Below are 144,179 nucleotides of genomic sequence, written 5' to 3'. Positions count from 1 at the left end.
GCTTGAGCAATTACTTGCTCTTCAGTAACTACTCCGGCCTTAGCTACGTCTTCAGTAATCTTCAGTAATAATGATTTAACAAACCATTCAGCTAAGATTTGGTCCGGGATAAAAACTTTCACTAATCGCCTTCGACGTCTCCATTCATGAATATGATCCGGCAACTAAAAATGTGTTAAGAACGAGGTAGCTAACTGACTAAAATTATAAAAAGAGGCCCGTGGTAACTCAATGTACCACTTGGCCGCGAGACCAATGAGCGTACGCTGAAAAAGACGTAAACGAATCGAATCATCCGAGATAGAATTTGAAGCACACCAGAGGTGGTAAGTCATCATGTGATTTGATGGATCCTCTCCAGACTTACCTTCAAACTTGGGTATGTCACTGGGCAACTTATTTGGCATTGGCGGCCAGAACGGAAGATAATTTATTGGATCGTTCGTTAGGCGCATCAAGTTTGGTAAATCCAAAGTTGCGATAAACGGCAATTGCCGATTAGGATCCCTATAACTCTGGGTCACAAGACTAGTCCCAGGAGGAGGATATCCAAGATAACTTGGAACAGGAATCGCATTCGGGATATTGTATCCTCCTGGAAAACCAGGATTAACCGGACCGTACTGGGGTTGCTGTGGTTGTTCATAAGTGTACCCAGGATACGGTTGATACTGGTAAACCAGTTGTTGGACAGCAGGCCCGTATTGGTACTGTCCCTGGTACGGTTGATAAACAAATTGTGGTTGACTAGTGACAACCGTACTTAAACCAGGCTGCCCCACAGGCATCTGAACCGTAGTTTGAATCATGGATCCAGACAATGGTAAAGATGTCTGCGGAGTAGTGGCAGAGACAGTAGAAACCGGAGCTGTCGATACTCCAGAAGTAAGTGCGGTGGAAGAAACAGATGTTGTGGTAGTTGCAGCAGTCGTTTGAGATGGAGTACTAGGTGCAATTGGTGACTGAGTAACTACCGAAGGTACAGAAGTTTGAACATTAGACTGGACTGGTTGCTAGGATGGACCAGCAACTAAGGGTTGTCCGGCTTGAGATGACAACTGTACACTTGGCTGCAATACCTGTTGAACTTGCGATGGATCCCACACTATGTTCATTCCAGGGTATTGACCCATGACAGGTTGAGGATATTGAGATCCATAACCGGATTGAGGATAGGATTGATAATTGAAAGGTACATTTCCCGTACCTTGAACATAAGATGGACCTTGGGGTGGTTGATAACCTTGACTCGAGTACTGACCTTGGGGTTGATACCCTTGAGGTAAATACTAATACTAGGGTTGACCTTGACCTTGAGGTTGATACCCTTGAGGTAAATATTGATACTGAGGTTGACCCTGGGGTACATATTGAGGTTGGGGTTGACCTTGAGGAATGTACTGTACCATAGGTACATATTGTCCTTGAGGTTGCCCCCCAGACGCAACTTGTGTACCTTGAGGTTGCCCCCCAGGCGGTAATTGGCCACCTTGAGGTTGAGAACGGGGAACTGAACCTGACATCATATAAATGTCTCCTACACCCAATGGTCTATTACCACTATTTCCAGCTAATAACCCATGTTCAATGGGTTGAGGAGATGCTCCCGCAAAAGTACCAGAAAGTGACTGATACCCAGAGGGAACAGAAGGACCGCCATATAAGAAATATTCAGGAGATTGAGTGAACATGGACGACTGACCAAACATATTTACAGGAGTATAAATACCTCCAGGTGGAAAAGGAGTACGAGGTGGAGAAAAACTTATCCCTGAGTTGTCTAAATAATTGGTTAACGAAAGGTACCAAGTAGTACTTCTAGGAGGACTGTAAAAGATGGATTCACGCTCCCTTAGATCAATAGTAGGTTGATCTTCAAGGGTAGAAACGCCAAATTCTTCCTCTAGAGCAAGTTCTTCAATAGCTATCAAACCAGCAGGAAGATTTTCGGTGATAACTCTTTCTACCCTAGGTGAATCAGGTGCACTAGAAGTTGGAGTAACAGGTTCAGATACTTCAGGTTCTTCGCCTATATCACTAGTAGATGAAAAACTACCAGCAAGCTCGGAAACTGCAACTGCTTCGGGATTATAACCTGTTTCTAGACCTTGGTAATCTGGATGGACTACCAACGACGATTCTCCTTCTTCAGGTGAACCTACTTTACTGCCACTAGGAGTTACAAGGACCTTCAAACCTTCGTAATGACTCGGGACCTCTTCAGGAGGTTCGCCCCGCAATCTATGGGACTTCCTCAACAAATCGGCCACGGTAACAATCTCAAGAGACTTGCCCCGAAGTCTACGGGACTGTCTCGGTAATTCCGCCACAGTTAAAACTTTTAACTACTGCACACGCAAACAAAGTAAAATCTCAAAGCAAACCACCTAAAGTCTCTAAAGAACCAAACAAATTTGAATCATACGCCTAAAGAATCTAGGGCGTCAAACCATACACAAACAGTAGCCTTCCGGACCGAAAACACTAGTTGGTGATGAAGCCCAACATCGCTGAATTCAGTACAGAAGTGGAGGGTGGAACAGTTACCCCGGCAACCTACTTAATGAATAGACCGGCACAAGTTCCTCCACTTTAACCGTCTCGAGTGAAGTGAACCCCCCAAAAAATCCAAGTGAGTCTAGCCGACGTCTGCTCCAGGTACAGTGGGATCTTCCCTCCACCGTCACCTCGGGTAGAATCCTAAAGATAATGGTCACTAAGGTTACCAAAAGCAACAAATACACCTGGGGGAACAGTCTACGCTCCGACAGCACGCAAGGGCAGAGTATCAAGCTCAATCCCCTTGCCGGCTCCTTGACAATAATCCAAGGTTTACCGACAAGTGACCCCTAGCTCCTCGACAATGGTTAATCCGAGGTTTACCGTTTGTAATACATGCGTGTCTGGCGTCGTTCCAAATGAGGGAGCATTGATCCCCTCACTGGTTCAGACACGAGCTCATGCTTCTCCTTTAAGAGGAGCTTTCCCAGAGCATAAATGCAACAGTTGGATTTATCCTACCACAAGATAAGCTACTTGTTTGGTTTTGTTGTCTTGGAGAGTTAATTACTCTCCTACTCCAAGACACTAGCCTGACCTATATTGGTGTTTCAGAGCCCTAGTAAATAAAAGTTACTACGTTGATTTTACTTTAAGCGTTAATTTTTATGGCTTTTCTTTAAGACAAAAGGTAGCGGAAATGAAACTGATGGTGTGTAGACTCGACTCAAATCCACTAAAAAGATGCACTTAGGATGACTTATTCTAATTTTCTTTTTCAATGAATTCCCTAGCTAAGAGAGTTGGAGAATGCAAAATTTATAAAAGACAACTTTCTTGGCAAAGACAATCAAAGAAACAATCTCTTTATCTTTTCCAAAACATACAACACATGACCACTAATTATTCTACGAAAATTCCTTTTCCTTTCAAAGACTCAAATGCTACCAAAGAAAACTTTCCTTCAAAAGATATTTTTGTATTTTTCTCCTAATTAATAAAGCATGTACAACTCACTTTAACAAAAATCAAAGTTAAAAAAAAGCTATGGCAATCAAATCAACTCAATTTCACTCAAAAGCAAATCTAGAGAAATGCACCTAAAAACTAAATCAAACAAGGCAAAAGCTTACTAAAGATGATTCCTGGATGTTTTACTCAGTCAAAATGCAACTAAGGACTAGTTAATGCAGAACCAAAAACCAGTCAAAAAAAAAAATCAAAATCTTTTGTTCTTTTTCTCAAGAATAAAATTCAAAGTTCAATCAACAAACTTTTTCGAGATTCGCAAAGAGAAGACACAAAGGTAGGTCTCTCACAAGGATGAATTCTATAACAGGCCCGACTTCTAAGAGGGTTGAACAAAACCAGGGAGATTCAAAGTTTGACAACCTCTAATGCCAAAGTCACTACAGGACCAGTTTAAAAATCAAACCCTAAGGCAAAATCTCTATAAATTTCACTAAAACTCTCGACACTGACGAAACAAGCTTAGGTGAAGATTTATGGCAGAAAACCAGTGGATCTGGGTAGAAAAAACAAATTAAAAGCAAAAACTAAAAGGCAAAAAATAAGAAAATTGAAATTTTCTTAAGTTTGACAGGGTACGCAGGCGACCTGTTTGCACAGGTGCGGGTACGCTCTGTGCACAAAGCTGCAGTGCGTACAAGTACGCACTGTGCTCAACGCAGAGGCTGTGTACTTCTAGCAAAACAAAGAAAAACTAAAATCTAATTTAACCCTAAGCTAGCCCACCCAAAAACACAGTCAGATAGCCAAAAACCAGAAAACAAACGACTTTTCTCAGATCAAAGTTTCAGACAAAGGAAAAATCATTCACATCAATGGATTCCCCAGTATGGTCGCCATTTTTTCATGCGGAAAGAGTCGATAGTGCGGACACAACCAACCTCCCTAGAAGCTTAAGGCTTTCTAGTGACAAACAAGACAATTAAGAGCAATCCTTCTCTAAATATGCATTTATCATACAAGAAATCAAGTGTTTAGATCCTACCTGTAACCCAACACTGTTGTAGTAGTCCAGCCTCGTCGATCCGGATGAGCTCCTCCTTCTCTTCAAAACCTGCATTCACTAACAAACAAACGATTAAATAGCACCTGAATATCTCATAAAACAAAACATATTTAACATACAGACCAAGGAGTATATGAAACAACTCATAAATAACAAATTGTTGAGAAGAATGGACTTATTTTTATTAATAGGAAACAAAAGAAACCATTACAACCTGAGCCTTGGTGTTGTGCAGGCCCCTCCCAGGGTCCAGCAAGAGTTTTCCTTTACTTTGATAAGCTCACCCACTTCCAAATGAAACAAGAAAGGATGGGAATCTCTCCTCACAAGCTTCTACAAGGAAGTCCTAATTCCAGCAGCATCTACCCTTAGGAATGTTCAGCTTTTTAACCTCCCCTCCCTTTGGCCCAATGCATGTATTTATAGTGCTCTAGAGGAAGTTATTCAGGTCCACCATCAATGGGATAAGCCCCTCTTTGGATGGGATAGCTCCCCTCTTGATGGGATAAGTTCCTCTTTGGTAGGGATACATGAACCATCTGGAGGCGCTTCATACACGTCAAACAAGCTTCTAGAATACTCTAGAAATGACCACAAGTAACTTTTTTGGAGTGAAACTTGCGCCTTTTGACCTTTACAGGAGTACGCACCCATTGCTTTACAGATAGAGCGTACAAGTACGTAGGTATTGTAAACTTGAGGTGCGTACACACAGGTAAGGCTAAGAGAAACTGCGTACCCAGAGATATATAGATTTTTAATGACTTTCTCTCTTTTTTGGAGTTTGACATGGAGAGCAGAGGTATGAGGCTTGCCAAGGAGGATAGTATGACAGTTGATGGAGCCATACTAACTGCAAATAGTCATGGTGACATTTTTTAGTGTAACAGTAAGCCCCACGTCACCTGCCTCCTGCCACCATACCGCCGAGTCACCAGCCACGTGGCCTCCTGCCACCGTACCTTGCCACTGTACATGCCACGTCACCGTCCGTACATGATGACATCACCTGCTGATGTCATCCCACCATGTCATCATGCTGATGTCACCCGTCATACGAAGTCACATCCGCTGACGTCATGCTGACGTCATCAGCACTTTTTGGCGCGAAGGAGCAAAAATCGCACTTCAGAGCCCCGGAATCAGTTTTTGAGGCAGTTTTTGATCGCTAGATTTTTTGGGCTAGAATGGAGAATCTTCAAGGAATCTTTTCATTCTGCAGCCCCCAGGAAGCCCGAAAGGCGCCGAAAGACGCATTTTTCTTCGCGAAGCTTGCCAAGAGGAGCAGAAGACAGTTTTGAAGGAAACAGAGGCCGAACAGTGGCCATTAAATGATGATTTAGACCCACAGCACGTCAGAACAGCATCGGTTTATTGCCAAAGAGTATCAGAGGAATGAGAAGAGCCAAAGAGTATCAGTCAAGATTTTTTAGGGGCTCGAAGCACCTGAACATTGATGAGCCCCCCCCAGAAAGTCAAATCAAGAGGCGCAAGCCCATCCTTGCCCTCAAATCATAGTTAAAGCTTTAAATGCAGACAGACAACAAAGAGGCAGAAACCCATACACATTTATTGCAGAAAACACTGCACCAAGCCGTCAAGGACTACAAAATTTATCCAGTTTTGATATGGCCGCCCTCAGCACAGCCCGAGTTATTTCATGCATTTATTTCTGCTAGAGTTAGGTCAATTAATTATTCTTTATGGCTTGATTAGGTCAAGATGTAATAAAGGAACTCTGTAGATAGTTTTGCCCTATATATACCACCCTCTACATTGTTTCAAGGGTTGGTAAATTGAGAATTTTCACTAGAGACTCGCATTGTATACTTGAGTTTTTTCTATAATCAAAGATTGTTGAAAGATTGGAGAGCGAACTGTCTGTTGTAAATGAATGTTTTGGAGATATGAAGATGGAATTCTTGTGCTGCAGCCTGAAGCAATAAGTGCATCTTACCTCTATTTATTGTTTCCCACTATCTAAATAGCAGAAAGAAAGAATAGCATAGAATTAGTTTAAATACTCTCTATGCTCAATTTCTGCTATTTCTTTATGTTTTCCTCTGAATGAATTGGTTATGAATATGAATTCCTCCTGGCTCATGTTTACCCCGATTCACTTGTGTTGGCCAATTATCTAGGGATTCTTCACTGCCCCTAGGTAGAGCTCTGTTACCCCCCTCTGTTAAGCTGATTGAGAGATTCTTAACTGCCTCTCATTACTTAGCATTCTTCCCATCATTTAAACCTGAAATATTTTTTCATGTTCAGCTATCTTGCTCCACTTTCCCTCTCTTGTGACTGAAGAAATGCACCAGCAGTTCTCCTCCTCAACTCCACGCCCAATGGTTTGAAACTTCCAGACTATGCCTTGCCTCTCTGTTTGAAAACATCAATTTTCCCACCAAAAACAAACAAAACCCTCTGAACTCAAGACCTAGCCTAAAATTCTTTTCAACAAAGCTAAATCTAAAAGAGAGAGCCCTCTCTGATTGCAGGTTGGCTAGAACCTGCAGTCCAAAGTTGGTCTGTGGTTACCTCAGCCGTATCCTTTTCCAGAGCTTAAGGACAACCTGAGTGATAACATAATGGCGACTCCGCTGGGGAACTTCCTCAGATAGTTTCACGAAGAAGGTAAGAAAGCTCTGCTGAGACCATAAATCAAACTTTCCAACTGCTGTTTATCTCTTAAAACTATAGATGAAGCCTGAATGTCAGCCAGGAAGCCTTTGAGACTATTTTTTGCTTTGCATTAACAGGAGTAAATAAATGCTGCTTCAGTCAATCTTCATGCTAGTTTTAAGTTACAAACAAGCTGTCCCATATTTTAATTAGTCCCTTGTCGATTACAAAAACATTCCCAGGAAAAATACCCAAAAAACAATTCGGAAGCTGGCTCCCAAGAAAAATCCACGATATACCAGATCAAACCCAGATCCCAACCCTCCAGCTGTTTTTGAAAACCCTAACATAATCTCGAAAATCCTTAGGAAGCAAGAAGGACAGGAAAATTTTGCTGATTTGAGCCCTGAAACAACTTACCCTAGCTGTTTTCCGACTCCTGTCAAGGTTTTGTTCCGTTCAACCCCTATTTCCATCAGTTCATCATCTACATCTTGTAGTACTCCTTCCACACCTTCATTCACTGTACATACTAACACTACTGTTGTTTCCAGCGTTCCAGTTACTCCTGTGATCCCCGTTACTCCAGTTGTTCCACTTATCCTCGTTGTTCCACTTATACCTGCCAATATGGCTAATAGATATGCACCCTTGCAATTACCTGCTAATGTTGGGGCTTTACCTCAAGAGTACCAATCTAAAATCACATATTTTGACAGCACCGGTCCTTTCACAGCCATTCAACATACCAAAAAGATGCAAGATTATTTTGAAAACTATGAGATAGACGATGATAGCGTAAGAATGAGAATTTTTGTTCAGAGTTTGACAGGTGATGTAAGAACTTGGTTTAGATCACTTGCTGCAAATTCCATAACCACCCCAAATGAGCTTTACCAATCCTTTACCAACAGATGGGAGAAAAAGAAAGACCCCTTGCACATACTAGCTGAATATGATATGATCAAACGAGGTCCTCAAGAGACTGTTTTGGAGTACTGTGCAAGATTCAATAATGTATATAACGCAATACCACAGAACTTAAGGCCTCCACCTGATCTGGCCTTGTACAAATTTCCCGATGGATTCGACCCGGATATGGCACACCAGTTAAAAGAAAGAGCTCCTCAAACCCTTGCGGACATGCAAAATGTTGTTGTCAGCGTAGAAGCCAATTTAATTGCCAAAAGAAACAGAGCTAGAATGGAAAGAAGAACCACCTTTAAGGAAGAACCCTCAGCTTTTGATCAAAAGCTTGATGCTATCATCAGTGGCCTACAAAGGCTGGGAGAAAGAGTAGAAAATGTGGAGAGAAAAGCATCATGGGAAGGACAACAGTCTAATACCATAAGGAACCCAAATTTTAGAAAATCGCAGAACACAAATGCTGGTAGGCCTAACCAAGACCATGATATAAGACCCCCTTTCGAAGATAATTACAACGAAGGATCTACTTCCAGTGAACCCATAGAGGACACTCACATGAACTTAATGGATCTAAAGGGTGAGCACCAAACTGTCCTGTCCCAAGAAGACCAAAATGAACCCGATTACAATCAGTTTCAGACTAGGTCTGGCGAGTCTTTTGATTTTAAACAAGGTTATGATACTGTTGTGTATGAAATACACAAACAATATAAGCTGAGAACTAGGACCATTGACATTTCCGAACCTAGTAAAACAAAAGAAGGCAAACAACCCAGCAAGACTAAAGGCAAGGCTGTCATAACAGAACCAGCTGATATACCTGTTCCAAACTGGCATCAAGTGACTGTAGAAGACATAACAGAAATACAGCCTTCCAAAGATCAGCCTTTGCCACCTTCTTCCTCGAAAGAAAGCTCCAACAGGGTTCCAAAAAACTTTCCTGAAGTTGAAAAACCGCAAACAAAAACTTCCCATAGCAGTGATAAACAAGAGCAAAACGCAGACAATTCAAATGAAACAGAAAAAATTGCCATTATCAACACCAAAACTCCACTGGAAAAGCCAATTAATTTAGAAGCAGAAATAGCTAAGTTGAAAATATCCATTCCCCTCTCAGAATTGGCCAAACACGAGGTATATAGGCAGCAAATTCAAAAATCACTTCAAATGCCAGAGGTTAAGGATGATGTAAATGTTTTAGATGACACCCCAGAGCTGCTATTTGGCCCAGAAGTTAATGGAAAATCAATACATGGACCTGTCCCACCCTTTTATGTCAGTTTGCATATACATGACAAAGTTTTGCACAACGCTATGTTTGACTCAGGGGAATCACACAATCTTATGCCCAAAGCAGTTATGGAAAAACTGAATCTTGATGTTACAAGACCTTACAAAGATTTATACTCATTTGACTCAAGTCAAGTGAAATGTCTAGGCCTCATCAAAGACTTGTGTGTCTCCTTAGTCCAATATCCCAACAAGACCATCCTCATGGATGTAGTGGTTGCTGACATTCCACCAAAGTACGGTATGCTCCTGTCAAGATCATGGGGAGCAAAGCTCCAAGGATCCCTTTAATTAGACCTTTCCTATGCCACCATTTCAGTCTTTGGGCAACCAAAGAGACTTTATAGAGAAATGCTCATGAAATATGTGGTAAGTAGTGAGAGCAAGCCTGAAAATTTTCCCATTTACTCAATCCACTCTGATATGGATTCATTTATTTTGTTTAATGATGATACAAATTCTCCAATTGATAATGAGCCCTTTACTCTAGAGCAACAAGCGCACATCAACGAAGAGTCGGTTGCACATATCCTCGAGACTGTCACAACAACAGTTGATGCAACTAGCCTACCAAAAGAAGTTCCCCAGACAGAAATTTTAAATCTGCCCAATCCTAAAACAGCTCAATCTCTTGATACTGACCATAAGCAAGAAATCACATGGTATTTAGAGTTTGATGGCTCTGTGAACAAGTTAGTAGCAGGGGCAGATGTCTGGATTCACAACACATATAACAACCATGTAGAAGGCCATGCCTACAGACTGAACTTCAAATGCACAAATAACATGGCAGAGTATGAGGCTCTGCTTTTAGGTATTAAACTCCTCAAAGCTCTAGGAGCTGCAAAAGTGTCTATTTTAGGAGACTCTGATTTAATCATACAACAGATGAAAGGAACTTTTGTAACCAACGACAATAGAATGAGAGCCTATAGGAGTGCAGCTACTAATATACTCTAGGCACTCACTGAATTCAAGCTTGACAAGATTTCAAGAAATCACAAAATTCATGCACACAGCCTAGCCACCTTTGCTAGTACATCCAAGCTTCCTTTTGACCCAAACCATCACTTCACAGCTGAAATAAAACATAGGCCCGTAGTCCCAAATAACGTTAAAGACTGGAAAGTATTCGAAAATGATGCCCAGATTAATAATTTCCTCACCCTTGAGCATGAGTTTTCAAGTATCAACATTGACATGGATGCTATGACAGATACAGAACACCAAACAACTGAAAATCAGCAAGATATAACAGCTGCAACAGTCAAGAAAATCCTGAAACCAACTATTTTTGACAAAGAAAACATACAACAACTGAAACAAATACACTTGGAAGATATAGCCAAAACAGAGGCAGACATCATTGACTTAAAGGATAACTTTCTGCCTGCTGGCCTAACCCCATTAGAAGATATGTTTGATGCTAATGACGTGCCCAGAAAGCCAAAATTGCAGCCCATAAACACTGAGATAGAGGAACATAACATTGGGACAGTAGAAAAGCCAAAAATGATCAAACTGTCTAAAAATTTACCACCTGATCAAAAGCCCAAGTACATTGACTTATTCAAAGAGTTCCAAGATGTATTTGCTTGGAGCTATGAGGATCTGAAATCCTATGACACCTCGGTGATCCAACACACCATTCCTTTAAAACCAAACCAGAAACCCTTCAAGCAGAAACTTAGAAGAATTAACCCCATGCTTCTTCCCCCGATTGAGAAGGAAGTAAAGAGGATGTTTGAAGCAGGCATAATAGCACCCATCAGATTTTCTAAATGGGTATCCAATCTTGTCCCTACGAGAAAAAAGACAGGCGAAATCAGACTCTGTGTAGATCTCAGAAATTTAAACCAAGTCTCCCTAAAAGATCATTACCCTTTGCCTAAAATGGACCACATCTTACAGAGAGTAGTGGGGTCATCTAGAATTTCCTTGCTAGATGGTTTTTCAGGTTTCAACCAAATACTTGTCCACCCAGACGATCAAGACAAAACTACCTTTACTACACCCTGGGGAACATTCAAGTATGTAAAGATGCCATTTGGTCTTAAAAACGCTGGTGCTACCTTTCAACGTGCAATGGATATTGCTTTCGCCAAAGAAATACATGACTTCCTAGTTGTCTACCTTGATGACTTAACCCCATTTTCCAAATCTGATGAAGAACACCTCAAGCATCTTAGGCAAATTTTCATGACATGTAGGAAATATGGCATTTCCTTGAACCCCAAGAAGTCTCTATTTGGCCTTGAAGAAGGCAAATTACTTGGCCACATCATATCAAAGGATGGGATCAGAATTGATCCTGAAATAATACAAGCCATCCTCCAAATTCCATTTCCAAGAAACATTAAAGAGCTACAAGCATTCCTTGGGAAAATCAACTTCTTGAGAAGATTTATTCCAAATCTAGCTGAGCTAATAAGATTGTTAAGCAACATGTTAAAGAAGGATGCCAAGGTAAAATGGTCTCTTGAAACCAAGCAACCATTTGAGAGTATCAAATCAGCCTTAACACAAACCCCTGTCCTAACTAGCCCACAGTTTGACAAAGATTTTATCATATTTTCATTTGCATCTGATCACACTATAGTCGCTGTCCTTTTGCAAAAGGATGAACAGGGAGCTGAAAAACCAATCGTTTTTTTCAGCAGAGCCTTAAGAGACGCCCCTTTGAAGTACCCAATAATGGAAAAGCATGCCTACGCACTTGTTAAGGCCATCAAGGATTTCAGAGTGTACATTTTATATTCACACATGATTGCCTATGTCCCACACGCTGCTGTAAAGGACATATTGACTCAAGAAGGATTAGAAGGCAAAAGAGGCAAGTGGATTGCAAACATCCTTGAATATGACATAGAAATAAAACCAACCAAGCTGATAAAGGGACAAGGTTTAGCTAAACTGATGTCCGAAACAAATTTTCAAGCCTTAGAGATTAACCAGCTGGACAATGAACCGGAGCTGGCGACTCCACAGATCAGTGAAATCTTTTTACAATCCCCATGGTACATTGATATATGCTTTGTATTGTTAAACCTGTGTGCTCCCCCAGGATTGTCCAGAACCAAGAAAAGATTTTTGAAAATGAAGGCTTTAAAGTTTTGTGTTATAGATGGTGCAAATTTTGGAGAAATCATGAAGGTATATTGCTTAATTGTTTAACCATGAATGAAACTAACAATGTCATGAAAGAGTTCCATGCAGGTGACTGTGGAGGACATCTGTATTGGAAATCCACTGCTGATAAAATTTTAAGGGCTGGTTTTTATTGGCCCTCTCTTTTTGCAGATGTAAAGAAGTTTGCCATGTCATGTCACAAATGCCAAATTTTTGAGGGCAAGAGAAAGTTGTTACCCCTGCCCCTTAAACCCATCTCCACAGAAAAACCTTTTCAACAATGGGGTCTTGACTTCATTGGAGAAATCCATCCCTCTTCCTCAGGTCAGCACAAATGGATCCTAACAGCCACCGACTATTTCACTAAGTGGGTTGAAGCCATTCCCTGTAGACAAGCCAATGACACCATCATTATCCAATTCCTTGAGTGCAATATCTTTTCCAGATTTGGCTACCCTGAGAAAATCATCACTGACAATGCCGCTGCCTTTAAGTCCAAAAAGATGATCAATTTTTGCCACAGATTTCATATTACCTTGGGCCACTCCACAGCCTATTACCCTCAAGGCAATGGCTTGGCCGAATCATCTAACAAAAGCCTCATCAACATCATAAAGAAAGTACTGGAAGAAAACAAGAAGAACTGGCACAAAAAGCTGGTAAATGCTCTATGGGCAGATAGACTTTCGAGCAAAAGATCAATTGGGATGAGCCCTTATGAGCTAGTATATGGCATGGAGGCCAGATTTCCTTCATCCCTAGGCATTCCTACTATCAAGCTGTTACAAGAGATTCAGGCTGAACCGAATGACATTCAAAGAAGAATCAATCAGACCATCCATCTGCAGCAAACCAGAGAACAAGTTTATGACAGAGCTCAAATTGTGCAAGAAAAGCTCAAAAAGATGTTTGATAAGAGAGCTAAGGCTGAAGATTTAAATGTTGGTGACAAAGTTCTAAGATGGGACTCAAGAAGGGAAGACAAGGGCAAACATGCCAATTTTGATTTTCTATGGAGAGGTCCATTGGTTATTTCTGCTGTTCAGGGAAATAACACTTATTTTCTCAGATCTGTAGGGGATTGTTCTGCTGAAGAAGGCCCTGTCAATGGCCGTATGCTGAAGCATTACCACGACCCCTTTTAAATAGGCACAATGCAGTTTTGTATATATCTTTGTACAGTCTTATTTGTATATATCAGCATTTTGTTTTCATTTTTATAAGCAAGCCGATTGTTTAAGAAGCAGCAGTAAATCTGTGAAGATCCAACCGATGCAAGTATTCCAGTTTTAAAAGCCCTGTCTCTGCACTAATTTCAGCACAACAGCGAAGAATAGCACAGACACATCACAATATATCATGGTAAAGGCAAGCTGTTGCAGATTGTAATCTTCAGCCAAAAGAGTGTTGACAAGTAAGAAGAAATTGGTCAGTAACTGTTCAGGACCAGAGTCAGAGGAGATACATCAGTTTTGACCCATGATTTTCAGAGACATAATGCTCAAACAATGTTGTACATAATTATCAAGCACGCAGAAGAAAGCAGGCGATGTTGTACGGTTCACAGTAATTCAATTGAGGAGGAGGTTGTTCATAGTTCAAAGTTTATATTTTTAGCAGCCAGAACAAATGTTTCCAGTCTACAACAACCACAGAAGATCAAGGCAATCTGACCTGCTATTCTTGGCTTTTCACAAGGAAAAGCCATCCCCAAGTGGAGCCACTGTTAGCCTCCTGTTGCAACAGGGTTTCATCTTTCATGATTGACATTTTTACATGCCAAATATGTCATACTTTGCAGGCTGCAGTGTTCCATATTTCCAGATGAGACCAAAGAAGAAAGCCATGAAGTGTGCTGGTCCAAATGCCACTGCTGATTCCATTTTTGATGAGTTGTTCTAGTTTTGAAGAGTTTTCATTTAAGGGAGGTCCAAACAGTGTAATCTTGGTCTCCCTAGGTTTCAATTTCCTATTTTAGAATATAGAGTGATATCTGTCCAAATAGTTTAATCTTGGCAGATCTGTAGATAGGTAGAGAATCATAGGGACCCAACTGTTTAATCTGGGCCCTGGCAGAAATAAGTGTAGATTTAGATAGGAAAAATTCAAAAAAAAAAAATAAAAAAAAAAATTGTAAATCTGGGTTTGCAAGTCTAAGTGCACCCAATTCAAAAGAAGAAAAAATGTTAGGAAGGTAGGCTGGGTAGGTAGCTGTGTGGTTGCAGAATGATAATTTATGATCAATTTTGTGTTACAAAGTGCTTTATCTTTACAGATCACAGTGCAGGCAGTTTTCATGCAAAGGAGCTCAAAGGTGGACATAACTAACTCCCCCTTCTTCTAATTCCCCAAGTCCCTTACTAACTTCCCAAAGAGGTCAAGATCTGCTTGATTCCTCTTAGTTTCATCATCATCCATATCAGTTGCCTTGGTGGAGGTCTGCTTCACTCATGGATTTTATTTTTTCAAAACTCTTTTCCCCAAAATTAGCCCAAGGTCCCTGACCTTGGCGCCTGCTTATCACCTTCATATTAACTACTAACAGTATTATATAACTCCCTATCAGTTTTCCCCTTTCCCCTATTAAAACTTTGTATATAAAATTCCCCTATGTAAATATCCCCTCCCTGGCAATATAGCCATATTCTTTCTAAGTCAGGGAAAGAACAGTCCATCTGGGGCTGCTCTTAGCCCATCCGTGTCCAAACAGGGATTAATCTGACACCTGGCCAGATTAATAACCTCTTCCCTAGCCCTAAAACCCTCAAAAACCCACTTTTTGCCCCCTTATCCTAAGTTTCAGGCATAAATTGCTAAACCCGTGCGCAAAAACCCATGTTCTACCCCTTTTCATAAGTCCTAACTGTAAATACATTAACCCGCGCCCGTATTTACCCCCCAAACCCACCTAACCTAAGTTTCAAACCCCACCTGCGCGCGTTATTAAAATTGGAATATTCTGCGCATATTCCCCGCCTGTATACCCCCACCGACTCGCCATCGCCGTCAGTCGTTGGATCATCCGCCCCGTAGATCCACGGCCGACGGGCCCTCCCATCCCCAAACTGCCCGAGCTTTAGCATCCGGGAGATGGGCGGTATTACCCGCCGCACTCCCGCCATGCGTCAAGTGTTGGGGTGTGGCGGAGCCCCTCCCCCCAAAACCGCCCAGGCGCTAATGGCGGTGCGCCCAAAACCGCTTACCGCCCTCCCCTGTGACGTAAGCTCCACGTCACCTGCCTCCTGCCACCGTACCACCGAGTCACCAGCCACGTGGCCTCCTACCACTGTACATGCCACATCACCGTCCGTACATGATGACGTCACCCGCTGACATCATCCCGCCATGTCATCATGCTGACGTCACCCGCCGTACGAAGTCACATCCGATGACGTCATCAGCACTTTTTGGCGCGAAGGAGCAAAAATTGCACTTCGGAGCCCCGGAATCAGTTTCTGAGGCAGTTTTTGATCGCTAGATTTTTTGGGCCAGAATGGGGAATCTTCAGGGAATCTTTTCATTCTGCAGCCCCCAGGAAGCCCGAAAGACCCATTTTTCTTCGCGAAGCTTGCCGAGAGGAGCAGAAGGCAGTTTTGAAGGAAACAGAGGCCGAACAGTGGCCATTAAATGATGATTTAGACCCACAGCACGTCAGAACAGCATCGGTTTATTGCCAAAGAGTATCAGAGGAATGAGAAGAGCCAAAGAGTATCAGTCAAGATTTTTTAGGGGCTCGAAGCACCTGAACATTGATGAGCCCCCCCAGAAAGTCAAATCAAGAGGCGCAAGCCCATCCTTGCCCTCAAATCATAGTTAAAGCTTTAAATGCAGACAAACAGCAAAGAGGCAGAAACCCATACACATTTATTGCAGAAAACACTGCACCAAGCCGTCAAGGACTACAAAATTTATCCAGTTTTGATACGGCCGCCCTCAGCGCAGCCCGAGTTATTTCATGCATTTATTTCTGCTAGAGTTAGGTCAATTAATTATTCTTTATGACTTGATTAGGTCAAGATGTAATAAAGGAACTCTGTAGATAGTTTTGCCCTATATATACCGCCCTCTACATTGTTTCAAGGGTTGGTAAATTGAGAATTTTCACTAGAGACTCGCATTGTATACCTGAGTTTTTTCTATAATCAAAGATTGCTGAAAGCTTGGAGAGCGAACTGTCTGTTGTAAATGAATGTTTTGGAGATATGAAGATGGAATTCTTGTGCTACAGCCTGAAGCAATAAGTGCATCTTACCTTTGTTTATTGTTTCCCACTATCTAAATAGCAGAAAGAAAGAATAGCCTAGAATTAGTTTAAATACTCTCTATGCTCAATTTCTGCTATTTCTTTATGTTTTCCTCTGAATGAATTGGTTATGAATATGAATTCCTCCTGGCTCATGTTTACCCCGATTCACTTGTGTTGGCCAATTATCTAGGGATTCTTCACTGCCCCTAGGTAGAGCTCTGTTACCGCCCTCCGTTAAGCTGATTGAGAGATTCTTAACTGCCTCTCATTACTTAGCATTCTTCCCATCATTTAAACCTGAAATATTGTTTCATGCTCAGCTATCTTGCTCCACTTTCCCTCTCTTGTGACCGAAGAAATGCACCAGCAGTTCTCCTCCTCGACTCCATGCCCAATGGTTTGAAACTTCCAGACTATGCCTTGCCTCTCTGTCTGAAAACATCAATTTTCCCACCAAAAACAAACAAAACCCTCTGAACTCAAGACCTAGCCTAAAATCCTTTTCAACAAAGCTAAATCTAAAAGAGAGAGCCCTCTCTGATTGCAGGTTGGCTAGAACCTACAGTCCAAAGTTGGTCTGTGGTTACCTCGGCCGTATCCTTTTCCAGAGCTTAAGGACAACCTGAGTGATAACACTAACGAAGAGCCAACCAGTATACCCCCTCCACAACAAGGTCAATGAGCTACTCAATGATGCCAGGAACACCAAAGACAAAGACCAGCGGAAGAAGATCCGGGTAGAGATAGACACTCTGGAGGCCCACACTTAGCAAATAGAAGATGAGTCGGCGAAGACAAAGTAGATACTTCAGGACCTCTGGCCGTCAGTTCAAACACACCTAGAGATGTTGTAGCAACTTAGTGAAGACATTGATGCATAACGGACTTCTTTGTTGATGGCATGACTAACCCAATAGACATCTGACACTACATCTGAGTTCATCGTCTAGGAAGTTGCAGTCATTGGTATATGGTAGGCAACGCTTAATGAGTACACACAGTTATGCTAAAAGAACTCATCGCTTTTGTCCCTGATTTGGGTCCTTCATTTCAAGAAACCATCCAGAAGGAAGCACCAACCAAAGAATCAGTAAAAGCACCAACAACAGAAGTGTCAGCAACATTAACAACGCCAAAGGAAGATTAACTCAGGGACACGTCAATAGAATTTGGTCAAGGCCTACTGGGGCCTTTGTTTTTGGAGAAATTAAGAAGTTTTGGATATGAGTCAAAAGGCTTAAGACAAGTGAAGGAAATGTCCATTGGAGAGCTACGGGAGTAACAACTAGGAAAAAGGAAGGAACTCGGGGAAGACTACAAATTGCAGAGGGATGAAGGGAAGGAGAAAAAACAATTAAGCGGTAAAAGAGCAAGGATAGCCGAGGAATGGAAACAACCGAGAAATGGAGAAGGAGGATAGCCTTTGAAGGAACTGGCAGTACAGGTTAGCACATAGAGAGAAAGAGGAATAAGTGAAAAGGCAGAAAGGAGAACTTGAAAGGGTTGTTGCGGAGCTAACAAAGCCACTATGTATCTATTGTTTCATATGCTTATGTATTGTTCTATTTAGAGTTTCAGTATGTTGGAAAATAGTCCTTCAACCAGATGTAATGCATTTGCAACTAAAATTAATGATGACGACTTCTATTGGGACCATCGTGTGTTAGTTGCATGTTAAAATGGTCCTTTAACATTTTTATGTATGTGTATTTTCAGTGATATCTCTTTTACAAGCGTGTATGGCCTGTTGCAATTAGACTTCCTTGTAGAATTATTTAGTTTTAATTGTCTCTTGGTTCTCCGATATGATTCCTCCCGATGCTAGATTCCAATTTCCATATAACTAAGGACGTGGCACGCCTCGAGTGAGACTCCTTACCCATTCCGATTAAGGTGAAAATGTCGTCATTGTGCTAGACTACAACAGAGCTTTGTTGGCCCTTGTGCTTGAACCCAGGGTATCAAAACCAATTTTATTTCAACTCCAACATGAATCCAAACTACTTTATGTTTCTTCTTCCCCAACTCTTGTAAATCGTGAGACACCTCTAATTTCATAGGAGGAACCTGCTATTCCTTTTGTTCTATGTCCTCCTTTGTTTCCAGTTCCGATGAGGGTGCCTCTACGTGATGATAATAGAGTTGGGAAATATGCACATCAAATTCCTAATCCATCTCCTCATCCTCCTTCCGCTTTTCATGACTCATATCCCATGAAGGAAATGCCAAAATGTCTCATGAAGCCTATGGTGAAGACTAGTTTTTCCATTCCTCAAGTGGGTATTAATGCTCATAACTTTGGTCTTGAATATGATTTGGATGCCTGTCATCCTCTTCTATCTCTTTCTCATGACCCTTTGTCCCTTTTTCTTCCTAATCCATCTCTGCCAAATCCGAGCAATGAATGGATGCAACATAGTCACATTTCACATGTAGAGGAGAAAAAAGATGAATATTCTTTCAATATTTATTCTCTTTTTCAAAGTCCTCCATGTGAAGATGTTTTTTTGTCATTATTAGTTGATATTGAATCTATTAATCAATGTGAGGAATCAATTGAAATCAGTTTGCTTAGACTCATAGTCTTGGGAAACAATAATTTTGTTGGTGGTAATTTTGTTGATGTAAGTGTTGATGAATTCCCAAGTGCATTAGTTGATCTTTTGGTTTCGCATGAAGATTTTAATTTGAAAGATTTAGATCTAGAATCTGATTCGTCCAAAGAATACATTCTTGTTGAAACTTCCTATTCATCTCATTATTCCTTTTTCCCTACTCTTTGTGATGTATCTACATGTGATGAAGATATTCCAGCTCTTCAAGTTCTTCATTGGATGAGTTCACTTCTCAATTGACACAAGGTAGTGAGGTTCTCCATAATGAAAGAGAAAATAATCAGATCATCGAGTATCCTTTCCATATCGTATCATCTCTTGTTTTGCGTGACGACAACCCTTCAAATCAACTTGCTCATGACATTTCTCCGATTCACACATCTCTTGATTTGTGATCCCAAGAATCTTTCGACTTGAGTAATTTGGTTGTCGAAATTGTAGAATCTAATCAAATCAGTGATAGTGATCACTTCCATTTGACTAATAGTGACCTCATTGAAATTAATGGAAGTAGCTTTCCTCACACCATGAATGATTCAGTTCAATTGTTATGAAACTAGCTCACAAATTTGTAGAAAAGATAGATCAATGACTTCAAAATCAGCGTCTTCGAGGGGGAAATCTCCTTTACATTACACAAATGAACAATTCTCTGATGATACAAATGACAAGACCTCGTTTATATATATAAGATTCTAGGGTCACAATATATTCAGAGCTGACATAACAATAATAATGTAAGGGCACAACAATATCAATAGTGGGCTTCTATGGGGCACAATAATAACAATATGGGGACTACATGGGAACAACAATAACAATAAGGGGGTTGCACTAATAACAATAAGGGGATACACTAGTAGTATAGGGATGTAACATGCCCCTATCCTCCAAAAAAGTGTTGTCCTCAACACTTAAGTAGTTTTGGATGCTTATGTATAAAATTCTCATCCTCCCATGTGGAATCTTCAGTGGGTAAGTTCTTCCACTTGATGAGATACTCTAAAATTGACTGATACTGTATCTAGCAGGATATTGATTTTGTGACTGCTTCAGGTTCCAATATGATTTTTCCTTCCTTGTCAAGCTCCCACAATATTGTTTGAACTAGGAGCTTCTCACCTATAACCTTCTTTAAGCATGAAACATGGAGAACTGGGTGCACTGGGGAAGATGCGGGAAGCTCCAATTTGTATTTCATAGTACCAATCTTTTGCAACACTTTGTAAGGACCATAATACTTTGGTGATAATTTCTTATCCTTCTTAGCTTTGCTTGAGATACATTTGTTTGTATGGTTGTAGCCGTAAAAATACCCAACTGCCTAGATCAAATATTATTTCGTTGCGATGTTGATATGCTTGTTGTTTCATTCGTTTCTACGCCAAAGTGAGGTTATCCTTTAAGAGTTGGAGAGATTGTTGTTGATTCTCGATGTGATCTTCCACATCTTGAATCTTAGAATAATTGTCCAAAACTTTTTGGAGATCTGTAGAAATAAATGATTTCTCTGTTTGAACCTCTAGTGAGCACAATTATGCATTTACGCCCCATTGTTCTTTATTTAGAAGATTTGTCATGCCATTAGGGCTGATTATCTTTCTTGGTTGCCCTGCGATACCCCTTAATTCAAATTCCTTTCCTTCCCAAAAAAATTCAAGAAAAATTCTTGAAAATTAAAAGATATCGTACCCAAATATTGTAACCATTGCACTCCTAGTACAACATCGCACTACCCATTGGAATGGAAAGCATTGGACTATTCAATACATATTCTCCAATGGATAGCTTGATATTATGGAAATTTCTAGAGTAATTTATGATTCCTCCATTTGCAATCATCACTTGACACTCTACTGTTGGATAGAGGAAGCAATTCAATTCCTTGGCTATCTTATAATGAATAAAATTATGGGTACTACTTGAATCAATCAACATTATTACCTATTTCTTCTTGATATTCCCTTCTATCTTAAGATTTGGAGGAATGGTAATTCCCATCAATGCATTATAAGATATGTTCAACTTCATATATTCTTTCTCTGGGTTTGGTTCCTGGTGTATATCCTCTTATTTTGAAGTTTGTCGTTCCTTTTCTTCCTCCTGTTAACAATCTATGTAAAATAATTTATTCTCAACACACTTATGATCTTTAGTATATTTGTTATCAAAATTGTAAAAAAGCCCTTTTTCTATTTTTTCCTCCAATTGTTGTGGTGTCAACCTTGTGGGTTGTACAGGGCTAGGAGCAACAACACTTCCATTTTTATAGTTGTGAGTGGTAGACTTCCTTGTTGCCATAATTTTTCTTTCCACTTTGATTGACACCTAGAATGTCTTCTCCAATGACTCAGGTTCCCAAAGGCAAACCTCATGTTGGATTTTATCCTTTAAATTCCCTATTAAGACTTCAATCATATGATTCTCTAGAATATCATTTACCCTTATATTCAATTTTTTGGAAGTGCTCGATGTGCTTTGCCATTGAACCCTTTTGTTTGATATTTATCAATTAGCTAAAGAAGGTGTTGCTCTTTGTATCCTCACAATGTGCTATCATTTCCTCCGTGAAAATTGACCAGGTGACAAGTGGTTTATGAGAAAAAATCCCTCTATACCATACAAACTGATTTGGTTCTAAATATAAAGACACAATAGATACCTTTTGTGGTGGTTGCACATCATGTAGATCAAAATATTGCTTCATATGTAGTATCCAAGTTACTGGATCCTTGCCATCAAACCTCCTCATATCTATCTTTGGAATATGGTGGGTCTTCAATCCAATGTTTTATTCTATGAATCATGATTAACATTTATTTTGTTCTCATCATTAGTTTCCTTTACTACATTTTTGTCATTAGGAAGCCTTTCTTGTATAAACTTTGTTTAGCCTTCCTTCAAACCTTCCATATCTTTCTTCAAATGTTCCATGTTGCCATTCAATTTTGCTTCTATATCATTTATCTTATTGATCATATCTTCAATCACATTTTTCAAATCATCCCTCCAATTTTTCTTACTAGGTGTTTCTATTTTCTTGATTCGAGTAATCCTTTTTCTTTTTTTTAGGAGCTTGATCTTGAATCTATTATATCTTTGCAATTTTGGATCTCCAAGGTCTGAAATTTCATTTTGGGATAGCACTTTGAGTCCTCTTTCCAATCCCACAAGTTTGATTGAGATTGGATTCTCCAAGAAAGCATTATGCCCAATATCCCATGATGACATGATTATAGATTATTTCAGTAGAGTGAACTTGTATGAAGTTCCATGTGTCACTTTCTCAACCTTTAGCCCTGAAAACGATACCAAAGAAACTAAATTATGTCCTTTTTCTATCAATTTTTACGAAATTAGAATCTGATGCTCAAAGCGAAAGTTAGGATAGTTTTACAAAGGTAATCTGTTTGAGACGGAATTCAGGAGCCTGCACAAACCCTAAATTCCTTAGTTCATATCTCTGAAAATATAGCGAGAAAAGATCCAAAATTCGATCATGAGGTTCATCACGATTTCAGATCAAATGGGTTTTAATTTCAGCATCTGAAGCTTTATAGAAAAAATACTATGATGACCTATTTGAAGCAGTGAAACCTTAGAATCCAAAGCTCTAATACCAAATGTTATGAAACCAGCTCACAAAATAGAAGAAAATATAGATTGACGACTTCAAAATTGGTGTCTTCATGGGGGGAACCTCATTTAGATTACACAAATGAACAATTCTTTAATGATACAACTGACAAGACCTCCTTTCTATATATAAGAGTCTAAGGGATCACAATATAATCAGAGTCAACATAACAATAATAATGTAAGGGCACAACAATAACAATAGTGGGCTTCTATGGGGCACAATAATAACAATATGGGGACTACATGGGCACAACAATAACAATAAGCGGGTTACACTAATAACAATAAGGGGCTACACTAATCGTATAGGAACCTAACACGTCCCTCTCCTCCAAAAAAGTGTTGTCCTCAACGCTTGAGTAGTTATGGATGCTTCTGTATAAAATTATCATCCTCCCATGTGGAATCTTCAGTGGGTAAGTTCTTCCACTTGATGATATACTCTGAAATTGAATGATTTTGTATCTAGCAAGCTCTTGATTCTGTGACTGCTTCAGGTTCCAATATGATTTTTCCTTCCTTGTCAAGTTTTGACAATATTGTTTGAATTGGGATTTTGTGACCTATAACCTTCTTTAAGCATGAAACATGGCGAATTGTGTGCACTGGGGAAGATGCAGGAAGATCCAATTTTTATTCCATAATACCAATCTTTTGCAACATCTTGTAAGGACCATAATAATTTGGTGATAATTTCTTATCCTTCTTAGCTTGCTTGAGGGAAATTTGTTTTTATTGTTGTATCCATAAAAATACCCAGTCGCCTAGATCAAAAATTATTTTTCTATGATGTTGATCTTCCTGTTGTTTCATTCGATTCTACGTCAAAGTGAGGTTATCCTTTAAGGGTTGGAGAGCATGTTGTTGATGCTTGATGTGATCTTCCACTGCTTGAACCTTAGAATAATTGTCCAAGACTTTTTGGAGATCTATGGAAATATATGATTTCGCTGTTTGAACCTCTAGTGAACATAATTGTGCAATTACACCCCATTGTTTTTTATTTAGAAGCTTTTTCATGCCATTAGAGATGATTATCTTTCCTGATTTCCATGCGATACCCCTTAATTCAACTTCCTTTCCTTCCCAAAAAAATTCAAGAAAAGTTCCTGAAAATGAAAATTTATCGTACCCAAAGATTGTAACCATTGGATTCCTAGTACAACATCAGCACCACCCATTGGAATGGAAAGCATTGGAATATTCAATACACATTCTCCCATGGATAGCTTGATATTATGGCACTTTCCAGAGTAATCTATGATTCCTCCATTTGCAATCATCACTTGACACTATGGTGTTGGATATAAGAAATTCAATTCCTTGGCTATCTTACAATGAATAAAGTTATGGTTACGACCCGAATCAATCAACACATTACATTTTTCTTCTTGATATGCCCTTCTATCTTGAGAGTTTGAGGAGTGGTAATTATTGTAAATGCATTAAAAGGTATGGTCAACTTCATTTCTTCTTTTTTTGGGGTTCATTCCTGGTGTATTTCCTCTTCTTTTAACGTTTCTTATTCCTTTTCTTCCTCCTCTTCACAATCTATGTAAAATAATTTCTTCTCAACACACTTATGACCATTAGTATATTTTCTATCACAATTATAACAAATCCCTTTTTCTCCTTTTTCCTCCAATTTTTGTGGTGTCAACCTTGTAGGCTGTGGAGGGATAGGAGTAGTAACACTTCCATATTTATAGTTGTGAGTGGTAGACTTCCATGTTTCCATAATTTTGCTTTCCACTTTTATGGCCACACTAAATGCCTTCTAAGATGAATCAGGTTCCCAAAGGTGAACCTCATGTTGGATTTTATCCTTTAAAGTGCATATTAAGGCTTCAATCTGATTCTTCTCTAGAATATCATTTACCCTTATATTCAATTTTTGGAAGTCCTCAATGTGCTCTACCATTGAATCCTTTTGTTTGATATTTATCAATTGGCTAAAGAAGTCATTGCTCTTTGTATCCTCATAATGTGATATCATTTCCTCCATGAAAATTGACCAGGTGACAAGTGGTTTACGATAACAAAGCCCTCTATACCATACAAAATGATTTGGCTCTAACTATAAAGATGCAATGTGTACCTTTTCTGGCGGTTGCACGTCATGTAGATCAAAATATTGCTCCATATGTAGTATCCAAGTTACCAGATACTTGCCATCAAACTTCTTCATATCTATCTTTGGAATATTGTGGATCTTCAATCCAACATTAGATTCTATGAAATCATGATTAACATTTATTTTTTTCTCATCATGAGTTTCCTTTACTACCTTTTTGTCATTAGGAAGCCTTTCTTGTAGCAGCTTTGTCTAGCCTTCCTTCAAATCTTCCCTATCTTTCTTCAAATATTCCATGTTTCCATTCAATTTTTCTTTTATACCATTAATATTATTGATCATTGTTGGCTTGTGGGGGCTTGAGCTAGGTTCAACGTTAATTAGCCAAAGAAATCCTTACACTACTAGCCCTTTCAACATCAGTCCACAGAGCATGGACTGAAGTCTCACCTAAAGTAGTATGGGGGGATGCTGGAACCAAGTTTTTGCACCCTAAGATGGTTGTGATGTCGGTTTATTCCTTCTATTCATGCCTTCGTGCAGGTTGCTTAGTTCTAGGGCTTTCCAAATTAGCCCTCTATTATGCCCTTTAGTACCTCCGCGAAAAGGTACGATTGACCTTCGCATAGCCCTAACCTACAGCTCAGGTACTTTCGCGCTGGTATGGTAGTGTACTGTGTAGATTTCCAAACTAGTTTAAGTGTCGTACTTATCGAATTAAACAATCATAGTTAGCACCGCGTAAACATATGTTCTTATTTGCATTTACTTAACCAACGTAATTACATACATTCACGCATCATATAAGCATTATAAATGAAATTCATACATAACATGTCAAGATGCATTAATAGGAACAAAGACATAGAACTTGCAGAATACTTCTCTTTATTGATATCTTTCAAGTGATTACAGACTCTATCTACCCTGTGCACATAGTTGCAGGGGTCTGTGCACTCAGCTGCGGACTTCCACCCTAGGCCTCTGCACACTCAGCTGCAAAGCCTCTACCTACGCTATGACCCAAAACTTAGACTTCTTACTTCAGAGCTATGACTATCTGACTCAAAACCATTACTCTAAAACTACTTAGAGCTTAGCTCTTTTTATATAATCCCATGGTCCATGGACCATGGGTAGATCTCTTACAGCCGAATTTACTTTACAAAAGTAAGGGCGGACAACCCTTTATGACTCATGACACCTTCGTGCTCTGTGACCACAAAATGCAGAGTCTTTACAACTTTATTAAAAAATTTGACCCAAAACATGGGCTTTTAGCCCCAAAACTGTTCTTAGGGGATCTCGTTCCCAACAGGCCCCCAACACAAACATAGTGACTCGCCCTCAAGTCACTTGGAAAGCGCGGAGATCTTTGCACGAAAACCTTCCAATTCGACTCGTATGACCGCAACCTCAGTTGTGCACTGTCCAGACGCCTTCTTCACATCTTCGACCATCTACTCGATCACTGCTCCTGAACTATTAGCCTGGAGATTTTGCTACATCTCTTGCAGAGTCGCAAGCTTTCCTTCAATAGATCCTGTCACCATGTAAGCCTCATCCAGCCAGGGCTTTAATCTTTCCTTCAGCACTACTTCCTTGTGCAGCACTGCATCCACCTGTTCCTTCAGATGCTTGGCCTCCTATAGATTTGCTAGTATTTGTGTTAGTATGATGGTTCAAGCAATTCCCTTAACCTCATCATAGTGCTATTGTAGCTTGCGCACTTCCATCTCTAGTCGTTGGACATTGGGGTCCTCCTACAATCTTGTGAGGACCTCAAATGACTGCTCAAAAAGTTGGTGCAGTCTACTACTGCATTATCCACCACCGCTACTGCTTCTGTGACAGCAGTCGCCTGCTGCTCCTTCACTTCTGGCGGATTTAAAGGCTGGGCCTTCAACTGTAACTCTGTGATTTGTAGGTTCAATTCCAACCAAACCTGCACCATCTCAGTACAAGTGTCACGCACCCCTGTGGCTAGCTTGCGGATGCACACCTTGGTTGGCTCCTCCTTAGGAATGGCCAACTCTGGGACCATTCGGCATGCCTCCTTGACAACCTGCATAATGCACTTTCTCTGATTGGTTGCCTCAGTCTCAATGGCGATGGCAGCTTCTTGTTGTAGTGGCATCTATTTGTTGTTGATCTATTGTTCACTAATCACCCGGGTGGTGCGGTGCTCATGGGCCCTCAGTTCTATAATCACTCCATCCTGCAAGAGGTGGAGCGCTTCATGTGGGAGTGCTGCCAAGTTCAACCCTACTCCCTTTAGGGCACTGACAGTGGGCCTGTCAGCCTCATTCTCTATGGTCAGTGCTCCATCAGGCAACACGATCGTGCTAGAGGCCTTCACGTGCAGCATCTCGACAACCTCTAAAGTGCCGATAGCCAGGCTGGTAGACACCATGCCAGCCTACAACGTGCGGGTCTGTAGCTCCTGTAACCCTATCTGGATAGCCCCCAAGATGATCTGTTGTTTATGCTCAAATTGTCGTAGGGCCTTCGCAGTGACATCCTTCACTGTCACCGATATCATGCAAGTCTCCCTCTGTTAGCGTGATAGGGTCTAGTGATGTCTTGGTAGCCTTTGATTTCTTCCTGGACCCTCCTTTCTCTTGCTCCCTTGGGTGCTTGATGTGGGCGGACGTCTCTTGAGGGTCTGCGCCGTGCTCTTCTGTCTCCTCCTCTATCTCAAGTGAAGGTGACCTTACGCCTTTGTCAGAGCCTCGCTCTGTCCCACTTGTCTGCTTCACTGTCTACTACATGGCCTCACGCTCTGCCTGGGCCTAATCAGCAGCCTCCTTTTTCCTCTTTTCAGCCAGTTGTGTCATCTTAAGCTTGGCCTCCTCCTTCCATTTTTGCGAGGCAGACTTTCTCCCTCCCACCACCAAGTCTATTATAGCGTGCCACTCTATTGGCCACTAATCAAGCACCGCATCAATGGCATCATCTGTTGCCAGATAAGGCAATTCGTACCATTTCTGTGCAGGGTCCTTCCGCACCTTGATGGATACATGATGGAAGTCTACTTTAAATTCTGCGTAGCCCTTCAGGTTGATGTACACTATAGGCGACAATCGTAGTTTGCAATTGATAGCCATGCCGATGTTCATCTCCATCAAGATCCAGAAGATTTTGTTGTCCTTAACTCACTGTGCATCCTTGGTCGCCCACAGCGAAGCGTACTTCACTACTTCTGGGAGGTCTAGTGCGACCGAAGGGAACTGGTTGTCCTTTGGTAGCTCCCATGCTACCAACACAATTGACAGAAAGAGCCACACATAGTGGAACATATTGCTGAGCTATTGTGCTTTGCGGTAGTTTTCCTGGAACTCTCTACGAAGGTAGTCCGACCAATTGAGCTGGACTCCTTCAGCGCACTGGGCTGCTAGCGCGAAAACAAGCGTCGGCACCACATCTGTGTGACACTTCCTCATCACTTTCCCTGCTAGGATCTACATGGATACCTTCATAGTAGGGTCGCATATGCTGGACATAACATATCCATGCGGCTTCTTCACTAGTTTAAAATTTTCCTTCATAGACTCCGTGAGGGCCTGCTCACCACCTTTTTCACCAAATAACATGGTCAGATTCTCTCCAGTGTAAGGAAATCGCATTATCTGGTGAATCAATCTATCTGTGATGGGTATTGGCTCCTCTAGCCATAGACACCCATCATGCACCAAGCACATCAGTTTCTTGATGACCAATATTGTAACCAAGGTGCAGTTGTAGTGCGGCACCCAAAGCAGGTTGAGAAACCCTGCCTTTTCCACTACTCTGAGCCACCTCTGCAGCTCCAATGCAATCATTTCGGTATTTATATCAATGATGTGGTGCATTAGCTGCTCGGTTTCCAGGTGTGGGAACTTCTCATGATTAACCAAGTCCTAGTCCTCAAGTTTTACTAGCGGCACTTGTACCAAGCGCGGTCCATCGAAAACAATCTCATCCAGTAGCAAAGGGGTTTGCAAGGGGGTCTTTCTCTCATCGATGTACTTCGGCACCTTGGTCTTGGGCTTATACAGAGGGGCATACTCAAGAAACCGAGTAATAGGGTCCGGACCCTGGGCTTCAACCTCCTCCACTTCAACTCCCACATCCTCATCATCCATCAGGATGTCTTCAATGTCTTTCTCCTCCGGCTCCAAATTTATGGCCTTGCCTTTCTCCTGTGCGGTGGGTTTCTCCTTGGCGATGCGCACATAGGTATGGTAGGTTTCTTGCCCTTTTTATCCTTGGCAGCCTCCTTAGTTGGGGTCGACTTTGGTCTCAGCAGCCTCGGTGATTTGGGTACTTCGGCTAGTACTTCGGCGATGTATGGAGCAACTACTTCTGCCTCCATCTCCATTTCTGGCACTAACTCCTCTCCTTCGGTATCTATAGCTTCTGTGGGTGCCAACATGATTTTTTCTAAGAACTCTTATGTCTCCTTTGGCAATGTCTCAAATACTTTACTGGCTATCAGAAATTCATAGTGCTCGCGATTCATATGCGCCTAAAATCTCAACAACTCAATTCTCAAAATTCTAAGTGTTTTTCGCTGGACAATCACTTGTAATTTATAGGGCATTTTGAATTCAAATCCAACCATCCCCCCCAAATTAGGTTCATTAATTCCATATTGGCAGCAAATTTTCAAGGATCTAAGCCATAAATTTCGTCTTAAATGTCGACCGCCTGCTCCATTTGGCCGCACTTCTACCATCAAATCATGAACAGTGACTTTAACGACCACTTTTCGGCTGACCTGTGTGATTTCTCCCTGGGTAGTGCAGCTCCCTTCACGCTGCCGCAAACCCTGTGACATTTCCTTGCTTCGCATAGTCCTCAAATCATGCAACTCCCCAACTCGAGCAGTGTAGTTTATAGTCCCACGCCTCCTTTCAGTTTCCTAGAGCACTAAGATTGTGCTGCCTTCATCTAGTCACATGGTCAGACCACTGGTGTATAGCTTCAACCGACTGCCATTCACCTTTCCTGGGAAGGGCTCTTCGTTCAATTTGACCAGCTATACCGCTTCTTCGTTAGTAATTTCCTTAATGACATAGGGCCCTAACCAGTGCATTCTGAATTTCCCTAGAAATTTATCAAACTTGTTGTCATATAATAAAACCATGTCATTTACCTTAAAGGTGTGCATCTTAATGTGTCTATCATGCCATGCTTTTTCATGCTGCTTTTGTACCTGTTGGTGAAATCCAACTAGAAATCTCTCTTCCTCAAGCTCATCCAGTTGTGCAAGCCTTTCCTCCAGAGCTTCACGATCCGTCATACCTGTGAGTGCCACTATGCATAGACTAGGCACGATGTATTCCATAGGCATTACCGCTTCAACACCATAGACAAGCCGAAAGGGTGTTTGTCTAGTCAACTTCTTGCATGTCGTTCGATAAGCCCATAGTACTGCAAGTATGTGTAGGTCCCATTCGCTTCACTGAGGATTCCAAATCTTGGTCAGTGCATTCTCCAGCACTTTATTGAATGTTTCCATCATCCTGTTACCTTGCAGGTGATAAGGCATGCTCTTCTAGTGATATAACTGGAATTCCTCTGTTAGCGCGCTGATCATCTCATTCAGAAAGTGTGTACTGCGATCACTCATCAAGATCTTTGGATAGCCAAATCATGTCAGTACATGCTCAAAGAGGAACTTTACAGTAGTCGCATCTGTGAAATCCTTCACAGGCTGTGCCTCCACCCAATGAGTCAAATACTCCATCACAGTGATAATGTACCTCGCTTTCGTCTTTCCTTGGGGCTGAATGGGTCCCACAAAATCTATCATCCATTTCTCAAAGGGTTGCAACTTCATCTATGGATTCAAACGCATCTCATCCCTCCGTGATGGCCTGCTAGTCCATTGACACACATCACACACCTTGCAATATGCTTTTGAGTCATGATGGAGGGTTGGCCACCACCCCCATGAGTGCCTGCGAGGATGCTGCTCCTTTCAAACTCGGGTACATATCATTGCAATATCTCGTCAGACCCCATTTTGTACAAATGCCTAGCAATGACAGAAAAATCTATCGCGCGTACCACTAACTCCTTTTTCTATTGGATGGTGTATCCTTCCAGGGCAGATCCTGTCATTAGGAAGTGTATTATATCCTCAAAATGAGCATCTGCGACACGCACTACAAATAGCTGCGTGTCAGGAAATCCCTCCTCCAAATTAGTGGGCTCTTCCCCTGTTTCGATGCATGACAGATGGTCTAGTCCCGCGTTTAATCATCCAGGATTCACAATAACTTCAAAATCATATTCCTGGAACAGTAGCAACCACCTGCAAATTCTCCCCCCCAACACAATCTTATTGACCAGGTACTTTAATGCAGAGTGATCTGTATACATCTTAAAATGACCACCCAACAAGTAGTGTCTAAACTTCTGGAGTGCATACACCATAGCGAACCCTTCGCGCTCGATGGTGGAATAATTCTTCTCTGCCCTGGATAACCTTTGGCTTGCGAACGCAATACATTGGTCCAAGTCTCATCTACCAGCTTGTGTTAGTACTGCTCCCCGCGGTATACACGATGCATCAACATGTACATGAAACTCCTTCTTCGAATCCAGGAAGACTAGAATCAGCGCAGTGACCATCTTTTCTTTCAATACATCCAAGCTCCTCTTACATTCCTCGTTCCAACAGAATGTGACATCCTTCTTCGACAATTTCTCCATAGGCACGGTGATCTCAGCATAGCCTTTGATAAACTTTTTATAATATCCCGTATGTCTAGGGTAGCGCGCAGCTCTTTCACACTCCTCGGCACTTCCAAGTTCAGTGTCATCGTGATCTTCGTAGGATCTACCATCAGTCCCTGTCTGGAAACCACATGACCCAGCAGGGTCCCAAAAGGAACACAAAACAGACACTTCTTTAGATTGATCGTGATCTGGTATCTTTGACAAGTATCTAGCATCAGTAGTAAACTGGCGACATGGCGTTTCACCAGCCCAAACACAGTCCAATCATCAAAGTATACTTCCAAGAACTTATGAATAAATTCCTTGAATGCCGCAATGACTACGCGCGAGAAAATTGCAAGTGCAATGTTTAATCCAAACAACATTATAGTGTACTAAAAAAAAGCCCACTCAGTCACGAATATTGTCTTGCTCCTATCCTCAGGTGCGATTTTGAATTGGTGGTACCCTGAGAACCCAGCAGTGAAGGAATATGCTTCTTGGCCACCTACATTGTCCAACACTTCATCAGTGAACGAAGTCAGGAAAGGATCATGTATGCGAGCATCATTTAGATTTCTGAGATCCACACATATCCTTATTTCATCCTTCTGCTTTTTCTCCTGTACCACCATTGGGATTACCCAGTCAGATTCTTCCACAGGCTCAATGATTACTGCCGCGAGCATCTTAACTAGCTCTAAGCAGACCTTCTCCTTATTCTTCGGACTGAGATGGTAAGGTCTTTGCTTAACTGGCTTCATGTTGGGCTTCAACATGATCTTCATAACACCTAGGTCCCTGATTATCCCTTTTAGATCCATAAACTTGGTAGGGAATCAATCCTAGTATTCGCAGAGCAATTCAGCGACCTTATCCACCGTCGCATTGTCCCAATAATCTCCAATCTTCGCAAATTTGGGTTTCGCCTCCGTACCAATGTTTACTTGTTTCGTTTTCAGCAGTGCAGTTATATTAGGATTCTCAATCTACGATCCTTCAACCTCGTGGTGACCTTCTGTTTCAGGGATATTAATCTTCTGTGGATCCTCATCTTCTTCTTCAGCAGTCACGTTATAGCATTCCAATGCATGACTCAGCTGAGTAGCCCACTCAAGTTGAATCAGGTCCAAAGGATCCTACGATATCCTAAAGATTATTGTTTCACCTCTTGTAGCACCTCATCAATACAGTCAAAACCATCTTCAAAACTGAATGTCATTATGAATCCTTCGCACAAAATATCCCATTCACCTGTACCATGGCAGAGCTCCGTTCTTGTGTGTCAGTTCATTGGGATGACATCCAGGGTGTGACAGAACAAGTGCACCCATTCAGGTTGGGGCTTATCGCCATAAGCCTGGGCCCATCTGGCCAAGTGCGCACATGAATCATCCTGCCCATCATATTTGTCTATCATTTGCACCTTCAGTTTCCCAAAGTTTGTTCTCATCATCCTCCTACATTCGCACCAATCATCAAAGCTTCCCTTATGTGTACCCCACCATCTTGTGGGCATAGCGCGCAGTGCCTAGTCCAACGCCTAGAAGCATTGATTTTTTGGTAGCTCCCTCTCAAATGCATCCAAAAAGGTATCTACATCATTCAGGCCATCATAAGTGGGCAGATTTCTTAATTCTGATGACACACAGCGCAATGACCGAGTCATCATGTTACAGCCCAGTGTAGTTACTTCATGTAACTGATTCTTCCAGTGCTCTAATTCTTCATCAGAGTCCGAGGTGTAGGAACTCTTGCGATCCCATGTAATTCGTCCATCCGTTGTTGGATTCACCCAATCTTGGTCTCCCACTGTTATCTTATAGATACAGTCTAGATCGTCATCTCTTTCATAATCACGGACTGGTTCAGTATAGCGTGATCCTTCAGCAGGATCTAGGGGTACTATTATGCAGAGTAATTTGTTCTCAAATATCATCTTTCGCTTCTTTAGGTTGATTACCCTATTCATATTAGTAGCCCAATGAATTCCCAGGAGCGCAGGATAGGGGTTGCTATCATCCACAATTTCTATTACTTCAAAGTCATCCAGTGTGCTCACGCCCTCAATATCTACAGTCACCCCATGGGGATGATCTTTTGCTGGTTCTCCATCCTTAGCTGAATCGGAGACCATCGCAGCGTGAGTCTCCCCATTTATTCCCAAGACTGCTTCGGTAGGACGTTCGCATCTGATCCCAGGTCCAAAATAAGTTGATCCATTTCATATTCTCCTATCTGCATGTCAGTCTCATCTCCTATCCCGTCCTTGTTTTATGCTTACCAATCTTTTGTACTACACACGGCTCACCCAGAGTGTTTCTGGCGCATCTATTTATGAGCTCCTATAGCCCCTTCACAGCATTGCTATTGCACAGTAACTTCATACAGGTCTCCAAGAAGGTTGTAAGCATAGAAGGGTCCATCTCTTCGTCAGGCTTATACTTGCTCCCTAAGGTGGAAGCCTCAGCGAAGCTCTTCCTTGCTTCCATGAAGGTTTCACGTGCGCACTCCAAATCGAATTCAGCCTCCTTCGCTGGAGCCTTACGAACCCATGTACTGGCTTCGGGTTGTTCCCCTTGTCATCTGCTATTGTGATTCCACTTCGTAGCACTATATTAACATTTGGATCCTCTCTACGTGGCTTAGACCTCATAATCTGCAAGTTCTAAGTCGACGAAGTTGGTAGTGCCCCTTCGTCACGTATCCTAGCTATCAGTGTAGGACAATCTTCCATTTCATGGTCAAACAAAGTGCAATACTTGCACGACTGACATGTTGGGTTAGTGCAATCGCAAGCATAGTGTCCCAGTCCTCCATAATTGTAGTAGATCAGTTGTCCCCAACCTCTGCCAGGTCCTCCTCTGCCTCGGCCTCATCCACACCCCTGAAAGCCTGTATGCGCCATCCCCACACTCTGGTTAGGGGGTTGTGTTTCTACCTGAACCCTATAGGCGGGAGTTGTATCCATCATCAATTCATAAATTCTAAAATTATGCTCTTCATGTCCTACTGACCTACAGAAGTTGCAGAACAGTTGTTGTGGCACTTGTACAAACTTCTGCAGCAAATGACAGTTATTCGTGGCATGCTTTCATCCTATCTGACATATAGTGCACCACAATGCAAGCCCCGCGCTTGGTCCTGCTTGAGATAATTGCCTCAAAGGCATCAATCCTCCTCATGCAATATAGTTTGCAAAGACTGGGCAATGGTCTTTGTCATGGCCTTGACCCTTGCATTTCAGGCACCATACCTCTTTGCGTGCCTCTGGTCGAACCGTTCTATCTTGCTTCAAACTTTGCATCTCCAGGCAAAGGTTTTTCAACTGCACATGGATCTGTTGAACCCCCAGATTTGGATCTTGCATCGGCATTTCATGCAGTCTCATGGAAATCTCAAAGGCCTCTTCCTAAGTTATTATCTTCTGCTGCGATAACACAACCCTTAGGTGTGGGAGTATCGAAGCCACAAACCACTCGCGATGTTGCTTGTCTTTCAAGTTCATATTAGTTTCATGGATTTTGCACTTCAATCTCTAATCTAATTCCCAAGGTGTCTCGCCTGGCTGCATCATATTTTCCTTGAACTCCACAATAGACTATGCTTCAGATTTAGGCCTACTGAATTCTTTGTTCAGTGCGGTCTAGATGTTTGCCACTCCAACATTCGGGTTATCATTAGAGTACTTGATATACCAAGGTAGCACGCGATCCTGCGGATCACTAACCAATGTCACCTTCTTCTTGTGATCATCTGTAACACCCTGAGCTTCCCATACATCTTTCACAACGAACCAGAACTAGTATAGGTCCTCATTTCCCAAGCCTTTGAACAAAGGCAGCTTTACTGAGTTTGCCATACTGAACTGTGGTGGAGGCGGAGGTGGTACGGGTGAAGTCACAGGTGATGATGGTGAAGTTGGAGGTGGTGTGGATGGAGGTGGCAGTCGCGGGAATCCTTTTCTTATTAACTGAATAGCACTTCACGGAGAAGCCTGCGCTACACCTTCTTCATCACCTCGCAGAGGTGAAATCAATGGACTATATTTAGGACCCTTTTTCCCTTCATTCCTGTAAGTTTTTCGGATTCATGTAGCCCCGAACATCAAGGTAGCTACATAACCCTCTTTTCGCACAATAACATTTTAATCCAGGTATTAAAAGATTTCACGTACTTACCTCATGGTCCTTTGAAAAAACGTCACTCCACCTCATTGTAGATGACTGAGGTATGGACCGTGAATTCAGTCATGAATCCTCCTATGACGTGATCGAGCCAATGATCGACAGTGTGGGTGATCTTATCCTCAGAAACTTCTACTTTATGTACCAGCTCTGGGGTCCAAACAATAGGACCGTCAAGTTTCCACCTTCCTTGGCTATCTGCTATCTTTTCGATTCACTCGTATAGCTCAACCGGAAAGGAGCAGAAAAAGATTTCATGGATCTCTGTATATAGGTACCTATCCAGCCACTATTCCTTTGTCAGTCACAGGTTTCTGTTCTCATGTGCTGTGAATTCATGGATCTTCCTATCCAACCAGTCTCTGATCTCTTTCTCAGTTGGATTCCAGTGATACGACATCACACATCTCTTATGCAGATTTCGGTCCCGACAACGAAACCATTTGTTGGCTTGTGGGGGCCTGACCCAAGTTCATCATTAATTAGCCAAACAAATCCCTACACTACTAGCCCTTTCGGCATCATCCCACAGAGCGCGGATCGAAGTTTCACCTGAAGAAGTATGGGGGGATGTTGAAACCAAGTTTCCGCACCCTAAGATGGTTGTGATGTCAGTTTATTCCTTCTATTCTTGCCTTCACGCAAGTCTCTTAGTTCTAGGGTTTGCTAGACTAGCCCTCTATTTTTCCCTTTAGTACCTCCGCAAAAAGGTATGATTGACCTTCGCGCAGCCCTAACCTGTAGCTTAGGTACTTTCACGTTGCTATGGCAGCATACCGTGCAAATTCCCAAACTAGTCTAAGTGTCATACTTGTCACATTAAACAATCATAGTTAGCACCACGTAAACAGATGTTCTTATTTGCATTTACTTAACCAATGTAATTACATACATTCGCGCATCATATAAGCATTATAAATGAAATTCATACATAACATGTCAAGATGCATTAACAGGAACAAAGACACAAAAGTTGCAGAATACTTCTCTTTATTGATATATTTCAAGTGATTACAGACTCTATTTACCCTACACACACAACTGCAGGGGTCTATGCACTCAACTGCAGACTTCCACCCTAGGCCTCTACACACTCAGCTGCAGAGACTCTACCTATGCTACGACCCAAAACTTAGACTTCTTACTTTAGAGCTATGACTATTTGACTCAAAACCATTACTCTAAAACTATTTAGAGCTTAGCTCTTTTTATACAATCCCATGGTCCGTGGACCATGGGTAGATCTCTTACAACCGACTTTACTTTACAAAAATAAGGGCGGACAACCCTTTATGACTCATGACACCTTTGCGCTCTGCGACCATAAAATGTAGAATCTTTACAAGTTTATTACAAAATTTGATCCAAAACATGGGCTTTTAGCCCCAAAACTTTCCTTACGGGATCCTGTTCCCAAAAATCATATATTCAATCACATTCTTAAAATTATCCCTCCATTTTTTCTTACTAGGTGTTTCTATTTTCTTGATTTGAGTCATTCTTTTTTTTTCTTTTAGGAGCTCGATCTTGAATCTGTTATATCTCTATAATTTTCGAGTTTGAAATTTTTTTCCTATGGTATCAATTTGAGTCTTCTTTCCAACCCCACAAGTCTGATCAATATTGTATTCTTCAAGAAAGAGTTATGCCCAATATTCCTCGATGACCTGATTATAGACTAGTTTAGTAGAGTGCACTTGTATGAAGTGCCACATGTAAAATTTTCAAACTTCGGTCCTGAAGATGATACCTAAGAAACTAAAGTTCATCCTATTTCTATTACTTGTTACAAAATTTGAATATGATGCTCAGAGAGAAATTTATGACGATTTTTCAAAGGTCACTTGTTTAAGATGGAATTCGGGAGCCTGCACAAACCATAAATTCCGCAGTTCATATCTCCACAAATATAACGAGAAATATCTGAAATTTGGTTACAAGGTTCATCACGATTTCGGCTCAAATGGGTTTTAATTTTAGCATCTGAAGCTTCATAGAAGAAACTTTATAGTGAAAATTCCACAATGACCTATTTGAAGCAGCAAAACCATAAAATCCAAAGCTCTGATATCAAGTGTTATGAAACCAGTTCACAAAATAGAAGAAAATATAGATCAACGACTTAAAAATCAACCTCTTCGAGGGGGAAACCTCTTTTATGTTACACAAATGAATAATTCTTGGATGATACAAATGACAAGACCTCATTTCTATATATAAGAGTCTAAGGGGTCACAATATAATCAGATCTGACATAACAATAATAATGTAAGGGCATAACAATAACAATAGTGGGATTCTATGGGGCACAATAATAACAATATGGGGAATACATGGGCACAACAATAACAATAATGGGGTTGCACTAACAACAATAAGGGGCTACACTAGTAGTATAGGGACCTAACATCAATCTTCAAAATGTGATTTTACAATCCTTAAAAGTTTTGGTACTTGTGAGGGAATCGAGGCACTTCAACATCCGTTGATGATTATTGTCAAGATATTCCAACTCCGGTAAGATCCCCGAACATAGTCAAGTCTGGTTTTCCTCGCAAAAATCTTCTTTATGTATGGTTTCACTTGATGTAAATTCCTTCTTGAAATATGTTTTCCATTACGGACATAAGCTTTCGAACTTTCAATATTTGATTTTTGATCGGATTCAAGTTTCTATTTCAGTTGATTCATCTCCATGCAAAACTCTCACTCTTAACTCAAGTTTGGAGAGTGCGTCTCTCACAAAAGCATGAAACTATGAATTTTATTATTCTAAGGATTGTCTTTGGCTAAAGGAATCATACCTGTCACATTCTTTTGAAAACAATTAGCTTTTGATCCTTATTAGGAATTTTTTGATGATAATTTTTCTCTTCATCGCAATTGAAATCATCTTGAGCATTAGTGAATGCATGGATTATTTGACGAATCAAATTCTTCTTCACTCGTTTTACCCTAACTGGTTACATTTGTTTTCTATACTACCGTTCCTTTTTCCTTCTTTCAAAAATTATGATGCTAGTGCAGTGTGTAACCAATTACAAGAAAATGGTTTGTTACACTCATCACGCGCGGAAGATTATTCTATTATGCAGAGCATTTGTGAAACTATTCAAATTGATTTATCCTTGTTAATTACAAACTAGGAATCGAATGCTTTAATCAACCCATCTGATCATAATTCTATCTTTGATGATTGTCATTCAACTTACTGTTTTCCCATCAACATATCCAATGAAAATTGTTTTACATCCTTTGATCTTTATGGTTTAACGTTTCACTATCCGGGTACTTGTCAAGCAGTTGAGGCACTTTCGCACTCGTTGATGGTTATGTCAAGTCCTCACTGTCTTGACACATCTGCTGAATATGAAAATATATATTTTCCCTCACAAGATTCTCATTGTAATGAAGTGCCTCAAACTGAAAATTCATATTTTCGAAGATTTTTCTTATTTTTTTTAGCCTCCTTTTGCTTTATCCTCCTATATTTGTTTCTTTGTTTTTTTTTTGTCTTTTGTGTTTTGTTTAATGAGACATTTCATGAAGGGTGTCCTATTTGTGCTCGAAAGACAATGTGGAAAAATAGAAAAAGACTTTGTGAGACTACAACATTTGGTTAACTCTTTGTCCTTCTTCCTTGTCTTGGTCACACCTTTTGGTCGATGATGTTTCGACGGAAAATATGATCCTTGCGTAAGGGAATATTTGTGTCGAACCATGATCTCCATGTCTATTATGAAAACATAATGCCTACACTCGGGTCTTTATGTTTTGGTGTTTTCAAGTTGATCCAATCAAGTAGAGAAGGACGAGGGGAAAATCTAAACGAGCAAACCAATATCAAAGGTATTATATATGCTTCTCTGAAGGGACAACCTCTTCTGCTCTCAATAAGTTTGGATCCCTCTTCCTCCCATGAAATAAATAAGTGTCAATGCACAGTGCTATATAAAATAAATAAATAAAGAAGAAAGAAGAGAAAGGCTTCCTGTGTAGAGAGGTGAAGCAAGCAACTTCGTCGGGGTACTGTCCAGGCTTGCTGGCAGCGGAGCAATGTTCGTGTTCTTGAAGTGACTATGTCAGGGTATTGTCTAGCTCGAGGGAGTCACTTAATGAACCTTTGACATATCACGTGTGTTCATGGAATATTAAACAATACCCTTAATTTGACTACATATTGGAAAATACCTCTAAAAATCACATTATTTAACCCCCTACCAAGACAAACCCAATACACCTTCCCAATTTAAAAAACCCATAATTTCACTAGATATTGTAGGTATCCATTTTTTTATTGACATTTTCTATACCCCTTTATATTTTTTCATTAACTTTGAGGTCCATATTTTATACATGCTAATATAAAAACCCTTTACCCCCTATATATCCCCCAATATATTATGTCATTTTTTCTTCAATAAATATCCCCCAATATGAATGCACGTGATATGGTATTGCTCCCCAAGTGAAGCCCTCATGTTTTCAAGGCCTACTAGCAATCGAGAAATGCCAGAGATGAAAAAGTATACTCTAAAAATATAAATCTCGCAAAATTCATTACCCTTTTCTGATTGGAAACATTGTTTCATCATTAACCTTATGTTTGTGTTGAACTAAGTAAAGGAATGAAGGGTATGTTTATACACAGGGTAAGTGGAGAAGCCTTGGTAATATGAATGATGAATCAATATTCTTTCGAGAACTAGACCCTGCACAAAAGAATTGACCAAGGGAGAGACGTTGGAGTTCTACCAGTGCGTTGCCAAGTGTTTTCACTACGACAAACACCATCCAAAATTTTGCCAACACTTGAATTTTGGAGCCTACTGTAGATATTGTGATCAACCTTTCCATAGTCACTTCTAGCTCTATTAAGTATTTGAGCTCACTTTTGGATTGTAAGTGTCAAAGTCACCTTCTCACACATGCTCAATCCGTAATGGATTCATGATCTCATTCCTTCCCACAAGCTCAAATAAGGCTAGCATGCTCAATCAATACATTACTTGTGCTATGTTTAATCCATGTCAACAGTCAGTGTACATTGACATTGGCAGTTTCTCACTTCTGTTGGAAATACTGAGAGGGGGGTGAATCAGTATTTATTATTTTTTGTTCTAGTGATTGCCAAAAGCATATATAGATATTTCTATGTATACACAAAACACAGAAATCAACAATTGGAATAAATGCTTTTATTAAAAACTCAAGACAGTGCAATGAAATAAATACAATATAAGTATAAATCTGATTGTGAATAGTTGCCAAGCTCCAACTTGGACTTCAGTGAGGCTCCAACCTCCATAGCACCAACTCTGTTTTGCAGTGGTTCTGCACTTAGGAGCACCTACCCCCAATGACTTCAGTCCTATTCAATTCTGAGGCTCCAACCTCTTGGGCTCCAACCCAACTTTGGTATACACTGGTATGCTGCTGCACTCTATTCAACTTTTGCTGCTTCTGTTGCCACTTTTGCCTTTACTGCTTCCACTATCTCATATTTAGGTTATTCAACACAACAACAGCTACACTGTTCTATGTTTTTTTTGTTTTTATACATTCTCATGCCTTTGTCCATTCGTTTCCGCTAGCTCGTTGGCTCTTTGGCTTCCTCCTCGCTCGCTTGAGCTTCGGCTTCCTCAACACTCGCTCGACCTTCTAGCTTCCCTTCTCCATTCGCTTTAGATTCCTCTGCGCTCAAATTAACCAATGCTTCACGGGACATGTTCAAGAGTAAGAGGGGCCGAATTACAATAGAAATGATGCTTATTGAGAAAATGTTAGAGAGGTCCCTCCTTTTTTTTTTTTCAAGTTCACGAGTCGTGAACTATTATTTGTTTGTAATATAGATGCCCGAGATCAATTCCAGAAATGAGTCATTTCAACATAGATATATATATATATATATATGACTTCTTTTATTCACAGATTTATTACTTCATGGAAACCATATGAATGAGGCTATAGCCATATAGAGGTCCCACATGCCACGTCATCCTTTTATTGCAATCGCCGCTTCTGGAGGTTCGCACATAACACAGTCGATTGGCCGATTCCCCTGCTGGACGTGATATTATATAAACTACAGTTGATATTCTCGTCAGCCGTTCATCGCAATCAGGGTTTGCCCTTGGCCGAGGTCCAATGCGATATCGCTATCGACGATCGCAAGTCGCATATGGTCAGGGCCTTACCTCCGCTCTGATTTCCCGATGCGATAATCGCTATCGGCGATTGCAAAGGGGCCACTTTGACACACTGTAACGCCCGCTTCCGAAGTGCCGATGCGATGTGCCGGACCCGATAGGATCCCAAATCTCCGTGCATATATTTTCAAGTCCGGTTTCCGCCTGCGATAGTGTAACGGCATATATACGTGAGTTTTGCCGCCGATAGTGTAAATACATATAGATACAAGTCTTTCTACCTCTGTTTGCGTTAAATGCATATTTATATGGTTTTTGGCCTCCGATAGTATATTTGTATGCATATAACTCTTTTGTGGACTATACGGCTCCTGATGGCTCCCGATGGCTCTGTCTTGGCATTGTTTGCTGTTAAATGCATCCATTGCTCCTCCGATGACTCTGTGTGCTCCTCTCGTCTCCATTGTGGCACCTCTGGCTTGGTCTGCTCCTCTTGGCTCCATTTGCTCCTCTTGCTCCGTCTGCTCCTCTGGTGGCTCTGTCTCCTCCTCTTGAATATTGCCATATTGACATCAATGACAATCTGTGTCCAACAATCTCCCCCTTTGTTATTGATGGCAATATTATTCTGCTCTCTCCCCCTTTGACATCAATGGCAAAGGAATGCATACGAACTCCCCCTGTCAAACTGCTCCCCCTGTCCTGCTGCATCTTTATGAATGAACTTGAGTGATGATAAAGAAATAACCCCCATCTTTTGACGCAGATGTTCAAATGCTTCTCGAGGAAGAGGTTTTGTGAAAATATCAGCTATCTGCTCCTTAGTACTGATATATTCGAGGACAATATTTTTTTCAGCTACTTGCTCACAGAGGAAATGATACTTGATCGGTATGTGTTTGGTTCTTGAGTGCATCACTGGATTTTTGCTGAGACTGATAGCACTTGTGTTGTCACAATAAACGATAATTGGTTGATCTGTACATATGTCGACATCTTTTAGAGCTTCCTTCATCCATAGTATCTGAGTACAACAGTCTACTGCAGCAATATACTCGGCTTCGGCTGTGGATAATGATATGGATGACTGTTTTTTGCTGAGCCAGGATACCAAACAGTCTCCTACGAAGAATGCATTTCCACTAGTACTTTTCTGATCATCTATACTTCCAGCCCAATCAGCATCGGTGTATGCAGTTACAGTCAGTGTTGAGTCCTTTGGGTACCAAAGACCGAAATCAGAAGTTCCCTTCAGATATCTGAGAATTCTTTTTACAGCTAATAAATGGGATTGTTTGGGAGCAGATTGAAATCTTCCCACCATTCCTACTGCTTGCATTATGTCTGGTCGTGTAGTTGTTAAGTATAGAAGGGCTCCAATCATTGACCTGTAATGAGTTGCATCTACTAGAGGGGAGTCATCATCTTTGCTCAATTTGCAGTTTGTGGTCATAGGTGTGCTCACGGGTGCACAGTCCTCCATTCCATATTTTTTGAGCATGTCTCTTAGATATTTGGCTTGAGATATACACAATCCTGCTCTGGTTTGAGATACTTGAAGTCCAAGGAAGTGGGACAACTCTCCTATCATTGACATCTCAAACTCGTTTGCCATGCTTTGAGAAAATTCATGGCTCATTTCATTATTATTACTAGCAAAAATCAGATCATCGACATAAACAAGAGCAACTAGTAACTTACCTTGATCTGTCTTTATGTATAGATTGCTTCCAGCCACTCCTTTTTTGAAGCCTTGTTGTTGTAGATAGTTATCCAGTCTTGCATACCAAGCTCTAGGAGCTTGTTTCAACCCATATAAAGCCTTTTTCAATTTACAGACTAAGTCCTTTCCTGTTGTTAGATCAAAACCTTCTGGCTGCTCCATGTAGACTTCCTCCTTGAGTTCCCCATTTAGAAATGTTAATTTCACGTCCATTTGATAGATTTTGAATCCTTTTGAGCAAGTAAATGCCAAGAACATCCTGATAGCTTCCATACGGGCCACTGGTGCAAATGTCTCTTCAAAGTCAACTCCTTCAATTTGTGAATAGCCTTTGCAGACAAGTCTTGCCTTGTTTCTGATAACCTGTCCTTCCTCATTCATTTTATTTTTGAACACCCATTTGGTTCCTATTATGTTTTTGTCCTTTGGACGAGGTACCAGCTCCCAATTCTTGTTCTTCTCAATTTGGGACATTTCTTCTTCCATGGCTTTTACCCAATGAGGATCCTTGCTTCTGCAAATGTTTCTGGTTCTGTCATAGATAGGAGGGCAATGTCTTTTCTCTTGGGTGTGATTGATATCCTTCTTCGGGTCTGCACACCTTCATCTTTATCTCCAATGATCTGCTCTTCTGGATGATGTCTTTGGACATACTTCATCTTTGAAGGGGTATTAGGTGGTTCTCCTTCCTCCTCTTCTTCTTCTTCTTCCTCATCTATTTCTCCTTCTTTAGGTTATTCTTCTTCAATGAGAGAGTCATCTTCATGTTCTTCAATTTCCCTTTTGGAAGATCTTCATCAACCTTTACATCAATGCTTTCCACTATTTTCTTCAATCGATAATTGTAGCACTTGTAAGCCTTGCTCCGTGTAGAGTATCCAAGAAATATCCCTTCATCAACCCAAGAATCAAAGTTTCCGGGTGAGCCATCATTTATTTTTATGAAGCACTTGCTTCCAAAGATCTTGAAGTACTTCACCGAAGCAGGTCTTCCTTTCCATAGCTCATAAGGGGTTTTTTCACAATTTGGTCTTAATTGAGTTCGATTCAGTGTATAGACAGTTTTCCCTACTGCTTCTCTCCAGAATTTAGGTTGTAAGTCTGCTGCTAATAACATTGTTCTTGCCATTTCTTGGACTGTTCGATTTTTTCTTTCAACTACCCCATTTTGCTGAGGTGTTCTGGCAACCGAGAATTCCCTTTTAATTCCATGAATATTACAAAACTCACTAAACTCGTTTGATGTGAATTCTCCTCCTCTGTCTGTTCTGAGGCACTTAATTTTTGAATCTTTTTCATTTTCTACAAGGGCTTTTAGATTCTTAAAACACTCAAAAGTTTTAGATTTATACTTTATGAAATATATCCACATCATTCTAGTATAATCATCAACAAATAACACAAAGTACCTTTCTCCTTGGAGTTCTTGATTTCTAGTTGGCCCACACACATCAGCATGGATGATCTCCAAGGGCTTCAATGTACAGTGTTCCTTTGTCTTGTGGTTGGTTCTGGTCTGCTTTCCATGTTGACATGAACCACACACTGCTTGATTTGGTTTGAACAGCCTTGGGATGTCTTGTATAGCTTTGATCTTGCTGATATTGATCAGATTTTCTAAGCTTGTATGTCCAAGTCGCTTGTGCCACAGCCAACTCTCATCTATCTGACTAAAGTAGCATTTATTTTCCTGAATCTTGTTCAGAATGTAAATGTTGTCTGGTGTTCTCACCCCTTTTGCCACAATTTTGCCTGAGGCAGAGTTCCTTATTTCACAGTCTTTGGTGCTGAAAACAACCTTATGTCCTTGATCACAGATTTGGCTGACACTCAGAAGGTTGTGTTTGAGTCCGTCAACCAGCAGAGCATCTTGAGCTTTTCCTTTTCCATTAATCAGAGTAACTGTTCCTTTTCCTGCAATTCTGCCAGTTCCGCTTCCAAAGGACACATTCCCTTCCTTTTTGCTCAGTGAGACAAACTTCCTTCTGTCTCGTGTCATGTGTCTGGAGCACCCACTATCTACAAACCACTGGTTTCCATTATTTTGAGCAAATAGAGCCAAGCCGTGTTTGTCCATGCTGGAGTTCTTGCTACTCGTCTTTCTTCCTTTGAGTGGGTAGTCTTGTTCATAGTGTCCATTATTGTAGCAGAAAGAGCAAATCAGATCAAATTTGGTCAAGGGATCAAATGAATTGAAGGTTTTGATTTGTCCCTGCCTTTTGGGGGCATAAGAGTTGATTACTCGGTCCTTTAGCGTTGTTTTTTCACTTCTGTGAGCCATACAATGTCTGGCTTGATGACCAAAGTTTTTACAGTGAAAGCAGTGTCCAAGAAAGATGGTTTTGAAGCAACCATGGTTTAAGTCGATTTCCTTCCTGGGAATTACTCCTCCCTCGTCCTTTGGATTTGCGATGGGCTCTTGGTGGAGTACAAGTTTGTATTTGCTGTAGTGTCCATGATTCGACTCCACATTCTTCTTTGGAGTAATTCTCTCTTCATTCTTGGGATCTGGGATGCACTTTTGATAACATACTTTTTCATCTTTTGGATTGCAGGAGAGTGCATTGGCATAGCTTTTCGCACTATTCTTAGTGCTTGAGGATTCTCCTTCGAAACCTATTCCAGACTTGTCATGTTGAGGTTTTTGATTTTTCAGAATAGTTTCAAGTATTTGAGAGCTTTTACAACCCTTTTTAATTTGCTCCAACTCCTTTCTCAGAGACACTATTTCGGCCTCACGTTCCTCACAAGTCTCTTCTTTTTCTTTAAGCTTTGCTTCCAAGAGATCTTCTCTCCTTCTTATTTCCTCGTTTTCCACTTTGAGAGAAATGATTTTGTTCCGTAGTTTCTCATTTTCTTCAATGGCACTTATTAACAGTTCATCTACATTTCCTTCCAGCCCTGAGTCATCATCATCTGCGAGTGCCATGAATAATGCTTTTTGGCTTTCATCATGATCACTTTCCTCATCTGATTTCTTTTTTATGACCATAAACTCATCCTCATCAGACTCATCTTGCTTGGAGAAGAAGTTTTTCTTATTGAACCCTTTCTTTTTGTGTGCCATTCTTTTAGAATTTCCTTCATCATCACTGTCATGTTTATGAGGACATTTTGCTGCATAATGTCCTATTTTACCACATCTAAAACAGATAAGAGGATACTTGCCTTTAAGCTTAGATCCTCTCTTCAGCTTTCGTACAAATTGGGCCAATTTGGATTCCACATTTGACTCATCACTACAGTCATTCCTTTCTTTCCCTTTCTTTGACTTTGAGGCCTTGAATGCTGCATCTTTGGAGCTTGGGCCACCTTTCCTCATTTCATAGGCAGTGAGAATTCCATGGAGTTCATCCATTTTGAGGGTATCTAGATCCTTTGCTTCTTCTATAGCGCTTATTTTGGAGTCAAATCTGTCTGGAAGAGACCTTAATACCTTTTGAACAATGGTACTTTCTTCCACTTTTTCGTCCAATCCTTTCAGGGAATTTACCACTTCAGCTACTCGGAGGAGGTATGCTGCAATATCTTCTTCATCTTCCATCCTCAAACTTTCAAATTGTTTTCTGTGAGTTTGAAGCTTTGCCTTTTTGACTTTTGAGTCTCCACCGTACAAGCCAACTAGCTTCTCCCACATTTCTTTGGCAGAGGTACAGTGCATGATTTTTGTAAACTCAGAATCAATGATTCCATTAGTGATGGAGTTCATGGCCTTTGCATTTGCGATGTAGGCTTTCCTGTCGTCCTGGTCTGTTGGAAGAGTGGAAGTTGTTTGGTATTCATTTTGAGAAAAATGCCAGAGTTCAGGTCCAAGGGACATTAAGTAGTAGGTCATTCTTTTCTTCCAGAAACCAAAGTTAGTGCCATCGAACAAAGGAGGTCTTCCTGATGCTTCATGATTTGTCATCATGGCTGCGGATCCTTCTTCAAGCTGTTAGGCTAGTATGAAGAAACTTTCTCTTATACCAATTGTTGGAAATACTGAGAGGGGGGTGAATCAGTATTTATTATTTTTTGTTCTAGTGATTGCCAAAAGCATATATAGATATGTATATGTATACACAGAACACAGAAATCAACAATTGGAATAAATGCTTTTATTAAAAACTCAAGACAGTGCAACGAAATAAATACAATATAAGTATAAATCTGATTGTGAATAGTTTCCAAGCTCCAACTTGAACTTCAGTGAGGCTCCAACCTCCAGAGCACCAACTCTTTTTTGCAGTGGTTCTGCACTTAGGAGCACCTACCCCCAATGGCTTCAGTCCTATTCAATTCTGAGGCTCCAACCTCTTGGGCTCCAACCCAACTTTGGTATACACTGGTATGCTGCTGCACTCTATTCAACTTATGTTGCTTCTGCTGCCACTTTTGCCTTTACTGCTTCCACTATCTCATACTTAGGTTATTCAACACAACAATAGCTACATTGTTCTATGTTTTTTTTGTTTTTATACATTCTCATGCCTTTGTCCATTCGTTTCCGCTAGCTCGCTGGCTCTTTGGCTTCCTCCTCGCTTACTTGAGCTTCAGCTTCCTCAACACTCACTCGACCTTCTAGCTTCCCTTCTCCATTCGCTTTAGCTTCCTCTGCGCTTGAATTAACCAATGCTTCACGGGACACGTTCAAGAGTAAGAGGGGCCGAATTACAATAGAAATGATGCTATTTGAGAAAATATTAGAGAGGTCCCTCTTTTTTTTTTTCAAGTTCACGAGTCGTGAACTGTTATTTGTTTGTAATATAGATGCCCGAGATCAATTCCAGAAATGAGGTGTTTCAACATATATATATATATATATATATATATATATATATATATATATATATATATATGACTTGTTTTATTCACAGATTTATTACTTCACGGAAACCATATGAACGAGGTTATAGCCATATAGAGGTCCCACATGCCACGTCATCCTTTTATTGCAATCGCCACTTTCGGAGGTTCGCACATAACACAGTCGATTGCCAATGGCCGATTCCCCTGCTGGATGCGATATTATATAAACTACAGTTGATATTCTCGTCGGGTCCGCAATCGTTCATCACAATCGGGGTTTGCCCTTGGCCGAGGTCCAATGCGATATCGCTATCGGCGATCGCAAGTCGCATATGGTCAGGGCCTTACCTCCGCTCCGATTTCCCGATGCGATAATCGCTATCAGCGATCGCAAAGGGGCCACTTTGACACACTGTAACGCCCGCTTCCGAAGTGCTGATGCGATGTGCCAGACCCGATAGGATCCCAAATCTCCCGTGCATATATTTTCAAGTCCAGTTTCCGCCTGCGATAGTGTAATGGCATATATACGTGAGTTTTGCTGCCGATAGTGTAAATACATATAGATACAAGTCTTTCTACCTCTGTTTGCGTTAAATGCATATTTATATGGTTTTTGGCCTCCGATAGTATATTTGTATGCATATAACTCTTTTGTGGACTATACGGCTCCCGATGGCTCTGTCTTGGCATTGTTTGCTGTTAAATGCATCCATTGCTCCTCCGATGACTCTGTGTGCTCCTCTCGTCTCCATTGTGGCACCTCTGGCTTGGTCTGCTCCTCTTGGCTCCATTTGCTCCTCTTGCTCCGTCTGCTCCTCTGGTGGCTCTGTCTCCTCCTCTTGAATATTTCCATATTGACATCAATGACAATCTGTGTCCAACAACTTCTAGTTGTGTTTGTACTTCTATTTCGGGGAGTTTTGCAAAATATCGCTTTTGCGCACCCTTGCTTTCCCAAGGTTCGTTTTCATGATTTTGATTGTCGCCTTTGCTTGTTTTTACTATAATTAGTGTCGTTTTCATGTTATATTCACTTTGGCATGTGTTTCTTTCATTGTCATATGCATATTGCAAGTGTCATTCACACTTTTCTTGTCATATCGCAAGTGTCATCTTTTGGTGTGGGAACTGTCGCTTATCGCGTAAAGTGGAGTTTTGGCTTGTTTCAAGGGAAAATATTTATGATAATGATTTTTCCTTATCATGTAGACATGTTTTTCACTGACTTCCAAAGTTTCAAGCATTGTCACACAAGTGTTGCCACTTTCATCGTAAAGTGTATCTTTTGTGTCGCACTTGGTAGGAGTCATTGCAAAGTTGTTGAATTGAGGAAGGTATGTTGTTCATATGTTATGAGTTTTCCTTTTCGTGTTGTCAAGTGATCTAAGTGTGTGATCATGCTTAGAGTCTCTCTTTTTCTCATCTTCATCTCACTGATCCAAAACTTAATCCAACTGGGAAAAATCCCCAACCGAGCCACTCAACCTCATTTTGCTAAGCCTGAACTACGCGCTGCGCGGTCTCATCCCTCAAGAAACACCCTGGTCCCTTGGCACTATGAATTGTGTAGTTCCTGCCTTCGAGGATTGTGCACTTCACAATCACAGTGCTCAAGCTCAACCTCTAACCTCCAAAAATGCATAATCTCTCTCTCCTGCCAAGCCATATCTGCGCATTGCACAGTCTCAAGGCTCAAGCCTCAACCTTGAGCTCCTAAACTGCGCAATTGTGCAATCACTTGGCCTCCTATTCCTTTCTAGAACTGGGCAATAAGCAGAAACAATGTTCAATCCCTTAGTTTGGCTCCTTCAATTCTAGAACTGCGTAGTTGACTTGCTCAGTCTAACCTGAACTACGCATTGCACAGTCTCAAGACTCATGCTTGACCCTTGACTGTCTGAGTTGCACAATTGTGCAGTCCTGAGCCTCTTCCTCAGCCTACCACCTAGTTCTCGCTCAATCAATGGATCATCATGTAACATCTTAGACTAGGGGTTTATCAAAATGATATTGTCTTGTCATGAGTGAATTATGCAGGTCCTCTATCATGCTACAACAATATGATGATGAAGGTGATGGAGAAGGAGACCATGCTAAAGGAAAGTTCATTACATTAGGAGAATTTTGAGGTCTAAAATGGTCCTCCTAAAGAAATTATAAAATAATAGCAGAAATAATAAAATAAGATTAGCTTACATCATCAAATTTTAGAGGGAAAAATTAAAAAACTATTTTTTCAACTCGTATTTTCAACATATCTCCCTATGGGTTTACTCAAATTTTGAGCAGGGACACTCGTTGGATGCAGAATTTGATTCATAATCTAAGGAGTACCCATGTTGCATACTTTCAATGGATCCTTCTACACGAAAAACATGATTGAAATCATGTTTTTTCATGTATTTCTCATTTTTCGTGTAGCGGGGTCTATCAAAAGTATGCAACATGGGTACTCCTTGGATGAGGAATTAAATTTTGTATCCAACAAGTGCTCCCGCTCGAAATTTGAGTAAAACCTCAGGGAGATCAGTTGAAAAAGTAGTTTTATTATTTTATTATTTTTTAACCCTTTTACTTTTTTACCCCAAAAATGGTGAATCATCCCCATGGTTGACATCATCATCTTGAATCTTATTGGTTCTTATAAAGTTTATTTTGGTTGTACATTTCTCTTAGGAGGCTCATTTTAGACCTCAAAAGTTCTCTAATGGTTGAAAAGACAAGCTGATCAATCAAGAGGAAGCAAAGGGACATCAAATTGAGACAACAACTGGAAAACATCTCTAAGCCATTTGGAGGACAAAGAAGAAGATCATGATCCATATTTTAGAAGACACAAAGAAAGAAGCAACAAGGAATGACTTAACATTGCCATGTCATCATGCAGTATACGTCATCAGCATCATGTCATGAGTCATCATGTGCCACATCATTTTGTGGAATATGTAATGCAATATTGAAGAAGTATAATGTATGGTGGATGTCTAAGAGTCATTCATGTAATGTGAAAATTCATGTAGGAAGTCAAAAGGTCATAGAGAAGTAGAACAATTATGAGGGTAGTTCGAGAGTCACACGGGAGGTGAAGGATCACCCCATTTGTTATATATACACCCTCATTATCCAATCAAAGGACATTTTTACCTTGGCTCCTCCTAACAGGCATTGGAGAGGAAGATAGTTGTTTTGGAGGAGTATTTGAATGCTCTAATGCTCCATTATTGGGGCTAGTGGTGTTCACTATTTTGATGTATCTTGGAACTTTTACTTAATTCAGAAGCTTGTTAAGCCAACACGCTTTCATGCATATGTTGTGAATACTATAAGATTATTCTTTGAATGCTTGCAATGGATGTTCTTTTCATCTGTACTAAAAAAATGAACTATTTCAGTGGATTTGGTACTTATCTTGTTGAAGTTGTGTTGTATTTTCTTTAAGAGTCGTTGCTTCCTTCTAAACTATTTCGCTGGTTGATCAACGATTCATTCATATGTATATGCTTGTGTGCCTTTTCTAGATTAGTACTATTATTTGTCTCTAAGGGGCCCACTTTTCTCTTCCTTTTTGGTAGAAGGACCTTGATACTTTTCGTAGATGAGAATTTCATAAGGCATACTCACTTGCTGATCCGAAAACACGTGGGCATTACTCTCTTGTGTTGAACTTTGTAGCCAAGGAAAATCTATAAGAATATATGGTAGTTGGGTCGATACTCCAGATGGGGCTCCTACTCCAAATGGTGTGAGGTCTAATTGGGACTTCACACTGGGGAGACCCCCTTGGTTAATGAATTTCCAACACCGTCAACACTACATAATTAGAGAAAAAATCATATAGAGACATGGAAGGTGTTGTGGTTGGACAATGATGCCATTCAAACAAAAGTTGGTGGTAGTCATTTCAACTCCAAAGGAGAAAATAACTTAGTGATTGTCTTGGCACTAAAGAAAAGAAGATTTGAAGTCGATAAACAACTATCCTCGAATGTTGGGTGAGGAATATAACACATGGAACTTTACAATGGTTGTTGCATATATAGAAGGCCTTCTAGCCATGAGAAGAGTAGAGGCTACATTGAGAACAAAGAACTCATATAGCATTAATATATGGTTACTAGTTTCAAATTATTTGCAAGGCATTTCTTATCATTGACTAGATTGTCATTATGTTGCCAATCCATTGTTGTTTGTTGATTACAATAGATTGTTGATTACAACCAAAAGAAAAAAGAAGAAAGATGTGTAAGATAAGAAGAATAAAGAAGTTCCATGGTTTTGTCACCTCAACACTTGTGTCTAAGTTACATAGAAAAAGAGTATGTTAATAATCGAAATTAAAGGTAGGATAGAAAATAAACCTTACAACAACCGAAATGTAAAAAGAAAACCAAAGAATTTCTATGGCATTATCACATAGGAAGAGCGTGTTAATAATCCAAAACAAAGGTTGAATAGGAAATAGATTTCACAACAACCACCAAGTAAGAGAAAAAAAACACTAGTGACCCTTTTTTGGGGTTGATATATAGATCTCTCTTGATACCAGTCCAGAAATCCTCCTCATTAGTGAAAATAGTTTAGAACCTTTGACAGGATCCTTGTAGAAAAATTGATAATGTAAAATTAAGGATTATTTTTTTCTAGACATAGCTGGCATCTGCAATTGCTGATGCAACGTTACTATAACAAAAGCTAAATATAAAGTGTTGAGCTAACTATCCATCTCATAGTGTCGTCAGCATCAGGGGGGCGTTACTGGCAGGGAAGTCTAAGTGGGCCATGGTTTGCATTTAATTAAATTCTTTCTCGGTTTGTGGGTCCATACCTGTGGTCCCACGGGGCAAATATTATGACACGTGGCAATTCGATGTTCCATGAAGTTGTCACCGTGTGTATTTGCGATCTGCCATGTGGACAATGACCGTTGACGGATGGGCCCACATGCCATCCACTCTTGTCCGAATGTTTTGCTGAACTGGACCGCACTCGAATGCGTCACTCATCAAACTTCCAACTATAAGTACCCATCTACCCGTTCTGTTTTTCATTGTATTCCTTCTGTATTATCGGAGCGAATTTCATTGCTGTGGTCATTCTCCACCTCTCTGCTCTTTGCTTTTGTTTCTGTTTCAGTTTTTCGTTCTCGTTCAGAGCTGGCGAAGACGAATATATTGAGGGCTGCGGCTGCAGTGGAGAAGAAGAACAAAAAGGTGGTAAGGCGGCTGTACGAGGCGCTGGGATCGGGCGATGCAAAAACGGTGCAGAGGATTTTGGCCCCTCAATTGGAGTGGTGGTTCCATGGGCCCCCATCCTGCCAGCACTTGATGCGCCTGCTCACCGGTCGTTGCACGCACACTCGTTTTTCCTTCGTCCCCGATTCCATCACCGCGCTCAGTCACAACCTGGTGGTGGCGGAAGGTCGCGAGGACGAATCCGTGTACTGGGTTCACGTCTGGACACTGGACAATGCAGATTGCACAGTCACTGAGCTGAGAGAGTACTTCAACACCTCCCTTGTTGTAACGGAGTTCAACCCGCCTTCTTCCTCAGCCTCCACGCCGGAAGAGAGAGAGCAGATTCAGAGGTGTTCGGTGCCCCTGTGGCAGAGCGAACTCCTTCAATCCAACGCTGATTCCATGCCTGGCCTCGTCCTCGCTCTCTGACGTTATCTATGTAACTTTTGCAACCTTCGCTGTACATCTGTGTGTTGTGTTGTAGTTGCCATGTAGTCTGTTTGTGTGCAGGTTTGTCCCTCTGGTCAGAGATATAGTTTGTAAGAATAAGAGTGGCCGGACGCCTGACGTTCACGTGGGAGAGTCCACAAATACGCTATGACGTTTTATAACATGATAAATATAGTTATAGTTATGGTTTTAAATTTTACAATATCTTCTCGTCAAATGAATTCTATTATTTTTTTAATGTAAAAAATGAACTTTACAATATTGATGGGCTAAGAGTATGTATATTTCAGGCTTAAAAACTATAACTTATTTCACAACCAAAATATTTTATAACAATGTGACAAGATTTTTAATCATCATATTCACCCAATTTTACTGTAGATATAATTAATTTGTAAAAGCTATGGGTCTATACCATGGCTTATCAATACCAAATGGCCAAAAAACATAACTTAATTCACAATCAAAATATTTTATAACAATATAAAAATATTCACCTCCACTTTACCATGGATATTATTAACTTGTAAATACTTTTTGTTACAATAACATGGGCCAATACCATGACTTACCAATACCACATGCCCATAAAATATAACTTACTTCACAATCAAAATATTTTATAACAATATGACAAGATTCTTAATCATGGATATTCACCCCACTTTGCCATTGATATTATGAACTTGTGAATAGGCTTTGTTACAATAGCATAGGCTAATATCATGGATTATCAATACCAAATGCCAATAATATCATGGATTATCAATACCAAATGCCAAAAAATCCTAACTTATTTCACAATCAAAATATTTTATAACAATATGACAAGATTCTTAACCATTGATATTCACCCCCAGTTTACCATGGATATTATTAACTTGTAAATAGGCTTTGTTACAATACCATGGGCCAATACCATAGCTTATCAATACCACATGCCCAAAAAACATAACTTATTTCACAATAAAAATATTTAATTTTAATTTAATTTTATAACTTTTTTTAATTGAAGGTAAAATGAAAAATGTTATAATTATTTTTGAAATATATCTAAACCCTCTAATATTCCCATAGAAATTAAATTAAGATTTTAATAAAATTAAAAATGGGAATACTTTTATATTTAAAGATGTGAAATTTATATGATATAAATAGTATTAGTAAGAACTAACATAGATCCATATTAACTAGGGATCCACTGTGAAGGTAAGAGAGCTGGAGGGAGAGAGGGACGGAGATAGTGACAAAGTTGGAGAGCAAAGAGAGAGAGAGAAAGAGAGATGGAGGGAAAGAGTGATGGGGGGAGAGAGGGAGAGAGAGACGGAGTTGGAGGGTGAGAGAGAGGAAGGAAAGAACAAAGACATAGAGAGTTAGAGTTGGAGAGAGGGGGGTGACAAGGGAGAGATGGAGAGAGAGTGAGGTAGAAATGAGACGAGGGAAGTGAGAGAAGAAGAGCGGGGAGAGAGAGAGAGAGAGAGAGAGAGGGGATAGAGACAGAAGGAGGTGGGAGAGAAAGAGAGAGAGGACTCAAGAGAGAGAATGAGAGAGAGATGGAGTTGGAGGGGAAGAGAGAGGGAAGGAGGAAGAAAGACATACAGGGAGAAAGGTGGAGAAAGAGAGGGAGTGACAAGGGAGTGACAAAGAGAGAGTAAGGGAGAGAGGAGAGCAGGAGAGAGAGAGAGAGAGAGAAGGGGAAGAGAGAGAGGCAAAGAGGAAGAGGGATGGGGAGAGAGAGATAGATATGTAGAGAGAGTGTGTATTTTTGGGGTGTGAGATAGAGAGGGAATAAGAAATAGACACATAGATACAAATATAGATATTATATAGTATTATATAACCAACCTAGATCCATCTTAACTCTGGATCTATCAAGCGCCAAGAGTGATCAAATTTATCAAGGTGCAAACCTTTCCTCAAATTTTCCACTCAAAAAATAGGTTTGCACCTCAAGAGATTGGTTCCCTCTTGGTGCTTGATAATCCACAGTTAAGATAGATCTCAAATATTGAAAAAACATTAATTTGAAAATAAAAACATTAAAATATTAAAAAAACTTTCAAAATTAAAAATAATAATACCAAAAAACGATTAAAAAAAAACTTTAAAATTAAAAATAATTATATAAATTATGAAAAATATGAAAAAATATAATATTTTTTTAAATAAAATAAAATAATGTTTAAAAATTATTAATATATTTAAAAAATAATAAAATTAAATTAAATTTTAAAATATAAAATAGATAAAATTTGGAAACCAAAATTTAAAAAATAAAATAATAAGTTAGATTTTAAGAAATTATGAAATAAAATAATAAAATTTACTTAAAAAAATAAAATTAAAAACATAAAAGGGAAAATGAAAAAAAAATACAATTTTGTGTGAGGGAGGGCGATGTCAGGCATCATTCCCCTCCCAGCAACTGCCCTGACAACTGCTAAACAACGCATGCATTGGGTTGCTCATTTAATTATCATCCAAATATTAGACATCCTTGACACCAGTGAGAAGCTTTCTCACCTAATTAGAAAGTAAGAAGTAATGAGAAGCTTCATGACTCAGGGGTACCAATGTGAACCTTAAAGACTCAACTTGCACTATCACTCAAGAGAAGAAACAAACTAATCAGTTGGGGCCAGAAGAAGAAGAAGAGGTTTTCATCAAACCAGACATTCCTCATTTGTCAGTGTTGGAAGAAGAAAAACCATAAGGTGGCATCTTGTTGGGACAAGCAAGCTACATGACACAATTAATATTGCTTTTAGAGGAGGAATGGAAAGAATATCTCTCCAATCCAACAATGAATTCAAAGGCATATGGAGAGGAAGACCATGTCAGGAAATTCTTAAGGAAGCAAAAAGAACTTTTTCCACCATTGCAAGTTGAATGTTCATTGGGAATTAAAGTGTTGGTGACTTCATCCATAGCTTCAACCTAGAAACTACATAGCAAAGAAAATATTGTAGAGAGTGAAGTTTAAAGAGGATGAAAAGTTCTAACATCTTTAGTGCAAGTAGAAGAACTTGTCTAAGTTGTAGCAACAAAGATCTCAACATCAACTATGAAGCAAGTAGTTGTTTGATGGAAGTAGGAGAGAGCAAAGAAAGAGCTCAAGCATGGGATGGTATCTCTTTCATTGCAAGTTGGTTGAACAATGAATTTTCAATGGGTGAACAAAGTTATCAATGACCAAGACTTCTACAACTAACATGTAAGGGTATGCAAGATTATAATTGACATGGTTGTAGAATTGTTTTTATGCACTTAAGCCACTGATCCTAGCAAGAGAAGGTGGGCCACACTTCCTTTTGTGGGATTGTTACATGATGGCACATCATGTTGGGGTCACGATGAACATAGACCAACATTCAACTTGGCTTTGTTGACTACCAATATGGACTCTCTCAAAGAATAAGAAGGATATGGGAATGGATGTTGATCAGATAGTTCATATTTATGGATTTCCAAGTGTTAGTGAGCAAACTTCTGCATTGTGGGAACAAGTGAGCCAAAAACTAGAGACAAAGCCATAGTTAAGGGATAGAACTAGTACCAAGAGCCAGAATCCAAATCTAGAGCCAAAATCAAATCCATTGCAAGGAGCTAGAGATAGATCCATGTTCCAGAGAAGCAGACAAAAGGTGCATTGATATAGATTGGTTTTCTTTGAGGTTTTGGAGACCAAAAATCCTCTTAATGGGGAGGTGTCATCTGGAATGGATCCAAACGAATGAATGAATGTAAGGTTTAGTACCCACATTGTAATTCAACAATTTAAAAAGGTTAGAATACATTTTAAAACAACATAAACATAAATATGAATAAGAGAAAAAAAAAGTGAGAGAGAGAGAGAGGAAAACAAAGAGTTAAACTGAAGAAAAAAAAAAAAAGGAGAGAAGGCCAAGAAATGGGAAGTGAATGATCATGGTTCTTTCCATGTTCCTTACCCCCAACTCTCCCTATTTCATTGATTAATTTCATACTCAAAGGGTTTTTTGGGCCAAGAGAGGAAGAGGCATAGAAAACCATGGAAACATTGTACTATAGGTTGGAAAAATGAAGAGACTAAGCCCCATTGGAAGTTTATTTTCCCATTTGGGTTTTCACGTAAAATGTTTTTTCATTATCGTTGATTGTTATGTTTTTTATTGTTGAATTCATTTTGATGAATGCGTAGAGTAGAGCTAATTTTTTATGGCTTATTAATAGCTATGCACTCGCTTAGTTATGGTTTAAATTATGCTTAAGGATTGGAATTCATTGAATGCATAATAGTTTCATTATTTAACCATAATATAACGATAATCTTACCAATTCTTGTTTGATGGATAGTTAATTACACCCAATAGTGAGAAATGCAATCCATCCATTTATGTTACTAAAGGATTGATGACATAAGAAGTAGAGTTTATGCTTCTTACTTTTAAATTTAATCCTGTGTGTTCAACAATTGGATTATATTTCTTTGTTCAAGTTGTTAGACTCTCCTTGAGCATTTTACTCCCTCCCATAGGTCGTTGGTTGAGTATACATGTTGTACAATCAATTTTTTGCAAAGGTGAGGTCATGTGGGCCACATTCAAAGCATATACATTGTGTATGAGATGTTGGTTGCTCCTTGGCCCGTAAATAATTTAATGGGAATTTAAATTATTCATTGGGTCAAAATTTTCTTCGTTGGTTTAAGTCATTACAAGAATTCTATTTTGGTTGGATGAACTGCTTGGTTACTAGATGATTACTTGGATACGTTGCTCTGTGAGCTCAGCGGAAAGTCTAATAGATGGAAACCATAACCATTTGCTTATCCCCATATGGTTGGCATCTTATGGTTGAAATTGTTGGGATACTCATGGTTTAGTGCTTATGGTATTATTTGGAATTGTCTCATCCCCATGCTCTTATAAAATTACCTCCTATATGCTTCCATTATTTGTGTTTCAATTTAAATTAGTTTAAGTTAGAGTTATCCTTGAGCACATATTTTATTTTCCCATTTCCTTTTGGATGATCCTAGATTCCATTTGAGACCACTACACAATAAATTAATTATTCCATTAGTCATTAGAGCATACACCTACAAATTTCATATTCATTGCATTAAGTTCTACACATTTATGGAGCAACCATATAGAGACATGGAAGGTGTCGTGGTTGGAAAATGGTAGCATTCAAAAAAAGTTGGTGGTAGTCATTTAAACTTAAAAAGAGAAAATGGCTTAGTGATTGTCTTGGCACTAAAAGGAACAAGCTTTGAAGTCGACAAACATCCTCTCCTCACATGCTTGATGAGGAATATAAAACATATGGATTTACAATGGTTTTTGAATATGTGAAATGCCTTCTAGGCACGAGAAGAGTATAAGATACATTGCGAAAAAAAGAACTCACATAGGATCGATATTTGGTCACTAGTTTCAATTTTTTTGTAGCGCATTGGCCAATGTTGACTAGATTGTCATTGCACTGCCAATTTGTTGTTGTTTGTCAATTACAACTAGGAGAAGGATTTGAAACTAGGGAAGAAGATAGATCCTCATACAAGGTATGGAATCAACAAAGAATTTCCATGGCTTTATCATGTGTATCCTTGTGTCTAGCTTACATAGAGAAGGAGTGTGTTAATCATCCAAAGTAGAAGTTGCATAGAAAATAACTCTTCCAACAACCAAAATGTAAAAAGATGAATAAAGAATTTCCATGGCTTTGTCAACTGAATCCTTGTATCTAGGTTTCACAAAAGAGGAGTGCACTAATCATTCAAAATAGACATTATATAGAAAATAAGTCTTACAACAATCAAAACCCTAGTGACCTTTTTTTGGGTCGATGTGTACAACTCTATTTGCAACACTCTAGATAAAAAACATACATATCTCCTCATAAGATCCATGTTAGTGGAGCTTGTGGACTAGAAATCCTTCTTATTAGTCCCTACCCCTTTAGGGCCATAGAGACTATAGTAATCATTTCTTTATTCAGTATTATCATGACATGGAAACCAATGAAAATTTTCTCTTTTTAACCAAAGTTTTGTTAGTCCCTCCAAATTCTATCAAATGAATTGTTCCACGATTTTATTTGGTCCCATATAGAGGCAATACTTAAGATAAAATTGGAAAAACCAACCATATATTATATTGCGTTAAGTTTAACTAAATTAATGCCATCTTTGACTAGAATTAATTTGTGACATTTAACATTAATATTATCTCTCTTGCTTTTGGCTCTTGAGAGGATAAACTTACAAAATTTAGGAAAGGATTTATGTTTTCATGCCATCAAAACAGTCACATCATGTGCCACCACTACCTAGTTTATTTAACACCTAGACCTACTTTTATGCCACCTATTTTTATTGCCTCCTTCAACTTGCCATCTATTCTCACTACATCCTTTAACCACCTCCACCTCACAACCATTTCATAGATTCACTTGCATGAAAATTTGCCACAATCAGTATATCAAATTTACAAAGGTTGTATATTATTTGATAATAGGTTGTAGATACAGAAAATTAAGTTGAATATTATAACTAAAAGGGGCAAAACCATGGTGTGAACATGGATGCCTAGTAAGGAGACATACATTTTGAGACATGGAATTTGCCAACTCAAAAAAATATCTTTTTAGAGAACATTATCTTTATCAAGGAGAAGAAACCCATTTGATATTTCCACCTAATTTGTGGCTGGATTCATGGAAAATCTATTTGATTGGAATACATCAAATTGTATGTTCACCAGGATTAGGTAAAGTATTTATTTAAAAGCTTGATGTTTTGATGGAATACAATAAAAAACTAGGTTATTGGGGGTTCATCAACAACATTTCATGGAGGCCGACATTTATGGACATACAAAATAAATATTTTTTCTAGAAAGTAGGATTTCCATTCCCTATCCTTCCTTACTCCTACATGTTAGTGAGTTGGACTACTAAGACACTGCATTTATCCTTAGGTTCCCACTTTAGGCTATCATAGAGCAAAAACCTACATCTTCTTACATGCATTTGATCGATACAAAGATCCAATAGGAACAGTTGGGTGGATGGCCTAAGTAGCCTCTGTTACGGTTCTAATTCAATAATTCTAATCCTCCCAAAAACCAAGGACCAAGTTTATAAAACAAAGGTCATATATATGCAACTAAAAATGAGAACCATGAATAGCCTTCTCTTTGAATCCCTAAATCAACACATTGGAAAAGGGTTGAAAATTACAACATCAATGTCACATGATGGATGATTAGCGAATTTAGTGAGACTGTGATAATAAACAATTACAAATTTAGGGGAAAAGAGATGGTTCAGACCCAATACAAAAACTAAAAATAAATAATGTAATTTCCAAATGACCCACTTCACTATGGGATCTAAAACCTGGTCTTTGGAGAGATGTAGAAAAACTTTCAGAGAAAATTTCAAATCTAGACAATGAATATAAGTAGATTATGGTGGCAACCCTTGGAATTTGTTATATAGGGGATATACTATTACTTGGATTTCAAGGGTAAGGTCAGGACAGATGTTGAGAACCAATGTGAACATGGGTTGCGAAAATAGAGAGATGTGAGACAAGAGCCGAAATCGTTAACTACCATTCCACCTCAACCTTTTAACCAGATACCTTTGACTTTGAATTCATATGATAAATCATAATTCTTATTTTAAAAAAAAAAGTGTATGTAAAACTTACGAAAACCTTGAGGCTTTAGGTTGTCAGGAGGGATTTTTATTTTGTTGTCCACAATTTCAAATAAAGAGTTATCCAAGATTTCAAATACAAATCCCACAACATTTTTTCCCTTGATTAAATCATGATAGATAGACAATGTCTCTGCCATGCCCAAGGTTATGGCTATGAGATCCATGAACATTTTCATTGTGGATCCAAACGGAACAATGCAAAAGTTCATTGGAGCAAAAGAATCATATGGAGGATTCTAATTTTAGGAGCAAGCATACAAAGGACTATCTTGGAACCATGGTTAGGAGTGAATGCTAAGGGACTCTATTAAAGTTTCTTCTAATAATTTGGAACAAAGATGGCATAGACATGTGGAATGCATGCAACTTAGTTAAGGATTGCACATGTTTTTTAGTATGTAATTTATATAAATTGGTGTACTATTTATTCATTAAATTAAATAAAAAATACAAACCTGGTGGGGGAAAGCATGAAGATTAGTTACACTTTTGGGCCAAATGTGGCAATGAAATTTCAAGTTTTTCCTCTTTTATTGAATTACAACCCTCAAAATTCATATAAGCATTGTGAAATTTGATTCGGAGTAAAAAGACAATATGTGGAGAATTATGTTGTTGCCCTAATGATATTTTTTGTAAAAAAATTAGTGTCGTATAATCTCTCAATTTTCCATTAAATACAATATATGTCCTGCAAATTTTCTCAAAACTTAAGAGGTATGTGTGCATTCACATAGCATAACTTTGTCTAAAATGTGTAATGTAAAATTTTTATATATGTGTGAGAATGATCTACATGGAGAGAACTAAGGTTTTCATATTCATTTTTTTTTTTAATGCAAAATTCTATTTTTTATTATTTTTCGAAGTTGGTAAAGTAATATTTCAATTGCATTTTGGAGACACGTGTTCACGTAAGATTCTTTTTAACTCTTTAAATAAATTGAAAAGCCAAGAGTATCCTTTTGAATAGGACTTGTAAACAATGATAGAAGTATTTTTTGAAAAACTTTCACAGTGTATATTTTATATTATTGATTTTTTATTCAGCCCCTTTGAAATTATCCAAAAGAAATTCAAGTGTTATGTTTAAAAATTAAATGAAAAATATCATATGAATTTGAAAGTGTCAAATTCATATGCCATTGGATAGAGGATTCTTTCACAAATACAACATGATCAACTTCGCCATTTAAGGACAAATTTTGCCCTAAATCAACTAGGGTACAAAATGGGGTTGCAGAGAAATCTATAGAAGGGGTGATGAAACTGTAAATTTTAGGACTTTAGGAGCACAATCGAGTGCTTAAATTAAAGCTTCAAATTGCTCGATCGAGCCACATATGTGGTTAACCGACGACTCAATAGAGACATTAAAAATCCTAACGTACCAACAAATAAATTAGGGTCTAAATTCGATTGTAGAATAAAAAACAACAAACATTCATTTATAAAGAAATATCAGAGTGTGAAAATCACACAAGGATTCACAACAAACACAGGAAATTGGAGATTTGGATCTCGAAAAGGAAAGAAATTGGCATCCACCGAGGAAATACAAGAGAAAGCTAGAGAAATGATGATAAAAGGACGCCAAACATTGAGAGAACAAGAAGATAATGAAATTCCAGAAATCCATACAAATATAGGTAATTCAAATTATCTCACTTCTCATATTACTTGCTCCATATTATATGCATTAGGAAATATGACTAAAAACCAAAACCAAATGGAGAATGAAACAATAAAACTAAGATAAAATAAGCATTGAATTTAATATCATGTAGTTAAAAAATGAGATGCAACAAAAACTAAAGAAAACCACTTGAAACAATGCAAATTATTGAAAACCACTTGAAACCATGCAAATTGTTAAAAAGCATTTGAAACCATGCAAATTATTGAAAACTACTTGAAACCATGGTTTATTGGAATTTTTTGAAACCACTTGAATTCATGCAAATTACGAACCACCTTTGAATTGTAATGGTTTAAGATAACCCAAAAAAATTAAGGGTGTGATTTAACCAAAAAAAACCATTGGAAAATAATTTCCATATATTATTTACATGAATTTCAATTCATGGAAATTTATTTACAAGAGAGATTAGCAAAAATGGTTGTCACATAGGTGCTCCAAAACCATTAACATTAGTTTGATCAATGTTTGATATCCCAAGTAGGAGTTAAAAGAGAGAAAATGTGTCAAGATCTAAAAGGAGCAAGAATATCCTTGCTTCCAATGTGCATGAATGGAGAAAACATTCTTGGTTTAAAATATATAACAACATTAAACTTTCATAACATTCATCATCATATATAACATTTAATGGTTCTTTGAATCCTAAATTATGATCTCTACCTTTGAAAACATAACAAGTCTCTTCTTTCAATTATCACGTCAAGGTTATGAGATTTTTTTAAAAATAACAAGTTTTTTAAAGACATACTAAGTGTAGTGTAGATTCGTGCTTGCAAAAAAAGGATTATATTATTTCATATGACTATAATGCTTCATGGAAGACTCATGTTATTATCATTATTAAATTCATAAATAATAAATACAAAAGAAATAAATTAGCATGCATGTATTGATGATATGCTAGAAATGTTTACAATGTTAATCTTCATAGACTGTGGCAATCTAATGACGATTAAATTCATTTAATTGTTTCTCAACATATAGCCATGAAATATATTGCAAAATATGGTTCAAAAGTAAAAAATAGGAGTTCTTTATTTTAAACTTTGTGAAGATTTGATGAAAATAATTGAAAACATAAAAGACATTGGATATCCATCTTTTCATATGCATAAAAAAGGTTCCTTGAAGAAACATACTTTTTTAAAAATCCTCTTACCCCTCCTTGTGCCCTACTTGATTGTTGTGCTAAAATTTCCATGTACATTCTCCCAAACAAACACTTAAATCATTTGTGCCCCTCTTCACCACAAATGATAACAATGTACATTCATTGTTGATAAGACCTTGAAGCATCTTCCTTGATCTCTAAATCCACAAAAACTTCTATATCTTGATTTCTTTTTGTTTCTTTGTCAACAATTTCATTGTCCTTCTCACCCAACATTTCTTCCACTTTTTATTTGGAATCGTGAAATTCTCTATAATTATGATAAGATCTTCCTTTAAGAAAGTTATTCTTACTATTGTTCTATGGTAATTTTAGTCACATGTTTTAAAATGTTCAATGATACGGTGCTTCTAATGAAGAATTTTTTTTCCAACTAATTTGATTTTGTATAGTAGACTTTCAAATATTAACATACTTAAAAATTAGTTGAATAAGTTTCTTATTGTATCATGGAGTGTATATTTATGTATTGTATAGTTTTTCAATCACAATTTATCTTATACTTGATTAAATTTGTATGAATTTATGGATATAGCTTTTGTTGTATCTCATGAAATAAATTTGGCCCTTCAATTTGGTAATCACTAGCTTGATTTTTCAAGAATATCTCATTCTCTCAAATTCAAAAGGTTTGCCACATCATTAATCTCTTTAAGTAATAATTCCCTCTGAAATATGTATTTAGAAGTTTCCTATATAAGAATTTAAACTTAATTTCTATTAGCCTTTAGTTCAACAACCTTGCAAATTATTATAAAAATTAGTAGACTTAAAAAATTGACACTAGATTTAAATACTTTAAATGTTTGGTATATGATATATACAAACAAAAATATAATACTTTCCTTATTACAATAGGGGTCACTTTTAGTTTGGGATTTATATAGTCTTTTGAAGAAATAAAAAAAATTGTTGCTAAGAATGAGTAACTTTGAAAAAGGTCTTCAAATGCATCACTTTGTTGTAGAACTCACTTTTAGTTTAGGATTTATATAGTCTCTTGAAGAAATGAAAAATTGTTGCTAAGAAGAACTAATTTTATAAAAGGTGAAATGCTTGAACAATTAGTAAATGGAGACAGTATTCTTATGATCTGTCAAATTATTTTAAAGCAATTAACAATATTGTATTTTATTAACTGTTTATAGAAATATATATAAAAACACATTACAACTATATATACATATTTCACACATACTTGCAATTCAAACACTTTTTTTGTGCACTAGATTCACCTTGCACGCACCATCACTACTAAACCAATTTGGTTTACTAACCATTACAAGTAATTGAGGCTTATATTTGACTTTGAAATTTTGCAGTCAAACATATGCTCACATAGTAGAATTATGAAAGAAGTAAGTGGTTCATCATCCACACATCATTTATTTTCTTGCAATGAACAAACATCACATAGTGTAATTAGGGGAATTGTATTAAATGATCATGAACCACATATCCATGTACTTGCAATTCAAACACTTTGTATGTGCACTAGATTCACCTTGCACACACAATCACTACTAACCAATTTGTTTTACTAACCATTACAAGTAGAGTAATTGGTTATATTTTACTTTGAAATTTTGCACACAAACATATGCTCAAATAGTATAATTAGGAAAGAATTAAATGGTCCATCATCCACACATCATTTCTTTCCTTGCAAAGAAAACATACCACATAGTTTAATTAAGGTAACTGTAAAGGATCACCGCATATCCACATCAATTCACACTTTGTATGCTCACAATTTCACTTGCACAAATGTTCACCCCACACAATAAGCTCACTTAAACTTTGTATAAAGGGTATCCTCTTTCTAGAATATTTGACCCTATATTTTGTAGCACACCCTAAGTGAAACAAAGCCTTTTTACAAACAATATTAACCTTAACACACTAAATTCCCCATAGGGTCCACAAGATAATTTATAGTTAAGACTAGGACCATGGCGATAGGAAACACATAAGCCATCATTATTGTTTTTCATATTGAAACATAGAAAGTTGTCTTTTAGGGAGCTTAAAATCTCGCTTCATCTAGTGACAAATCTAGTACATGGAGAGAAACTCGTGAAGTGGGTAAGGCCTAGGTGGGGGATTATCACAGACCTTCATGTTGTCTCCTGACAGGTGGTAGGGGTTTTGGGTACAAAACTGACAACCAAAAGCTAAGATTCATCCATTTCCATTGGACACAGATAACTTAGTGGCCAAATCTTAAGGCATATTTCCATATAGGTTGAGGTGATCTTGGTTAGGCTACTGGAAGTGTCACCAGTGCTTTTGGGACGTAGCCCTAATACATTTGGCCACTATAACCCTCTCCATACATTGGTTGGGTTTTGGCTGCTGGAAGCGTCGCTAGTGACATTTATGATGTGGGCCCATCACCCTATTCTAAAGTATTCACAAGGCCTAGTTAAGACTTGAGTGGAAGGATGTTAGGTATTTTTAGGAAATTTTCTCATACACAAATCCTCAGATAAATCATTTTTGTTGATTTTTTCACACATTAGAATTAAAGGGAAAATTAACCATTTATTTTTCAATTTGTCTTATGTATGTGATTCATTTGGTTTTCCTAAAGAAAATGTATGTGTTCAGGTGTTCTTACAAATGAAATAGTCTCAGGTGTTGTTGATTTCTTTCCTTTCTTTCCAACTGATTTCTTTCTTAGAATATAATGCTTGTCATTAGTTACATGTTTCATAGGGATTATATCATCTTCAGGTGCCTCCTACATACAATTCACATTATCATGAAAATTCTTTTACCTTTCATACATGCTGAATGATTTTACCTTTCATCATATTTTGAATCACCCTTTTTGTTGACATAGGGACCGATACTTTTATTGACCTACTCTCTTCTTCGACCCATCTTTCCTTGAGATCAAAACCATTTTCTTTTCATGTTTCAACTTAGAACCCTTGGTCCATGTGACTAGAACCCTAGGGTTTCCAAATTGATTTTTATTGATTGAGGATGAATTCTTTTACCTTTCATCATATTCTGAATCACCATTTTTGTTGACATATGGACCGAAACCTTTACTAGTGCACTATTCTTTGATCCATCTTACCCTGAGCTTGAAACCCTTTTCTTTTCATGTTTCAACTTAGAACCCTTAGTCCATTTCAACTTCTGCTACATAGCTGCCAAGTCTCCAGTTATTTTTCATTTAAATTTTCCATAGGGTTTGTGACCAAAACTCTAGGGTTTCGAAATTGATTTTTTTTAGTGAGGAGGAATGCTTTTACCTTTCATCATATTTTGAATCACCCTTTTTATTGACATAGGGATCGATACCTTTACTGGTGTGATCTTCTTCGACCCATCTTTCCGTGAGCTCAAAACCATTTTCTTTTCATGTTTCAACTTACAACCCTTGGTCCATGTCAACTTCTGCTTCCTAGTTGCCAAATGTCAACTTGTTATTCATTTAAATTTCCCCTAGGGTTTCAAAATTGATTTTTGTTGAGTGAGGAGTAATTCTTTTACCTTTCATCATATTCTGAATCACCCTTTGTGTTGACACATGGAACGATACCTTTTTTAGTGCACTCTTCTTCGACCCATCTTTCCCTAAGCTCAAAACCATTTTCTTTTCATGTTTCAACTTATAACCCTTGGTCCATGTCAACTTCTTCTACCTAGTTACCAAATGTCAACTTGTTTTTCATTTAACTTTTTCCTATGGTTTTTTACTAGAACCCTAGGGTTTCTAAATTGGTTTTTATTAAGTGAGGAGGAATGATTTTATCTTTCGTCATATTATGAATCACCTTTTTTGTTGACACAGGGACCGATACTTTTATTGACCTGTTCTCTTCTTTGATCCATCTTTCCCTGATAATGGAACCCTTTTATTTTCATGTTTCAACATATAACCCTTGTTCCATGTCAACTTTTGCTACCTCATTGCTAAATGTCAACTTATTTTTCATTTAACTTTTCCCTAGATATTGTGACTAGAACCCTAGGGTTTCCAAATTAATTTTTATTTATTAAGGATGATTCACTTGACTTACAAGTATATTTTTTTTCCACTATGTAGGTATGGAAATTGAACAACCACATGAGGGAGAAGATGTGTCTCATCAAACTAATCAACCAAATGATGATTAAGATGTTCCCTATGGACCTAATCAATCACTAGAGGAACATGTTCCCTATCATGCTGATCAATTGTCACTAGGGGAACAACACGTGTCATGTTAAGCTAATCAACCATTGGAAGAAGATCATTTACCCTATCAAGTTGATCAACCACTAGAAGAACAAATTGTTTCCTCTCAAGTTGACAAGATAACAAGGAGTTGCGGTGGTTTGGAAAGGGGTGGATCATTTGAAAAAAAAGTGGACGCAGGAACAATAGAGGACCTTAGGAAGCATATCCCTACTCACACTATTAGATACAATGTCAATAACATCATTTGAAAACATTTTGTGAAACATTCATTTGTTGCACAAGCTCATATACTACATGGGTTAATCAAACATAAGAAACTAAAACATGCCACAAAGATTTTGGGTTCCTAAGATGCTAAAAGAAAGAAGACACATATGAATGCCACTAAAAATATATCAAAGGCATTCACTATGCTTGGAAAATAAATAAAACCTAATGTTCGAGTTGCGTGCAGGCAATTACCTCTGTTATTGTTACACCAAGTGCATCAAAACAACAAAAGTTGGAAACAATGTCAAAATTGCTCCATGTCTCGAGAAAAACTTTGCACAAGCATACCAAATTGAGGGTTTAAGTGAATGAAAATGACGAGTCTTCTTGTTGGAATCTTATCACCATGAAACCCTACCAAGACATGCTTACAACAAGAACCAAAGCAATTCTGGTAGAGTTTTGGGAGAGCAATTCTCGTGTTATTCCAAATAAAATCATGTCATATGACAACGCATAACTAAAGGTGAGTATGTGGAACACACTAAGCACATTGTATAAATGATAGAAGTTTCATTGTTTGATGAATTTCAGGTAAGAAATCACCATGTGAAAATATCCATAAGGATGTTTAAGAAATTGAAGCCATGGTTTATTAGGCCTAATACAATCCGTGACACACATTGTTTTTGATATCATGTTGAATTTCAGCGTCATTATGAAACTTTCTAGAAATTTTAAAAGAAGAACTATCATGAAGACTCTCCTCCTCCTACAATGTGTGATTTTGTTTCATCAATATTGTGCAAAAGGGAGCTAGAAGATTTATATTACAGAAAATATGTATAGGTGGGAGAAGATGCACTAAATGTAGTGATTTAACATTGTTCCATAGGAACTTTCTTATTGATCCCAACCATTCTAGGGTGTCAGATGTCACTATCACATGGAAGCATTATGAGTATGTCATGAGAAATCAACCATATTCTTCAACTATGGCACCTAAGAGGATCAACTATGTTGAGGATGAGATTCCTATTTCACAATTCATGGGGATTTTTCAAAACCAGATCTATAAATATATCAAACACTTGCACAGGTCCAGGTCGTAAGTGTTTGAATTTATGCATTCTCATGAATTATTTCATCCAGGCACAATCTTATCAATGGTGGAATTTGATAAGAATTACATATTTTCTCCTCATACCAAGATACAGAGTGAGTATTATCACTTGGACCAAGTATCCATATTTGTACATGTTCTGTACAGACATGCACAATTGAACCTTGATGATAGGTATAACACTGATGAGTCACATGATGTGATTAAGGAGTGTCAATTTTACATCTGTGATGATCATGAGCATGACACATTATTCTTGCAACATTGCTTTGACTTGATTTATGAATCATTCGAAAAAATGGCATATCATTCAAAAAGAATTGGATATGGTTAGATGGTTGTACAGGGAAATTCAAGTCAGCACACACTTTTTATTGGTTGAGATGACTACCAAAGGAGACAAAAATCCAGCATACTTGGAGCTACTTTGAAATAGGAAATGGAAAGGGTGACCATGATGGTGCAGGTTCTTGTGTGAAGTGAGCACTTAGAAGGTACCAAATGAGTTATGATGCCAATCAACTTAAATCATCACTAGAGGTGGTCAATTGGAGCATATCCCATTTAGGACATGAAGGTCACAGATTTATAAGGCCCATGCGTAGGTTCTTCTGGAATATTGAACTTGGTGATGTGAATAGATCCATTCCTTGGTATTGTAATATTGTAGAAGGAACAAGGGAATTACACTCAGTGTGGAGCAAATACATGGGAAAAATATTTTCCATCGAGACAAGAAAAATTACATGTTTTTGTGAGTTTTTCATTGGTGTTGATGGATGTAGACTTGATCACTGTGAAAAACATGGGTATGTGAAAGGATGGAAATATGTCCCTCTTAATCCAAAGGGACCTCATCCAATTCCAATGTGCCATGAGATGCATGATGAAGAGGCCATAATTTCACTTGATCATGATCATATATATGATCTTGTAAGGGAAGGGATGTGGCCCATCTATCATCATTAACTGTTTCATCTATAAATTAAAATCTTGAATGTATTTAACTAGTACATATTTTGTATTTTGGTTGTAGGCGATGTTTTTGCTATCACCACCCCCACAAGAAACAAAGAGAATGTGGCCTACTATTTTATGTGATGCACACAAGTGAAACATAGGTTGGTGAGACCAATATAAGAAGATGGACAATTCACATACCAAATTGGTGACATGGCTGTGATGGGATTTTTTTTGAAAATGTTAAAAAATAGACTGATCACATCATTTATAAAGATTGTATACTTGAATATATATCTTGTCAATACAATCCTCTAGTCATAGCATCTCAGATCAATTTAATAGAAATCAAAACAAAGAAAGGTGAATCAAGGATATGGAAGATGGGAGAATCATACCATGAAAGTATTATGGAGACTTGTATTCCTATGAGCCATTGGCCAAATGAGTAGATGATGAAAATGGAAAGCCATGAAGCCGAGTCTATAACAATCAAGTGTAATCTAATTTTGTATCAAAGATCTCAAATGTATTATTTTTGTAATCTATAAATGTGACAGTTGAATACTCTTGTAATTTTATAATTTTGAATAGAGAAATGTTTCCCTCTTATCTAGGATGGATTCATAATGGTGTACATATATGTTATATAAGCTTTAGTTTCCTTGAGGTGCTTAAGTTTCTAAAGTACACCAAATTTCAAGGAGGTTTTATTTTTAGGGATAAGATCCTTATGTGAACCCCATATATCTAAAATTTAATTAAAATTTAGAATCAATAGGGATTTAGATTTAGATTTAATTAAAATTTTTCATCTTAAATTTTTTAAATGTCATGTGTATAGTATTCATGTTGAGCATGCAAGAAATTTTATAGATCTATATACATGTCATACATATTTGGTTTCTAGAAAATCCATTTCAGTATGTAACAACCAAGTTGATATATTATTTTACTTAAAATGGAAATTCAACAATCTAGGTTATGAACAACATTGAAATATTTTTATGTTATTAATAAATATGTCATGTGTTAGTTTGATATAAAACATGGAAAGAGTTACACACATGCTTCATATTGGAATGTAAAAAGTGCAACAAATTATATATACATATATATACATATATATATATATATATATATATATATATATATATATATATATATATATATATATATATATATATATATATATATATATATATATATATATATATATATATATATATATATATCATGTTATGACTATTAAGCTCTTTTAGATAACCTCAAAAGAAATAAAATTGAATAAAACTTATTTGTAGTTGACATCTTGACATCTAAATTAAAATCATTGCAGTTTAACATACATTGATTGTGCACTAAAAGACACTTTCTACAAGCCATATTGACAACTAAAATTGTTATTTTGTAAAACTTTATTTCTTGAATGTTCTTAATTGAAGGTCTTAAGACAAGGAATTGATTGAAATACTTGGATAGGCAAGTAAATTTAGGAAAGTGCATAAAATTATAGAAACATATCATTAATTGTTTAAATTAACATACATTGACTGCACTAAAAGACACTTTCTACAAATTAAATATTAAAGTGAAGTACATGACATATTTTTGTTCATTTTAAGTATCAAAGTGACTTGCATCATGGTAAGATTGTACTTATTTCCTTAGTCTATGAAACTAGTATTTAAAATTGTAATTTTGTAAAAGTTTACTTGAATGTTCTTAATTGAATGTCTTAAGTTAAGGAATTGATTGAAATATTTGATAGGCAACTAAATTTAGGAAAGTTCATAAAATTGTATAAAATTATCTAAAAACATATCATTAATTTTTTTTGGTATATTAAATTCCAATACATATGACTTTATCATGTGTTATGACTAAGCTCCCGTAGATGACCTCAAAAGAAATAAAATTTAATAAAACAAGCTATTAGTTGAACATTATTAGTTAACGACATATTTTAAAATTGAATTTAAAATGTATTTCAATGCTATTTGTGTTTTTTAATTGAACCATGAACATATATTTTAGTTCATTTTAAGTATCAAAATGACATGGATCATAGTCTAAGATTGTACTTATTTACTTAGTTTATTTCCTGAGAAGTCAAAATTGTTATCTTGTTAGTTATGTATGATAATAAACTATCCATATGAAAATATATACAAATTACATTATACACATGAACATCCACAAACTGAAATAATAAGTATCCATATACTAGAATATTGTTCATGCATCCATAAACTATCCATGTATGAAAGTATACAAAGTATGCACATCACATGTGAATGTGCCCTATGAAATGGGCCTGAAAATATACAAACTATCTATGATCCACTCTAGAAAGTATCACTTCTATGTGTGTTTCGTTGCGCAGAGTGAGAATCCTTAATTTGGTACTGTAATATAACACATTAAAATTCAAACTAATTAGATCATTATTTGTACAAAATAAAAAATCTGGAAATAAATGATTTTGAATTATGCATTTAAATAATCCCCTACTTGTGACTTTGTCGAGTGAAAATGGAAGTCAGGTAGGATGGGGCTCTAATCAATCTGGGTTTGGTGCTCCCATTCTTGTGGCTCAATTCCTCAATACCCAACATCCCACGCATGTGTCCACAGAATTGCAACATCAACACCCCTCTGCATTTGGGTTTGTGTACACAGTGGAAAAGAAATATTATAATTAGTCTACGAATTAATTAGCATGCATACATGTAACTTAAAAAAAGAAAATGTTGAAATCTTAGGAATAAAAAAATTCGCCTCAATTGTTAGTCCATGAGTGTTATGAGGTGGAGGTGGAGGATATTGAGCCATGGAAACATGCACTAGAGGAGGATGCTCTTGTTGGTAAATTCCCCCCTCATATGCTCTCAGAAAATCATATGTGTAGCTGGGTTGTGCATTCATGTTATCATAAAATTATTAATAAAAATGCAATCTGATACGAACTTATTAATATAAATCATGTATAATTCGATGATAAGAGCCAAAATTTCCATATATATGTACCTAGTTCGTGTCACGTGGGTCGTGCACCCTCCAAGTGTCACGGATGGTATCATGACACATGCATGCATATAGAAAAAATTGGTTATGCCCTAGACTCTCGAGATATGAATCATCATGTAATGCAATTAATGGGACATGAGGACACGAAGGTTGTCTTCTCATCTATCCACGCAATGTGACATGTGCAATGCCAATGTCCTCTGCATGCTATCTACAATGGTATTCCTAGTCTCAACGCCAAGTTGTGAGAACTCCTCTAGCTCCGTCATCAATACCACGCTTAGAGATGATCGTGGAAACAATCTCAGAGGTGGCTACATGCACGAGGTCCATATGAGCCTCAACATGTTCATAACTACATCCCATGATGGGTCCATAAAACTTAGATCCAGTGCTAGTGTAATCCAACCTCATATGTAACACAAGCTCCACATATATATGTTTTGTAAAGTAAATGGGGACCTGGTCATAGTGGGGGAACTGACCCCAAGATCTAATGAATTGATCATAAACAAAAAGGGCCACATTAATATTCTTAAAATATTTTAGCGAAATTAGACCAATATGTCTAGCACAATAGTCCAGAGGGATGTCAAACAACTCCCCACAAATATCAATGTTCTTGGTGGCGTATTTCACCACCTTCCAAGTCTGTGGGCCTCTAATATCTAGCCTCCTAATTATATGTATGGAATATAGGAGGTGGCTATATGGGCCCACCATCTGGTATGTCTCGATCAACCTGTTGATATTATCCAGCATCTGAGATAAAATATGCCTAGTAGGCGAACTAGTAAAGATTTTATCCAAATCTCATGTTATCCATGTTTGCTGGGCCATAACATCCTCAACTGTGATTCTTCTTATAGCGTCATTCCACGAAGAGATCGACATTGCACTTTGATCCTCATCTTCACCCTGCTAAGGGTCTACAAATCATAAACATAATTTAGTATATATAGCAAACTAGAATAATAATAATAATATATATATATATATATATATATATATATATATATATATATATATATATATATATATTAAATTCAAACACATCAATTGAAGATGATTTAAAAATTAAAGACAATTTCAAGACATAAACACATAAAGTTTAAATAGGATTTAAAATGCAAGATGTATGCCTGCAAGTGGTGAAGAAGGCCCACTATATGTAGCAAGATCATCAACAAAGACAAAAATATTTCCTCTAACACTTCGATCGGTGTCCAAGGGACGATCTATGAGTGGAACATACACTCTAGTATAGCTATGTGATTTAGCCCCACCATGTATAACAAATCCCCCAACACTTCGACAAACTATGGCGGGGGGGTGTATGGGAGATGGATCTACAAATTACATATAATAGATATAAGGTAATCCAAGAAAAAAATATTAACATAGAAAAATTGTTGATAAGAAAACCATTTATAAACTCAAGTAGAATAATCTAGGCTAAAATCCTAAACTAAATAGAGTGTTTATTTTGATAAATTATCAATGAGAGTATTGAGTTCCATGTAAACATAATCGAAAAATGTGATTGAAATCTAACTTACACTTTTTCCCATTAATAAATAATTCATTTTATTCATACAGCAGAAATATGTAAATATATGTAAAAATTTGAAATAAACCTATTTGCAAAACTAATAAAACTTCATGTCAACCAAATACTCCATAAGACAAGTTCTTATAATGTTTGATTTTGACACATGACATATACTAAGAGCAAGCACATGAAAACAATGTTTCTGGTACGACACACTGCATAATAAAACAATATGACCTACAAATTAGAAAAGAGTAAAAATGCTTATATATTCACTTTAAATGTACTTTTCATCATGGATTTAATGTATATATCAATGATGCATTGTTGAAACTTATATATATATATATATATATATATATATATATATATATATATATATATATATATATATATATATATATATATATATGCTATATTGCATTATATAGTTAATTAAAAATATAGGAAGTGTAAGTTATAAAATCATTACTCAATTAATATATTCAATAAGGGTGAGAATTAAGAGATATATAGTTGTCATATCATTATATTAAATAATTTTACAAATACGAGTATCTGAAATTTTAAGAAAAATTACAGTATATAGATCATTTCGACTCTTAAAAAAATGTTGAGCATCACCCATCTTATGTTATAATAAGGAACACATTATATCAAATAGTTATAAAACTATGTTAAATGTGAGAAGTTATAGCTATAACTATGTTATATAGAGTTATGTTATACTTTACAACTTTATATATATATATATATATATATATAAATATATATATATATATATATATATATATATATATATATATATATATATATATATATATATATTGGGTTAATAATATTTAATTAAATAAAAAAATTGTTTTGGACTTTTAATTTAGTTAATATTTTATTTAAGTACAACTAATTTTATAAAACAAATTACTAAATTTATTATTATTATTATATATATATATATATATATATATATATATGTATTCTATAGAATAAAAAATAAACAAAATTTCGTATTTGATTTAATAGAGGTTCACTATGAACAACTATATTCATTATGTCAATTTAAAGCTCCTAGTTTATTTATTTATTTATGTTTTTTAGTTTAATTGTATTCTGTTTTGAAATTTTTTTGGCATGGTCAAATTTGTTTGAAATTTAAAATGCACTTTTAATAACAAAAAAAAACTATTTTTTTTAAATTTATTTCAATAAATTCCTAAAAAAAATTAAAACGTAAAATAATTAAAAAATAAAGTTTTTACCATACAAAATATTTATAATAAACATGCTACCACTGGAGATAACATATAAAACCTAAATTAGAGCTTTTTTTGGTGTTTTTCAAGGGTTTCATAGGTTTTTTTTGTGGTTTTCAAGGATTTTCTTGGTGGTTTTTTGTGGTTTTCATGGTGGTTTTCGTGATTGTTTTTTGTAGTTTTTGTATGCTATTTTTTTTCAAATTAATTTATTTTATTTTGCAGAAAAAATTAAATAAAAGAGACAAAAATGACAGGAAACCTACCTTGGCTTGAACCTTTGGGTCATTGGCAGGGTTGATAGGTAGCTGGATTGAGTTCCTCCATCTTGGTCAAGCTTAAAAATCTTCCATAGAACTCCTTTTCTTGTTGTAGTTTGAACAAAATGAATTGCGTAGGTCACAACTAGGGTTTTTTAATCAGAAATAACTATGGCTCGATCGAAATATAACTCGATCGATCCATAACTCTTGATCAAGTCGTTAACTAGGTTAGAAAATGAATTGATTGATGGTTTGCTTAAATGCTCGATCGAGCTATTTTTAAGTGCCTCAACTACTTGATTGAGCGCTTAAAAATTGCTCGATCGAGCACTAAAAATTGCTCGATCAAGTATCCATTTTTCACCAAAACACGCCCTCATTTCACCAAAAAGTATAACCTAGCTCCATGCTTTGACCCTAACGCACGAGTAAAAATTGAAATTAGAAATAAAAATAATAAAATAATAAATAAAATGAATTGTTCGGTAGGCATGTGTGGAGTGCATACAACCCATATGTATCAACATTCCTATTTCAACTAAGTTAGGAGGATAACAATAAGGTTATGTTGGGTTTATAATTGAAGGCGCAAACATGGTTGTGCGCTTCATGTCTAGTTTGAATTGCAATCACCTTTTCCCACATGTACATATGGGAAAATTTCTCGAGTTTTTATGGCATATTTATTTAGTTTTTATGATGCATAAGGTTATGTTCGGTTTATAGTTGAAGGCATATACATTGTTGGGGGATTCATGTTTTACTTTGAATGGTAGTCGCCTTTTCCCACAGGTACATTTGGGAAAATTTCTCTAGTTTTATGGTATTGCAATTATTTTTATTAGAAATGTTTAGTAGCTTGAGCTAGGCTTTATGTTTCAATCTAAATTGCAGTCACCTTTGACCATAGGTGCATATGGGAAAAATTCTCCAGTTTTATGGCGCTTCAATTATTTTTATAGGAAATGTTTGGTAGCTAGAGGTGGTGTTTAGGGAGATTTATTTAATTGAGAAATTTATTTGTTAACTTAGAGCTTGGTATCTAAAACACGGTTGATTTAAATGTAACTTTCGTTGCATGGGTTATTGAGATGATAAAACCTACGTGTTTATTTGCTTATTGAATTGTAATGGTGATCCCAAGCTTAATTTATGGTTTCTTTGTAGTAAAGGTTAAAATTGAAAGCTATGAGAATGGAAACAATTCCTGACAACACCCAACTGACTTCATGTTAGTTATTTTGTGTTGAGGAACGTTTGTGATAATGTGAAGATTAATTTAGTTGTGCCATAGAAACATACATGCAATAATGTTTTCAATTAGGGCCCTATTTCCAATAAAATATGTTTATGTTCATCATTCAACTTCTTTACATACCTAACTTGGTTTAAATTGGCTTAATCAAATTTTGATTAAAATTTCTATTTTTTTATATTATAGTTACTTCCCTGCGTTCCTTGCTTGAGCATATATTTCAAACAACAAAATTGGCCCAAGTCTTGATATAGGATCCATGACACTCAAATGATACGTACAAATTGCATTTTCTTACTCTATCAATGTCTTGCAAAGTAGTCTATGGCAACATATGGTAGATTCTTGCATGTTTTCTTGACAAGATTTTTTTTGTATGTTATGTAAGTTTTTGAAATATTTTAATATTGCAGAACAAACATGATGAATTTGAAGAAAAATAAATTGAGGAAAGTGCAACGTTGGAAGCTAAATATCAAAAGTTGTATGAAAAAATATATTTGAAGGTACTCTTCTCATTGCATAGTTGTTCCTTGAAATTTCATCATAATGCATCATAATCTCTTGCATTACTGTGATTGTTGGTTGTTTCAAGTTCTCTAGAGTCATGTTTACTTGTGGTGCAAGTCTTTGATAGCTTATTGAAATGGTTCTCCAATGATATGAAATTGTGAATGGTTATATCACTGATGTTGAAAGTAAGGATGAGACTAAGAATAATAATTCAACTGATAAGAACATAGAAGGTAAACAAATATTATAAATTATGTATTTTTTTCCATTCATCTATAGTGATTGTATCCTATAATGAAGCCTGTGGATAGTACCATCTGAAGATAGTTATAGCGCAATTTGAATATTATGCATTGTTGTTCAGATCGTTCCTGCGTTTTGACTTGCTTTCTTTCTCTAGAAACGGGAGTTCCCAAGTTTTGGCTCATTGCAATGAAGATGAATGAAATTATTTCGGTACGGGTGAAATTGTTTCCCTTTTTGTTTGTCCTAGTTTAATTTTCCATGTTTTGGTTAATGCATGAAATATTGAAAAACTTGGGCTTTTAGAAATTCAAACTTTTGTTGTAATAAATTACTAGTAGTTTTCATACAAGTAAATTGAATTGCGATGTTTCTGTGGTTTATAATTGGTTTTAGATAATAGACCATGATAAAGGTGCTTTGAAGTATCTAAAGGATATTAAGTGTTGTAGAATTGATAACACCAAGGGTTTCAAGATTGATTCTACTTTGACACAAATCCCTTTTTCAATAATTCTATGGTAAGAAAAATAAGTAAAGGGACACCTGAAATTTTCAATCAATATTTTACTCAAATAGTTTTTCTTTTCATAATACTTATCACAACGAATATGTTTTTGACTCATGAAAAATGCTTGTAGTTGACAAAGACTTACCACATGATTGATGACAATGAACCCATTTTGGATCAAGTAATAGGGTAATATGAACTAGACATTCTCTTGAAACATGAGTGTTTTCATTTGGCATTCAGTGCCACAATAGTTAACTAGGATTTTCTCACTCTGTAGGAAAAAAGATTGACAAATATCTAGGAAAAAAATATAACACAAAGGATTATGACGAAGAAGCCAAAGAAAGGAGAAAAAAATGAAAATCCCGTGACACAAACGGAACAGTGTGGAAGCTTCTTTAATTTCTTTAGTCCACAACAAGTTCCATATGATGGCGAAGAACTCAATGAAGAAATTGTAAGTGAATGGTGGTTTTATACATTGAGTTTAACATGCTATTTGTTGTAAAGAGGATGGTGGCATTACATGCCTTTCGTGGTTGCTCATGTTATAAATCATTTTTATCTATTGGATAATGTTTTAGTTGATATCGAAGTCACGGGTATCTCATATCGTGAAGTAGTTATCGATTTTGACTTCTTCTTCTTCTTTCCTTTTATGCTAAGAACCTCCCGTAGAAATTCTATGTAGATATGAAAATCCTCATGAAATTTACTAAAACTTAAGACTCAAATCTACTATACTCATCTACGGAAAAAGAATTCATGATCGAGAACACATAGCATAAACATGCACAAATATTTAACATACATACACAAAGATTTATCTAGGGGAAAGAAACTATTCAAAACCCCTTCCTATCTGTACTGCGTTAAATTATCAAAGAATATAGAACAAATACAATGATTTCTCAAGCCTGAGCACACACTGCAAGTGTATAGTCTCTCCTGCTACCTCACTGACTAAACTTAGCTAACACTTAGCCAATTTCAATCCTTCCAAAGATCTTATTTCCTTGCATTGTTCCCTTGGGAAATTTCTCCTATTTCTTAGGAATTTCACACCAAGGAATTGTGGAATATCCTTAGGTCGATCTCTGATTACATGCACCACCTAGACACATGAGAATAGTCTACAACTGGTAGTACACTGCCTTGAAATCTCCATCTCGACTTGGTAACTCGAATTCTCTGCATGAATGAGCTAATTTAGGTTGATTGATTAGTTATCTCATTGATCACCAAGTGTGGTTGAAGTTCCACTTCCAAAACTTAACCTTCCACTAGTTCCTCTAATAGTTAGAACTAGTTAACTGACCATAAATCAATTTAACTGAATTAAATTGCTACAACTAAAATTAACTCAACCTAGGATCCTAAAATTTAGGAATCCACTACACACAAATGAACTCCATGCCCCTAACTCGAATTAACTGAGCTAGACTCCTATTTTTTAGGAATCAACTCAAGAAAAATGAACTTCAACTCAATAACTCAAATTGAGTGTTCTTAACTGAGTGAAAAGTGCTATGTCACCCTAGTTAACTCCTCCAAGTTGTCTGCTGATGTGGAAATTCAAATTTTCTCAATTTTAATTAAGGTAAAAATCAAAATTGAGACTTTTCTTGTTGTAATTTCAACACTCCCTCTAAGAAAGAAAGGGATTATCAACCACCCTTATCATCAACCTATGAAATGTATTTCATGAAACACCTCTCACTGTTGTTGCTACTACTACAACATCTGCAACTTAGAAGCATAAAAAGAAACAAACTGAATCAACTATGTCTCCAATTGTCTACTGGGAAAACTGTGTTGTTGTTGACTCTGCTATGGAGCCTCCTGCTCTCTTCTCAACACTCCTCAGTATCTGATTGACACTTATCCTCCTGCTACTGAATATTGTGGGCCCCTGTAACAAGGTAATGATCCATGAGGAGAATGACTCAATGGACCCTCCCCAAATTTCTGCAACTCTTGGACTAAGGATCGACATCACTCCACCTCACTCCTGAAGGCATAGTTGAATGTGCTCCCTCTTCCCACTTCACTCGAACTGATCTAGGAGGATCCATCGATCCAATTGCACATGTGTTCAAAGTGTCCTCATCAGTATTCATGAGTGTTGTTTAGTGTCATCATCGCTTCAGTTCAGCTTCGACAGATCGACAGTGTTGGTTATGATGAGGTTGTTTAGGTAATGTTATGGTTTCATGGCGTTTAGTTGATGTGATGTTGTGCCTGGCTGTCGACTTATGTCATCGACAGTTTTGCTAGGGTTTGGTCGACGACATGTGTTTTGTCATTTGAATTTGTAGAATTTATGGTTGATATAGTTGATTGTGTAAAAGGATTCGAGTTAAAGTACCTGGTCGACAACATAGTCTTGTCGTCGTCACCACTAGTGTCAGTTTCAAAGTTGTGATGGTTGTCGTCGTGCAATGTTGACGAATGTCGCACGGAGACCACAAAGATGTACAAGGGTCAATCATTTGGTAAAGGCTTCAGTTTCGCCGATGTCACTGTGCAGAGTCGACATGGGTCTTGAAAACTTAAATGAAACCTAAAACCTAAGCCTGGACCTAAACCCTAACTCCTAGATATCTTATTATCATTTGTTACCCTAAAAGGATCCTATGCTAAACCATCCAAATCCTAAGCTAAATCAAAACCATGTATTAAAGTCCTAATACATTACAAAACATGTATTAATCCATTACCTAAGTCCTAATCTACATTGAAAACCATTAAAATCCTAAACCCTAGTGGTAAAACCTAATACAATACCCCTCGACCTATTCCTATGTTTAAACATTGTAATACAAAAACATTACAAATTAAAACACATAATAGTCCTAACCACTGGACTAAGCCGCAGCGGGACTATGTGCCATGTGAGCGTTGTGGAGATAGATCATCAGAGTTAGCCAACAGTCAGGCACTAACCACAGTTGGTTAGCCGCGTTGGAACCAGGTTCATGTGAGCGGATAAGGGGGAAATAGCTACGGTTAGCACTTGTCAGAGGTTCCATTAACTGCAGCAAAGACCGTGGAGCAAACCACAGCATGTGACTACCACCGCCACTGTCACCGTAACCACAAAGCGGAACCTCTGCCATCTAAACCGCAATTCAAGCTGACTGTTCACATGCGTTGTTCACTTTTCCATACAGTTAGCAAACAACTAACGGTCAGCGGGGTTATAACAAAGTATTTTTGGGTTTTTTGTTTGTAAATTGGTTTTGTATTAATATGAGGACCATGACTAGGCCTAAAGGTGTTCCTATGTCACCAAAATCAACCCAAGAAGTCAACTTATTCATCCTTTAAGGAATTCAAGGAGGTTATTATGCATTTGTAGGCCTATAAAAGTCATAATTGTCCATTGGAGAACGAAGGAGTGTTTTCAGTTTTCATGTGCAGGTTCTGGAGAGATAGAGGCGATTTTTTTTTTTAGTGTTTCGAGAGCATCAGGAGTCGGATTTGGAAACCGTAAGCGGAGTTGGAAAGCTGGTTCAGAAAGCTATCTGATGACAGAGGTTAGAATTTCCTGTGTGCAAGTTCACTCTGACTAAATCACTATGTAATCCACTTCTTCTTCTCATTCCTAATAAAAATGGTTGCCCATCTTGAAAGCGGACCCGGAGACGTAGTCCATCAGGGACGAACTCCGTAATCAATATCGTTGTCTAGTATATCTGTGTTTTCACTATTTACACTTCTGTTTGCATCTTAATTATGGTTTATGAGCTATCGTAAAGTGGTTTGCTCTAGCAGTATTCCTTGTTTTCCGTGCTTTTGGTTATCATTCAAATTACTAATGGCTAATCAATTCTACATCACTATTTAGTATATGGTCATTTCAGATCATGAACTCTCTCCTTGCTATAGGCCTCTGCTTGAGTGGAGGTCTCCACTCTGCTTCCTGTCTACTTCTCCATTTGTGGCTGCTCCACAACTTCTCGAGGCTTATTCTAAGGCTACATGTTGAGAGGTCTAACATGCTCCCTATCAACCACCATATCTCTAGTCTCTTCTTTTCTCCTCAAGTCTTTTCATGTATCTTCTACCTCAAGTGCATACAGGTTCTTGAATCGAACCCCGGTCTGCTTCACCTATCCCATGGTTGTGTGACTTAGGAATTCATTTCCTTTGCTGAAGATCACATTGTAACCGTGGTCTTCCAAAACTGCAATGGAGACGAGATTTTTCTTTAGACCCGGAAAAAACATCACATCCTTGATCCTGAAAGGGGAGCTCGACTCCCTATAAAAGGTGACTATACCAATCCCGATCGAACTGTACCTTCCGGCATGTCCAAACTCAATGTTCATCTGGAGATATTTCTCCTCCAAGTCATTGAAAAATCTTTATTCCTCGTCATATGGAATGAGGCACTGTTGTCCACGTACTACATGCTCCCCATCACTATGCTCGCCATGCATGCGATAAGAGCAAAGTCAAGCTTGAATTGTGAAGCCAAAACTTCACTTGTTGCTGCTACTACATGATACTTCTTTCTTTCCTTCTTGTGTGGACACTTTGTGGCATAGTGCCCAAATTCATGACAGTGAAAGCACTTGATTTTGGACAAGTCTTTCTTCTTTCCCTCTTGGCTAGAATTATCCTCACTTTGGGACTTCTTCCCCTTGGCCTTCTTCCCTTTGCTCACTAATGAAAAGTCCTCTTCCTCTTCTTTGGATGAGGTCCCATCTCTGGTATTTCAACTTATTTCATCCTACACCAAGTCGGACTATAGGCGCTCCCAATTTGATAGTTTCTCCCTCCCATTCATTGAGTCTTAGTAGCTGTGGCAGCTCTTGGGAAGGCCTAGAAGGGTTAGGCTTACCAAATCATCCTCTACTATAGTAACCCCAACTTCACCAAGTTCATCACGACATTGTGTGAACCCGATAAGGTATTGTGGAATGGTCTTGTTCCTCTGCATCTTGATATTTCTAAGCTTGTCCTTGAGTGGCAATTTCCTGTGATCACTACTATTCTGGAACAAATCTGTCAACGCTTGCCACATTGCATATAGAGTCTCTTTCCCATGGATATTAGAGACAATATGGTCTCGTATTCCCTCTAATATGATCCTCCCCACCTTAACAACACACTTCTTCCATTCTGTTAGATCCCTTGAGTCAAAATGTTGTTGGTTTCGGAATATCATTATCAATGAATTCCTTCAACCCATCATCCTCTAGTATTTCCTCCATGTGGTCCTTCCATGCAATATAATTCACGCTACCCTCAAGAGAATACTTAAGCCTTAGTCCATTAAAATCCATTTTCTTAGTCTCGAAGAAAACCTGCAACCTGATTTGCAGCCTTGAACCTCCTATAGTGACAACTTAGAAATATCTTTTCTTATGTGAATCATGCGCTGAGACCATGTAGAAATTCTATGTAGATCTAAAAGTGCTCATGAAATTTACTAAATCATAAGACTCAAATATACTCTTCTCATACGCAGAAAGAAATTCACGATCGAGAACACATATCATAAACATGCACAAAGATTTAACACACATACACAAAGATTTATATAGGGGAAAGAAACTGCTCAAAACCCCTTCCTATATGTATTGCATTAATCATAGAATAGAGAACAAATACAATGCTTGCTCAAGCCTAAGCACACCCTGCAAGTGTATAGTCTATCCCTCTGCCTGACTGACTGAACCTAGTCAACAGTTAGTGAATCTCAAGCCTTCCCAAGCTCCTATTTCCTTGCAATGTTCCATTGGTAAATTTCCCCTATTTTTTAGGAATTTCACACCAAGGAATTGTGCAATAGCCTTAGGTCAATCTCTGATTACATGCACCACCTGTACACATGGGAATAGTCTACAACTGATAGTACACCACCTTGATATATGCATCTCAACTAGGTAACTCAAATTCTCTACATACATGAGCTAATTTAGGTTAATTGATTAGTTACCTGGTTGATCACTAAGTGTAATTAAAGTTCCACTTCCACAACTTGACCTTCCACTAATTCCTCCAAGAATTAGAACTAGTTTAACTGAACATAACTCAATTTAATTGAATTATATTACTACAACTAAAATTAACTCAACCTAGGCTCCTAAAATTTAGGAACCCATTGCACACAACTAAACTTCATACCCCTAACTCGAATTAACTAACCTAGACTCCTATTTTTCAGTAGTCAACTCAAGCACACTGAACTTCAACTCATTAACTTGAATTGAGTGTTCTTAATTGAGTGACAAGTGTTATGTTACCTCAGTTAACTCCTCCAACTTGTCTGCTAATGTGGAAATTCAAATTTTCTTAATTTTAATTAAGGTAGAAATAAAAAATGAGACATTTCTTGCTACAATTTCAACACCTCCAAGATCTGATGGAGCATGACTATGCCATTGGGTCATATTCTTGCTTGAAAATGGTTTTTTGTTGTTTTTGATCTCTACTTGTTTATATTCTCATTATGTGCTATGCTTTTGTGTATGTATTGCAATTTAACTATAACGTATAAAATAATTCCATATGTTGTGTAATGGTTTATTGGAGAGGCTTACCAACTGGATGACTTAAAAGACATTGATGAAGAAGATGACGTATCATTCACTCTTTTAGAGTATTTCTCCTTTGTTTCCTACCCTGAGAAAACATACATTATGTATGACACAAAATCACTGCATAGTTAAAAAGTCTTATTCAAGGAACATTATTCTTGCTAGGAGATAAATCATGGAAGAGTCATTGAAATTGATGACAAAGAACCAAATGTTTGGTTTGGCCGCACCCTTTCTCCTATCTTCGTCCAGTGGCATGGGGCATGCCAACCTAAGCAAAAGCGCAACAAGAAAGGAATGGGATAAAGTTGTTACCTAGAATCACTGCTCTATGAGAAGAACTAACTCTAAACAAGGCTAGGACAACCACTATTGAACTATATCCCAATGCAATATAGTACTTATTGGAATGTGAGATCATATTGAATAATTTTAATTGCTATTCCAAGGTATACATAATGATTTCCATACCTTGAAGTAGCAATGAAAGAAATTAGGATATCTGAGTTATTATGGAACAATGTTTCAAGCCAATGCCCAAATTTATTCCATAAACCTGTTGTTTATGTACAACTTGGAAAAGTATAAGATGATATTCAAGTGTAACCCATCAATTATTATAAATATCTCATAGCATGTATAGATTGTTAGTAATGTTTCACTATGTGTCTAATATGAGCCAAAACACTAGGTCTATTATGCAAGCAAATCACATTAGAGAATCTAGAAATTGCATTTGTTTTAAGATGCCCATCATAACCATAGTGTAATATCCTAGAATCTTAGAATGAATTATTAATGTTGTAACATCCAAAATTAGGGCTCAATTAAACTAATGGTGGTTACCAAAGATTAACATCATGAATAGTATTCTGAATAGTGAGTGTATCCATACACAATGTGATATGGGCCTTTGAAATCAATTAAGGTGTTGTCCCTTTGCTCAATAAGTGAATTAAATGAAAACACTATAGTGGATAAATTTACTTGAATAATTTAGATTTTGGGAGCAATATCATAATAAAAAATTAAATATAAACAAGAATTTAACTGTGGTATGATATGGTGTCATGTTCTCCACAAGTTCATTGGCCTAGAACATATTATTCATCCTTCCTCGAGTATCTTGGCTAGAAGCCCTTCCTCTAGCTTGTTGGTCATCTTGGGTTACTTAATTGCAACCTTTATTTCTTTTATAATTAGTATTACGGATTCTGATTTTTTATTATATCCTACTCAATTTTTTGTTGTAATAGCTTGTTGGGTTGTTACATTACAATTTTTCAATTTTTATCATATCCAACTCAATTTTTTGTTGTAATAGCTTGTTAGGTTCTTACAAGGAAGCCTATATTTTCTTCACCATTCCCATTGCCAAGTCACATTTTGAATTATCTTGCTCAATTTTCAGTTGTAATAATTAGCTTAAGATGTTGCTTCACCAAGTGTATCATTTCTTACCTCTTGCCTTCAAAACAATTCCTTAGTTCACTTCTATATCTATATTTATATCTTTGAGAAATCTTGGTTGGCTGCAATCAAAAATGAATTTTCATACTCAACATACTCAACAAGATATATCCAAATTTATTGTTCTTCCTTCAATTATGAATACCTACGTTCTCTTAGGTAGAGTGACAAAGGATTAACTAGAAGACCGACAAGCAACAATTGAAGGTTCCAACAAACTATGACATCTAATAATAGCCATCCTAAATTATAGGCACACACAACGACAAAATTAATACCAGGGCTTTCAATTAGGTTTGATTTACCTTCTTCATATGATTTAATTTTTTTTCGAGAAAATGCCCATGAAGGCTCTGGACTTCACTTCATACTTGGAGTAGCTTATTGTGCAATGTGGCCAACCTATTATACATACTTAATATCATTGTTCTGCAGGAGAAATCAAATTTAAAATGCTAGTGTTTCTTGATTTGCAAATATTTTTTATTTTTAATATTTTTAGTAAAATTTTGAATAAACTTTTTGTTTGTTCTTTTATATGAGATGCATTACACTGGACACATGGTGCCAACAACAAAGATATAAGATACAATATTAGTATAATAATAAAAAAAAAAAGAGAAGATGAGTTTACACAACTACATGACATATAGTTTTATATGACAGAATATATTGCTTCACTAAAAAAATGTATTGGTTTCTAATAATTTTGTCCCCACAAACACATGTTATCCCAAATATTCCTATTAGCATTTAATAGAATCTTCAATTTTATTTATCCTACTATGTAAGTCTATTTATGTAACTTTTGGTCTTATACTAAGAAAGGAAGTCTTATACTAAAATACGAGCCCTTATCATATATTTTTTTCTCAAGGTTTGCTCCCTTGAAAGTGTAATTATTAATTGGTTTAAAGCCTAAAACAACACCGACGGACTTGACAAAAAACAGTTAGTTAATACAACATTAGAGTTTGGTCCTTGGGCACCTTACAAGAATAGACCCCCACTACATGTATTAAGTTTTAAGGGGCTTCAACTTTTCATCTAGAAGAGACGTACACTTTTTGTCCTCATTAACAAGTGGTGATCAATCTTTGAACATATATGCATTTACCTAGGTGCAGAAAAAGAGAGGTAAAATTGAATGTAACTATCTCTTAATTCCTCTGGTATGTAAAACAGGGTAAAAGTTAAAAGTGCAATCTGAACAGAGGGAGTGCATGGAAGTCCTTGACAATGAAGCTTCAGATACGTTTTCATAATGAGCTAAACTTTTCACGTTGGTTAGAGAGAATGTGGAAACACTTTTTTGATCACCTTTAATATGGCAATGATTATAAAAGGAATTCATGTCTCATTTACAGTAAAGTAGTGAGTTGAAGTTCATTTAGTGCTAACATTTTGTTGGAATCAAGGTGGTGTAATAGTTATTTTATAGGATTCTTTCATTAGAGATTCTATTTCTCATTGCTTCTGCAATATTAACAACAGTAGCAACTATTGCAGCTCTCAAAGCTGCCATCTCAACGCATACAACTTCAGATGAATCTCATACTACCGCAGCAGCAACGTATTCTACAGCAGCATCAACAGTGTTTACACACACTTCCACAACAAAGATCTCAGTTACAACAATAACCATTATAATAATTTCAGTAGCAGAATTTGCAAGTTGGGACGCTGCAAAATCATTCGTATATGGGTTTTGAGTCTGTGCACGGCTCATTGGCAGGAACTTGCTACGAACCTTCCCTGGTTAGTAAAATGAACCTTCCCTGGTTAGTAACAAGATCCTTCCCTGGTTAGTAACAAGATCCTTGTAGAAAATTTGATGATGTAAAACTAACGACTGTCTCCACTTTCTAACTACTCCATGGATTTAATCTCGATAGCTGGTTTCTGCAATTGCTGAGGCAACGCTACTCTTAAAAAAAAAGCTAAATATAAAGTGGTGAGCTAACAATCCAACAATCCATCTCATGGTGTCGTCAGCGTCAGGGGTGTTACTGTCAAGGGAGTCTAAGTGGGCCATGGTTTACAGTTTATGAAATCGGTTTGTGGATCCATATCTGGGGTACCACGAGGCAAATGTATGATACGTGACAATTCGATGTTCCATGAAGTTGTCACTTTGTGTATTTGTGATCTGCCATGTAGACAATGACAGCTGACAGATTGGCACCACATGCCATGCGGGCTCGTGCCCGCATGCCATTCACTCTTGTCTGAATGTCTTGCTGAACTGGATCGCACTCAAATTTGTCCCTCATCAAACTTTCAACCATAAGTAGCCATCCACCCGTTCTGGATTCCGTCTGTATTTTCCGAGCGCATTCCATTGGTTTGTTCATTCTCCGAATCTCCACCTGCTCTGCTCTTTGTCTTTGTTTCTGTTTCAGTTTTTCGTTCGCGTTCAGAGCTGGCGAAGACGAATATATTGAGGGCTGCGACTGCAGTGGAGAAGAAGAACAAAAAGGTGGTAAGGCGGCTGTACGAGGCGCTGGGGTCGGGCGATGCAAAAACGGTGCAGAGGATTTTGGCTCCTCACTTGGAGTGGTGGTTCCACGGGCCCCCCTCCTGCCAGCACTTGATGCGGCTGCTCACCGGCCGCTGCACGCACACTCGTTTTTCCTTCGTCCCCGATTCCATCACCGCGCTCAGTCACAACCTGGTGGTGGTGGAAGGTCGCGAGGACGAATCCGTGTACTGGGTTCACGTCTGGACTCTGGACAATGCAGATTGCACTGTCACTGAGCTGAGAGAGTACTTCAACACCTCCCTTGTTGTAACGGAGTTCAACCCGCCTTCTTCCTCGGCCTCCACGCTGGAAGAAACAGAGCAGATTCAGAGGTGTTCGGTGCCCCTGTGGCAGAGCGAACTCCTTAAATCCAACGCTGATTCCATGCCTGGTCTCGTCCTCGCTCTCTAACATCATCTATGTAACTTTTGCAGCCTTCCCTGTACATCTGTGTGATGTGTTGTAGTAGCCATGTAGTCTGTTTGTTTGCAGGTTTGTCTCTCTGGTCAGACATATAGTTTGTAAGAATAAGAATGGTGGGACGCCTGACGTTCACGTGGGTACCGTCCACAAATACGCCATGACGTTTTACAATATGATAAATATAGTTATAGTTTTAAAGTTTCATCTTACAATTATTTCCACTCTTTCCACTCTGAACTTTCCAATATCTCCCGGAAGAGAAATAAAAAGGGAATAAAATAAAAATGGCAATATAACCAAATAAAAAAAACTTATATTTATAAATTGGATTATAAAATGTAAGATGGTATGTTTACTTTTTAAGTATTGCGTTTCGTAAGTAAGTCATTATGACCATTTTCATGAGAGGTAGTCGTAATTGATTAATTTCTCATTGCATCGGGTGATGCTCACAAGGGTGAAGTAGTGGGATTGAAACTAGAGAAATGAATCACATAGTGTTAATCATCACTTCTCATTGCATCTAATTTCTCATTGCATCCCTGTGAAGAAGTGGGATTGAAACTAGAGAAATGAATCACATAGTGATGATAGTGTCAATCATCACTTCTCATTGCATCTAATTTCTCATTGCATTGGGTGATGCTCACAAGGGTGAAGAAGTGGGATTGAAACTAGAGAAATGAATCACATAGCGTCAATCATCACTTCTCATTGCATCCTTGTGAAGAAATGGGATTGAAACTAGAGAAATGAATCACATAGTATTAGATATCATTTTTGGGATTCAACTGCGTTAAGTAAGTCATTCAAATGTATGACCATTTCCATGAGAGGTAGTCGTAACTGACTAATTTCTCATGATTTTGAATAGTTCACTTAGCACTCATTGCATCGGGTGATGCTCACAGGGGTGAAGAAGTGGGATTGAAACTAGTGAAATGTGGAGAACGAATCACATAGCATCAATCATCACTTCCGGGGCTTGCACCCGGTAACCAGGACTTCCCAGGAGGTCACCCATCCCAGAACTCCTCTGGCTCAAGCGCGCTTAAGTGATGATTGATGCTATGTGATTCGTTCTCCACATTTCACTAGTTTCAATCCCACTTCTTCACCCCTGTGAGCATCACCCGATGCAATGAGTGCTAAGTGAACTATTCAAAATCATGAGAAATTAGTCAGTTACGACTACCTCTCATGGAAATGGTCATACATTTGAATGACTTACTTAACGCAGTTGAATCCCAAAAATGATATCTAATATAATGCACTGCGTAAATCCCCCATACTTAGAATCACATAGTGTCAATCATCACTTCTCATTGCATCTAATTTCTCATTGCACCGGGCGATGCTCACAGGGGTGAAGAAGTGAGATTGAAACTAGAGAAATGAATCACAACAAGGGTGAAGAAGTGAAATTGAAACTAGAGAAATGAATCACATAGTGTCAATCATCACTTCTCATTGCATCGGGTGATGCTCACAAGGGTGGAGAAGCGGGATTGAAACTAGAGAAATGAATCACATAGTGTCAATCATCACTTCTCATTGTATCAAGGGGTGAAGAAGTGGGATTGAAACTAGAGAAATGAATCACATAGTGTCAATCATCACTTCTCATTGCATCGAGGGGTGAAGAAGTGAGATTGAAACTAGAGAAATGAATCACATAGTGTCAATCATCACTTCCGGGGCTTGCACCCGGTAACCAGGACTTCCCAGGAGGTCACCCACCCCATATTGCCTCTGGCTTAAGCGCGCTTAACTATGGAGTTTTCCCCACAATCAAGCCCACTTAGCTTGCTACCCCATTTGCAAAACCTTAGCAAGTATTGTGCCTCATGAACTCTACTTGAATGGTTCATGAGGCACAATACTTGCTAAGGTTTTGCAAATGGGGTAGCAAGCTAAGTGGGCTTGATTGTGGGGAAAACTCCACAGTTAAGCGTGCTTGAGCTAGAGGCGATCTGGGATGGGTGACCTCTCGAGAAGTCCTCGTTACCAGGTGCAAGCCACGGAAGTGATGATTGACACTATGTGATTCATTTATCTAGTTTCAATCCCACTTCTTCACCCCCGTGAGCATCACCCAATGCAATATGTGCTAAGTGGACTATCCAAAAACTATGAAAAATTAGTCAGTTACGACTACCTCTCATGAAAATGGTCATAGATGAATGACTTACTTAACGCAGTTGAATCCCAAAATGATATCTAATATAATGCACTGCAAAAACCCCAATACTTAATTCAAAAGAGTGAAGGGAACTCTACTTGAATGGTTCATGAGGCACAATACTTGCTAAGGTTTTGCAAATTGGGTATTAAGCTAAGTGGGCTTGATTGTGGGGAAAACTCCACAGTTAAGCGCGCTTGAGCCAGAGGCGATCTGAGATGGGTGACCTCCCGGGAAGTCCAGGTTACTGAGTGCAAGCCGCGGAAGTGATGATTGACACTATGTGATTCATTTCTCTAGTTTCAATCCCACTTCTTCACTCCTGTGAGCATCACCCGATGCAATGAGTCCTAAGTGGACTATTCAAAAATCCCCCGATGCAATGAGTGCTAAGTGGACTATTCAAAAATTATGCCCAATGCAATGAGTGCTAAGTGGACTATTCAAAAATCACCCGATGTAATGAGTGATAAGTGGACTATTCAAAAATCATGCCCGATGCCATGAGTGCTAAGTAGACTATTCAAAAATCATGAGAAATTAGTCAGTTACGACTACCTCTCATGGAAATGGTCATAGATGAATGACTTACTTAACGGAGTTGAATCATCATGAGAAATTAGTCAGTTATGACTACCTCTCATGGAAATGGTCATAGATGAATGACTTACTTAATGGAGTTGAATCCCAAAATGATATCTAATGTTTACTTTTTCTTTAGAAGACATCTTGGTCTTGGTCATTATGTGAGAAAACCATTTTTCATTTTTTTATATTAATTTATTATAATGGTTAGTAATGAAAAAAATTATAAATAAATGTTATTTAATAATTGAGTCTAAAGGTTTATTGAGTTGAGAGGCTCATTGGAGAGTCCAATATGATGTGTGAGTTTGTCCATATTTATCAAAATTGAAATTTTGTTCATGTTGGTCCAAATAAAATTTTTAAAAATTTTAAAAATAAAAATAAAATTAAATAACTATACAAAATATTTAAATAATGTCAGTTCATAACACGTAAAGAAATTGGATCCCTCTTGGCCATATTTAAGATGGATCAATACTAATTATAATATATTGCATAGTATTATCTAATATGAATCTTATTGTTGTGAACCGTATTTAAAATGAATTTATGCTATTATAATATATTGCATAATATTATTTAATATAGATGTTGTTATTATAAAAATTAAAGTGAAAAAAAATAAAAGAAAACCGGAAAATAAAATTAATATATTTGTTTGATTAAATATTAAATTTAAAAATAATTTAATTTAAATATATTAATGTATTTGTTTAATTAAATATTAAATTTAAAAATAATTTAATCCAAATATATTAAGAGTTGGTATAATAATTTTAGTGGTTTAGATCTTTCTAAATGAAAACCAGTCAAACTACATTTTAATTATACAATCATCTCAAAATTCGTATATTATAATAAATATAGCTGTTTCTAAAAACTGTTTTAAATTACTGCACTTCGTTCTGTGATGCCGATCAAAGTTGGGGCTCTTCCTTCAAAATAAATTATGGTTTCTAATTATGGTTTCATTAGAATTGATCATCGATGTCTAATCAATTTACCAAAAAAATAAATGTTTTTAATATTCAAAGCTATGATTATAGGAAATCAAAATTTTAAAATAATAATTATATGCAAAAGTTTTATTAAACTAAGGTTTTGTCTTTCATTTATGTTTTGTATCAATTTAACAAAAATATTGTATTATTTTAACATATCAAATTTTTATTGAATTTAGAAATTATGGTTTATTATAATTTACGGTGATATTTTGATAAAGATTGTCTTGATATAAAAATGGGTTCATAATAATCACTTACATTTATAATATTAATTCCAAGAGTTTATACTATTAATTTATTGTGTTCTCAATATTAATCTTTTAGACTTTTAATATTAATCTCTTGAGTTTATAATAATAATCCGTTAGATTTATAATATTAATAATATATTTCATTAATAATATTAATATTTATTACATTATTGATAATATCAATACTAAGCCCATTGGGCTTTGGATTGACGGTGAATCGGTACACTGTGAAGGCACTCCTTGCCATAGGTCACTGGTCCAAATCCCCTATGGATGCTTACGTACCATAAAAAAGATAATATCAATACTATTATTATAATATAATAATAATTATTATAAATTTCCATTATAGTTATCATTGTATTTATAATATAATGATAACAATATTTTCTAATATTATTATTATTGCATTATTATTATATTTATATTAATATTAAATTTATATTTATGGTTGTTTATTAGAGTATATTAATTACATTTGTTAATTTAATTGTGTTAATTTTATTATATTAAAATTTTATTAAAAAATTATTAAATAACATAAAAACTGAGTAAATAAATTTCATATGAATCTTTCAAAAATTTACATATTTCATATATTCCTCTAGTAACTTATAAATATATGAGATATCCTCCGTATACTTCCCAACACTACTTAATAAATAAATCCATAAAACATTATTAAATCATCTTTTATTGGACTTTCATGTAATTATCCGAGATGCCCGAATATTGGATGCCTTTTACTCTGATGTTATTACTTTGCGTTTTTTGCGTGAGAGCACGATATGACAAATAAATGAAACCTTTGACTATTAATTCAAACTAATTTTATCATATGGAAATAATCTATGCAAAGTCTTGTTATTAGTTAGTTATTTTTGCTTCCAAGAAACTGCTTCCCGGTAAGAAGTCTCTCTTCCTTTCTCTTTAGTTGAAAAGTGATAAGGTTGTTATATAATATTCCCTTAATTTTTGCTGAGAAGAGGAAAAGTTAAAATTTTTAAGGCCCGTGAACCTAAGTAGAAAGGGAAATAGAAGATAACTAATTACCCCAAACACAACAAGATTAGTGAAGAACAAAATCTAAACTTAAAGTTATATTCACAAACCACTTAATAGGATTAAGTAACTAAACCACTTACAAAATAGGATTAAGCAACTATTCTGGCTAGGAAGAGACTTAAGAGTACTTGGAAGCTTGGAATTTTGAAGAAGAATATGACTAGGAAGAGTAAGACTTTAAAGACAAAAAAAAAAATCAGGCTTACACAAAGTATTTGCAAGGCTAATAGGATTAAGTAATTATTCTGATTAGGAGAAGGCTTATGAGTATTTGGAAGCTTGGAATTTTGAGGAAGAATATGACTAAGATGATTAAGATTTTAAAGACATTAAAAAATCAGGGTTACACAAAGTATTTGTAAGGCTAATTATCCTTTGGTATTATGAAATGGTACACTGCATCCTTGTATTGATATTATTACTTGTACTATTGTGAATCATACTAAAAGGATAATAGGATCTTTCAAACTTAATGGTATTGCAAGGATGCATAAATTAAATGTTCTTGAAGTCTGTCTAGAATAATTTGAATAAAACAAGTTGAAAGCTAAGAAGAGGGAAAGGTGAATGGATTCCTCTATTGCATCAAGCGGTTAAAAAGGGGAAATATTTTAATTAGACATAAATACCATCATCCAATATTCTCTGTGTAATCAAGAAGCTTTTGGAAACTCCCCTTGGATTTGAAGTAGGATTCTTTATACTAGTTTATTTTACTGATGTTGTGTGTGCCACAAACCTTTTTCCTCTGTTGAAATGGAGTTGGTCACTTGAACAACAACCTACTTGTGTTCATTGTTAAATACTATGGAATAAGAAATGTGTAAACCACTTTTATAACATATGTCACTACTTCAATACTATGGAATAAGAAATGTTGAAACCACTTTTATGACATATGTCACTACTTCATGGCCTCATTATATGATTTATTACTTAACAAGCATACTCTGAGGATCACCCAAAAAATAAAATATGTTTGGAAGAACTTGGGTGATTGGCATATTAATGTGTTATTCTTTTACTTCAAGATATTTGGATCTGATGCACGTCCTCACTTTCTATCAAAGTACATACCAAAGAGATTAGTGATATGAGAGTTTCTTATTAGAAAACTATTAAAGTTTTGACTAAGCATCTAAGTCATAATTCAAAGAGCCCATGGCCTACTTTTTCTATTAAGATAGGACTTTATTCTTTATTGGATCAAAGATCATTTATAAAGTAGAAGATAAAATTGTGAGGCTTCCTCCTAAGTTCCTCTAACTAAAAACTAAATTTCTCTAATTTAAAACACAATAAGATGGAAAATAACTTATTTATATCTAAACATTTATTTGAAGATAATATACCATTAAATTTTTTTTACCACAAATTAAATAAGTAAGAATTTCATTGCAACCATTTACACAAGTAATCCATAAATGGAGGAATACCTGTTCCAATAGCTTAGTTGAGATGCTCCCGAGCTCCTGATTCTATCGGGATGCTCCTCTTGACCACCTGACTAGATTTTCCTCCTAGCCAACTAGTAAGTATTTCCTAGCTCAGGGAACCTCCACAGGTTCCCTAGCTCTCCGAGCCCAAGTCCAACCAGATGTAGTGTGTCCAAGTTAAACAAACATTCTCATTCTTTCCCTTCTCTTTTCTCTACCTTCCTCCCAAAATAAAATCCCCCAAAACCACAACCAAAACCAAAACCAAGACCAAGACCAAGGATCCCCCTCTCCTCTCATCATCCTTCCCCTTTTATGCCTCTTCCTCCCATCCACCTCAACCACCTATCATTAATGTCATGACTACCCCCTCATCCTTTCATTTGACTTTTCTTACCATATCTTCTCCCAAATAAATTTGAGAGGACATTTTGGGGATAAGATATGGATATTTAATTTTGAAATTAATTGGGGTAGACCACATCTTCTCGCAAATAAATTTGAGAGGACATTTTGGGGATAAGATATGGATATTTAATTGGGGAAGACCATATCTTCTCCCAAGTAAATTTGAGAGGATATTTTTGAGATAAGATATGGATATTAAATTTGGAGATTAATTGGGGAAGACCATATCTTCTCCCAAGTAAATTTGAGAGGACATTTTGGGGATAAGACATGGATATTAAATTTGGAGATTAATTGGGGAAGACCATATCTTCTCCCAAGTAGATTTGAGAGGACATTTTGGGGATATGGATATTTAAATTGGAATAATGGAAGGAGACCATATCCTATCCAAGATTAAATTTGAGAAGACAAGTTGGGAATTGAATAATAACAATAATAAAGTTCAGTGTCCCAAATGTAGGTATTTACTAATATTTCTTGATAATTATAAGTCAATATTTTTAGGTAATTTAAACACTAATAAAATTTGCATAATAAGATTAAGTGGGGCATTACATACACCCCTCCTTCAGAAAACTTCGTCCCGAAGTTAGAGTGAAAAGATACAAGGAGTTCGAAGGCATAACAAAATAGAGAGAGAGTTATAGTAGTAAAATTTAATAAGTCAGGCAACGATACCACTTCCCATCAAGAGATTCCAACTAATCTATATCCTCCTATCCTTCTTAACCTACTTCCGTTCCCACCCTATCCATCCTCTGTTGTTATATACTGTGGCATCGACTATACTAATCTAACCACTGATAAAACCAATATGGCGGAAGCGTCGACTATATCGACCTAACTTCCCCAACAGGCAACTGGAAATCGTCATCACACGTCTAGGGGAGCGTGTCCATCACTGCCCTCCCACGATTCTAGGTTTGGAGGTTATACGGTGGGAAATACCTCCACCCCTCCTTACAACTAGGGTCAACACCAACTAGCAATTGTCATCACACGTCTAGGGGAGCATGTCCATCACTGCCCTCCCACGATTCTAGGTTTGGAGGTTACACGGTGGGAAATACCTCCACCCCTCTTTAAACTAGGGTCAACACCCTAATATGGACCACACTACAGTGCTAGTTGGATACTTATCATTGAATAATCTAGTCAGGTAGTCTTTGCACCTACCATTTACATTTTACCTATGTCATAAGAGTGCATACCAAGCAGATACAAAATGTAATAGAACAATGTACATCATACCTTTAGATGTTTCGACCTTCCCCAATGGAAGAGTAGATCCTGGTTATCATATAGTTCTTTCCAATCTGCAGGTTAGTTCTCATTCATGCATATATATAACAACAAAATATATATAGATAAGTGATCTTAAACATCATTTTATTAAGTCTATTATCCACGTGTCAATTTTGTAGTTCACACTGGAAATAAATCTTACATTAGATAAATCGTAATTTCACTAAGTCATTCATTAGATAAATCATATCCACTTAAGCCATACATGAAACAACAATAACTCTGATAAGTTATGCACTAGATAAATCATAACCAAGTAAGTCATACATTAGGTCATACATAAAACATTTCCATCATCAATACCTAATCCATCTAATGATTATATAAGTAGTTTCCCCTGTCCAACTAAATGCATCAATATTACATAGCATTCATAATTAAATAACATGGAACTGCAAAATAGAGCCTTAGCATACGTAGATATCTAAGTCAAGATGGACATCATAAATGGTCAAAAGTGAGGGGTAATTGCAACATATAATCTTTTCATCCTCCCGGGTAGCAGATCTTGGGTTATACTTGTCCCATTGTATCTTAACTTGGTCCACCAAGTGATGCCCGATCTATCAAACCCTATGGTATAATATGCATATTGGTTTGATCATTATGGTTCCCACGTCTGAGACCTATAATTCCCTCCAGTCGAGTTTGTGGGATTCATCAGAAACATAATGTTATAGGATAGATACAAAAAAAAACATCATGAGTTTTATGCAAGTGGGGTGGTAGTACAAGACAATAGGACACTGTTCCAATTTTCTCTTTGATTCTAAAAGGTCCTATAAATAGAGGTGGTAACTTCATACCTTTCTCAAACTAAATAGTGTTAGGAATAACTAAAAAATAAAAATAAAACTCAGTCTCCCACTTTAAAACTTCGATCGGTACTATGTGCATCAACATAACTATTTTTCCTATCTTGTGCTTCCTTTAACTTCGTTAAATCTATCCTACCTATTCCTCCATTTTTTTTTGAAACAATCCTATCGTGACTATTACTATGTCTTCCATCCTTTCGCGACTCAATGGTGTCCTGCATGGCCTCCCACATAGAGCTTGATAAGGAGGCATCCTAATTGAATTGTGGTTATTGTTATTATAGGAAAAATCTACCAATGGTAAGTACCTTTCCCACCGAGTCTAATTATCCATGACATAAATTATAGGCATATATTCTATAATCTGATTTACTCTTTTAGTCTTTCCATCTATTTATAGACAATATGCAGTGCTAAGGTTTAACTAAACCCCCAACACTAACTGCAAACTTGTCCAAAATGTATATGTAAAGCGAGAGTCCCTATCAAAATTATCTTTGTGGGTAACCCATGTAGCTAGATAACTTCACCTATAAATACTCAAGCCAAAATGGGAGCAGTCTCTTAGACAAGGTAGTTAGCCACCTAGAGATACCAAATACATGGCCAAAATAGAATATGTTAAGGTTGTTTCTCCAAGAAGAGAGCAACTCATCCTTCAAGAGTAATCCATAAAAAAATATTTTTGCAAATAATGGTCATGACCACCTTTACAAGTGGAGTGACTTCAAAGAATATGCCAAGGTAATTAGAGTCTTGTAGACAAACAACGTAACTCCTCCAAATGGAAATAGTGATAAGATGTTAGGGAATTATCTCCCATGATCAACCAAATTGGCCATAAATAGTAATCCCATAGAAACATGTGCCATAGTTATCCATAAAGTTGTTATAACCTCCTCAAAGAAGTGGGGTGTCCTCAATCAATGCGCCAAAGTGGTTAAATGCACATGTACCAACACCTCTCCTCCAAGGAATATGATAAATAGTTCACCCTAAGAGATTGTGTAATAAGGCTAGGACACTCTCCAATATAGTAATAAAGGATCTTCCCAAACCAAGAGAAACCATATGATACAATGTGAAAATAACATGCCAAATGACCAAAACCATGGGTGTCAATATAGAAGACCATCCGAGCAAGGTCTTAATGCCTCCAAATGCATGAGAAGATGCCAAATAAGAGGAGTGATTTCCTCTATCAAGAAAATAACTACTCACAACATGCCACATCATAGCCAAATTATAAATATCCATTGGCATTCTTCTAACAAACCACAACCACTTTTCCATGTCATCAAGACATCTACCAAAAGTGACACACTTATGCAACAAAGGGTGGGTGTACTACTTCAAGGTTCACCAATCAAAACCATGAAACAATAATCCAAGTGAAACCTTATGAACACATGCAAACATGCCCAAAAACTAATTCACTATGTCAAGGAGCAATAATTAACCAACAATATTTAAGGAAACTTTTAGTTGATGGATAACCCTCATCATAAATGTGCTAAGGGTAAATCAAATGTTTGAGCAATGTTATGCAAAGCCCTTAATCACATTTCAAACACCATATGTGCGAGATGCAAGCCTCCAAAGAAGAAATGATGGCGCCAACCAAGGACATAATGTGAATTATCTAACATGGGATATCAATAATAAATCACAGTAACAAACCCCCATGGTTATGTGATTTCGAGGGCAACGACACTAGGTAAGTGCGCATAAGAGCAACTTTCATTAAGACACCTCAACACTCACTAGAGGTGATCTAAAATTTCACGAGGGACAACAATCCAAAGGAGGATAATTTGCAGGATGGATTCATAGTTATAGAGTGCTTGGAAGCTGAACTTTTGGGTGATTATATTCATGGAGAAAACACACCACCCCCATCCGCTAGTAGTTTTCCGGATGTAGGGGATTTTCCTTTAGCTTCGCAATGTTTAGCGTTACATGGGGGCCATGTAGTTGTTGGTCATGTTCCATGAACACTTTCACCTACTCTTGCTCCTCTTCCTCATATATCATGGGAAAATAAATTAGAAGTTTCTTGTGGCAAGAAGAAAGCTTAGTAGATACTAGATCTCTCTCTTTTTGTTGTTTAAAAGCAGTCCCTAGAAATTAGTAATTTGTTTTTATTATGGCCTATTTTGTAAATATTATATGAACTTTTAAGATTGAACTTTGAACTTGCCTTTAAAGTTTGAACTGTTGACTGAATCTAACAACTCTTTGGTAATGAATATGATGCTTTGCTTCATTTCATGGTTGATGTTATTTATTAGTTTTTGTTGATGAAAAATTTTATATGTTGAAACTTGAAGGTTGATGTTGTGGAATGTGGTTGATGATAATGCTATAACTACTAAATGATTGATGTTATTTGTGTACCAAATGGTTGGTGCTTTAATGATCATCATTAATCTAGTAGTTAAATATATGTTTTCATGTTTTCTGTAGTTGACTCAACTTTTTGCATGTTTTCTTTTGAATATATATATGCAACAATTATATTAAAATATGTATATATAAAAATGCTTCTGAAACATTCCTCTACTGGAAGAATTCTGCTTCCAACAACGTTGGGAGGAGAAATTTTGATAAGCAACTTCACTGGGCTAAGGTATTAACCAAACCCCTCCCATGATTAATAATTAATGGAGGTCATTAAAAAAAGTTTTTGCCTCTTTTTTTTTTTTTCTTTGGGGATCCCCCTCCACTTGTCAATTCAAGAGCATATCAAGGAGTGGAGGGGTAGACGCCATAGACATGAGCCCCCCCTTCATTATAATTTGGTGATTTTTTTTTTTAGCAGTATTCAATTCCCGTGTGTAAAACTTGATGGCCTTACCCAGGGTTAATGGCTATCATTTCTAGCTTTTAAATTGGTTGCTTAATAAGGGTTATCGGTATGTTGAAACATAAGCATGATGATTCTTGTTTGGCTTGAGGGTTTAGTTTGGAGCTCTGCATTTTGGTGGAGGGCCTGACATTGAGTGCCCCCACTAGTTTCCTAGGATCAAGGTGACTCTATTGGTCCTTATTTGAGAGCCTCCAGGTCTCACTACTGCTGCTGCATTTTCAGGGAGATTTGTGGTTTAAAGAAGTGTCTTCACCAATGTGATAAAGACATTATGGATGCCCATGGCAGTTTAATTTACTTGGCACTAGCATGGGCAAATTGGAAGCATGGTTTTCAGGAGCACTCAGAGGCCAACAAGGCTGGGGTCTAGTTCACCCTTGAGGCTGTATATGTCATTAGCCCTTGAGACTGGTAAGAGGAACCGTGGGCCACTGCGGATTTTGCACATGAAACATACAAAGTTGTCCACCATTCTGGACACCATATCTGACCTGGTAGTGTGTATTTCAGCTCACATAAATCTTGACCCTACACTTGGCCTGCCTGATCACTTTGTTGATTTTGCTGCATCTGGCCTCACATAAGAGTCTAAAATGGAAGTTTGGAGACCACGTTGACTTTGTAGATGACACCCATTCTGCGCTTTAATTATCTGTTAAAATTTGTTTGTTTTATCTAATTACATTTTTGTTAATCAGGTAAGACAATATAGTTGCAAATTCATAAGCAGGCTGGTTTGGTTCCATAATCTAGTGGTTGTATATGTAATCTGAGCTTATCGTTGAGGTTAAGGTCTATATTCGATTGCACATGAGCTTACAAACACATGCCCTATAGAAACTGTTTAAATCACCTGCGTGAAGGGTGACATCCACAGTGCCACCACACTCATCTAATTGTTGGGTGAGAATTTTTGTGATGGATGCTCACAGTTTTCAACATTTCAGGGCTACCTTATGTCATTGTGGGGATAACTTGTGAAGCTTCTTGAACAAACAACATAACAAAATACCAGAGTACTCTCTTTTGAAATTGTGTTACAAGTCATCTGGTCAAAAGATGAGAGGTGATGAGTTGGCTTCTGGAATTTTTTTTTTTAAAGAAAGGCTCCAGTTCAGGTGATTTTTCCAAAATCACAAGTGGAGGAGGATTTCCTATTTTCCATGCATCTATGAGTAGGTGGCAAGCCTACTATATAATGATATTATCTAGAGATGGAACAACAACCATTACTCACTATTGGAATGGAGCTACATCCCTATATTAGTTTGAGTTACTGTGGGATGCAGGGAAGGTTCTAGATGCCTCAATTATTCCATCGGTGGATGGTGGTGAGGAAGGTGCATGGATGGTCCTCACAGAGAAAGCAGGTTTATGGGTAATCCCTGAAAAAGCTATTCTACTGGGTGGTACTGAACCACCCGAATGAAGTTTGTCCCGTAAAGGGACCTTCAATGAAGGAGTTGTAGAAGAAAGGCAAAACCTCGTGGTTGGAGGTAATTTTTCTCTTTAAAGAGCAAGTACCAAAGCATGGATTGCCAGAGATAATGGAGAAAGGGCTGTACTAAAAGGAGTTTGCTAGCGTACTGCCCAAGATGAGAAAGAAGAAAGTTTAATTGGGCATCTATTTCAAAATTTTCTTAACTCAGGGCAAATTGAAGGAGCATTTGAAAAGATCCATCAAGTTAGTGCATTTGAAAGAGATGGGGAAATGAATGTATTTACTCGTGCAATTCGAGCTATTGTTGACACACTTGCAAAACACTGGACAACAAGCGAAGGAGAAAATATAGCAGTAATGGCTGTTGTATCTTCCCAGCTTTTAGAAAAGCAACACCGACATCAACAATTTTTGCAGTTTCTTGCTGCCTCCAAGTGCCATGAAGAGCTTCAAATGAGGTAGAGAGAAGCTTTACAATCCATCATGGGACATGGTGAAAAACTTTCTGCCATGATTCGACTTAGGGAAATGCATAATGCATCTGCCCAGTCTAGGCCACAAAGCAGGCTTGAGTCTCTAAACACTGATTTACAACACAATGAAATTAGTGGCTCTCTTTGGGATCTTGTCCAGATAGTTGGTGAGAAAGCTAGTCGGAAAATGTAATGCTGATGGATAGAGAGAAAGCAGAAGTGTTTTACAGTCGAGTTTCTAAGTTGGAGGAGTTATTTTCCCATGTTAACCAACATCTAACTTATGTAGTAGGAAGGGAGTTGCCACTTCGGTTACAAATAGAACGACTTCGTGAAATCTCAATTGCTTGCACAAGTGTAGTACGCACTGCTATTTTCTATAGAGATATCCAATACTCTTGGTATCCATCTCCTGAAGGTATAACACCTTGGTATTGCCAACTGACAGTATGGTCTAGAATTTGGAAGCTAGGATCGCTTATCCTAGAATTAAAAATGGAAGAAGATGTTTCAGAACCTTCAATGAAATTAGTTTTAGCTTCTTAGCTGGAGGAGGTTACTGATATTTTACTAGAAGCATATGTTGGTGCAATTACTGCTAAAGTTGAACGAGAGGAAGAATATCGTGGTTTGCAAGCAGAGTATTGGAGCAGACGGTTGGTGATGGGAGATTTGCAGAGAAACCAGATTTCAACAATAAAGGGAAATATGCTAGTGTCCAGATTAAGGCCACGAAGGACCAGAAGGCTCAAGATTACTCAGTCCAGAAAGCATTGCCATCTGATACGGGTAGATCCCAAGATCAGGAAACTTTACCATATTCGAAGGAAGGTGTTCATTCGATGCAAATGGAATGAAATAAACAATTGTACAATCTTGGAAAGCATATGCGTGGACTAGCACAGGCTGCAATAGGCTACCACAAGTTCTAGAGGAAAATCGACAACTATACAATCAAGTGCAGGATCTGAAAGGAAGCATAAGGGTGTATTGCCGAGTCAGACCATTCTTGCCTGGCCAATCCAACTGTCAGAGTACAGTGGATTATATTGGGGAGGATGGTCAAATTATGATTGCAAATCTTGCAAAGCAAGGAAAGGATATACGTAAATCATTCACATTCAACAAAGTGTTTGGAGCATCTGCTACTCAAGAGGAAGTGTTTTTGGATACCAGGCCATTGATCAGATCTGTTTTGGATGGTTACAATGTTTGCATTTTTGCATATGGGCAAACAGGTTCTGGAAAGACATACACAATGACTGGTCCTAAGGTGATTACATAGGAGAGTTGGGGTGTGAACTATCGAGCCTTGAATGACTTATTATAGATATCAAAACAAAGAAAGGATACATTATATATGAGGTTTCCATTCAAATGATTGAAATATACAATGAACAAGTCCAGGATCTTCTTGTTTCAGACAGTTCCAATAAAAGATTAGAAATACGTAACAATTCACAGCAGAAAGGACTCAATGTGCTAGATGCAAATATAATACCCGCTGCATTTACATCTACATCTGCCGTGATTCAAATGGCACAATTTTAACAAATGCACATGTAGTAGTAGAGTTTACAAGTGCAGGAGTGCTTTACAAAGGAAAGTTTTCTTAAACTAACTTAGAGGACAGTAGGTACCATCTTTTGGACTGTCCCTTGGGCTGACTAGAAGGCAACAAAGATCACGCTTTGGGAATTGTTTGCTGAAGGAAATTTGCAGACATCTTTGGACTGCCTTTTGGCAGGTTTGGTGGGTAGCCATACCTTCTTTTGGACAGAGATATGAGACTGGTTTTTTTTTTTTTTTAAACATACCTTGACTGTCCTATTTCCGCCGATTTTTGGCATAAGTTTTGACAAGAAGAAGGTAGTTTGGGAGCTGGTTGTTGTTACGTTGCAAGATGGGAAGAATTTTGATGGAGAAGTTATCAATGTTGATTTTCATACTAATATTGTTGTTGTTAGAAGTAATGCAAAGGTTCCATTGCCAACAACAAAACTGGTTTCTTCTAGCAAACTTCGACCAGTGGATTGGGTAATAGCTTTTGGATGCCATCTATCTCTCCAAAAAAAAGTTACTGCTGGAATTGTGAGCTATGCAGATTGCAAGAGCAGTGATTTGGGTCTTGGTGGAATGCGCAGAAAATATTACTATTTACAAATGGTTTTTGTAATCAATGAGGGAAGCTCTGGTGGGCCGTTAGTCAATATTGATGGAGAAGTAATAGGTATTAACACAATGAAGGCTCTTGCGGTTGATGGAGTTAGCTTTTCTATCCCCATAGACTTTGTCATCAAGACTGCTGAGCATTTCAAGAAACATGGAAGCGCTGAAAATATGGAGTTAACCATGAGCAAATATTTCTAGAATCTCATAAGATGAGTTGCATGAAAAAAATTGACTTTTTTTTTTGTGGGAGTAGTTCTTAGTTGCCTTAGGATTCATATTTTGATCTAGGGCTTTGTTGGGTCAGTGGGATTTAGGCCTCAGATTTTAAGCCTTGGCTTTAACACCATGTGTGAGGCTCCCTCCTAAGTTCCTCTAACTAAAACCTAAATTTCTCTATTTTTAAACACAATAAGATGGGAAATAACTTATTTATATCTAACCATTTATTTGATGATAATATACCATTAAAATTTATTTACCACAAATTAAATAAGTAAAAATTTCATTGCAACCATTTACATAAGTAATTAATAAACGGAGGAATGCTTGTTCCAATAGCTTAGTTGAGATGATCCTGAGCTCCTAACTCTATCGGGATGCTCCTCTTGACCACCCGACTGGATTTGCCTCCCAGCCAACTAGGAAGTATTTCCTAGCCCAAGGAACCTCCACAGGTTCCCTAGCCCTCCGAGCCCAAGTCCAACTAGATGTAGTGTGTCCAAGTTGAACAAACACTCTCATTTTCTCCCTTCTCTTTTCTGCACCTTCCTCCCAAAAAAAAATCCCCCAAAACCACAACCAAAATCAAAACCAAAACCAAGACCAAGGATCCCCCTCTCCTCTCATCATCCTTCCCCTTTTATGTCTCTTCCTCCCATCCACCTCAACCACCTATCATTAATGTCATGACTACCCCCTCATCCTTTCATTTGACTTTTCTTACCATATCTTCTCCCAAGTAAATTTGAGAGGACATCTTGGGGATAAGATATGGATATTTAATTTGGAAATTAATTGGGGAAGACCACATTGTAGGCTTTAACCCTGTACAGAAATTACCTGCATATGAATTCTAAAACACAGAAAATAAACAATGCGAGAGCATAACACATAAAACACATATACACAAAGATTTTCCCTTGGATCCCAAAACGAGGACTACCAGCTTGATTTTTCATTATGTTCCTTTCAATGTTACAATACATATTTATACACCCTGAAGCATCCAATACCATGGACCGAAAACCATCGCGTCCAAAACCATGGACTGAAAACCATCGCGTCCAAAACCATGTACGAAAACATGCACAAAAGCATAGGTAGGTCTGCCCAACCTAATATAGGGTCAAAAACCAAAATTTTCTGGGGCAGCGGACCCCATAGAGTGGGGTTACCTGCACCCCTCAAACCCCCTGTGAGCCCCCCCCACTATGCAATCAATGCAATGAAGGGGGGGGGCAGATCTAACCCCCCAGTTAACTACATGGGCTAATTGTGCAAAGAATATAACACAACCCAACATTCTCCCACTTGTTGTTTTCTTTCCAAAGGGGGCCACAAGAGAGCTTAGTCATTTATCCAACCTTGTAATGCCCATTGTTTCTCTACACCAAGAGAACTTCTCAGAGCTCACAAATTTTGTCAATGCATCTGCAGTATTCTTCAAAGTGTCCACCTTTACCAGCAACACCCTTTTGTCTTCTATCATATCCCTCACAAAGTGATATTGAACATCAATGTGCTTGGTCTTTGAATGATATGCAGGGTTCTTTGCCAATAAAATTGCACTTTGGCTGTCACAGTCTATCCTTATAGCTCCCTGTACTAACCCCATACTTGAACACAATCTCTGCAACCAAATTTCTTCCTTGCTTGCATGGGTGGTTGCCATGTATTCTGCCTCTATAGTTGATAGAGCCACTATAGATTGTTTCTTACTCATCCAACTGACTGCACCTCCAAATAGGTTAAACAAATACCCACTTGTAGATCTTCTCTGAACTAGATCTCTAGCCCAGTTTGCATCAACAAAGCCATGAATATTCAACACTCTGTCCAATCCTGGTCTTCCTTGGTAGCACAAACCTAATCACTAGTGCCACACAAATACCTGAAAACCCGCTTCACTGATGTCCTGTGCTCCTTCCCTAGTTTTGACATAAACATGCACAATACTCCCACTGCATGTGCAATGTTTGGTTTAGTACAGACCATTGCATACATCAGGCTACCAATTACACTTACATATGGAACATGGGACATGTCCTCTTCCTCTTCTTGTGTCTTGGGACACTGTTCAGCAGATAAATTCACACCTATAGGAATAGGAACCTTCACCGGTTTACTATCCTACATATTAAATCTCTGTAGTATTGTCTCGACATACTTCCTCTAGTTTAACCAGAGCTTCCTCTTTTCAAGATCTCTTTTAATTTCCATGCCCAAAATATAGTTTCCATCACCAAGATCTTTCATGTCAAATTTGGAGGATAATTGGTTCTTCAAATCATGGATAATGTCTTTGTCATTTCCAACCAGCAACATATCATCCACATACAAGACCATATAAATAACACGGTCACCAATTAATTTAAAATACTCACAGTGATCTGCTTTGCTTCTGGTGAAGCCAAGTCCCCATATAAATGTACAAATTTCTGATATCACATCCTTGGTGACTGTTTTAACCCATACAAATACTTCTTTAACTTGCATACTAGTTCTTTCTTACCCTTTACTGCAAAGCTTTCAGGTTGCTTCATGTAGATATCCTCTTCCAGATCCCCATGAAGAAATGTTGTCTTCACATCCATCTGTTCTACCTCAAAATCAAAAGCAGTAGCAACAGATAAAAGTAATCTAATAGAAGCTACCTTGGCAACAGGAGAAGAAATATCACCAAAATCAATTCCTGGCACCTGGGAATAACCTTTTGCTACCAACCGAGCTTTGTATTTCTCCACCTTTCCTTCTGTTGCATTTGTCTTCTTCTTGAGCACCCATTTGTTGTCAATGGGTTTCCTTCCATCTGGAAACTCTGCCAAATCCCATTCTCATTTTTGTGCAAAGATGCCATTTCATCAACCATGGCCTCTTTCCAGAGTTTTCCATCCTTTGAATCTACTGCTTCCTTCACAGTTCTGGGATCATCATCAGTAATAGATAAAGAAAAATTTGAACAAAAAGTAGATGGACTATACCTTTCTGGCTGCCTTCTTTCTTGAACTGATCTTCTCACACCTGGAGTTTGTGGCTCTTCATCTTCTGATTCCTCCTCTGTTGTAGAGTCTGATTCTTCCTCCTTAAGCTCAAACTCTATCTTCTCAGGTTTCTTTGGTTGGACTTCATGTTTAATAACATCTTTTACCTCTCTGAACACCACATCTCGGCTATACACAACCTTCCTTGTTACTGGGTTCCAAAGCTTATAACCCTTTAAACCATCCTTATACCCAATAAAGATGCACTTTTCAGATTTACTATCCAACTTGGTTCGTTTCTCCTTTGGAACATGTACATATGCATCACATCCAAATACCCTCAGATGTGAAAGAGAGGGTTTCTTACCAGTCCATACCTCTTATGGATTCTTATCCTCCAACACTGATGAAGGTGATCTGTTGACCAGGTAACATGCTATCTCCACCGCCTCTGCCCAGAATTCCTGTCCTAACCCGACATCACTGAGCATGATTCTTGCCTTTTCCATCAACGTCTTGTTCATTCTTTCTGCAACTCCATTTTGCTCAGGTGTGTATGGAGTAGTCTTCTGCTGTGCTATACCACACTTCTTACAAAATTCTTCAAATTCCTTACTGCAAAAGTCTCCACCGTTATCTGTCCTCAAAACCTTTATCTTCTTCTCTGTCTAGTTTTCCATTAGAGCCTTAAATTCTTTAAACCTGTTAAAGACTTTAGATTTCTTCTTAAGGAAATATATCCATGTATTCCTTGAGAATTCATCTATAAATGATACATAGTACACAGACTTACCCAGTGATGGAACCTTCACAGGTCCAAACACATCACTATGCACAAGCTCTAATATCTGTTTCGCCCTCTTACCACCAGAGGGGAAACTCAACCAATTCTGCTTCTCATATACACAATTTTCACAGAAATCAAAATCCAAAGAGCTATTACTCATACCTTCTACCATACCTTTACCATGAAGTATTTGAATTCCCTTCTCTCCAATATGTCCAAGCCTTTGATGCCACAACATGGTCTTCTCTCCACATACCACTAGATTTTCTACTCCACTTTCAGGAACCACAGAACTGTTGCACCCATCAACAAAAGTGCTACCTTGCAGCTTGTACAGAGTTTCAATCTGAACTCCCCGCATCAATACCAGTGCCCCCCGAACCATCTTGTAGGTATCCTTCTCGAACATTGTTTTTACACCTACATCATCGAGCTTGCTTACATAAATCAGATTTCTAGCCAATGCAGGAATATGTAGAACACCCAGAAGTGTTCTAACCCTTCCACCTTGCAACTAAAACTTTACTTTTCCGCAACCAACGATTCTAGCCTTCCTATCATCCCCTAAGAAGACATCACCACCATCATATTTCTCATACTTGCAGAACCACTCTCTATGGGGATTGAAGTGAAAGGATGCACCTGAGTCAATCAATCATGCCTCATGATCTACATGTGTACTTGAAGAAGCAAGTACACATCCCCACCGTCATGTGAGGTGGTTTTCGCCTCTACAGAAGAAGCATCATTAGATCCCTTTCCTTTATCAGGAGCTTTAGATTTATAGTCCCTTTTGTAGTGCCCTTCCTTTCCGCATTTCCAGCACACCACCTTTACAGGTTTTCCTGGAGATTTAGATCTCCCACTTGATGACTTATTTTTGTTTCTATTCTAGGAATGTTCTCATACAAACAAGGCATCACCATTCTCGCTCTCCATATTTTTCTGTCTCATCTCCTCAGTTAGCAAGGATGAGACTATTTCATCAAACTACAAAGCAGTTGTTTTGCTACCTATTGCAATAACCAGACTATCCCACAAATCTGGTAGAGAACACAACAAACTGATGCACTTATCTTCATCTAAAATTTTAATATCAACAAATAATAATTAACTTACCATAGTATTAAACGCATTCAGATGCTCTGTCACTGAGTCTCCATCTTTCATCCTTAGGTTATACAACTTTTTCCGTAGGAACAATTTATTCACCAAAGACTTAGATTGGTACAAAGTCCCTAACTTGTCCCACAAATCTTTCGCCGTAGCTTCCCCTGATACATTCAGTAATATTGAATCTGAGACATACAATCATATTGTGCTCTTTGCCTTCTGATCCAACTTCTTCCATTCTTCTTCGGACACTCCCGTTGGTTTAGTACTTGGATCTACCACGATCCACTGATCTTTATCCACCAACAGATCCTCCATCTTCAGTTTCCACAACTCAAAACTCTGACCATTAAATTTCTCGATCTATATCTTTCCACTGCTCGCCATCTTCTTTCACCACTAGAATCGATCTCGTAGATCTCCCACTGAATAGGGTCTACCACAGGCCTGACCGAAACCCCTCAGCAACAAAGGCGTCCCCTTGAAGCCAAAAACAACTTTGATACCAAATGTAGGTTTTAACCCTGTATAGAAATTACCTACACACGAATTCTAAAACACAGAAAATAAACAATGCGAGAGCATAACACATAAAACACATATACATAGAGATTTTCCCCTGGATCCCAAAACCGGGAGTACCAGCTTGATTTTTTATTATGTTCCTTTCAATGTTACAATACATATTTATACATGCCGAAGCATCCAATACCATGGACCGAAAACCTTCACGTCCAAAACCATGGACCGAAAACCATCGCGTCCAAAACCATGTGCAAAAAACATGCACAAAACCATAGGTAGGTCTACCCAACCTAATATAGGGTCCAAAACCAAAATTTTTTGGGGCACTACCCTAGACCCCATAGAGTGGGGTTACCTGCACCCCTCAAACCCCCTGTGACTTCCCCCACTATGCAATCAATGCAACGAAGGGGGGGGGGGCTCTGCCCCCCCCTTCTGACCTCCCGGTTAACTACGTGGGCTAGTCATGGAAAGAATATAACACAACCCAACACACATCTTCTCCCAAGTAAATTTAAGAGGACATTTTGGTGGTAAGATATGGATATTTAATTTGGAAATTAACTGGGGAAGACCATATATTTTCCCAAGTAAATTTGAGAGGACATTTTGGGGATAAGATTTGGATATTAAATTTGGAGATTAATTGGGGAAGACCATATCTTCTCCCAAGTAGATTTGAGAGGAAATTTTGAGGATATGGATATTTAAATTGGAATAATGGAAGGAGACCATATCCTATCCAAGATTAAATTTGAGAAGACAAGTTGGGAATTGAATAATAACAATAATAAATTTTATATCAGTAAATAAAAATTACAGTTTCCCAAATGTAAGTATTTATCAATATTTCTTGATAATTATAAGTCAATATTTTCAGGTAATTTAAACACTAATAAAATTTGCATGATAAGATTAAGTGGGGCATTACAAAAATGATGGAAGACATTTGGCTATATTTAGTATAAATCGTTATAGGCATGATCCATATGAAATTGTTAATGCACATATAAACTCAACTATGTACACCAAGCCTTATGTACATGAAGAGCATCCATTTAATTTTGTGTTTCAAAGAACTAAGGATTATCATTAAGTTTTGGCCAAGGTCTATAATATTTATAATTCAAAGGAGAAAACTTAGATTATTAATTTTCAAAAAGAAAGTGATCAACTATTTATCTAGAGGAAAGGTGACGACTAACTAGTAGGCATCTAAACACTCTTTAGAAATAGAAAAGAATATTCAAGTGAAAAAGACAAAGATAGAGAACAAGTTACAAAGGATTCTATGCATGATTTGAGTGAACAAGATATAACTTTGCATTAGGAGCAAGCACTACTAGTTTCTAAATAGTGGATGCCTATGCCTACCACATATTTAGAATAAAGTGAGAACATTGTGTATATGACACAAGGAATTTTGAAAATTAAATATACATAGTTAGGCATTGAGGAAATTGTAGACTCATAGGTTAATGTTAGAATAGAGGAATCAAATAAGGGAGTGGTTGATCTATAAATTTCCATGGATATTCCACTAGACATTTTGTCCCAACAAATCTGATAAAATTATATTTAAAATATTAAATTCTACACTATTACAATTTTATTTCTTTTTAGATTTATGGATATATAGAACACTGTTAATAGTGCATGCATTTGAATTAAAAATTATGCAAAAAATAGAGAAAAACAAAACAAAATATCACACAAGCACATTTGACACAATATATGAATTGGGAAACCCTTTCAGGAGAAAAAACCGCTAGAAGGTGAGTTCGTCTACTCTCTTTCTCTTAATAGAAAATGTCTGCGAGTACAAAGAAGTATGACCTGTGGCCTGTGGACTACTACAATGAAAAAATCCTCTCAATGTGCTCTATCTCCTATCCCTCTTGGCTATTTTTTCTCAGCTATGGAAGAAGTGTACTTGAAAGTACAAAACCCCTTTTCCTCCTAGTGGCTTAGTTATAACACAACCCAATATCCTACTAGTGGTTAGGTTTGACTACCTCAAATCTTAACAAGAGCTATAATATAGACTCTTTTCGAGTATTCTACGTCATAATCACATGGCTAGCCCCTTTTTCATGAATAATGGGGGCTGGTGTGGCATCCTCTCAAATTATGGTGGTGAAAATAGGAAGGTCAACTTGTTGGCATTATAATACAAGTGTTGTCCTTGATGGCAACTCACTCACAGGTCAATTTAGTTTTGATAAAAGGCAACTCACAGTATAACAGGTATATTCAAAGGTAACAGGGAAGTGGTATAGAAGAACAGGAAGATGGAACTAAGGTCTACTAATAAGAATAAAGAAGTTGAAGTAAAGCACTTTAAGAAGTATACGTAGGTCCACTTAGTAAAAACGGTGTATACACGCTTGTACACAGAACAAAAATAGCGTATATGTATACATGCACTCTCATAAGAAGAAAAACGCGTACAAGTTGGAAAATCAAGGTATTGGTCCAAGGTATTTGGTCCGAGGTATTTGGACTTGTAACAACCTCCGGGGTAAATGTGCATATAAAAGAAAGCATAATAGGAACAAAAATACAACAAAAATATCAGCCATCAAAATCCATATATACATCAGTACATTTGCACATGAAAATCAAGGGAATGAATTTTCTTTTCATTAATAAATGCAATGAACCAACTGGAGATGGGACTACCACATTACACCTGACCATAGATTGGTTGAGCCAAGTCTCTCTTCAGCTAATTATCCCCGTGCCATATTCCAAGCATGAATGTGGGATCTCATAGAACACATCAATCAAAACTCATCTAGGGCTTCTAGAGGCCAACCACCTCAGCCCATCAAACAGTGATTCCACCTCATGGTCGTACATCACCAAAAACCATCATCAGATTGGTCTCCATCCAAGCCTTCCGGGGCTTCTAGAGTGTTTTTCCAAGGCTTCCAGAACTAGTAACTCAACCCACAACTTATACAGGGCTTTCAGAGCATTTGTCCAACCAAGGCTTCCAAGACTAGTAACTCAACCCACCAAGGGCTTCCAGAGTGTTTGTCCAACCAGGGGTTCCACGACTAGTAACTCAACCCAAGTTGTTACAGGGCTTGCAGAGCGTTTGTTCAACCAGGGCTTTTAGGACTAGTAACTCAACCCAAGATATGGAAAAATGAGAGCCAACCAAAACAAATCAATGAAAGTAAACCCACAATCACCATGGATATCCAAGAAATGGCAAAGATAGGCAATCCACTGCCGATCCAGGCAATCCTCCATGCTAATGATAGATCACAACCAAGAAACCGCATGCATGTGCTATGCATGCCAAAACTAGTGAAGAAAACATACATGGAACTGGGTACCCGCAAGAAAATCTAATGTAGCTGTTGATGCTTGTTATCACCCCAAGAAACTCACATAGGTTGTATATCAGTGATGCTCAGGAACATTAAAAATTCAACAGTTTTGTTGGATAAAATGATGGATAAATGGAAGAGGTGCAACACCTTTAAGCCAGATAACCACTCCTACTATGATTTACCCCAGACATGGGTGAAGACCCCCAAACTACAAGGCTTTCAACCACCAACTACTCACAGCTTAAAGTAAAAGTGATGATGGAGAAGACTAATTGCACCAGCAGATGCACAAGGCTCTGTGATGGCCAGCTGCAACCAGTTAGAAGGTGTGCAAGACTACTATTCCATATACAGAGAGGATGACAGCTCTCTGGTACTAGAATAACAGCAACCTGCAAGCAATTTTCAATGAACCACTAAATTTTAACATAGAGGTGGGATGACAGCCCCTCAAATGCCAAATATTCACAGCACATCAACTAAATGCAAAGCAGGCAGAGCCTAGAACATAGAAGAAGTGAAAAGCGAGTAGGTGATAGTAAAAGAAGCTTGTATTAATGGAAATGAAGACCAGAAGCTGCAGGTCTCATAGTATTAATAGTCTCCAGAAGTTGAAAGGCTACAATAAGCTCTCATTCATCAAACACTCATCCCTCCATTACATCTCTGTTCTGGGTATATATGGTGTTACATTACAAAATATCCCTGCTAAACATGCATGGGGGAGCCAATAAATGGTCACCAACCACATTTACATTTAGAAATGGGCCTCTGATACAAATCTGTCTGAGTTTTAAATAGATTTGACCCTCTCTGGCTCTCTGCGGTCCTCCTTGGGCAGGTGGCGTGAAATACAAATGAAGCCATAACCATTGAATGCTCTGCATTGATCTGCGGTGTCCCGCTTCCTCCTCGGCCATACTGTGAATTGAAGGCAGCTGCCTGCTGCGCTGTACTGCTCCATGCCTGCTTTGACCAGTTCCGCGCCATCGAGAAATCCTGCCCGCTTTGCCACTTTTAAAAATCAAAGGTCCATTTTATGCAATATTTCCTCTATCGGGTCCGCCCTTTGGGTCGCAATGCATATTTTAACAGGCCAATCCTCTGCTTCTTTATATTTGAGAATATACATAAAACTGCTGCAAAACACGGGAAATTTGCCTTTGGCGGATTTAAAAATATATATATTTTAGTTCCCGGACCCCATCAGGTCTGGGCTTCATCACTATTGTCATCCTCTTAAGGCTTCCTTTATATTTCCTTATATTTCGTTATATAACGAAAATGCGCCCAAAATCATTGAAAAGGCCTTAGCGCGGATTTCAAATTTTATGAAAAATGACCCATAAACCATCGGGTCCGACCCATCGGGTCCGAACACCATTGCAATCGGAACCTGCCCAAGGCCTCCTTTGTATTTTCCTTATACAAAGAAAATACATAAAAAACATTGCAAACGCGACGGGCGCGGACCTGAAATATTATGAATTGGAGTGCTGTATTGTTATCGGGTCCGGCCCATCGCATCGCCATATAACATAAGTTAAAGCCTGCCCCTTTGTTATCGCCGATAGTGATACGCCGATAGCGATATCGGCGATCGCTCATCGCAAACATAAAAGCCCCGATTTCTTTGATAATGCCGATGCGATATTGCTGTGGACCCGATAGTCTATCAAAAAGGATTAACACCGCCGTCGGGTCCGGCCCATCGGGTCGCACACATAAAAGGCCCATGCTCCATTGGTAGTGCCGATAGCGATACGCCGATGCGATATCGGTGATCGCTCATCGGCGATACCACATCGCTGCCGCTGCCTCCCCTGACTTGCGATATGCCGACGAGATCTGGACCGTTGATCGGCCAGATCCAACGGCTGAGATTAAGGCGGATCCTTAAGCCTGCGCTTTTGATTTTAACATGGTTTTTGGGGTATTTCCGCCTCCTGATAGTGTATTTCCGCCCCTCCAAGGGCTTTTCCTTTACAACTATTTCGATCGGTGGAGGCCTTAAGAGGATTTTGAAGGCTTTTGGGGCACTTTGTATCCATTTTTGGGCATCCTTTTGTGCGCAAACAACCCAATCAGGACTACATTTAATCTTCAAATGTTGGATTATGTAGCAAAGCTAACACTGGCTCCTTCTGGGGATGAGATCCTCCCTGTGAGGTCTCAAGAACCTGCAGACCAATGCCTTCATACAAAAACAGCTATAACAACGCTTGCCTAGTGTCCATTGGGCATGGAGTCAACTAAGCATACAATATAAAACTGTAAAAGAACTTAATTACAAACATAAAAGCCTGAAAACTTAAACTTCAAAATTTTCCCATTTGTTGGGCCACCAAAATTGTTTCTCCTGCTCTTAGCCTAGTTCATCATAGATCAGCAGGATTGGATTGATTTGATCCTCTACCTCAAAGAGTTTAGGACATTTGAGCTTGACAGGTAGGTAGGGATCAAATTTCACTCCCTTTCTGTGTATTTTCCTCCTTGGATGTTCTTCATGGGAGGCTTTGTATACTAGTTGAATACTCGTTTCTGGTGTATACTTGTCTATGTTATCTGTGGTCTACACAACTAATATGAATGGTGAACCACAGTGTTCTTGTGCAGGGGACACAAAGACATCATCTGCTCCAGCATCTTTCATAGAACAATCCTCATCCAAGGAGGAATCCCAAAACTGTGCATCCTCTTCCTTTGTCATCTGGCAAGCTGCCCTTTCAATTTGTGTGGGGACCCACTGAGCAGGTATTAAAACATCAAAACTGAGGTGATCAGTCTCAGCCTTGAGCACTGAATTATGTTCTGCCTCAGTGTTCAAGGGGCAGCAATGAGGGCTTTCCTTTTGAGCAGACAAGGAAACAAAAGATGATGGGGGGCATTCTTCTCCCTTCTTGATTACTGGGCTGGGGACCAAAGTAGGCTGTAAAATTGGCAGATCTGCATAGTCATGGGAAGTTAAGTTGGCTTCGGGCTCAGATTCTTGGAGGAAGGGACCTGCTGCTGACTGCTTCTGCTGATAAGCTTGTTGTTCTACAGGTACAACAAACTGATAGGAAGTGCCTCTGGATAGTGCTTCTTCATAAGCAGCTCGGGTTAAAAAGGGGGCACCTTCTAAAACATGGACCTCCTCCTCTTCAAACAGCTCTTCTTTCATGACTATATTCTGTAAAAGGGGCCTTACCCCTTCATCTTCATTTGTAACTCTGTTTCTCTGCAAAATCTGCGCATGCTCATGTGTTCGTCTACATGGATCTGGAGTTGGAAAAGAAATGGAACAATGAGCTCCTGCTTCTTCAAAACGCTGCTCAGCTTTCAACTTGGAAACTTCAGAGGACAATAGCTTTATCATCCTGGCCAATTTATCTATCTCAGGCTCATAGGATGATGAGGGTTCACCTCCCTGACTTCTGCATTCATCATCACCTTCAAGTCTTTCTGCAGCCATAATATTTGCTTCTACTTCAAAGGCTGCAGCTTGCATATCAGCCAAAGAAGTACATCTTCGTTCTCTTAATAGTAGGCAGAACCTAGAATCGAAGGCATTAGAATAAGTAATCATGGCAGAAGTAGGGGTGGGTTTTATTTCTGCTGGCATTCTGCTGTACAAATGATTGAATCTGATATTGAAATCAGACAGCAGCTCACCATCTTCTCTCTGCAAGTTCCCAAATTCATCATGATAGAAGAGCAGATCTTTATTATTTCCCCAGTGCTTTAAAAATACATCATCTAAAGCATCAATGTCTGCAATGGACCTAGGGGGTAAATCTCTAAACCATTTTCTAGCCTCCCCATCTAGGCTTTGAACAAAAACCCTCATCCAAACATCCTCTTCATTGATATCCGAGTTATCATCATAAAAAGAAAATGACTCAAGGTGCTCTTCAGCTGATACTCCTTCTGCACCAGTAAACTTTGGCATAAATTCCTGATAATCTCCTGCAGGCATGGCATTTAAAGGTGTAGGCAAGACTAAGGGTCCACACCTAGCCACAATTATTCGTTCTATCTTTGAAAGGGCTTGCTGGCCTGCCATGACTGAGGTATTCTAAAGGGATACTGGTAAACTAAGTGATATGAATCAATGAAAAGGATAGCAGAGACTGAGGAGAATGATGGACATCATAGAATGCTTTTATGGATAGAGATCTGAAAGGGAAATGAATAAACGGGAGCAGTATGAATCTCCGAAGGTGAACTCCACTAACAGAGACACATAAAATTCTTTAAGGCTTACCTGATCCTGATGCTCCCGTCTGCAAAGTTTTCTTCAATTAACAATCTTCTCAGGATCAGGCACTGGCCAGCTAGTGATTTCTGAAGATTTCTCCGAGCATGCTTCATGAACTGCGCCAGAACTTCAATGTGGAGTTGCCAAAGGATGGCCTTCCTCCAGTGGAGTCGCCAGACAGATGATTACAACCAAAATCTGTGTTCAAACCTTGTCTGTCATCAAAGCTTGAAGCTGTGTCGTCTCCCAGGGAAGCTGAGCTTCAATTCTCTTCTCCCCAGCAATGGCGCCATTTAATGTTATCACCCCAAGAAACTCACCTAGGTTGTTTATCAGTGATGCTCAGGAACATTAAAAATTCAACAGTTTTGTTGGATAAAATGATGGATAAATGGAAGATGTGCAGCACCTTTAAGCCAGATAACCACTCCTACTATGATTTACCCCAGACATGGGTGAAGACCCCCAAACTACAAGGCTTTCAACCACCAACTACTCACAGCTTAAAGTAAAAGTGATGATGGAGAAGACTGATTGCACCAGCAGATGCACAAGGCTCTGTGATGGCCAGCTGCAACCAGTTAGAAGGTCTGCAAGACTACTATTCCATATACAGAGAGGATGACAGCTCTCTGGTACTAGAATAACAGCAACCTGCAAGCAATTTTCAATGAACCACTAAATTTTAACATAGAGGTGGGATGATAGCCCCTCGAATGCCAAATATTCACAGCACATCAACTAAATGCAAAGCATGCAGAGCCTAGAACATAGAAGAAGTGAAAAGCGAGCAGGTGATAGCAAAAGAAGCTTGTATTAATGGAAATCAAGACCAGAAGCTGCAGGTCTCATAGTATTAACAGTCTCCAGAAGTTGAAAGGCTACAATAAGCTCTCATTCATCAAACACTCATCCCTCCATTACATCTCTGTTCTGGGTATATATGGTGTTACATTACAAAATATCCCTGCTAAACATGCATGGGGGAGCCAATAAATGGTCACCAACCACATTTACATTTAGAAATGGGCCTCTGATACAAATCTGTCTGAGTTTTAAATAGATTTGACCCTCTCTGGCTCTCTGCGGTCCTCCTTGGGCAGGTGGCGTGAAATACAAATGAAGCCATAACCATTGAATGCTCTGCATTGATCTGGGGTGTCCCGCTTCCTCCTCGGCCATACTGTGAATTGAAGGAAGCTGCCTGCTGTGCTGTACTGCTCCATGCCTACTTTGACCAGTTCCGTGCCAACGAGAAATCCTGCTCGCTTTGCCACTTTAAAAAAATCAATGGTCCATTTTATGCAATATTTCCTCTATTGGGTCCGCCCTTTGGGTCGCAATGCATATTTTAACAGGCCAATCCTCTGCTTCTTTATATTTGAGAATATACATAAAACTGCTGCAGAACACGGGAAATTTTCCTTTGGCGGATTTAAAAATATATATATTTTACTTTCCGGACCCCATCGGGTCCGGGCTTCATCGTTATTGTCATCCTCCAAGGCTTCCTTTATATTTCCTTATATTTCGTTATATAATGAAAATGCGCCCAAAATCATTGAAAAGGCCTTAGCGCGGATTTCAAATTTTATGAAAAATGACCCATAAACCATCGGGTCCAAACACCATCGCAATCGGCACCTGCCCAAGGCCTCCTTTGTATTTTCCTTATACAAAGAAAATACATAAAAAACATTGCAAACGCGACGGGCGCGGACCTGAAATATTATGAACTGGAGCGCTGTATTGTTATCGGGTCCGGCCCATCGCATCACCATATAACATAAGTTAAAGCCCGCCCCTTTGTTATCGCCAATAGCGATATCGGCGATCGCTCATCGCAAACATAAAAGCCCCGATTTCTTTGATAATGCTGATGTGATATTGCTGTGGACCTGATAGTCTATCAAAAAGGATTAACACCGCCGTCGGGTCCGGCTCATCGGGTCGCACACATAAAAGGCCCATGCTCCATTGGTAGTGCCGATAGCGATACGCCAATGCGATATCAGCGATTGCTCATCGGTGATACCACATCGCTGCCGCTGCCTCCCCTGACTTGCGATATGCCGACGAGATCTGGACCGTTGATCGGCCAGATCCAATGGCTGAGATTAAGGCGGATCCTTAAGCCTGCGCTTTTGATTTTAACATGGTTTTTGTGGTATTTCCGCCTTTCCAAGGGCTTTTCCTTTGCAACCATTTCGATTGGTGGAGGCCTTAAGAGGATTTTGAAGGCTTTTGGGGCACTTCGTATCCATTTTTGGGCATCCTTCTGTGCGCAAACAACCCAATCAGGACTACATTTAATCTTCAAATGTTGGATTATGTAGCAGAGCTAACAATGCTGATGCCTTCTTATGCTTTCCTACTCTTCCTTTTTCTTCTTGCTCCAAGAATCCAAGTATGCCACACCCTCCAAGAGTGCTCCAAGAAAACTCTAAGTAACCAAGAGTATGAGAGAGAGAGAATAATGAGAGAGCTCCAACACTGAACTGACCAAGTCTTGCCCACTGATCCTCATAAACCTTTTTATTAATGAGGCCTCTATTTTCTTCATTTTCCATTATTTTCCTTCAATTTCCTCCTCACATGCAAAATGTGACCTTTCACCTTCCTTTTCTCCTAATTTCCATTATTTTCATAAATAAATGTGCCAAAATACCTTTTTTCCTCTTTAATGCCTTAGCCATTGCCTTTGCCAATTTCCTTAGCCATAAACAACCAAATGAAGACCCACTAGGATGTCCTACCCATCAGTTAGCTGGAATATGTGTCCCAGTCATCCGTGGTTATTGTGTTTAACATTTATTACATGGAATTTTCACCAGGGCTATTACAGAACCCTACCCCTTGGGGGAACACCATCCTCGGTGTTCAATCACACATATACCTCAGCAGCCTGCTAAAATAAGACATACTGCTCATGGATCTTTATAACCCAGCTCGATGCAGTATTTACAATGAAATATCTGCTTAAGGCATAACATCATAACGACATGACAACATACAACATAATGGAGTTTTATAACACAACTCATTACGATATTTACAATGATAATTCTTCTTAAGGAAACTCATATGACATCATAACATCATGATAACATAACCACATGATAGCATAATAGCATTACACCCATACCGCATAGTGGAGCTTTATAACATAGCTCGTTACGGTATTTACATCCTCACACGGGTGTACATATAAAAACATGATCAAAATATATATACCAAAACATATGCCAAATCATATCGCAGACATATATCAATCATACACTAATCATCATATAGCATATATCAAAACATCATAAGGAATATATCAAAACATCATTTAGCATGTATCAACCAACATAAAGCACATATCAAATCATCATAAAGCATATATCAACCATCATAAAGCATATATCAATCACCATAAAGCATATAATAAACCAACATAAATAAAATACTAAACCATCATAAAGCAACTACCAAACCACCATAAGAAACCACCAAACCACCATATCAAGCTTCTAATTCTTGTATTTTATTTCAACCACCCAAACGGGCATGTTCATGATTCTTGAACCACGCACATAGCTTCCATCAGTTTTAAAATAAATTAAAATAAATTCATACCTCATTGGTAGCTCATCAATAAGGTACATTTACAATCATGTTCGCTTCCTATCACAATAAGTCAAACTAGCATATTTGACCAAATCAACATGTATAAAAATATCACATTAGGTTAGCTCAAAACATAACTATCAAAATCATAAATGACATGTATCCATCATAAATCAAAATCATAGATCACATGTAATAATCATAGACCACAATCATAAATCACACGCATACTAAATCCAAAATCCAATACCAATACTTATCCTTTCATCAATCCTTATCTTCTACCTCCATCTTTATTCCGTACACACTTTGAATCAGTTGCTACACCCGACAAACACCTAGTGCCTTCTCCTCAACCATGTGCATAGACACAGTGTGTGTAGCACACACATACGACTACACGACATACCACACCATGCAATACATGCATCTACTCTTGACATACAACACATACACCTACACCAAGTATATACAATATAATGCATCCATCTATACCCGATGGGAAATACTGTTAGGTCCCTATAATACTAGTGATGCCCCCATTAATATTGTAGTTGTATATCTTATCAATATTGTTGTGCCCCTATTATTCCCATATTGTTATTACTGTGCCCCATAGAATCCCTCTATTGTTATTTTTGTTCCTCTATATTATTATTGTTAGGTCGGCTTGGTTATATTGTGATTCCTTAGACTCCTATAGATAGAAAGGAGGTTTTGTCATTTGAATCATCAAAGAATTATTCATTTGTGTAACATAAAGGAGGTTTCCCCTCGAAGAGGCTGAATTCTAAGGCATTCATCTATCTTTTCTATCTTTTTGTGAGCTGGTTTTATAACATTTGGTTTCAGAGCTTTGGATTCTAGGGTTTCGCTCCTCCAAATAGGTCATCGTGGAATTTTCGCTATAATTTTTTTTTTCTGTGATGTTTCAGAAGTGAAAAAAAACCCATTTGAGATGAAATCGCACTAAACCTCGGGTCTGAATTTCAGAGCTTTTTGTGCTATATTTGTGGAGATATGATCTGAGGAAGTTGGTCTTTTTGCAGACTCTTAAATTTCATTCCAAACAGGTGACTTGGGAAAAATCGTCATAACTTTCTCTCTAAGCATTGGATTGAAATTTTGTAAGAAGTATAGAAAGAGGATGGACTGTAGTTTCTTGTATATATTTTTTAGAGGCAAAGGTCGAAACAGTGACACGTGGAACTTCATACAAGTTCGCTCTTCTGGAAAGGTCTATAATCAGGTCATCTTGGGAGATTGTGCATAACTCTTCCTTAGAGAATCCAATTTGGATCAAACTGGTGGCATTGGAAAGAGGACGTAGAGGGCTACTACATGTTGCAATTTCAAAACTGGATGATCCGAAATTACAGAGATACATCAGATTCAATATCAAGCTCCTACAAAGTGAAAAAAAAAGGTGTGTAGTTTTTTTTTTAATTTTTGCATAAGCTTGGTTTGAAAAATTAGTTTGAAGGAATTCAAAGGGCATAGCAAAGCATTATTATCAGTAATTGATGCCCTGAGAAAAGAAAATGAAAACACCTAGTAAGCAACCTGAAAGCTCTAGCATGACTCATGAAGAAGAGGAAGAAATGCAACATGATATATCAAAATTACGAGACCAAGTGCAACAAGTGTCACTTGCACAAAAAGTAATAGAATCTAAGATGGATGGTTTAAAGAAAGGTGTAGAAGCTAAGATGGTTGGCATGGATGCTAAGAAGAATGGCATGGATGCTAAAATGGATGGCATGGATGATAAGATGGAAGAATTGAATATAAAGATGAATAAGTTGCTACAAGAAATGGTCACTAATGGTGAAAGGGTAGTAAAGGAAACTCATGATGAGAACAAAAGAAATGTTAATCATGATTCCATAGACTCTAATGTTGGATCGAAGACCCACCATATTCCAAAAATCGATATGAGGAAGTTTGATGGCAAGGATCCCGCAACATGGATTTACAGATGGAGCAATTTTTCGATCTCAATAATGTGCAAAACACACAAAAGGTACGTATTGCAACTTTATATTTGGAACCAAATCAGTTTGTACGGTATCAATGGCTTTGCTCTTGTAAACAAATTATCACTTGGGCAATTTTTATGGAAGAATTGATAGCACATTATGAGGATACAAAAATAAACACTTTTGTTAGCCAATTGATAAGTCTCAAACAAAAGGGTTCAATAATGGAGCACATTGAGGAGTTCCAAAAATTGAACATAAGGGTAAAAAATATTCCAGAGGAGCATAGGATTGATGTATTCATTGGGACTTTAAAGGATAATATCCAACATGATGTTTGCCTTTGGGAACCTGATTCATTACAGAAGGCATTTAGGTTAGCAAGAAAAATGGAAAGCAAAATTATTGCAACTAGGAAGCATACCACTCACAACTATAAACATGGAAGTGTTTTTGCCCCTAGCCTTCCCCAACCTATAAGGTTGACACGACAACAATTGGGAGAAGAAAGAGCAAAAGGGTTTTGTTATAGTTGTGAAAGCAAATACACTAAAGGTCATAAGTGTTCTGAGAAGAAATTATTCTACATAGATTGTGAAGAGGAAGAAGAAAAGGAGCAAGAAAGGTCAAAAGAAGAGGATATACTCTAGGAACAAATCCTAGATAAAGAAGAAATGAATCCGACCATATCTTGTAATGCATTGGTTGGAATTACCACTCCTCAAACCATCAAGATAGAAGGACAAACCAAGAAGAAAAAGGTAATAGTGTTGATTGATTGAGGAAGTATTCACAATTTTATTCATTGTAAGATAGCAAAAGAATTGAATTGCTTCCTATATCCAGCACCAGAGTGTCAAGTGATGGTTGCAAATGGAGGAACAATAAATTTCTCTGGAAAGTGCCATAATATCAAGCTATACATGGGAGAATATGTATTGAAAAGCCCAATGCTTTCCATTCCAATGGGAGGTGCTGATGTTGTACTAGGAGTCCAATGGCTACAATACTTGGGTACAATAGCTTTTAACTTTCAACAAATTTTCATGAAATTTTATGTGGAAGGAAAGGAGGTTGAATTAAGGGGTATTGCAGGGAAACTGGGAAAGATAATAAGCTCCAATGGTATGAAAAAGCTTCTAAAAAAGGAACAACGAATTGTAATTGCACAATTATGTTTGCTAGATGTTTCCACATCGAAATCATCTATTTCTCCAGATCTACAAAAAGTCTTGGACAATCATTCCAAGGTATTTGAGACTCCCAAAGGTCTCCCACCTATTCGTGATCATGATCATGCTATTCATTTGATTTCAGGAAGTGTTCCTTCAAACATCAGGCCGTACATATATACCTATGCCCAAAAGAGTGAAATTGAACGTATGGTTGCAGAAATGCTTGAGGCCGGTATAATTCAACCTAGCCAAAGTTCTTTCTCTGCTCCAGTAGTATTGGTGCACAAGAAGGATGGATCATGGCGCATGTGTTCGGATTATAGGGAGCTCAACAAGCTCACTATTAAAGATAAGATTCCCATTCCTGTCATTGATGAATTATTGGATGAATTGCATGGATTAATTTACTTCACCAAGTTAGATCTTCGTTCAGGATATCATCAAATTAGAATGAAGACTCAAGACATTCTGAAAACAACATTTAGAACTCATGAGGGTCACTATGAGTTTTTGGTCATGCCTTTTGGCCTTACCAATGCACCTTCTACATTTCAAGGTTTGATGAATTCCATTTTCAAACCCTTCCTTAGAAAATTTGTGTTAGTATTTTTTGATGATATACTAATCTACAACAAGTCTTGGAAGGATCATGTTGAACACATTGACAGGGTGCTACAACTATTGGAGGAGAAACAATTATATGCAAAAAGATCCAAATGTTTCTTTGGAGTACAAGAGGTGGAATATCTGGGTCATATTGTATCTCATGAAGGAGTTAAGGTAGACCCTAGCAAAATTAAAGCCATTAAGGAATGGGAAATCCCCATATCCATAAATCATTTGGGAGGATTTCTCGTGTTGACAGGGTATTATCGCAAGTTTGTTAAGAAATATGAGAAAATAGTGGCACCTCTAACAACATTGTTGAAGAAAGATGCATTTTCATGGACTCCAGAAGCAATAAAGGCCTTCGAATATCTTAAAGAGGCAATGTGCCAAGCACCGGTCTTAGCTACACCAGAATTCACAAAAACCTTTATTGTGGAATGTGATGCCTTTGGAAATGGAATTGGTGCTGTTTTAATGCAAGATGAAAGACCCATTGCTTTTGAAAGTCGTCCAATCAAGGGAAAGTATTTACACAAAGCTATTTATGAGAAGGAAATGTTGGCAATACTACATGCACTTAAGAAATGGTGACCCTACCTAATGGGAAGACACTTCAAGGTAAAAACGGATCATGATAGCCTTAAATACTTTTTAGAACAAAGATTATCCTCTGAAGAACAAAAAAAATGGGTCACAAAGATGTTGGGTTATGACTTTGAAATCATATACAAAAAAGGGAAGCAAAATGTTGTGGCAGATGCACTCTCAAGAAAGGATGAGGATGTGGAACAATTGTTGTGCGCCATTTCTATTATCCAACCAAATTGGATAAACGAAGCAAGGGAGGAATGGAAGAATGACGAAGAAGTGTGGGAACTTATTCGAAAGTTACAACAAGATTCCAGTACATCTGATACATTTAGCTGGAAAAATGATTCGTTATGGTACAAATATCGCTTATACCTCTGTAAGAATTCCCAACTCAAACAAACGATTCTTCTAGAATTGCACGCTTCTCCCTTAGTAGGGCACTCAGGATTTTTAAAAACTTACCACAGGGTTAAGAAGGAATTTTTTTGGGATGGCCTTAAATCGGATATTCAAAATTTTGTGGTGGAATGTTTGGTATGCCAACAAAATAAAGTTGAAATAATTAAGACACCAAGTCTATTACAACCTTTATCCATTCCAAGCCAACATTGGGAGGAGGTTTCAATGGATTTTATCACAGGTTTACCCAAGTCTGAGGGAAAGAGTGTCATCATGGTGGTAGTTGACAGACTTACCAAGTATGCACACTTTTTTGCTTATCACATCCATTTAAAGCCAGTACAATTTCTACTGCATTTATGGAAACAATTCAAAAGCTACATGGAAACCCAAAGATTATTGTAAGTGACAGAGATCCCATTTTTAAAGGAAATTTCTGGACAGAATTATTTTCTTGTCTTGGTACTCAGTTAGCTCATAGCTCATCTTATCATCCTCAATCTGATGGGAAAATGGAGATAGTAAACAAATGTTTGGAAGGATATCTTCGTTGCTTTGTATCTGATAAATAGATACAATGGGTCAAATGGTCGCCTCTGGCTGAATTGTGGTATAACACTTCCTTCCATACTGCCACAAAAATGACCCCACTTATGCACTTTATGGATATCAGCCACCATCCATCACATCATATTTAAGAGAAAATTCTAAGGTTCAAGTAGTGGAACATCACATTGAGCATCAACAACAAGTTCTCCAACTCTTAAAGGATAACTTCGTGTTGGCGCAAAATAGAATGAAACAACAAGTAGATCAACATCGTAGTGAAAGAAGTCTTGGTGCAGGTGATTGGGTATTCCTACGACTACAACCATATAAACAAATGTCCCTCAAGCAAGCTAAGAAGGATAACAAATTGTCACCAAAGTATTATGGTCCGTACAAGGTGTTGCAAAAGATTGGTACTATGGCATACAAATTGGAGCTTCCTGCAGCTTCTCGAGTGCACCCAGTTTTCCATGTTTCATGTTTAAAGAAGGTTATAGGCGACAAGCTTCGAGTTCAAACAATATTGCTAGAACTTGATGAGGAAGGAAAAATTATATTCGAACCAGAAGCAGTCATAGAAACAAGAACTCGACAACTACGAAATCTATCCATTTCAGAGTATCTCATAAAGTGGAAGAACTTATCCGCTGAAGATTCCACATGGGAGGATGAGAATTTTATACAGAAGCATCCAGAACTACTCAAGCATTGAGGACAACACTTTTTTGAAGGAGAGGGGCATGTTAGGTCCCTATAATACTAGTGATGCCCCCATTAATATTGTAGTTGTATCCCTTATCAATATTTTTATGCCCCTATTGTCCCCATATTGTTATTACTGTGCCCCATAGAATCCGTCTATTGTTATTTTTATGCCTTTATATTATTGTTGTTAGGTCGGCTTGGTTATATTGTGACTCCTTAGACTCCTATATATAGAAAGGAGGTTTTGTCATTCGAATCATCAAAGAATTATTCATTTGTGTAATGTAAAGGAGGTTGTCCCCTCGAAGAGGTTGAATTCTAAGGCGGTCATCTATCTTTTCTATCTTTTTGTGAGCTGGTTTCATAACAAATACCACCCAATGCATTTACCTACACAGAGTACCACACGAGTACACACACCGCAATACCATGACTACATGATGCATATACATAATATTGCATGCCCATAACACAATGTTGACGACATACACACAATACCACATGTACACGAGTACCATATGTACAACATGTACACAGTGCCACCTATACATTGCACCACCCGCACAACATGCCCACAACATCACATGTACATGGCGCCACTTGCACAATGTGTACACAACGCCACATGTACACTACACCACTGTACAACGTGTACACAATACCACATGTACACAATACCACACGCACGATGTGTACGCGACACCATATGTACATAGCATCACATGCACGACATGTACACAACACTGCATGCTGATAGCACCCTATGTACAACATGTACATGACACCACATGCTCACAACACCACTTGTACAATCATGCAAACAACACCATATGTACACAGTACCAATGTACAACATGCATGCAGCACCACTTGTACATAGCACTGCATATCCAACACATACATAGCATCGTCTGTACACAACACTGCATATCCATCATGCACACAATACAATATGTACACAATACCACATATCCAACATGTAGATAGCACCATCTATACCCAGTGTTGAATATGCAACATTCATACAACACTATCTATACCATCCTGTACATAACATTACATAAATAACCTGTGCACATGCTATGTATACACAACACCACAAGTGAACACATCGTAGATGCAACATGTACAACCTATACAATGTATGCACAACAATAGTACCACACATCCAAAACCACAGTGTCCTTACCAAGAAACCTTGCTTCCGATATCTCATCCATGCTTATCCTAGCATGCGCAGACCACACTACATTCACTTTGTTGATGTATCCTTCAACATTACTTGTTATAACATAGACATAGGCATAATACAAGTATACAATATCAGATCATATCCACATGATACTGATCTCATATATTTTTCGTGACTATTCTTCCCATTTGATTCCTCGTAACACCAAGAACCTCTTCATGTTCTCCTGCATAAGCAATCATTCCTCCACAAGACTGATCCCTGACAACCCCATTAGATAGTAACATAGATACATGGATACATACATACACATATAAACATTAGCATAAAACAATCATGATCCTCTCAGACAACAACATGCATACATACATGTATACATATATATAAACTTCAACATAATCATGATCATAAAATAATTACCAGATAACATAAGGTCTAGGTTAAGAGAACCTCCTTCTTTTTGCACAAGCATTGAGAGAAATAGTTCCCAACATATCCAAAGCATATGACATCGCTGATCCATTTACTTTAACTTTTCTGGTTACATTTCTTTTATCTGCGCTGCTACTATCCATTTAGCACAATGGACCCAACTAGTCCAACCAATTGTCATAGTCTTACCTTCCGATGCACTTACTCATGCATAGAGTTTCATCTGGGTCTTATATCATCGGTTGGGTACGAAAAATCTCTCCCGATTTCCATCAACTTTCCTCTTTCCCAACCAATTCCCAAGACTCAAAACATAAAAAAGGCAACACAAGAAACAAATAAGAAGAAGACCATAAAAACCAATAACAACATGACTCCGCAAACAAAGTAGTATGGCAATACACTAGACATAAATAAAGCCACAAATCAAGCTCAACAATTCATAAAAGACCAAAAGCATAAGACAAAAATCAAACACCATGAATCAATCCCCATGGTTCCCAGGGAAAGCTCAACTCGAGTCTTCTTCAAGATTTCATGGCAACCTCTCTTTCCATGCAACTCCCTGCATCATGCTCACACATGTCAACCAAATGTTCCAAATATCAAGACAATCATATCTATCAATTTTAAATTAACCTTTACCAAGACTAACCATCATGTTATAATCCATAGTCAACTCATGATCATTAGGCATAATACTAAAACTATCATCTACTACACTCAAGTACCTATCAACTATATTAACACATATGTATTAGTACCATCATCTTAAAACAAGATCATTGGAACACATACTCATATTATGTAATTCATCAAACATTCAACCAACTTGCAAACATACCATGTTAAATAAATCAACTAGACACCAAACACTCAAACACCAAATAGACGACATAATCAACTATGAAACACCAAGTATAATACATAAGCAAATTCATACCTTAGTGTACCTTAGGGGAGGCTATCTTGTCTGCATTATCAATCTAGTTAGCGAGATATAGTGTTACAACATGTCAACTCAAGCACTCATAAGATCATGATATCCATAACAATATCTAACTAACATGTTCACATCGTAAACTCATACACAATTGTCATTCACACATATGAAAATTCAATATAGATTAGTATGACACCATCTCACAAATATGTTGGTTCATACCTGAATATCGCAACCATAACCATCTGCATAGGTCAAACCAGCTTAACACAATACATATAACATCAATATATTCAAGGCAATGAACATAACCATCACACATATAACCAATCCAAATTATAACATCAATATCTCAATGAAATGACCCTAATCATCAAGTTAATAGCATATAACAACAATAAGCTATATATCATACTCATCAACAACATACAACGTAATCATCAGGTTATCTAATATAAAACCACAATAGCAATGCATACAACTACAGGTTACTATCATTCTTGACTATCTGACACATGTGCATATAACCACTCATGAATGTAAACATAACATCAAATACATGTTCATAAACCTAATGTATATAACCCTAATGCATATAATAATCCTTAACTTACATAACTTCATGCCAAACATAGACTACCTGTATGACGATTTGCTCTTACCCCAAAGTCCAATGTTGCAACATCATTATGATGATCTGCATCTCTTGCTCTATCTCAGGCAACACATTAGAATCATAACAACCAATAACATCATGATGACCTAAATTTCAAACAATGACTTCACAAGTCATGTTTGACCTAATATACATGCATAATCATAACCAAGACCATACACACATAACAATTTCATATACACACATAAAAAATGAGTACCAAACCGTATACACATCATTCTAGTTGGAGTCAAGTCCTCAATGAATGATCATATCAACTACACAAACCATGACCTCATGCATGACAACAACCATTACTCCATTGTACACATTGCCACATGCAACCAACAATATGCATAAGCAATTCCAAATGAATTACACATATGCATAAACGCATGTAGTCGAACATAAGCGATCAATCCTTGTAATCAACTTACAAGACTGATACATGTAATCAAAATATTAAAAAATGTAACCTAACATACAAGGATGTAAGTAGGTATCATAAAATCAACATGTAAGCGACATATAATCCATACACAGTTAGTCAAATGTTCCAAAAATCAATACATCATGTCTATTAATTTGAAATCAATAATCACCAATGCTAACAACCTATAAGCATACCCCCTTTCTATCCATGGTCCACACTAAGATAGAAGGAGAAAGCTACTATAATAATCTGATCTCCAATGTCCAATTATGGAAATGGGATCTCCAAATCTCTATTAAATTTAACCACACTTGAAAAGAAATTGGTTTTTATTTCTCATACATTTGTATGAGACTAAGTAAAAAATATTGAAATTATTCCACTTGTAACATAATAACTAAAAACATGCCACTTTTCCATGTCCTTACATGCAACTTTTCAAATTCCTTGCATGCAACCTTTCAAATTCGCTACATGCAACTCTTCAAATTATTTGCATGCAAATAGGCATAGATCAGCTACATCCATATTATCACACTACAATACTATCCCATCCAAGAAAAAATAATATTTTCTTCAAAAAATTACCATACTTTTACATTTTCCCCAAACAACTACTATACTATTACATTTGCATGTAAGCATTTATTCAAACACTTTATATGAAAAATAATATAGAAAAATATTTGCATACAAGTAAGAATATATCAACTACAGAAATACTATTACACATCAATACTATCCCCAACCACGAACAACATACTCATTAGGGCATTTTATCAAACCATTTGTATGCAATTAATCATTGAACCATTTAAGCATTTCATCAAACACTTTGCATGCAAACTAATATAGCGAATGACTCAATGCATATATCCTAAAATGTAATAGTACAAGTTATGGAAACCGAACCATATGATCAATGGAATTATTCCTGACTATGGTTCAAGTTTCAACTTCTGAGATTTCATAGATGAACAGTTATAACAAAATACCAACACAATCCTATTTGGTTCACAATTCTAGGAGTATCCACAAAGCTCGATTTACACTGGTCATATCTCCTAAACTATAGCGAATAAATGTCTGAAATTTTTATCACAGTGTAAGCGGGATTTCCTCTCATTGTGGAAAAATTTCAGCTCCTGATAGTGTCCATAATAAAAGTTATAACAAAAATGTCAGTGTGACCTGTTTGAGACCTGATTTTAGGAGCATTTAGAAGGCTCGACTTCCTCTGTGCATATCTCCTAAAATATTGTGACCCAATATCTGAAATTTCTACCACATAATCATTGGTATTTCCCCTCAATGTAGACAATTTTTAAGCTTCTGAAAGCCTACAGAATAAACGTTATTTCAGAAATTCCAATGTGACTTGTTTAAAGGTGCATTCAGGAAGGTCATTTTCCTTAGATCATAATTCCTAAAGTATTGTGAACCAATATCTGCAATGTTTACCACATTATCAATGGGATTTGCCTTCAATATGGAAAGCTTTTCAACTTCTAATATTCCACAGAAGAAAAGTTATAACAAATATGACATAAAGGTCTAAAATTTAACCTTTTTTCTTCATTTTACCTATGATAGAGCCCATCTAGTCCAAGTGTTTGAAGCATACTCTGATACCACTCTATAACAACCTCTGGGGTAAATTTGCATCTAAAAGAAACATAATAGGAATAGAAAAACAATAAACATATTAGCCATCAAAATCCATATATACATCAGTACATTTGCACATGAAAATCAAGGGATTTTTTTTTTTCATTAATAAATGCAATGAACCAACCGGAGATGGGACTACCATGTTCCACCCAACCATAGATTGGCTGAGCCAAGTCTCTCTTCAGCGAATCACCCCCGTGCCATATTCCAAGAATGAATGTGGGATCTCATAGAACACAACAATCAAAACTCATCCAGGGCTTCTTGAGGCCACCCACCTCAACCCATCAAACAGTGATTCCACCTCACGGTCGGACATCACCAAAAACCATCATCAGATTGGTCTCCATCCAAGACTTCCAGGGCTTCCAAAGCATTTGTCCAGCCAAGGCTTCTAGAACTAGTAGCTCAACCCACAACTTATACAGGGCTTCCAGAGCGTTTGTCCAACCAAGGCTTCCAAGACTAGTAACTCAAACCGCCAAGGGCTTCCAGAGCATTTGTCCAACCAGACCTTCCAGGACTAGTAACTCAACCCAAGTTGTTACATGGCTTCTAGAGCGTTTGTTCAACCAAGTCTTCCAGGACTATTAACTCAACCTAAGCTATGGAAAAATGAGGGCCAACCAAAACAAAGCAATGAAAGTAAATCCACAATCACCATGGCTATCTAGGAAATGGCAAGGCTAGGCAATCCACTATCGATCTAGGAAATCCTCCATGCCAATGATAGATCACAACCAAGAAACCACATGCATGTGCCATGCATGCCAAAACTAGTGAAGAAAACATACATGCAACTCGGTACTTGCAAGAAAATATGATGTAGCTGCTGATGCTGATGCCTTCTTGTGCTTTCCTGCTCTTCCTTTTCCTTCTTGCTCCAAGAATCCAAGTATGCCACACCCTCCAAGAGTGATCCAAGAAAACTCTAAGTAACCAAGAGTGAGAGAGAGAGAGAGAGAATAATGAGAGAGCTCCAAAACTGAACTGACCAAGTCTTGCCCATTGATCCTCATAAGCCTTTTTATTAATGAGGCCTCTATTTTCTTCATTTTCCATTATTTTCCTTCAATTTCCTCCTCACATGCAAAATGTGACCTTTCACCTTCCTTTTCTCCTAATTTCCATTATTTTCATAAATAAATGTGCCAAAATACCTTTTTGCCTCTTTAATGCCTTAGCCATTGCCTTTGCCAATTTCCTTAGCCATAAACAACCAAATGAACACCCACTAGGATGTCCTACCCAACATTCAGCTTGGAATACGTGTCCCAGTCATTCGTGGTTATTGTTTTTAACATTTATTACATGGAATTTTCACCAGGGCTGTTACAGGTCCGAGGTATTTTGGTCCAAGGTATTGGTCCGAGGTATTTGGTCCAAGGCATTGGTCCTAAGTGGTTTTGGTCCGAGGTATTGAGAAAGGCCTAAAACTATATATGGAGGAGAAGATCATAAGGCCAAGGTGTGCAAGTAAATGGGTTTCTAAGGAATACTTTGATCTGAAGTATATTTTACGTTGCAGGGGCTATGTTTGTCATTTAATCTGAAATACTTTGTGCACCTTGAATTCAATGTTGGATCAAGATCATGAGACCTGAAATGACTTATCATTGAATGATTTGATATTAGTTGGGCTAGATCTGATTATGTACACCTGTGTTATTCTTTAAATGTCATGATCTGGGTTTGTCTGAAGTCCGAAATTGCAACGAATTTATGAGTTAATATTTGCAGATATGTACAATGGTTCATCTCGATAAAAGCGCGTGTACACACAGGTTCTACTCTTCAAAGTAGCGTATACAAAAGAAAAGCCTTTTTCTTCAGATCTAACTAATCTATCTGATCAGTTCTGTTGTTTTACTGTAGTCTGCCAATGAAGTCTTCTTAGATTTGAATGTAAATCTGAATGCATAAGGAGGTTGGTATTTGATTGATTGATTGTATAAGTGAGAAGAGTGATCTCTGTTGTTGCATGTGTAAAGCTCTGTAAGTTGATAGTAGATGTTTAGTATATTGCTAGTGGGTACAGACTTGATTCAAAAGTTTTATGTTTCAGTAGTTTTGAAGGTATACGTAGGTTTTATTACAAGAAGTAGCATATACACGCAGGTTGGCTTCAGTAAAGTAGTTTATACATTCTGATGCATGATTTTTGAGATTACAGCTAGTTTTGAATGATGATGAAGTTTTCTGGGTTCAACATAGTGTTCTGGTGACATTGATCTGATTGTTTAGATTAACTGAATGTTTGTTGATGTAGATTAAGTTTCAAAGTTTAATGGGTCCAATATGAAAATTTGATGAAATGAGGCCTTCATGTGTATTTTTGTGTACCAGGAGCATCCAGTCTGAAAATTTATGAAATGTGGTCCCTGGAGGAAGAGAGATGGTTGTAGAATTCTATAGGCTAGCGCCTATGTACTAGTAATCACATTGGCTAGTACAAGAGCTAGGGGGTTGCAGCTCCTTTCCAGTAGAAGTTGGAAAACGAGAGAAGGTTGTAGCCTTCTACAGGTGGGTGCCTGCGTACTGGTACGAGTCTGCACCAGTACAAGATTGTGAACATATTTTCTTATTATTAAAAGAAGACAGAGATGATAGCAGTAGGTGGTTTTCACCCACATTGGGTTTCCACCTTAAATCTTGGTGTTCATGTGTGTTGCTTATGTGTGATGGTTTATTTTGTTTTTACTGCTCTGTTTAATAAGTTACTGATGCCCTGGTTAAAGATCAACACATGATATATTGTATAAATCACAATTTTTCTCGGTGTACGCTGGTTTCTCTAATCATAGTTGCGTGTACATGCTAGTTCACTTCACAAAAGTAGCATATATAAACCTGTTTGAGAAAAGAAAATTTATTGATCAGATAATACTGATTCACCCCGCTCTCAGTATTATTTCCAACACAACTTTTGAGTGACATAAGTTTTTCATACAAACTATGATTGACACAATTATTTCATTATTGGAAAGGCATTTGTGTGTAAAATATGAAAAATGGTGTGGCACTTAAGCAACAATTTTTTACTCCCAAAAAACATTGTTTGATGCCTCAAAACACTCTTGAAAAGTTTCACACCCCAATTCGCCAAATTGGGTCTCATTGGTGAAAAGTGGTCCTAAGGGTTGATTCCTCCTTTATTTCCACTCTAAAAGCATAGAGATGGATAAAAAACAATATGATGGTCCAACCCAAATCACACCTCCCGTTTTGCGAGGATTTTGGCCCCAAAAATCTTCTACTGAATGAAGTGAAGAAAATTTTCCTACACCTTCTCTTTGGTGTACAATTTAGCTTTTCCTAGAAGTTGTCCTCTCAATCCAATTTTCCAAAGATCATGCTTTCTTTGTCTTGTAGTTTTGGACCTATTCCCCAATACTATAGCTTTTGTCAACTTTACCCGAGCATCTAGTGTTGAATCCTCCATACAGGGTAGGACTTGTTCCTCTTCTTGATCTATCATGGAAGACTCATAGAGTTTCAGATTCTCCCCATTCACAACTGAGTAAATGCACATATATGGTGGTAAACTGAGTTGATATGAAATATCACCCACATTTTCTAGTATCTCGATGGAACCATACTACAAAGCCTTGATTTTCTTACCAGACCCATGTAACATCTCCTTGTTCAAACTATAGCCATACTTTGTTTCCCACCTTGAATGATTTCTCTGTTCAGTGTTGATCATGCCTAGCCTTATATTTCTCCTATGGATTATGCTGTGTCTCTTGTACTTGTACATGGATCTCCATGATCATTTATATAAAATTTTCAGCCCTCAAGGCGTATCCTATAAGATCTTCCCTCACTCCTCCTTGTTGCCCATATGTAATGTCCAAAGGTGAAGATGGAAAATATCCAAAACAAGTTTCAAATAGGAACTTTCCTATAGAAGTGTGGGAAAATTTGTTGTAAGAATGTTATCTCTCTCTCTCTCTCTCTCTCTCTCTCTCTATATATATATATATATATATATAGATATCTATATTTTGTTGTATCCCCTCAAAAGATGCACCAAAGTCCTATTGACTACTTCTTTCTGTGGATGGAATGTTGTAGATCTCTTCAACTTTATGTCCATCTTCTCCCACAATGTAGTCTAGAATGCATTGAGAAATCTTGTGTCCTTGTACAAAACGATGCTCCTTGGTTTCCTAAAGTCCACCCAGACCTATCCAATGAAAAATTTTGCTACTTATTTCCACTTATGGTCTTCTTATAGGGCATCAAAACACACAAATTGTTGAACGTGTCAACTACCATGAACAGATAGTCATTTCCCTTCCTGGTTGTTGGTAAACCTCCCACAAGGTTGATGGAAATGCTCTCCCAAGGATGAGTGGGTAGAAGTAAGGGACGATATAGACCCCTAGGCTTACTCGTTAAACACAACTTGCATCCTCTTATGAACCTAGATACCTTCTCTTGCATCTTGGTCCAATACACATACCTCTACAAGTTGTGGTAGAAATGTGTTGTCGTTGATGGAAAAGGTGATGAGGATGAAGCAAAGGAAAAGAAGATGATTGGATATTGTGAGAATGTGTTTTCAAGGAGGTGCTCATTGATGTCAATTATTGATATGTTGTTGCTGACAAAGTTGTTGTTGGAAATAAGAAGGATGTTGGTCCAAGGAGGATGTCATAGGTGTCAATGGTGATGTATCTAGATCAAAGTTAATGAAATGGAAAAAGAAGAGAAGATTACAAGAAAAAGGAAGATCAACACATGTATGGCCAAGGAAAAGCTCAAATGTTTCCAAGTAGATTAGTAAACAATTGTGGTGGAGCTAATCTGTAAAGGTGAAAATACTTTTGAATAATTTATTGTACAATGATTTGCCACAAATGCATTTGGAACCCACTCAGATGGAAAGAGATCTGAAAGAGATTTTCAGTGGTATGTGGAAGTTCAGAAATGGCCTCCTAGATTGAAAGTTATTAGAAGTCAAAAGTCAAGAAGCCAGAGTCACAGTTGCAGAGTTAACTTCTTTGGAGCAAGTTTAGTTTAACATGCATTCCCAAACATGGCAGATTTTTATTGGAGAAGTCAAACAAATGGACTGGGAAAATTTGGCTGAAAACAAAATGACGACAAAACATTTTTATTGGCCAGTGGTTGAGTCCCACATAAAAACACATTCTAGCGGGAGGCTTCCCTAGAAGGTTCAAAGGAGTGCACATAAAATATGCTTAGGATGATGTAACTCTGGATAGATTTAGCTTGTGTTAGTGTGTGGCGATTGGTGCACAGTAGTAGAGGGAGGTCCCCACGAAATACGTCACCCTAGTAGAGTCCTCCCTAGAAGGTTCAAGGTTGAGTGCATAAGAGGAGTGCCTAGGAGGACGCAAGCTCGAGATGATGTCAACTTAGGAGGCCTACCCTGGAAGAAACAAGGATTCCGCATAAAAGTGATGGCCTGAGATAATTAAGTGCTCAGATAGCGTGGAAAAGAAGAGCAGTAGAGGACTAATAGAGAGGCAGTCAGGAAAGTGTGGCTTTAATCTGGTGGTGTTTCCTTTGAAATTTTAACAAAGCAAATGGTAACAAAATATAAAGGCCCAAACCATTTTCTCTCTCCTCGTTGACAAGCACGTGGAAGCTATCGATTGGCTCGTACAAATATCTTGATAAACACAGGTGGATGATGACATTAGCATGATGTCAGATTAAGGGACATGTGGTAAGAAGATTCATTGTTTTTGGGTGGCCTGGTGGACCAAATCTGAGTGAAATGTGTCACCAATCAGATGGCACCACGTGGTGTTGGTGACATTAGTATGAAAACAACCCAAAAGGTTTTAAGTGAGCACAGGAAAAGAGCATTGGGCATACATAGCATCGGGAAGATGTGGCAATTATCAGAAGATAGGTAAGCCTGAATTACATTTGATTGGTTTACGAGCATAGGCGGTGGTACCCACCAGGACAACTCATCTTGTAACCGAGACCCCAAAGGTAATGAGCGCGTGAGAGGAACACTGGGATGTTTAGGTGTCGATATTTTGTGGCGGTTGTAGCAAAGCCGAGGACCAATAGAAGATGAAGAATGGTAGAATCACATGACACGTAATCCTAGAGGCGATTCCTTGGAAGGAAATAAAAGGCACACATAGAAGCACCGTTGGGCTAACGAAGCACTGGGATACAAAAATAGTACAGTCAAGCAATGGGGACCAATGGGAGACGTGGAAAGGTATACCCACTTAGTATGTCACCCCAGAAGCTTTATCCTAGAGGAAAAAAAAGGATTTAGGAGAAATTTGGATGGGATAATGAGCCCAAGAGAAAAAAAGAAAAGATTACCAACAAGTAAATTTTTGACAAATGACTAAAGGCATGCCCATGTTGTGGTTTTGTGGCATTTTTAGGTGTTACAATAACTAGGGGCCAGCACAAGGTGTTATGTAGTGTTTCATGTAAAAGTGTTTAGGGATTGGAACATATGTATAGTCTTTCTTAAAGCCCTTTGGGGCTAAAACAAATAACAATGGGCCCATGGAATTATTTGGCAATGTTAAGTCCTTTGGACGCATGGAATGAGTTAGCAACTTGCTATTTTATTAAATGGATTTGGGCCTATATTTAAGTGTTTGGACCTTATTATAAAGGATTAAGTATGAACATATTCGTAGCATGAAATTTGGAATTATATGCCATATTTGGATGGATGAGTCAACAACTAAATAAAGTACTTTGGGCTATATTTTGAAGGTGTAATGCATGGAACAATTCAAAATCTTTGATATTTGGTGTTTATGCCATATACATCGGAGTGATAAATATTACGTAAAACAAGCATGAATGGTTTGGCAACTTGGAATGGTGGAACAAATATTTAAGAGGCATATTTGGCAGTTAAGCTAAACTTGGACTATAGCCTGATTTAGAAAGTCCCAGCTAAAACTTGATAAAATTACATAATTGTAAAAATTGAGCAATTAAGCTCAGTTTTTCTTGCATAAACAAGTAAGGAGAGTTTGAAGACTTGGAGAGAAGATGTAAATGACTTGACAAAAACAAGACAAAGGCAAAAATAAAGATTCATGCAAGGATTAGAGTTGAAGATAACAAAATCTTCAATTCCAAACTTCTTTATAAGCAGAATCAAATTTGCAAGGTGTGGGTGTGTGCAACAGTGCAGAGGTGTGTGAGAGGTTGTTGGTGCAACCTGATGCGTAATGTGAGTATGCATCAAGGGTGAATCAAAGATTAGATTTGATATTTGAATAGGTGCAATTAGTGATATTATTTGAATGGTGTTTTGATGAAGAGGATTTTATGGTGATATTGTCAAATTGCTAAAGTTTAATGTTGTAGGTATAGTTAGTGATTTGTTCAATGATCAGAGAATTGTTAAAGGGTTTTAATGGTGGTTTTGGTGAGTAGTTGACGTAAAAAAGTTTATTTGTTTCTAAAAGCAGTGGCCTATTGATTTGAGTTTGAAAATGGATGAAATATGGATCAACAGGGCTAGCAAGTGGTAGCTTGCATTTCATGGGTAAGAGTCCCTTTCTGAAGTGGTTGATAAACAAGAAGTGATAAGAGTCCGTTTTAATGAAAGCTAATAAATGAGCAGGGGTAAGAGCCCCTTTCAGTGAAAGCTAATAATAAGTAGGGGAAAGAGTCCCTTTCAGTGAAAATTGATAAACGAGCATGGACAACAGTCTATTTTAGTGAAAACTAATAAATGAGCAGGGATAGAAGTTCCTTTTAGTAGCAGCCGAAAACCTCATATCTTTGATCACATTCAAGAATCACATAGAAGAAAGATATTGATTAAAGCATATATCCGTGACGAGTTTTTATTGGAGTGGTTTTTGAAATCATTACAACCTGAAATCTCAAAATCTGTGTCACTTTTAGGAGTGTTCACAGAAGAGAAGACTACCTTTAGAGCCCAACAATTAGAACTAACTTATTCACAATATGGTGTTCTTTATAAGATTTTTCCTGATGCTCCCAGATATAATATGTATGTCACCAAACCTAAAACGGGTCCTCATGCTGATGGGGTTGTTGAATCGATCGATGCTAGTGCTTCTAGTTTTTCGGTTAATCAATTGTAGCAGTTGTCTTTACAATCTGCTCCTACAACACAAACTATGCCATTTATACCTCCTTCTCAACCTGTTATAGTTAATTATGTTCAATCCTCTAATCCTAAAGGAAATCAACAATATGATGTGAAGAAAAAGGATGTGGGAAAAAAATATTGGTGGGTCCTTCGTTTTTTAGAAAATAGGATGATCAATAGTTGCGGAAGGAAAATGGCCAAAGTGGCAGAAGAAGGTCATCATAAGTGTAAAATATATAGAGAAGTAAAGTATTAGGACTTGCTTAGCCAAAAATCAAGGAAGAACACCATAGAAATAGGGAAATGGAATGAATTTTGAAGAAATCAATAGGAAAAAAGGGGAAATGGCTCTAGGATTTTGGAAAAATGGACCAAATCTGTGCGGGATTAAGAAACCATTGAAGAAGACCAGATATAGCGAGAATGCTTATAAAGGAAAGCATAAAGGGATAAATTCAACAACAATTTTCCATATGGATAGAGTCTCTTTGCTAGTGTATTCGTGTGCCATAGATCTCTGTGTTTGCGTAGGTGATCTAGTATATGATTTGTAGAATTTGATGTAATATTTTTGTTGATAAAGTCCCATAGATCTTTCTGACCTTTGATGTAATGGATGACGCTATCAATAAAATGAAGTTTGAGAATTTCTGTTTCAATGTTGTGATTGTGTGATGAATGTATGCCCCCCTTTAAATTTTCAGTTGCAAATAATTTTTTGGAATTCTTTTGTAATGGGCGTATGTTTTAGTTATAGTATAGTTGCATAGATGGCAATTTTTTCTTGATGCAAATTACATTCCAATGTTAATCTAGAATCCCTTCACTTTTTTGTGGTTCTGGGTTGCCTTGGGTGAGATGCTCCTTTGCAAAAGGGAGTGAAAATGTCAGCGAAGAGCTAGACTATGGCGACTTCCTTTGTTGGCAACACA

General features: G+C 37.7%; 2 protein-coding genes and 2 pseudogenes across 2 annotated transcripts; all 4 read left to right on the top strand.

Moving 5' to 3' along the window:
• Window positions 1–53,565: 53,565 nt before the first annotated feature.
• LOC149160843 (uncharacterized) lies at window positions 53,566–54,499 on the top strand. Its single transcript, XM_089434722.1, has one exon. The coding sequence runs from the start codon at window positions 53,566–53,568 to the stop codon at window positions 54,295–54,297; it is 732 nt and encodes a 243-aa protein (XP_089290848.1). The 3' UTR covers window positions 54,298–54,499.
• A 3,250-nt stretch (window positions 54,500–57,749) lies between these two features.
• On the top strand, window positions 57,750–89,751 carry LOC149160842 (nucleosome assembly protein 1;2-like; annotated as a pseudogene).
• A 451-nt stretch (window positions 89,752–90,202) lies between these two features.
• Window positions 90,203–91,181, top strand: LOC149160841 (uncharacterized). The gene is made up of 2 exons (XM_089434721.1): window positions 90,203–90,265; window positions 90,372–91,181. Exons 1-2 carry the CDS (start codon window positions 90,203–90,205, stop codon window positions 90,969–90,971), a joined length of 663 nt encoding a protein of 220 aa, XP_089290847.1. The 3' UTR covers window positions 90,972–91,181.
• Window positions 91,182–103,238: 12,057 nt separating this feature from the next.
• LOC149160840 (nuclear pore complex protein NUP133-like) lies at window positions 103,239–107,196 on the top strand (annotated as a pseudogene).
• The last annotated feature ends 36,983 nt before the right edge of the window (window positions 107,197–144,179 follow it).

This window comes from Pinus tabuliformis, chromosome 5_2, assembly GCF_031772625.1.
Source record: "Pinus tabuliformis cultivar Carrire ecotype Pingquan chromosome 5_2, CPIR1, whole genome shotgun sequence".
NCBI lineage: Eukaryota > Viridiplantae > Streptophyta > Pinopsida > Pinales > Pinaceae > Pinus > Pinus tabuliformis.
This window is presented reverse-complemented; position numbering and strand designations above follow the sequence as displayed.

Coding starts and splice junctions, on each gene's coding strand:
- LOC149160843 (XM_089434722.1), top strand. CDS start 53,566: ATGGGCCCACATGCCATCCACTCTTGTCCGAATGTTTTGCTGAACTGG.
- LOC149160841 (XM_089434721.1), top strand. CDS start 90,203: ATGACAGCTGACAGATTGGCACCACATGCCATGCGGGCTCGTGCCCGC. Junction 90,266..90,371: donor CCCGCATGCCATTCACTCTT/GTCTGAATGTCT, acceptor GTATTTTCCGAG/CGCATTCCATTGGTTTGTTC.